The 144,179-nt window shown below is 38.8% G+C and overlaps 1 protein-coding gene across 3 annotated transcripts; it reads right to left on the reverse strand.

The window, feature by feature from the left end:
• Positions 1-6,591: 6,591 nt before the first annotated feature.
• ZNF608 (zinc finger protein 608) lies at positions 6,592-89,621 on the reverse strand. 3 transcript variants are annotated; one of them, XM_059873947.1, is made up of 10 exons: positions 89,260-89,621; positions 85,094-86,140; positions 52,347-52,602; positions 17,841-17,928; positions 14,920-17,371; positions 12,719-13,136; positions 12,006-12,178; positions 10,949-11,102; positions 9,620-9,701; positions 6,592-8,665 (listed from the first exon to the last, which is right to left on the reverse strand). In XM_059873947.1, the coding sequence occupies exons 2-10, from the start codon at positions 85,976-85,978 to the stop codon at positions 8,659-8,661; spliced, it is 4,515 nt and encodes a 1,504-aa protein (XP_059729930.1). In that variant the 5' UTR covers positions 85,979-86,140; positions 89,260-89,621; the 3' UTR covers positions 6,592-8,658. The 3 variants fall into 3 exon arrangements, with proteins under 3 accessions (XP_059729930.1, XP_059729931.1, XP_059729932.1); XM_059873948.1 differs by lacking the exon at positions 89,260-89,621 and adding an exon at positions 87,107-87,519; XM_059873949.1 differs by lacking the exon at positions 6,592-8,665 and having other exon boundaries at positions 9,616-9,701.
• Positions 89,622-144,179: the final 54,558 nt, after the last annotated feature.

The following is a 144,179-nucleotide window of genomic DNA, read 5'->3' on the forward strand; positions in this document are numbered from 1 at the left end:
AAGCGATCCCCTGAAAAGTGGTCTTTATCAGCCTCACTGGTCACAGAACTATTTGTTGTTGTCTCCTTTCCTTAGTGATTAGCTAGCAATTTGCTTTTGATGGTGTCAGAAGATATGGGTAATTCAGCTGTTGATTCGAGTAGACCATCCGACCTTGATATTATCACTAGGGACTAATGGATAGCAAATTTAAGCAGCAACCCAGGGGCAAAGCATAATGTAAAAGGGGGGCTGGGTTGTGAAATGGAGATGGTGGTCTGGTCTGCACCCTAACTGCTCTCAGCCACCCTGATAAAGCCTCCTGAAAACTGTCCTGTGTTTGCCTTGCAGATTCAAAATCAAGAAGGTTTTCAATTCACATCCTACTGAACATTGTATACTAGTCAAACGAGTCTTAGCCTGAGTCAGAGGGGTAATAATATTATTCATATATGTTGCCTTCATTAAATCAATGACTTGTTTTGAAATTTGCTTTCACTGTCAGCTACCAAAACCTACCAAATCCTGAATGATTTGGGAATTAATTTTGTCCTTTTGAAAAAAATGACATTTTGGGAAGGCCCCAAAATGTCAAAGCTGAATTCCTGCAAGCTTCTTTTCCTCTTTCAATTGAACAAGGTCCAAAACAAACAAACAAACAAACAAACAAACCAACCAACCAAACCAAACCACAGCGAGGAACAAAACCACAAGACTGTAAAACGTTATGAAATATATAGGACACTTAATTTGAAAGTATAGTACCAATTTTGAGCTTAGGAACATATGAAATACTGCATCCTGAAGATTCAGCTGAGCTCATCTAAGCTGCACACTGAACTGCTAATATTTAAAACTCGAGCAGCCAAAACAAAAGCAAGTTCAACAACATTTCCCATGATGGAAATATCCTTCTTACAGTGAAAAATACCCAAAGTGGCTTCTTAAACACACACCAGCCTATTAATGAGGAGACATGGGCCCTTTACACTGGTGACTAGTAATCTAATACTGCCATTTAACAGGGCCCAAAAGAATGTAAGAATTGATAATGGTAACAAACAATGAAAGAGAATCGTACCAAAGGTTTCAACTTACTGCCATGAGAGGAAGCGTAACTGGAGACACACACTTCTGGCTTGCTGCATACAGTCCCTTTTCTACTCGGCAATGAAGTTCTCTTTGTCGTTTACTCCTGCCTTCAGATGGCAGACAGAGAAGGTGTATTCTCGCTGTAAAGCAGCCCAAAGCAGGAGCAATCATGGCCTTTTGGGCAGGGGAGTGGCACATCAGTAATGAGACAGGTGTAGCACTCTCTAAAGACAACTTTTTGTCTAGGCCATGCTTGAACTTTAAGACTGACCCGTGCTTTATCCCATCTTATCCTCTGTAAATTGCTCAGATGTATTAGGGTAACTCGCCTCTCTGCAGACTGTAAACACCCTGTCCCTTGGTGCTGCAGGCCTGTGCCACTGAGGAAAGCAGAGCACACAGAGAGAGCAGCTCATCAGCTCATAAGCCGGTGGCTTGTAGCAAGCACTCAACTGCTTCAGAAGAGTCAGATCTGCCCCGAGGGCCTTTGCTCCATGTTAACTGCACAGTGAAGGTCTACCTGTCCGATGCCAGAGCTTTCTTTACTAGGACTCACTGCAGTTTGTGTCTGGGCACTCACCTGCTCCTGCTCAGTGACTTATGTGACACCACTGCTCCTTGTGCTGCTTGGGTGACCTTGCTGGACCCTCAACTCTTCAAAGCCCTGTATTTCACTACACAGCACAGCACTAAAGTCTTTAGAGCAATCTCAGAAGTTTTTTTCCCAGGTCCCTTTTATGTTAATGCCTCCTGTCCTCCCTACTTACCAACAATTAAATCTGATTTAATTGATTCCCTCCCCTTTCTGGGTGCACATTGAAAAATTTGCCAGGCCAATACTCTGATGCACATATCCTGCTCTCCTTTAATACAACTGGATTTAGTGTATGTTCACTAACCCTTTTAGAAGTAGGACATGTTTTAAAATCTTGTGATCTATTGTGAAGTGCAGATATAAAACTCCAAAGCTGAGCAGTCATTGCTATTGGAGAGCTATTTTATTGCCAGTGGGCTACAAAAGAAACCCCTAATCAAACTGGTATCAGACCATGCATATGGCATATATATGTGACCCTGTAATAAAGGGGAGAGTGAGTACATGAGCACCTGAGAGAGTACATGAGCATGTACTCAAGGAAGAAGGAAGGAGCTATACCACATAGCAATTACTTGCTCTGCCTCAAGGGACCAAATCCTTATCTGAGTTTCAGAAGAGTCTGCCTAAGCCTAATGAGAGGTGTCCTAACATAAAGAACTGGACTCTGTCTTGCTATTTTTAGTGTTTTCTTTCTCTAGCAGTTACTTCTACACTTTCTTTGGGGAAATAAATCCAGACATGGGGACAGACTCCTGACAGATCAAAGGGAAAGTGGTCAATTGGTTTCAGGAAAGCTACAAGTCATTTAGAGTCTGAGGATTTGGTGATTTCTCTGTTCAAGGAAATCAGCTTCTTTTCAATCAGGAAGATAATGAATTAGGGCTGCAGATACTTGTGGCAAAGCTTGGTATTAAATTGTTATGTTCCAATGCACGGCATGGAACATGTTGTCATTGACATTTTAATGACCTTTTCTGTCTGGAGCTCTACTTGAAAATCAGTGGCTTGATGAGGCTCATCACTGCAAATACTTAAGCTGACTTAGTGACAGAGTGGGGAAAGGTATGAACAAAAGGAAATTATAAAAAGCAAGCCTTGCTCTGGCTTTTATAAGCAAAGGAAGAGCAGAAATTTCCGCCGCTTCTGCAGTCCATGTAGCCCTTGATGTGGTTCCTCCCACTCTCTTCTGGGTAACAGAGCCCCATAAGAAGAAGGCAGTCAGTTTGCTGAAGCAGGCAGCAGAGCTGACCACTGCTGAATAGGGAGCTCATTAATGAGAAACATGTTCTGTATACAGAAGGTGCCCAGTTTGAGTACATGTATTAAGAGCCAGCTCCTTTTACAGCTAATTGTCTCTTTCAGTCACTCTCACTGGAAGGAGAGAGGAAAAAACTGCTCCTGTAACCTCAAGTTATTTCTAGTGTCACTTGGACTCTCAAATACAAGTTTATACTGTTGAGGAAAGAAGGACTGAAAAATAAGGTAAAAAAAGGACTTGTTTTTCATGGTGGCTGTTGACAATGCTGGGGGCTCTTCAGTCTGGGGCTTTTTATTCCACACCTCATTTCCATTGTTTGATTTGAAACATATAAAGAAAAAATTCCTCTTTAACCTTATATTTGTCTATTTTAAAAAATATTATCAGGGGTCTTACCCAAGCCCTCTTCCTACATAACACTCTGTAAGAAACAGCCTAAACACAAATCCCTTAAGAGCAGAAAATGCACATTCTTAGTCATTTAAAGATGCAGCCAGGGCTGGGGGCTCCTGGAGGCTGGCAGGTCTCTCCCCACTGACCCCAGCAAAGGGGAAAGATTACTAGAGTACAGCTCTAGCCCAAGGCATCAGTATCCCTGAGCCAGAGATGAACAGCCTGGACTGAAATAGGAGACCTGGGCCACTGAGAAGGGGTGGGGAGAGGAAGCTCCGCGGGAGGCTGGGCGGGGAGAGCAAGGCTTGGTAATACCCTCCGGGCCTTGGAAACAATTAAAAGAACCGTAGTCATTTACTTGTCAAGATGGATGCTTTAAAATTAGTCTCCTGTATTAAGGGTTTAAAGACGCTTTCAGAGAGACTTTGCCTACTGATCTAATTCTACTTTTTATCAGGCCTTGCTGCACTGTTTCATGAGGAAATCCTGTAGCATTACTGCCCAAAGCAGTAAGTAAGCACTATCCTATCCTCAGCGAACTCAAATGATAGATATCATATAATTAATTAACATACATCTTTTTACCATTCAAAATTGCCCCAGAATACTGCTGAAACGTCTGTGAGGCTGGTGGAACTGAACTACAGATAGCAGCTGGGTCTGCAGGAATTCATTCATTTAGAGCAAAATCTACACTTTCATAGCCCTAGAACATTTTTCTATTGTGTTAAAGTGAAGACTAAGTTTTCTTCATGACAAATATTTCTAGGCTGCAAGTAATAATTACCTTTGCTAAACCTTTAACTTTGCTAATTTATCAGTCCTGATGAGAAATTTCAGAGTTGCAACTGAAGTTGAAAGCCCTATTTGATGTATGTTGCACAGAAATTACAAACAGCCAGTGTAAGAATTTTAAGGGTGTCTGTCTCCCCACCACTGGAACATGCACAACTTCAGCTGATGTCTCCTCTCCTTAATAAAATCCTCTTGTGTTTCTTGGTAACAGTAAGATTCGACCCCCTCCAAAAGAAAAGAAAAAAGAAAGAATGACAAAAAAGAGGGGGAAAGAGCGGAAAAAAAAAAAAAAAAAAAAAAAAAAAAAAAAAAAAAAAAGCCAGCCTTGGCTGAAGCTATGAGAACTTAGGAAATACTGACCTAGGAAAAAGAAAATTTCCTGAGGGAGAACTGTAGTCCACAGTAATGCTATAGAATGTTTAGTGTGGAGAGCTACATAAAGTGCTAAAAGTGAAACCAGAGCTCTCTTTCTAAAGCAGAACAAAGCTGGCATATTAAGTAATGACGGTATGTCTCCAGTTCCCTCTGATGCAGGGAGATAAAGGCTCAGACTTCCTATGTGGGCTTTGTATCATTCACAACTTTGAGTCATTGGTTGGTTTCAAAATACCTTTGAAAGCTGTAACGTTTTTTGTCTGTTTCCTTAGGCTCCCTGTTAGCCAGTGGTCTGTCCTAGCTACTCGTGGCATCTTGTGCTATCATCTGTGAGGGGCTGTTGCTATTATTAAGAGCTAGCTATAAATATCAACTACATTGTATGAATTTGAAGTGAAATATGTTCTCTGTCCCAAATGTTGTAGGATAAAGAGAGGCAGGATACATTAACACAGTCTAAGATAAAGGTGCAGGTCAACAGACAAATTGTGATAAAAGGAAAGAGAGAGAACTAATCAAGTGTCAAGCTCACAAATGTATGCAGAAAAATTTTAGAAGTGCAAATAGAGTTTTGATGGTATCAGATGGATGTAAGAGGGCTTGTTTTGGTGGCAAGTGGCACAGAGTTGGGAGAGGAGAAAAGAGGAGAGACTAGTCTAGAGTGAGATTCTGAGACAGAAATATGAGGAAAGTACTTCTGTTAGTTGTGACAGTGACAAGAGTCTGATGCCAGTAATGAAATATGAATTAGACTCCCTGCCTGACTCTCACTGGTTCTCTGAGAAGAGCCAGGGTGGAGTTGTATAAGGGCACTATAGTGTCCTTTGTTTATGCTAATATCATCAATCCCTAAATGTGTTTTAGGATGGATTCAGGGATTCTAAATTCATGTCCTTTGGGGGTCCTTGTTCTGACAGCAGAGTGATAAGTGTAACACAAGAGTAAATGGTTAAGTCCAACCAGTGCACCTACCAGAAGCAAGGAGGGGATGTGTGGCACAGAATTAGCTTTGTGACTTCTCAGGTGTTCCGCAAGGCTGCCAGGGAATTATAAAATTACAAAACTGAAGTTATATTTCTCTTAGCCCCCATTTTCACCAGCTCCAGGCTAGCCCTGGTAGCCAGCCAGCTCAGTTGGTTAGAGCCTGAGCTGTTTCAGGTCATAGATCTACATGATAGCTCAAAAAGCACCCCACCCTCCTTTGCTGTTCACATCCATTTTTCTCCTCCTGCAAGCATCACAGGCAGTGGCTCCCTGGCTGGGCTTTTGAGTCTGTGTGATGGGCTTGCACTGACAGACCTTTCATTTCTCTAGCTGCATTTACATGGACCGACTTAGAAACTCAAATGAGTGTACTGCATAAGCCCTGCTTCACCTTTGCAAGACATCCAGCAACATGTGGATGAAAGACTGAAACAAGGTCCCTGTTAGCTGCTGCTGGAAGGGCAGGGTGGTAGAGGTCAGCTAGAGGTAGCAAAAAGTATAATCCCATCCTGTGGAGAACAGAGTGCAAATGTATCTGTGTCATGATGCTTCTGCTGCCCCTTTTCAGTGACCAGCCTCTGCAGCTCTTAGTTCCCAGTGTATAAATTGTCATCCTTGTATTACTGCTTCAATTTGCTCTTTCTCTGGATGCTCACACAGTGGTGAATGACCCTGGCAGCTGCACATCAGTGCTCAGACATGTGGGTGAGCACCCTTTGGGGAGTGCTGAACCAAAGAGTGACACTCACTGTGGCACAGCCTTTAGGGGGGGTCAGTATGGCGAGTATTAAACAAAAAAGAAGGCTATGAAGCTAGATGGAAGACATAAAAATCTTAAGTAGAGAAAAACAATAATTGGCAAGAGATGTTAGCCACTCTTACAGACTTCAAGGATACAGTAAAACTATAACCTTAATTGTAATTTTAACTGTTGCTTACCCTGTATGAATCAGAGTAATTAATTCCAGTGACTTATGACACTCAAACCACACTAAAAATCACCAACAGTGTGAATTTATAAGATCTGTTTTGCTGTGGTAGCATTAATGGTTTAGGCGGAAAAAAACAAAAGTCAATGGTATGTTTCAACACAAAAGCCATCTGAGCCTTTACTATAGAAGTAATAAGGCATTTATTATTTCAAGAGCCCTGCATTCACAATATCCCCTTTTTCAAAGAAAACACCCCTTCCTTCCCATTTTTTTATGAGGCTAACTTGTAGTATGTCACCACTGTGAGACTTCTGAATGTGTTCAGAACAAGACAATAATAGTAAGCCACAGATGAATGATGTGTAGTAAAAATCAATAAACCTTATAACTATTCACTAAGGGAACTGATTTTATGCCTATAAAAATAAAACAATTATAGCAATATTAATGGCAGATTCATCATAGTAATATAAAAGTCCAAGTGTGCTTGTCTGTTGGGAATCTTTAATTCATCCTTCTGTATTAACTATTCACAAGGTAGAAGAAATGGAACCAACTTCAAGAACAACCTTTAACTTGCAGTAATTCACCCTGTCAAAAAAAAAAAAAAAACCCAACAAACACAAAACAAAAACAACCAGTAAAACTTTAAAAACCAGTTTTGACAATCAATGTAACCGGGATATGCAGAAAAGGAAAAAAGTTAAAGCCTCAAAAACCTGACCAGTAAATTTGACTTTTTTTCACATCACGATTAGCGATTTCATGTTACTGTATACTGTGTTAACTGCATTGTAACAAAACAGGTGGTATAGCCACATAAAATATTTATCTTGTGCTAATGCAGTTTAGATACAGCAAACAATTTTTTTTTAATTGACAGGTCCTCTGTTTTTAGGCATATTTTCATTTTTGGGGGGAAGGGCAATACAGATATAATAGGAAAAAAATTTGCCTATAATTTATAGCATACAGAGCTGCTCTAAAACAGGTATTAGAGACTTCAGTTCCACTAATACCATCCAAAGTGTTACCATGGGCCTTTTTTGAGCCTGCCAGGGTCAACAGAAATAGGTCCATCCACCATCTGGCTTGGACCTGCATTGCCCACTGGGAGATGACAATGGCACAGGTCCAGCAGGAGCACAACTAGGAGCTGTGCCATTGCTGCACCCTCTGCTATCTACAGCTATGACACATCTTTCAAAGTGGCTCAAGAACACCAAGAAATAAAAAAAAAAAAAAAAATTTAAAAAAATCAAAATTTTTTCATTATTCTGATTGCCAAATTATTTAAGGCAAGTAAAAAAATGAAAGCATTTGATATAGGTTTTACATAAAATAAACTAGGTTACAGCATAAAACAAGTAAACAGGTAATGGCATTAAAGTCTCTCCTCTAAATCTGGGTAATTGTAAACATTAAAAAAAAGACTGCAGGACTATTCAAGTAATAGAACAATCACAGATGTCTTCTCATATGCAGGCTATTAGGTTATCTGCCATTCAAGATTATCAAAAAAGACATTTCATTATTCACAGATGCTCATTATCTCCATTTAAAATCTATACATTATATACAACACAGTTTTTGTGGTACTAGAATCCCCATGCCTTCCAAAGGTATATTTTTCACAATACACAATTACAATGAAACAGTGAATACAGTAACATTTTACACTGATGCATCTTAATAGGAACCACCAAATAGACATCTACATTGTACCAAAGTGTCATCACAGTTAGCCTCTCTGAGAGCTTGTGGGAAATACCAGAAGGGTATGCAAGGTTCAGGCACACTGATACATAACATTATTTATTTACAGTTGGAAAGGAAAGAAGAGAGAAGAAAAGGAAAGTAAGAAGAAGAAGAGAAAAGAAACAAACAGCCTTTTGCGGTTAACGCCTCCTAAACATGACAAATACATATCTCCATTTAGTGTGTGGTTCGCAACTTAGCAGCAGACCCTGTGTGCGAGCCTTGGTACTGATACAAAAAAAGTAAAGAATATATATATATTTTTATATATATATGTATATATATATATACGCATATATATATATATATAAAAACAGAAGTCTAATTACAGCAACATTTGTTACTCTGTGATAAAATCTGCAATTTACAAAAATGAAATGACTGGTTTTTGCCTGCCATTAAGGCATTTCAAATTAACACCATGGAACTGATGTCTGTAATAAAGCGCTTCCTCATGTGATCCAGTCACATGACAATGTTCATCCCCAAATTCATCATTCTCTGAAAAGAAAAAGAAGAAGGTTTTAGTAAGCTTCAACCTTTCCTCCCACTTTTTTTCTTGCACCTTGAATGCATCATGAAATTAAATATGTACAAGTATTCTCAAACTCAAGAAGAAAATACAGCAAGCCCTGTCCTCATCCCTCCACTGCCACAAACAACATCCTGAAAAGTAACCTGTGTCAGGATTTTTCTTCTGTGTTCTGATACACTATCATGCCTCAGCTCTTCCAGGGCTACAAACCTTTCTTACTTAAATATTCTAGCCTGTTTCAGCATCAGCTTTCAGGCAGACACCCATAACACAGAACTTCACAGTTGTATTTGATACAGTAAACTCTGAGTCTTAACATCGCAGCAGTGAATGAAACCTTAATGTTAAAAGATGCTTTGGAATTTTCACTTGATATGGAACCATCATAATACTGTTACTTGACAACCTAGTAAATATCTGAGAGGCTTTTAGGCATATAAATATATGATATGGGTGTGCAACTTAAATACAAAACCATCTCTAATGGGCTCCCAAACAAAGCCTTCTAAAAGCAAGACCAGCAAGCCAGGCAGACTTGCAGAATAGATAAAATCCTAAGTTCTTCTGGTCATACATGGAGCCAACTGAACATTAATTTTAAACTCATTTTATTTAAAATTTGGATATTATAAATTATATTTCATGATCTCTTGTTTTATCTTAATACCAGTCCTTAAAATACACTCTATGGAAAATCTCAGAAGACAAACTACTTGCTATTTCTTAATCCCTTATGTTACAATTAAAGAACACAACTAAGGACAAAATGTCATTTTAAGGAGTACAAAACTGCAATTAATTCAAAGTACCAAGTTTTTCCTCAACTTTAAAACAAGGAAATGCACATCAGCAGGCTAAAATAAATCTGTGATTTGCTTTCTCCTCTCTATGTTGCAATATATAATTTATTGGCTATTTACCTTCTTTGTGCAGGAAACATACCAGATGCAGACGCCTGTGCAGCCACCTGCTGAGTGGCAACAAGGGCAGCAGAGGTCAATCCTACAAGAAAGAAGAAACAAAGGAATGTTGATGTACCTCTACTTTTAATGGATTTTTGTGGTCAGAATAATGATAAGAAGGATCTCTAAGGCAAACAATCAGAAAATGTAGGGGGTTATCACTACATAAATAACAAATATTTCAGGCAACATTGTTAAGGCAGTCTGCCCCATATGATCAAGATACCTTTCTGTAATAAATGGAATTGTCTTTGATAGATATTCTACAAGAAATTACAGCATTTCTACTTTCTGCATTCCTTTCCAAACACTGCACTGCATGATGCTAAGTGGGTTGTATGAGAGTTCATGAATAGGAAGCTCAGTAGAAATAATAGGTATCAGGAAACAACAAGAATCAAAAGTCACAGTGAATTACAGAAACGGCATGCCAGCTGCTCAGGATACAATACTTTCATAATAACTTACCCTTTTTACAGTTTTGCTACTGAACAAGCATAATGCATCCCAAAAGGCATATGGAATCACTGAATCACACTGAGAAATGTCAAGACTTTTACACAGGAAAAATAAGTGCTGAGGCACCAAGTCAATGTAAAGAAGAAATGTCATTTAGCCACCAATTGTGGTAGCACATACTTTGCTGCATGGGAGGAAACCTCCTTTTAATTCAGCTAGAGTCCACAGTTAGAGAAAAAAACATTCAAAGACCGGTATAAAACCTAGGGAGAATAAATTGTTTCTCACTATGCTGCTTTTTCCCTGACTGCAACTTTGTGCACGGCATTTGCCAAAATACAAAGAGTCCTCTTTCAAACAGTCAAATTATAACAAGCACAAACCCTTGTGACTGCAATGCCTTGTACATAAAATATGTTCAGTATAAAAAGCTTTTGTCTTTGCTGCACTTCCTCCATTGCTTACACAACCCTAATTATACAAAAAGGAGTTTGTTTGGTTTGGATATTTTACTGCCTTTCAGCCAGTTAATGTCAGTTTGCAGGAGGAATCAAAACATTCATGTGGATGACAGCCTAACTGGTACATCTTTAATAATGCTCTGACACCCAGTTTTTGAAACAAAACTTGATATTTCTCAGACATGAAGCTATTAATTTATTGCTAGTACATGCTGTGAATTTTCAAGCCTTCTTCCTAAACATAAAGCACTTCTGTTCTTACAGGACAATCTCTATTCAAAATGCCTCATGTAGGCACAATTTCCAGTGTCAAGGCAACAATTTCATGAGGCAAGCTAATTCCACCCGCTGACAATTTTCTGCTCACCTTGAAATGGGTCATACTGTCCAGGTATAAGAGGGTAGCCCATTCCAACATGTGTATGGTGGTGGGTATGGAGATGCCTCTGGCTGAAAGGAGAATGGCGGTCTCGCTCCCTTTCTGCTTCCCGCTCACGCTCAGCTGGTGATTTTTCCACAGGCTAGTAACAGAAAGTGAAAGAAAAACTGATGAGATAACTTTAAAAGGGATGAAATCACAACAAAACCATGTGCCACTACCTGTCAAAAACTTTTTGAATACAAATGATTGAAGCTCACTTTTTCTGTAGCAGTGTCTCTACCGGAATATTTGCACTTGATTCTAATCCCAAACTAATCTTTCTGGATTATGCTAGATTTCCCAAGGCAAAAGATTTTGAAGCAATACACTGCACCTTGAAGACACCATGGTGACTTTTAGTTTTGGGATCCCTGAAGTTTGGCTGGCTTGCCAATTCCTGAACAACCTAGTTGAGCTGCTGAAAATGCTCAACCTTCTAAAGCTCTCTGGGGATCAAGTCTGACTGAATAGCAGAAAAACTATTTTTAGAAAATAGAATGAGAGCCAGTGACTTGCTCACAATTAAAACCAGCAACAACTTATCTGAAAGTGAAATAACAGTAATTGTTCCAACTTTGTAAATCTCGTTTGTAAATCTTCAGAAATGGGGGCTGGTAATCAGCTACTTGTAAAATGTGGATTCTTGGCAAGGAGGGGATATTATCAAATCCCACAGCCCAGCTTCCCATTTCATTATGTTTCCAAACAGGAGGTTCCTGTTTAACTGCAAAAATCTGTGCACCAGGAGGTATCTCTGAATCTGTATTTCTATATTAGTCTATTCAAGACAGGAAACCTCAGCACAGAACTGTGTTAGATGTGTTACTTCCAGTTTATGCCACAGGAGCATTCTGACTATAAACTGCTTTTATTTTTAGCACTACCATAAAGAAGAATCATGCACTCATAGCTTGATGCCAGATTGTGTGCTTCCCACTGTTATGTTATTCCTCTACCCCTTCCTGTATGTGACACTCTCCAGTAAGAACAGATGAAGCCTTACAACAGGTGACTTGCTGCGATACTGGTTGGCATGCTGCTGGAGCAAATCCAGTGCTTTGGACTCAGTGGTTGATTTTGCATTGATGCTCGGGCTGGTATTGACCTTCTCTGCCTCTTCTCTCCCTGACATCTTCCCATAAACTGGATAATGAAATCCTGGAGAGAGATAGGCCCCTGTGGGTAAACAATAAATACCACATCAAGTTACTGTTTTTACATTTTGATTCTATCAAGGTAGGAGGAGACAATGTCAGAACTGACAATTACGTCAAAACTAGATCACGTGACTACCAAATGGTATGACTGCTCTTCAATTTCATCACCTAATTTACCCTGATGAATGGAGGTTATAAAGAGGGTTGAGTTGATAACCATTTCAGACATTTATGGGTCCTCTTTAAGTAAAAGGAATAGTAACTATAATGGTTCTGACAGTAAGTGCTTTGAATATTTTTATAGGCAATAAACTATCTGTCAGTCTAACAGCAACAGCAGACTGTCAAGTGTTGAAAAACTTGGGAGTTCATAAAAGGAACATCTTGTATTGAACCAGTTTCATCTACAGAATGTTCCCCAGTGGAAGCACAAGCAATACGTCACCCATGAATTTTCTAATTTAGCCTAGCTACTAAGAGAAATATTAAAATGCAGGCTTTACTGAACCTGAGGATGCAAATCTTAACTAGCACACAAGGCAGGTTTCAGAATACATACCAGGATAGCTGTGCATTAGGACAGGAGAGACTGCGCGATAGGCTGGATGGTTGGGATCGTACATCTGCGGATATGGGTAAGCGTGCAAGTACTGGATGTATGACTGATGCTGACTCATTGGTGAGGAAACTGCTACTCTAGCACCCCGAGAGTCTTTCCAATTTACAGGAGTCTTTTGATCATCGCTTTTTATCTTGCTCTCATCCACTGATTGAGAATCAGAACGCTTGACCTCTTTGGGCTCCTCTTTAATGCTTGCTAATGAGACAGGAAGGTTAGGCAGGGAACTTTCCTTGTTAGGTGTTTTTCTAGGGCTGTCTTCTTTTAACTTTTTCTCACGATCAAGTTCTTCTGATTTTTGCTGATCAAGATATTTGGGCTGATAGACATAATGATGCCACGTTCGTGAATCTGGATCCTGATAAAGAGGAAAAAAAAATTGTTCTGAACTTAGACATAGAACTAAGTTTGTTATTGATATTTCCCACATTTCAGTTAATGTATTTTTAATAGCTGTTTTAATACCATATCCCCATTACATAGAGGAGAGGTTTGCTTGCCACAGAGTGCCTCGAGCTCAAAGTCAAACCAATATTCCCATGAAGGAGCAAGAGTCTATTATCAAAATTTAATTCAATTGCTTCATCTTATATCCTTCTTCATGCCTTTAACTAGTTTAATCATGAAATACATGTGCAATGTAATGAAGTTCTGAGACCATGTTATTCATAAAACATTTTAATTAAGGCCCACAGAGAGACTTTTCCCACTAGAGAGCAAAAAGTATCTGTGAACCACAAAATAAGAGCTGTCTAATGATATGCCAGAGTACTTAGAATACCTGGAACAGTTCACATGAAAAGCTGATGTAGTTGGCAAGATTTTAAGGCTGCCTCTGGTATTGCAAACATCCAGGAATCAGTGGAAGTCAAACAATAAAGCAGACTTTTTCAGCTGATAATCCTATTTTACGTTTGTAAAGTTACAGATGGGCAAGTATTTATTGGATCAGGATCATGTGGTTTAAAGAAAATGTACTGGGCGCTGTAAATACTTTTTAAAATAATGTATTACACAGACCAGTTTCTAAACATGTTACAGAACTAGAGAGGGGAGTTCTTCACAACACCACACCAAATCGGAACGGAGAAGTAACAGGAAGACTTCTTTTTCTGATACAGGATATGCAAGAGCTAATTGTCAACATTTTTTCCAACTGACAGACATTTATGGGACATTCCACAGAAATATAAGCACACAACTAAATGCTTGGACAGTCTGGTTCAAATACTCACTTGAATCAGCAGAAATCTTCTCCTACTTAGGGCTGTACCATCCCACTTCCTTTAGAACTCTCTACTCCCACTCCCCTGATCCCACTGTACCTTGAAAGACAGCCTGTAAGGGTGAAGTCTGGGATGTACCATACACCAGAACATGAAAGTATCAAGCATTGAGGCTCTAGTTCAGAGCACGGAGACAGTTGCATTGCCTCAAATGAAGGCAATGTGACATCTACGAGGGTCAGCATGAAGCCACTGGATAAAATTCTGGTCCCACTGAAGTCAATGGCAAAACTATCACTGACTTCAATGGAGTGAGGATTTCATCCATTGTGTAGGTCTGTAGGGGCTTGAGGTTGGTTGAGGAGAGAAGGGGAACTTAACTGCTTCAGAAAGGTCACCTTGGGTTAAGATAAAGAGCTGTGCTTTAAGCCAACTCTTCAAAGAACCAGCTCACCCATCTTTAGTAAATGCCAACTGTTATTTAACAAAAAAAAGAAACACTTCAAACCATGTTTCAAATCTACTTTAAGTCCTCTCACAATGAAAGCTGCTTATTTTGCTTGAAATTTCTCATTTCTGAACTAAGCAAACTGCTTACAATTTACTTCTAAAAGAGAAATCTAATTCTATTTTATTCATGCATATAATTTAAAATAGTCTCTTCAGGTCATAAGCCTGTGCTCTGTCCCCACCATACTAGACTTTTTTATTTTATTTTTCTTTTTGTTCTTTTCAAACAGCTCAACTGGAAGGTTTATTGGTCTATTTGCAGACTACAACGCAATCCAGCATGAAAAAAATGATGGTGGAGCTTGTTTGGCTGCAGAGGTAGAAGAACGTAGCAGAATCAGAAAGAAAATCTCACAACTTAAAAGGTAAACCAAGACACTCTTGTTCCATTTCCTGTGATTTTACCTGTTTAAATCTTGTGGTTGGATCTACTCCTGTTTGCTTCATTGAGTCCATAACAGATTTCATCTCCACAGCCTCCTTTATAAGCTGGTGGTTTTCCATTTGTTTGGCTTTGAAAGTGTCAGACTGAAGCTGCTGCTGGTGATTGGAAAGGATCTGTGATTTGCTTGTCTCCTCGCCTTTGTTAGGAACTGAGGACCCTATTTTATTGTTATTTTTGCTGGACTCCGGAGTTGAAGGGGCCTTTGAAATAGTGGCAGATGGAATATTCTTCTGCTTGTTGTCATCCTTCCCAATCTCTTTCAAGGGGGGGTCATTCTTCCTTTCACAGTCCCGCCCACTTTGTGCCATTTTCTGTTCTGCTAGCCTCTGGTCCTCATAGTATTTTTCATACTGCTGCCTGTAAGCAGGGTTGGAGGCCATTAAGGACTTTTGGTCCATATAGAGCCCATAGGCATACTGTCCATAATAAAGTGACTGAGCAAGTGCAGGGTGTCTTTGAGTTATTACTGACTGATGTTGTGGCTGCAAATTAGAGGAAGTGCTTTCGCTTTTCTTAGCATCTGACGATTCTGCCTTCTCTTTCTTTTCAGCCTCTTCCTCAGCCTCTTTTTTAATCTTCAGCCCCTGTGGGGTACCACTGTTCCCAGCTGCTGGGGCACTGACCTGTCCAGAGTGCAAGTAACTTGGGGAATAATAAGGATCGTAGCCATGGTAATAGGGAGAATGAGACTCTTTTGCTTGAGCTGATTGTGCTGTGGTTGAAGAATGTCCTTTAACAACACCATCTTTATTAGAAATAATATCTGATGGAGAGCTGGCCTTTGACCTCATGCCCTCTGACCTGCTGTCAGAGCCACCATCATCAGCTGCATCAGAAATATCTGAGTAAGCAGGGCTGTTGGTTTTAGTGGCCGTGCTGTCTGCGCCATTCTGTGTCAACACGTGCAGTGGGGCCATGGCAGATTGTCCATTCACCAAAGTGCTGCATTCCATCCTGGAGGCACTCCCTATGGAAGGGCTGGGCGCATTGTCTGTGAATGTGTAAACTTTATCAGCTTCAGCCTTAATACTTGCCATCCTGCTCTCTTGAGATTCTGACAGTCCATTAGCTAGCACTTCATTCTTGTTGAGATGGTCCTTTAAAAAATGTCCAGATAAGTCCTTTCCAGACCCTTTTGAATCCTCCAGCTTCCCCAGCTTAGAATCCATCTTGGGGCTGCCTGTCTCTTTGCTTTCTTTGTCCTTCAGCTTTCGCTTCTCCTTTTTCTTTTTGTCTTTGAGTGATGTGAGAGCAGGGTTTACAGTGCTTGGCTCTCCCATAATTGTGGGCTTTGGTTGAATGGGTTTCAGTGGAGGGCTCTTTGGTGTAGCCTGAACAATAGTAGTTGTTAGAGAGGGCAGTCCTGGTATTGTCCCTGTAGTGGTGGTTGTGAAGGCTGTAGTAGGTATAGCTATTAACTGGGGAGGAGTTGGTGCTGGTGCTGGGGCAATGGGCCTGGCTGTTTTCAGCTTGGAAAGGTTTTTATCCACTTTGCAATTGTTTGATTTCTTGCCTTTATCACCTAAACTCTTCTTGTCAATTAACCCTTCAGCCTCCAATTTCGGCATTTCGGTTTGCAAATTGCCATCTGCTACTGAGCAATTATCCAGTGTGGCTGCCATGTTAGAAATTACTGGAAGGCTGTTCAATTCACTGTTCAGACCCTTCTTTTTGCCAGAATTCTTGCCAGTTTTGGAACTGATAACTGCACCAGGGCCATTGCTGGTCAGTTCCCTCTTTCCCTTGGGGGTCCCTGGGGTAGCAATGGAGGAAGGAGATGTAGGTGCTTTTAGTGGATCAAAGCCTGGCAAATTTGTGCTTTGCTCACTGCATTCAAGTGCCACATTACTCAGTGCTTCCTCGCAGTCTGAAATTTTGTCTTCACTGTCAGGCTCAAACTCCAGTTTGTTTTCTGGGTCTAAGTGTGCATGAGCCTGATGGTAACGTAATCCATTAATGTGCTTGTACTTCTTGTTGCAGTTGGGGTGAGGACAGTCAATCAGCACTGGGGAGGAGCAGCCTTGGTCCAAAAAAGTAGTCTCAGGTTTCCCCTGTGGGGTGGTGGGAGTGCTTCTAGAGTTAGTACGAATGCGTTTTCCAGACTTATTGTCCTCTGAACTGGAGTTCAAATCCAGCTCCATAGGAGGCTTAGTTTTCCTCTTGTTTGTGGACGAGGGGCTGGCTTTGACTTCATCCATGGCGCAGTTTGGGGGTGTTCTGCGCCCACTTGAGTTAAGGCTGCCCCTCCTCCCCTTCCCATTGGCGCCGCCTCGATTTTTATTCTGAAGTCCTCTGGACTCTGCAAAACTCGCATCATTCCCAGGAACAGCTGCAGCTGCAGCGGACCTTGCCCGCTTCCCCCTGCCACGTCCTCCACGCATTTCCAGGTCACTTGTTGGCGATTCACAAAACCTGCACAAACAATAGATTTCATCAGCAGGAGCCATGAACTGAAAAAATAAAAATCACCACCATGTCCTGAGAACCTTCACACATGTTAAAGGAAAGATGTCCTTCTGACAAATGAGAATGTTACAGTGTCAAAGGCAAAGTCATTAAAAAAGGACAAAAATGGTAAGGACATATCCACCTGGTTAGAACAATGGAGCAAAAAATTTTCCTAACTTAAAGAAATGCATTTTGAAATTAACTGCTCTCTGACTGAACCCCACGTATTTCCCCTTCCCTCTCAAAAATACAAAAGTAAAATAAAGAAGAGCATCCACCCCAGGTTTCACTCTGGAAGAGAGAACTACTCATTTCACTGTTGCATGTTTTCAATTATAACCAGTTGTGCTTTATTAATCTCTGTAGAGTCTCTTGCCTGAGACTGGGGGTTAAAATACAGCAGAGAAAAAACAGACTCAGAATGTTTGCCTACCTAGGAGGGGCCCAGTCATGCTTTGTGCAGTCCAACAGTGTTCCCACGTAAGTCTTGTTCCTCCATGTAACGTTTACCACCAGGACACCTGTCAGTAAGCGAAAAATAAAGTATTATCACACATTAGAACAATAACTGTGAGGACAGGCTTTTTGGTTTGCTCTTTTTTTTTTCTTCTTTTTTTTTTCTTTTTCCTGTCCTTCCCTGAAAAAGTAAGACATTTACTCTCATTTGCTTTCAAACACTGATCTATATTCTTCCTCTTTTCTGGTTTCAGTGACCTCAAGTTAAAGCCCACAGGAAAGACTGCAAACAACAAAGAACAAGAATGTGCACACGCATGTGTGCGCATGTAAGACAGCTTGCCTGTGTGACAGTGTGTGTGTAATCAAGATACAGCTGACAGAAGGAAATGGGTTTTGCCATGTCCTGCTGTAAAACAGCAACACTCACCTCTTAATTTTGCTATTATTGCACATAATTGCTTTCACTTGGCAGCCAGCCAGCATAAACTAAGCACCAGTTACAGTGTTTAAATCAGAAGGTGACTGAGAAGAATAATCTGCTTTGCTTTGAACAATATGATAATGATGCTTCTATTTACTTGAAATTACTCATATCCAAACACATAAATATATACACGTATGCACTGCAAGTTTTGTTCAGCAGATATAGCTAGAAAAAATGTTTTATTTGCCTTGCTTTTGCTTCTGTAGAAAGTGAGGGACTGGATATGAAACTTCAACCATACTGCAGTGAAGGTGGGAGTAATTGCAATATATATTTACATAGGAAGAGGAATCCTTCAAAAAAACCTACTGTAATTTAATTGCTTTTCCACTTATGACTTTTATTAAATGCAAATTTGCCTGCCTAAAGCAGAATTCTAATTTCATTTTATTTGAATTATCCCTGTTAAATTTGTGAATGATAAGGTTATTGTAAGTAACAAGAAAACAAATGTGGGGCATGTCATTCAAATGTTTTCAGGTTGCCCTCAAACGCTTCTTCACATAATTTATCATCATGTTTATGGACTAGCCAGCATAATGACCCCTTTAATTCATTAACCGTCACAGATAAACAGAAGGTAGTATTATTGAACCAGACATCTCTTCTCATTAGAACATACACTGAAATAAGAAATACATTTTATCTAACAAAGAAAGGCAAAATACAAAATGCTCCCAATTTATGAGAAGACACCAACTCGCAGCTGACAGCCTTGTTTTTCCTCTACACTTCCCTTATTCTATCTGCAGTGTCTCTGTAATAGAAATGGTTGTGGCATTGTGCCAGAATGTTTCCAGCCCATCTTTTTGCTTTGTCTTACCAGTGCAATTTCTAATTTTGCACTAAAACCATCCCTGTCTCCTGCACTGAGGTGAAATTAACACACAAGCAGCAGTTTATTTCCTCAGGGGTCTTTCAGCAGCAGGGAGGTATTGTTAGCAGAGGTACCAGGGAAGAAGGGATTTCCTTGAAAATTCTCTGTAACAGATTTGAAATTCATCCCCATATGGTTTTTCACTGCAATTAGGCAACTGGAATTTTGCACACTGGGATGAACTGGTCTGAAGCAAGAAAGACAAACTGCACTCCCAGCCAGTGTCAGTCAGGTCCTAGAGGGACCATGGTGAAGATGTTTAAGAAGAGACTTAGTGTGGCACTTAGTCCCATAGTCTACTTGACAGGGTGGTGTTCGGTCATAGGTTGGACTTGATGATCTCAGACGTCCTTCCCAGTCTAACTGATTCTGTGATTCTGTGATCAGGGTTAAAATGCCATGCTGTATTTTTATGGCCTATGCAAACTAGGCAGCCTGCAAAGACACCAGGGCTGCTTTACATTGCCCCTTGCTTAGGCATGGAGGCAGCTAGGAGGTGCTGGGGTCCAGGAGGAGCAGAAGGAGGAAGAGGAGAACAACCCAGTATGTCCAAGAGGAAATATCTCTCGGTAGAAATGGGGTTTCTTACAATGAGGAGGTTTATGGTCCCATTTGCCATTCACAGCCTAGAGAAAAGAGATTGTAAAGGTGTTTCTCTGGCAGCCTTTATCCCTTTGGGGTTTATGGGATAATGTTACCCAGAAATTTTAGAGTTCACCTACTGTAGTTTTTCTGCCAAAATCCATTATTAGGCAAGGCAGGGTCACATGCAAAAGCATTAATATATGACAACGGCACACCCAGGATGTCATCTGGTGCCCACAACTGTCAACAGAAGCTCCTCCTTTAACATCATATGTTGTCAGCCTTTTAGACAGAAGACAAGATTCTGTATTTTGCTGTTTTCCTTCACAGTATGTGTACCATTATGAGCTCTTTTTCTTTACTCATCATAATCACAATGTTAAAGGCAAAAATTTTCAGGCAGGAAAAACTAACACATGCTTATAGGAGGACAAAGCCATTTTAGATAAGCACTTCTGATACGTAATGTATGAAACGACTGTGGCAATTTGTACTTGAATTTTCCTATGGAATGAAAGGTCACATGTCACAAAAGTAGTACGTTAGTAATTTCAGAAACCTGCAGCAAAAACCTCTGTTTTTATGATTTCTGTGGATATGTATCTCTTCTTCCCCTGTACCTTCTTCCTCCTTTTCAGTGACTGCATAACAAAGGCCAGAATGAAAATTTGCTATTTACTATTAACTATATCTCATAGAATGAGCTATGTCATCACAAGTTGGAAATGAAGTAAATAACCCTGTTGCTAAGAAATGCAGATGTGCTATTTTGACATAAAAACATAAGAATCAAAGGCATTTTTAGTACCAAGTAAGGGTATTGTTCATATGGATTACTCGGGCACTGAATGTTTAGCAGACACACCCACACTCTTGCAGACATTCCTTCATTCAAAGACAAAAAAACCCTGAAGTATCTAGTCTAAAAAAATATACTAATTTATTTGTTTTCTTGACTCTCTTTTCTGCAATGATCATAAGCCAAGAATGTTTATGTTTGTATCCAAAACTTTGAAAATGATCATGTGGTGAGGAATCAAATTATCACATCACTACCTTAGATGCAGGCCCCAGCTTTTAAAAATACTGGCTTTAGGAAAAAAAACATGTTCAAATTCCAATACAAGTAGGTGCTACGCAATTAATCAGATTGGAAAGCCTGACTTATTTTTTACAGGATAGACTGCTTTTGTGTTTCAGATCACAGCAAATGCTACAAAATCCAGGTTTAGTGCAAACTGATTATTTCACCAGGGAACTCAGCAAACCAGTTATCTGAGAGGGTGAGGGTAAGCCTTCATTTTTGCAAAAGGAGTTCCTCTTTCTGCTCTTAGTAGAGAATATGGCCAAAAGGATCTGTAAAATTCTGGAGAAACCAGATCTGCACAAAGTCTTTCTGAACACTTCTGTAACTGATTTGTTGAAGAATATTTATATGAGCTTTCAAAACCAGGAATGATTTGTCTACTTTTCAGTCATCAGAAGTCATGTATGTTTAAAAAGTCACATATATTTTAAAAGTCACATAAGTCACTTACCCTTAAACATAAGTGGAATCTTCTGTGGTCAAAATTCCAAAATTAACAGTTCTGCCTACTACCTTTACTATCCTCAGTATCATTGTAAAACAATTTTTCCTGATGCCAGAGGAGGATCTCTAAAACGGACTACACTTTCCAGAATTATTTTAGTAAGATTACTTCTTTAAAAGGTTAATATGATAAATTCTTGTAGCAAAAATCTTTGTGGCACAGTAGTTCTTCAATGTTGAGATGCAGTCCTTGGTATAGAGAAGCATCATTACTTGATTACTGTTACAAGTATTACTTGTAACACTACAGCATAATCAATTCCTTGTATCTTCATGATTAGTGAATACACAAATATGTTTGCAAGTCAAATTTGATTTGTCTCTTGTCCCTGCCATGCCAAGTACAAATAAAACAGACATGCCTGGGATAGCCAAACCATGGCATATCTGTCATCAGTGAGTACACCACCCCCACTGATTAAACATGTTTTATTCCACATCTGGCACTGCAATTTTTTTAGTCCCACATATATCTATTTGACATCACTCTTTCTAACAATAGCTAAAATATATGAGATGCAAAAAGCTGCAAGATGAAAATCTATATTCTTAGGATTATCTCAAGATTTTTTGTTGCCACTGGCTTAGTAAAAGCAGTACATGTCATTTGCCTCACAACCACCATGTCCGCCCCATCATCGTGAATCCCACATCCCCATATAGACCTGCAATTCAACTGGGCATGAAAAGCACAGAACAATTTTTATATTAGACTTGCAATGCAAATGGCTTACTCCTCCCTGATTGCTTCCATCCAGAAAGTAATCTAAAATGATCAGTAAACACTCTATGTATGAAGCCACATCTTATACACTGAATGCTGATCTGGGAGATGTGCAGCTTTTTACTACTTTAATTACACTCTCTCTCTAGCATGGCACAAGAACTTAACTACATCTACAGCAGGTGCACATGTAACTGGCATCAACATCAGCCAGCCTGAGAATGCAATGATTGTCAGGTGGCCTGGAAATGCAAGACTGGTGGGTTTGCTTTTTTTGTTTTGGTTTGCTAGTGGGATTTTTGGGCTTTTTTTTTTTTTTTTCCAAGAGCCCTGTTGCAGCACAGAATGTTTGAAAAGTCACTTTAACCACATCCTGTAATCAGACCATCTGGAGCACAGATCTGCAATTAGTCATCCTGGGCACTGGACTTTATCTGAACAAATACTGTACAGCAATGAAGACGAGAAGATTGGATAGCATCAAGGAAAAGAGGCATAATGAAATACTGCTGGTGTAGTCATAAACCACTGAGGCTCTTAGCTGTGGTGTTAATTCTGCATTCTGTACTTTATGAAAGCATAGCAAGTTTAAAGGTTAGAGCGCTGAGAGGCTAAACCCTGCTATTTTAGTTAATGTTGCCCTGCTGGTGGCTAAGGCTGGGCTACAAATTACAGTGGCTTCTGCAGCAGCCTAACAGAGTAAAATCACATCTGTGTAATTTCCAGTAAGTTCTGAGCAATGACAACCTACATTTCATGGATAGTTTATTTGAATGTCATACCCTTTCTTTTCTTTTCATTATGAAGTCATTGGTAAAATAAAGGTAATATTGATAGTAGGAACTACCACCTTAGTTTAAAAATAGCTGTTTTATAGAACCTATTCCCTGGACCTGCATTACATACTCCCATTTGCATTCAAAAGAGAAGCAGAAATTATACAGTGAGGAATAGCTCTTGAAAACATGGAGCTGGGCCATCAAGCAGACAACTTTTTAATCCCACCTAATAATTACTGTAATAGATTTTCTTAATCTAGAAGTTTATCCCAGTGCATATAAAAGAATAAACACTGCAATAACTGAAGAAATCCTGTTTCCCCATGAGCCCATATGCTTAATACACAAAAGAACACAAGCTACTTCTATCACTGTCATGTCTCCCGCATCCTTTGTTCTGAAGCCTCATGGGCTGTATTGATTTGGGAAAATCATTGAACTTCTTGGAAAACTAGACTCTAGCTTATTCACCACCATCTATTTCTTTCTCATGAAGACAGCTGGTCAATACTCAGTTGAACGGTCAGCTAAAAGAAGCTCTGGTTTCATTTCTTTTTCCTGCCTCCCTAGCAACATTACCCTTTTCCAGCTTTAGTATAAAAACACCCCAGCATGTGAGGAAGACATGTAGCTGAGGTTAGCTGAAATGACAGTTTCTCTGGACAAAGCTATGACTGAAATGCTGGGGGCAGGTTGGTTCTGGAAGACAGGACAGCATCTAATCTAAGAGCTCATGTCCCTTATTAGTTATTATGATAACTGTTACATTTTTTTTCAGTGCATATATTTCTTCTAAAGCTGGTCTGCCTAACAAATATCCAGTGACCAAGATCTAAATACAAATTGAAAGCCAAAAGAAATATGAATGGTCCTAATCAAATATAAGGCTAAATTTCACACTCATTAAAAAACCAATAAAAGTCTCAATGAAAACTGGGTAATATCCCAGAAATTACATCAAATTGGGTCCCAAACGGCTTGTTGATTTATCCACAACTAAATACTTCTACTAAAATATGAGCTACTTAGAGTGGTGATTTTGAAAACTATGAAGCCACAGCAACCCACATAATTTTCTCCTGCCAGATTTTTATCAAAGCGATTAGAATTTGGCAGGATTAGGAAAACTTTTGGATAAACTGTTGTTACACCTCTTGAATGTCAGACCACATGATTGCAGCATTTACAAGAAAATGTGCACTTAATGTTATTATGAGCAAACCATAGGCTTCTGACCTCTGGAGTACAACTAAAGAGCTAGTTTTTGTGCAGCCCTTACCTTTTCTTTGGCCAGAGTAACAGAACAATTTCACTGTTTCACTGCAGCTTGAGAATAAAACTGTAGTCTTACTTTATTTCAGCTGCTACTAAAAATGCAATTTGAAAATAATTTAACATCTGTGTGTTCTGAAGAAAACTGTATCTGTTTCAGAAATAAAGTATTCAGTTTCTAGCAGATTTTTTTTTCTTTTTTATTTCAGTAATCATAACTGTGATTCACATAGCCTGACTGAAAAGTGTCACAGTCTCAATTTTAGAAGAACGAAATGCTGTTCTGTAATCCCCTGAGCTTCCCACTCACTTCTCAAGGAGTGTTATTTCAGCTCCTAAATTGCTGGCCTGCTGAACACATGGACACTCTTCTGACTTCTTGTGGAGCAAAAGAAAAAGAAGCCCCACAATCCACTGCCTTTGCTCATACTCCAGGACCATATGTCACTTGAGATAAGCAACAGAATACAGGGCTTTTCAACTAATCTGTCACACTTGCTTCCTGCACTTTATATTAATTACAGGAACTCTTCAGCTACTTACTTCTCTCCCAAACTCCTTCTCCCTTAAGAGCAAAGGAAAACAAGTCTGGAGCATGGGGGAAAGAGCTATTGTTTCAATACAAAAAGCAGGGCCAAAAAAAAAGGGAAAACCAAAACAATTTTTTCTCACCCAGACAAGCATTCAGGAGTTCCTTTTAAGAATTATCTGCCTCATTTCCATTCTTCTTCTCAGACATCAGACCACAGAAATACTGTTTTCATCAGCAGACTGTTGAGAAACAGCTGCAGAAATGGGGAAGCTGGTATAAATTTATGTGTGTATGCATGTGTGTGTGTATCTATTTAAAAAAAAATCTGACAAAAGCCCCAAAACCTCTTAAGGAGCTCAGACCTTTTTTTTTTCTTCTTAAGACAAGTATTAGGGCATCTCAACTGAAGTTTGTCTCCCAGCTCTGAACTCTGCTTCTGTAGGAAATTGATGAGTAAATCCCAAGCAAGTAACAGATGCCAAAATGTACCTATAAACCGTCAGGTATCTTAGGCGATTTGTTTCCCAGTGCTGTACATCATGATAAAGAGCTGTCAGGTGCAAACACTGGTACAATTATTTTTCAAACAGTAGAGTAGGTAATGAAACATAAAGAAATGGAAGACAGAAGAGAGACATGTTATGGAAAAGAAACAGTATGAATAAAGAAACAATTCCAATCCCAAACCATGAAAATTCTTCTAAATCTGTAGACTGCAGATAGCAGAATTGCAGTCGAGCCAGACAGACAATTCTGCTCAACCTCAAAGAGCTGCTGCTGATCCATGTACCTCACTGGGACTGAGAAGCAGAGCCCCTTATAAATTATGATGCTTTATTTAAAGTCAAAGCATTTATTTGCTTTTGTGCCAGCTTTGGATCCTTTTCATCTCTAGCTTCCAGGCCCAAGAGAGAACACACTCCTGTAGCTCTGCTGGCAGCCAGCTGTGGGCCTCAGTAAATCATAAAGCCTCCTAACAAGCTATTCTTTACAAAGGCCAACTGCAGTTAGCAGACATGATAACTTCTCTATTATTCCACTCACTAGAATTTGAAACAGCAATTTAAAGCAGTGGCTGAAAACATTGAAATCTACTGAACTGCATTTTACATCTTTCTCTCTCACTCTCTTTCTCTTTGTATTAAGCTTCACTGACTTCATGAAGGCTTCATTGTCTTCAGCCTGGGAAAAGGGTAAGTAAACACCTACAGCAGACACATCCAAGACAAAGGGGAGGGAAATAAAAACATCTGGGATTTCATCTGCAGAACTCCCTCAGGTTTTCTTGCAACAGCTAACGGGAGACAAACAACTCTTCTTTCATTTAGTTTGTGGGACTCACAGGAACACAACCTTTATATTTTGAGATATAAACTCTATTAAGATCTTAATACAGTAATATGGCACCAAGAAACCTCATGGCAAATTACATAAAGATGAAAGTGGTGTATAGTCAAGCATTAGGTGTACACAGGAGTTCTATGAAAACTGCAAGTGTGAATGATGAATTCTCTTTCTTCTAACTCTTTCACACTGATGCACCAAAAAGGAATCTATAGCTAACAGAATATAAACCAAATTATGCTTGAAACTTCACCTTCTAAATTTGAAAACCACAAAACTACATAATTTTTTGTACTTCTTATACCACAAACTGGTTATTTTCTTTGAAAAATAGCAGGCAGTGCTATCCTTCCCATTACGAAATTCTTGCAATTTTGTGTTGGAAAAGATGCCCTCAGCAGTCAGAAGTGTTTCAGTTACACACTTAAGATACCAGTTCAGTTTTGTAAACAAGCCTAATGAACTGTGACTAATAGTGTTCTCCTTGAGTAGAAGTAAGGTAAAAGGGCTTTTGTTAGCATCTACTGAAGTGAAGTAGTAATTTTGCTGGGACAGAACAAAAGTGAACTACTTGACAGCTAACCTATTTCAGTGGTGTCAAAATTCTGCAGAGAAGTTCACCATGATTTTCTTTCCTATGTTTTAAATTATCTTCCAAGTGGGTAAACTAGTAAAGCATCTAGTTAACCAGTTGGCTTACTCCAGGTGCTTGACAATACTGATGCAATGCAAAGGCAAGCTACCAGCAAAATGAGTATCCACTAGAGATGAGTATACCTTCTGTGAGACTTGCCTTCTCTTGTCAGCAAGTGGTTCAACAATTTTCTTGTAAGTATCCTTTGTGCATGCTGTCCCAGTTTCTCCACTTATTAATAGCAGCCTGGATAGTTTACTCAGGCATGCTGTGATGTATGTCTCTACTACAGCTTCTCTTGGCTTTTTCATGCACTGGAGCTGATCAACCTTTGACCCTCATAGATTTGGAAACAAAACCATTTAGACTGAAGACAGCCCAGTGTTGCATAAAATGTAGGCAAAAACTTAGAGTGCTAGGAAACCTAATATAATCAGCTAACAATCTCTATGTTTCTTTTGGCATAGTAACATCCCATAAAGGATTATCATAGGCATGCTCTCCCTCATCAAAAGTAGAACCAGCACAATGACAGAAACACATATTTCTATGCTGGGAGATTTTTTTCCCATGTCACTTAGGGGCTGGGGGAAGGACTGGACTTTCAGACATAACTTAATTATTTCTTTGGTCAGACAAACAATTTCAAGATAAAGCTTGCTTTACTCCAAAATCTATACACAAATTTCTGTATAAATTATTGACTGTACTTTGGCTTCATCTGAAATGCTGGCCCCTGAGGCTGATAAGCTCTGACCCCAGGTGACACATCCAGCCCTCTCACAAGAGGCAGGAACATTATTGCTTTGCACTGAGGACTGCAGCCCAAGAGCCAATCAATCAAACTCTCTGACAGCTTTTACAGCCTCCTCACATTAGGCCTAAGTCAAACTCCAGGGCTCCTATTGTTCACATTATTCTTTTCTTCCTCTGCTCTGATGAAGTTAGAGCAAGTCCAAGGCTTCAATGAGAAAGAAGGGCTATTATGAGCAGCTCAGATTTTATTGACTCTGAGCTGTACAACAATGGCCCCAAAGCCTTTTTCTTGAAATCAACACATTACTAATTGCTAATAATCATAGGTAACAAAGATCAGTCCTTAGACTCAGACTTATGTGAAAGAAAGATGTAACACTGAAAGACACAGTATTGTCATCTTTACTCAATAAGAAAGATTTTGGAAGGTAATTCTATGCACACCAAGAAGAATAACCTTTCAGTCACACAGAACTGTCATACATATGTTGTAATGTACCATAATATACCCTGTGTATTAGAAAAGCAGAGAGCATAACAGATTTGCTTAATAATATCCCTAGTGGAGTTGTGCTATGCTAACTGTGGACAAGTCACCCTATACTGTTTCATATATATATATATATGAAGTACTTCATATATATATATGAAGATACTATATAGTATTCTTTACTATATGGTATACTTTCATATATATGAAGATACTACATAGTATTCTTTAGTCACCCTATAGTATTTCAAGATCAATATCACATTGTGCTCAAAATAGAAAAACACTTTCAGAACTAATCATGATGTCATTATTTTTCCTAGTGTTGTTCTGAGGTCTGTAGTTCATTTAGTTGAGACTTTTACATGTGTGCTGTGGAAGAACACTTACTTGTCTTTGAAAACATTTGCCCTTCATTATTACTCTTAACTTTAAAAAACTTGGTATGATTTCAGCCGCATGCAAAAAACTTAATACCACCAACAGGTGCTGTCTCCACATACACAAAATCCTTTTTCCCATAAGAATTTCAACAATTGTGTAACACGATTAGATTTTGTAGTTGGCAAAGTCTTCCTTCTATTTTTTGGGCTGTTTGTGGTTTTTTTTTCATTGTGGGTTGGTTTTTTTTGGTTTTGTTTTTTGAGGTGGGGAGGGGTGTTATGGTGGTGAGACTTTTTAAATTAACTTAGCTGTAGCTTTAGATGGTTCTGCAATCGTAACTTCAGCTTTTAGGAAAGGATCATCTCATATTAAATTACAGACAAGAAACTGGTAGCCATAAGTGAAGAATTATTTACTTTCTTAAATCTGAACACCAGTACTAAGGCAGTGAGACATATTTTCAATTAAACTGTTTCATCCACATATTTCTAGCGCTCCGACTTCACAAGTGCACTGAACTGGTATAAGACCCAGAGAGCTTTCTGGGAAGGTGCTGGCTGAAAGAACAGCAGTTTCCTTCTGCTAAATCCTCTGACACAGCAGCTTGCCTTTTCAGCTGTCATTCAGTCCAATGTGGCTTTTCATACAAAACCAGAGGAGATCAAGTGCAGACTAAAAGCTTGTTTCAAATGAAGGATTCCACTCCCTCCCTGGCTTTCAGCTGAGAGCATATTTACGCCCTGAAGAATGAGAACTCATAATTCACAGTTCATCAAAAAGCTTGTTTTCAGATTGTGGTGAAAATGAAGTTTCACAGTTATTTTTGTGGACATCTGAATAAACAGAGCAGTAAGCACTGGTGGTGCTGGAATAGCACAATAAAAAGTAAAAATATAGTCAGCCTTTCAATTTATTTATGTAGACACTGGGGATCAAATAGTCACAGTATTAGTAACTCAAGTTTTTATCTTTATAAATGTTCTTTTATTTCATTTCTTTTAAATAGTACTGACATTAAATTTCTTGTTCATACAGGGACATAAAACATGACTGAAAAAAAACAGCCAGGCTGTATGAAAAGGTAAGCACTGCAGCACCTGGGACTGTACAGGACTTGTAGTGTGGAAGGATTCCTATTTACAGTGCTGTCAATTAGCTCTCACTCCCAGGCACTGTGTTAGGCTCAAGCGTTTTTTTTAAGGGAAATAAATGTAATGCTATTCTTGTCAACTTACAAAGCCAACAAGTAATGCTGCTATATTTAAATGCTGTTTTTCATGGGTACTCTGAATGATATCTAATTTGGAAAAATGACAGTGATTTTGCTGAGCTTTCCAAAATCAACACCCATTTTAGCTGAACAAAACAAAAAGCTGCTGAAGCACATTTATCTCCCTGATGATGTATATTCACTAAATACAGCCCATAAGCCACCTACTCAGAGCAGCTTTAGACAGCTAGCCTCACCTACAGACCCTTACCATTTAATGAACAGTCATAGCCAACAAATCTTTTACCAATAGCCTGATGGCTGTTCTTTATTCATACTCTGGGCCCAAAAGAGAAATTTGTCACAGCTTAAATAAATTTTACAGATGTAATAGGTAAACCAATAAAGAAAACAGGGCTTTTATAAAACAAAAATCAACAGAGCAGAAAGCTGTTCAAGACTGTGCGCAGGCGCACAGGGATTCTGCTCAAGTGAAATAGACAATGAAGGTTAGGAAGCATGAAATGACAGCCTTCTTTGCTTTTCAGGGAACGTAAATTTTATTCACAGAACGTAAATCTCAAAGTCATGGTTTTCAATCTGCATGCATGAACACACAAGATTGATTTCAAGGAGATTTGGAAGTATTTAACTCATTGCTCATAGATGCAAATCCCATCTTGTACAATCATTATTGTAAAAATAAGAGAAAAAAGATGGGTGACATTTCAAGGGCTCTGCCTATACATTTTCATTTTTCAGATAGTCACAGATCATTAAGCTTCCATTTCAAATATGGACGTATCTGTATTGAAGCACCCAAATAAAGCTGTGTAAGTTCTGCATGTATAAGGGCAGCTTAAAATGATGAATAGTACAGCTTAATGAATAGTACCATTAATGAATAGTACAGCTTAAATGAAAGACAATCCTGAATATGTTTGCCACAACATAAGATGCCCATGACTGAACGGTTCTGCCTAAATGAGCAGGAAAACATAGTGCAAATTCTTCAATATACATGGCAACGGACCTAATGCAGTGCTGAAAAATTTTTGGAAATGCAGATAATTATTTTTTTACCTTGGCACATCTGTTGCTGCTCAGAGTGGTTTTATTTTTATTCAGTACCTCTTTCATGATACTTTACTGCTTATCATAAACAACAAAACTGTTGTTGCTAAATTAAAAATCCCAAACCACAGATTCTTAAACATGGTGTGTAAAGTTAATGCATTATACAGTTTAAAAATTCTCTGAAGTACAGCCTTTTCTAACAGAAAACAGATCTGTTCTCAAACACAGATGAGCTTCCCCTGTGTCAAAAAATGCAAACTGATTCTGTTTAAAACACAGAGGAAACTGGTTAGTTTCTGTCTCAATAAAATTTATAAAGCAATAAAAACTTTGTAGTACAAGCTGTGTGGTTTGTTTCACTTCCTTGTCACAGGAATTAATGAGGAAAATCCTTCCCTTCATTCTGTTATGCAGATTTGTGCTGGAGAGCACAGCATATACTGACCAAAGGCCCCAAGGGCCTAATTCTGATTTCCACACCTCACCTGCTACTTCTTCATGAATTTTGTCAAAAAACATTTTCATTTCCTATCTTTGTGATGACAGTGTTTGTAAACTAGATCACCACTACACTGTGAGTGCCTAGTAATGCAGTATAACTGATGGGGGGAGGGGGGAAAGGAAAGAAATATTATGTCTGAACTAGGGTCATACTAGTTTTATCCTTCACTCTCTATTTATGATACAGAAAATATCAACAAATTTGAATTTTTGCAACCCCTGCCTAGTAGCAAGATGGAGGGGGAAGTGAACTGAATGCCTGAAAATATATGCCTGTAACAGCAGGAGCAGAAAAGACTGATAAAGACTTTATGTACAGCATTTAGTCAGATTAAGTACAACTCCTCGCTCCATGTTTTATTGTCATTTATGTTCTTTCTGGCCACACGAAGAAAGCTGCTTCTGACAGGCCACAAAAGCAAGGCTTCTGGGAGTGTTTTGCTCTTTCTGTTCAAATCCTCTGATACATTAGTTTTCTGATCTCTCTCCTAATATAAAAATACAGCTCACTCCTTACATGATCGTCCTTGTCAGAACAACTTCCATTCAGACAGCAGCTAATCCACTTCAGCTAATGGTTTCTGTCAGGATGGAAGCAAGGGAAATGATGCCATCATTTACTACATGGAATAATCTGCATATATCAAATGGACCTCCTCTCTCATGCAATGCCAGTGAGAGGTGTCAAATCCTTCTAAAATCTACCTCCGTCAGTCCCAATCTGTGAATGTGGTTTCATAAGTACATTTAGCCAATGCATTTTTACTTATACCCCTGGAGAATGTGGGGGTTCAATGGGGTAGATATTCACCCCCCCTCCTACAGGCTGGGAGGCAACTGCATGGTAAGACTGCTCTTCTCCTCTTGGCTCTCCACACTATCTATATAGTTAGGATCTTGCAACTCACCTACTTGCCTTATGAAGAGAAATCTTGTACTTCAGAAGACAAGGTTTACCTCAGGAGATTGGTAATCATCCACCATAAAAAGTTTAACAAGGGAAAGTGCTGGATTCTGCATCTGGGACAGGACAACTTAGATGTACAGATAAACTGGGGAATGAGAGGCTGGACAGAAGAAATGAGTGGAGGAAGGGCCCTGCATCTGGGAGTCCTGGTCAATGACAAGATGAACATGAGCCTGCAGTGCCCTGGCAGCCAGGAGGGCCCTCGTGTCCTGGGGGGCATCAGGCACAGCATCACAGCTGGGCAAGGGAGGGCATTGTCCCGCTCTGCTCTGCTCTGGGGCAGCCTCACCTCCAGTGCTGGGGGCAGTTCTGGGTGCCACAACACAAAAAAGACACCGAGTCGTTAGAGAGTGTCCAAAGGAGGCCACGAGGAAGGTGAAGGACCTTGGGGTGAAGCCGTGTGAGGAGTGGCTGAGGTGACTTGGTCTGTTCAGCCTGGAGAAGAGGAGATGAGGGAAGACCTCACTGCGGGTACAACTTCTTGTGACGGGAAAAGGAGGGGCAGACACTGATCTGTTCTTTGTGGTGACGGTGACAGAACATGATGGAGTGGCCTGAAGGTGTTTCAGGGAGGATTAAGTTCAGTATTAGAAAAAAAGTTAATTCACTCAGAGGGTGGCTGGGCACAGGAACAGGGTCCCCAGGGAGGAGGTCACAGCACCAACCCTGACAGAGTTCAAGAAATATTTGGACAAGGCTCTCTGGTATGCGGCGTGAGTCTTGAGGTGTCCTACATAAGGCAAGGAGTTGGACTGGATGATCCCTGTGGGTCCCTTCCAACTCAGCATATTCTATAATTTTATGAAGAAGACCATCTGAAACCACAAAAGTAATCAGCAAAAACTGGTACTGTATTTGCTTTTTGTTCTCATGCTTCCTGTGCAATATTCACCAGCAGATTAAGGGCACTTAAAAGAAAGGGTATAGTAGAATCTCTCAGACTCAGGGCATTTCATCAGGTAAAAAAACCCAGCATTGACAAAGGAAGGGTGGCAATGGGGGAAAAAGTCAGTCCTCCATATGTCTCCACCCATGAGCTCCCTGTTGATGCGCCACTTCTCTGAGCAGTAGACAACCAAATGCAGTAACAACAGATGCCGCAACAAGAAGTTTGTAACACTTCAGGAAGGTGTGAAAGGAATGACAGTTGGCTGCCTTTTTCAAATCTCTGGCAGAAGCCTCTCTCCTCACCCAGAAGGCAGCCAAGGCTGTGGCACCTTTTCCTCACAGCTGCACTGTGTTCAGAGGTTCTCTCTATGATCTTTGAGTATTTTATTCAAATAATTGCTTAGAGGCTGCATTTCTTCTCACAGACTTTCCCCTGTGATCTAGACAGTGAAGAGTACTAGAGAACAATGTGAACTCTTTAGGGACACAAGAATATAGATGTCTTTTGCCTCTTTTGGGAGCTGAACAAAATTAGGACTGGTGTACACTGGTAAAGGGATGTTTTCTCCTGGAAGACCTTTCCAGTTCCCGTTGAAAATCTTCCATAAATGTCATTTTGTGAAAGAAAATTACAATCATCCGTGAAAACTCTAAGGAAGGAAGAAACTTGCCTTTGAAAAAAGGGACATTAGTGAAGATTTGAAGACTGTAGATTTAACAGCAGGAATTGATATATTCTTGTTAACAAAGATCTAAAACTAAATAAAATGGCTACCAGACTACTTAAAAAAAAAAAAAAAAAAAGCCAAACAAACATCCAGAAAGGTAGGATTTTAGGATTTTAACATGTTCATGGAATACATTTGTAGAGGGTTTGTCTTTTTCCCTTCATCAGTCATGTTAGAGACAGCCCAAATCCAGTTAGCATCTTTTGAGAAGCCTTATTTCAGTTTGCATAGGCCCATGCACAATCAGAAACATTTGCTTTTTAGTAGGAAACCTTTTGGGGATAGATAAAAAGACTGCTTGGTGAACAGATTCAGATTCAAAGGAAGAAGGCTGGAGGACACACAAGAGCTACACTATAAGATCTCTTTCCAGTTGAGGATTGGTAGGTTGGTAGAAAGCTGCTACCTTTACCCTTCATTTGGAAGTTTTTAAAATAGCAGAATTCCATCAAAAAACCTCTAGGGCAAAGATTCTCTGTTGCCCAACAGATGCATTCTAACTTTCCTGGAAGATTTGCAAGGTTTCATTACTTTGAGCTTCTGTCCTCTGAAAAGGCCATTTTTTCCCTTGATAAAACTGCCAAGTGACTAAATGCAAACTTGCTCAGAGTTCATACGGACTATATGTACATTGTTTACATTGATAGGATCTCCTGAAGATATAAGCATGTTCATGAAACCATCTGTATTTCATAAATATCAATTTAACAACTATTCCTTTCAAAAAGTTTTGTGCACTTTTTCTATTTTTTTAAATTATTTTTAATCACCTATAGACTAGACCAAAGACTTGGCTCCCCTTCAGACAAAAAAAGACAAAAGAAAAATCTGGTAAACTTGAAAAACTGGCAACTGGAAGTAAAACATCCTTAAACCAAAAGACTGCAAAGTGATTATTTCTCTAGCTAGATTAAGGTAGTTCAGAAATTATTACATGTAAAATTACATCCACTGACCTTATTTCGAGTACTTTTAAATTTCCCAAGTCAACAGCCAGTGTTTTAGAAAAATAAGACCTATTTTTTCTCTGATAAGTCTTTCTTAAGGGGTTTAATATACCCACTCTCAATATCTTTGGGAACTGCTGAAAATGAGCCTATAGACCTCCAAGGATAGAGGGCTGTACTCTACAGACGGCTATCAGAAACACTCAGAGAGTAAAAAGATAATCTCTCCAACATTTAACCATAACAGTCAAGGAAGAAGAATTCTAGTACGATTTAAGCCAATTTCAGTCTTTGTGTTTGAAAGCAAAATCATTTAATAAAAAATCTTCCAAATTTATCTGGATTTCAGAGATTCACAATGATCATAGGGATCATTGAGACACAAGAGATGAAATTGTGTCTAGATTCTAAACAGCTTTAAACTTACTTTTCTGACTCTACATTTCACCTGTCCTGCCTAGAGAATATAGAAGGCACAAGCAAAAGTTATGTGTTTATTTGTTAAAGATTTTTTTTCTTAAAAGTCTTCACAATGGGAGATTAATAAATTATCTGCCGACACGATTAGAGAAGTATGAGGCTTTCTTTTGATGCCTGTGAGATACATCCTCTTTCTTTTGGAGAGACTGGACAGAGAGAAAAGTTGAACATTTTTAAACTAGTTGCTCACTGCCAAGGATAGTCATGGTTAGATAATGAAATGGCTAATGACTGCTCTTTGAAACTATATGGCTGACCAACTGAGAAATTAATGAGATACTTAGACTTCCTAAAACTTCAGAAGTGTAAGGGAAGACTGTGGAAAAAACCCTAATGAAGGATGAATCAAAGAGAACATTAGTGGTTGCCTTAGGTTGCAACGCAAGATCTGGCTGAGGGTGTGCATTCTATTACCATTTGTAAGGTGGTTATCTTCTGTAAATTGGGCAGTTTTCTTTATCTCTTCCACCACCAATCCTCCCTCCAGGAAATATCTTCTGGGGACATTGAGTGTCACTGCATGACTGATAAAATTATGTCATCCCATTGTGAGATGCTTCGCCCAGGGGGAGGAGGCAAGCATTCCTACCTGGATATAATCTGAGATTTGGAACACCAGGGGAGCCTTTTCCCACTGGATTCACAGACCTTCAGAGGAAAACTGCACCCTTCTACAGGACACTGCTCCAACAGAACCACACCTGTCACTGCAGGAGGACTGCAGCCACCGTCTAATTGGACTGCTATCAACATCCTGACACACAGGGTGTCAGGTCATATTCTGACTCTATCACTGTTGCTTTGTATTTCTCCATTTTATTTTTTCCTAATAAAGAACTGTCATTCCTACTCCCATATCTTTGCCTGAAAGTCCCTTAATTTCAAAATTACAATAATTTTAATAATGTTTCCAAACATTTTCCATTTCAAGACTCTTGCCCTCCTTAGCAGACACTTGTCTTTTCAAATGAAGACAGTGGTAAAGCTCACTATTACTCTTTTTTCTGTGACAGGGAAATCAGCTACAAGGAAAACAACAAGGAAAGCTAGGAAGACATTAAATACTATTACCATTGAATGGTAGGAAGAATGAGGAAAGTGGGAAGACTAAGAGTTAAACTCTGTCTCTTGAAGGCTGTCTGCTACCTATCTAATGGATAGCATAAATAAAATAGACCTAGCCATGTCTTTGAGACCTTGAAGAGCCATTTTTTAGCTCTCTCCAAGCAACACTCAGCATACAACAAATACCACTTGAAGAAGAAAACAAAAATGCTAACGAAGAATGGAATGTTTTACTGCTGGAAAACATTCCATTGAAAATAGTTTGATAAACTGAAGAAGAGGAGTATATCCTCATTACTCTCCCAAGTGAAACAATGGAAGATTAGTGTTATGTACATGCCTCCCTCAGAGTTGATGGCATTCTTGTATCTCCATATGCTGTGCTATGTTTACAACACAGCCTGCCCTCACTCTTCCTAAGACACCTTTGAAATATTATGTTGCAAAACACAAAGGTTACTGGAGAAGCATCCTTCAAAATGATGAGTTATTTACTAGCTAGGTACTGGTATGAAAATTAAAGCCGAAGCCAAGCACAGGGATAACTTCCCAGCAAAGAGTACCTGCACTCTCTCCTTATTCTTCCTTTAGCTGTATGGATTCAACAGTTGGTCTTCATTAGGCTGTCCATAAGAGTTGTTCTCTGTTTCATATTTGGTTCCCACGAGCCCTTGATTTAATAGCTGTCTGCTATAATTCATATATAGTCCTTGTTTAGGCAGAACAATTTCCTTTTTATGGCCTTTTAAAAATATTTCACTAATGCTATTCAACTGATTTTTAATCTAAGGGGGAAAAAAGGAGAAAGGTGGCACACCATGTCCTAATTTCTTAGGAAATGTTCATGTGAGAAGCAAAAAAAAAAAAACAAACCAAAACAATACAATTTAAAAAAAAACCCAAAATAAAAACTAGACCCAAAAGTATCCTGCTCTCAGAACTGGACTACAGAGCAAAGAGGACTTCAGGAGTTGTCCAGTCCACCCCCCTCCTACTTCTGAGGCAGTATCAGCATCTATCCTGAAAAATGTTCATATAGGTTTTTCTTTAATGGAAGACTCCACAAACTGCTAGACAACCTACTCCACAGCCTCATTATCCTTGCTGTATCTCACTTGAATCTCTCTTGTCAATTCTTAAGATCATTGTTTCCTGTCCTTTCTACCATGGTCACAAAGAACAGACCAACCTGTGATAAATAAGATCTCATCCAGTTTCATATCCTCTTCAAACCAACTAAAAAAACTCCCAAAAATAACAAAACCCCCAAAAACAACAAAACCCCCCAAAACAACAAAAAAACAAGACCTGAAAAAAACCTAAAAAATTCCTATGCCAATAAATATTGTGATATATTTTCTAACCTATGCTGTGAGGTTGTATTCTAGCCTCTAGCCTTTTCCAGTCAAGATTTGAGTTTGAATAGAGCTGAGGGCAAAATCAAACTTATTAAATCCTGTGATTAGGAACATAATGATGTTTACTAGTCTATTTCACCAAACCATAAATGCACTGTGGCTGACCCAGCTATTCTATAAAACACTTTATACTACAACAGCAGTTAAGTATTACATATTTTCCAAAAAGTATTTCAAGGAATGTGTGTGGAGGGTAGGGGTGTTTTTAAGGACCAACTAGGAAAGACTGTTTTGCATTGCTTATAATAGAAACCTCTTGTGAGGTCTTCTAAAACAACAATTCAGCAAAAAGTGAATGTGAAGCCACTGAGTCAGCCCCTATAAGCCTTTTTTTATTTTTTAAAGGCAGCATTCAATGAATCCGTTTTAAATGTTTCTCATTCCCCCTCCCCTGTTATTCTTATATAAAAACTCTGCCTCCCAACCCTTTCTCTTTGGAAATTTGGTAACCATAGTTTCTGTGTCCTGCTGAGACTTGCTATGTAGAGCTGTATTATACCTGCTATTTAGCTGCTGATAGCAGTGTTTCTGTTGCAATTTATGAGAAATGTCAGTTGAAGGCAGAAAGTATTGTACACACTATATTTTCCCAGCTGGATATCTCCGTGAGCAGAAAGCAAAAACATGAATACACATGAACCATACATTGGGGGAGGGTAGGAAGGAGACTGCAGGAGAAAAAAGGCTGCAGGTTAGATGTGATGCTGGGTGGTCTAAAGAAAATGAGCTTGTCAATAGGAAGGTACATCCAATATTATTAGACAACACCAGAGGTTTTTAACACAGTTCTTGGTGCTATAGCACCAATACAAAGACCCCACTGTTGACTCTGCAGATGCCTTTTTCCTTTGCACATGGAAGTTGTACTGTGGCATTTTGAAAACTGTCACATTCAACTATCTGCTTCTCTGACTCAGGTCTGCAGGTTCTTGTGTAATGTTTAGCACAAGGACATTTTAATCCTGAATACAGTTTAGCCACTTTAATAGTATTTATACCTGAGGGTGTTTTGGGGTCTCCCCAGAGAAAAGTGAAAACCAAGTCACCAAGCACAGGAAATACAGTTGTGTCTCATCATGTTCTTCAGCAGTACTTTACTTACAATGACGACAGTGATTTCATATAGCAATATGTTCCCTTGGGAAAGTGTCTTTCCTAGATAACAATGATAGCAATTTTCATGCTGCTTCATCGCACTGACAGCTGAAGGTGGTACGACTTCACAGGAGAGGAACTGAAGTCCAGTTCAGTGAAGAGTAGGGATTAAAGCAAAATGTTCGCTCTGTCTCCCAAAGACATGATGTAAAAATAATTTTTTCTTCACCAGAAAGTATTGAAGATTACAGTAGAAGGTACACACCAGAGCTTGCTAGTCTTCAACCACTGCCTCTCTGAAGATCAGCACTTCATGGTATTTTCTTGAGAGCGTACTGTATTAAACCAAAGGTTTGCAGGCAAACAGATTTTTAAAATCCCATAATTTCTGTATAATTCACAATCCACACTGTACAGAAACATGAATCTGTCAGTAAGGAACGACTCTAGAAGCAAAAGGCAGCAGTAAAGAAGGGACAAATAATTAGAGCAGCAAAATCATTCATTACGGAGTACATGCTGCTCAAATAGTCTATGTGACTTCCTAAACTCTTGTCATTAGCAACTAGCTTCCAAATTTGCAATTAATCTTTGTCATTGCCCAGATCACCTCCTCCATTAGAAGCACAGAACTGAAAATAATGAAAATCCCAAGTCTACTGAAGTTAAACTACTCACTGAGGATAGCTCTAATTACCATTTAAATAACAACATGAAACTCTTCCAAGGAAAGGCCTTTTGATCTCAAAGATCCAAATGCTGAGTGAGCAGTAAAAAACTCAGTTCTCAAAATTTCCAGGGAAAAAGTGACAAAAAAAAAAAAGGACTATGACCCAGGCTGTCAGTCATGTCCTTAAATTTCTAGCATTTTTTACTGTTAAATGTAGCCTTCTTAGTGTGTAATTAGTGGCTACATCATCCTCAATACCACAGTTAATAAAAGCTTTAGTTACTTTTGCTTGCAGGTTGTTCTGGTGAGAAGGTGCCAAGGGTAGCATGAAGTGGTGAGGCACAGACCAAAAGTGAATCATGGGTTGTATTTTTCTTTTCTCCCTTGCAACTTTAAATTTAGGATATCCAAGTTTTGATCACCTTACACTTGGTTATTGCTACTGATTTTAAAAATATGAATGCCTTGTTAATTTCAAATACAAAATAGTGCAAGGTCAAATGGTATTAAAAATCTCATTTGGGCAGAATTACAAGCCCTGTGCCTTTTGAATGGCAAAGAAAAACAATAAAATTGTACTGAACTGCAGTTCAAATTTCTGTCATTTTTTAATTCTTTCTCTGGAGAGCTGTGAATGAACAGTGCTTTGAAAAGTGCTTTAGCCTTTGACAGTCTATGGAGTTTGCTGATGTCACATTTCCTAATTGACACAACACAGGGTCTGCATGGCACACTGCTACAACATTTGTTTTACAAGTGCACGTTTCACAGGAAGCCAGTGATTAATTTCCCAAAGTCCTACAGGCATACATTTCTAAAAAGGGAAAAATAAAACTGTTACATATCCATACAAATCAAAATTTACAGAATTGTGGCAGCCAGCCAGCAAAACCACTCCAGGTCTGCTTCCCCATCTGTTTGGCCTGTTAGCTGAAAGAAAATAAAATCGAATTGCTCCTTCTGTAACTAATTCTCAGAACTCCCAAAAAAACCCCGACTTCCATGACACAATTTTAATAACTCAGAACGCCTTACAACAACCAGTAAGCCTTGCAAGCACTGTGTAATGCAGACACAATAGTTCAGGAAGGGGTACTGAGACAAAGAGAGTTCAGTCCTCCCCGGCGTTGAAAAGGTGGTGTGCCAAGCCACTACTGCTGGTCACAAAAGGGACTTCTTGACCCTTCCAGTAAACGGTGCCCTCCAGCAGCCCAATGTGGCCAAATCTTGGTGGAGGGAATGCTACACCCTCCAGTCCATCTGTGCCTGCCCTCTGCTTGAGCCTCTGGACCTTGAAACAGGGAGGGTAGAAATAAATGTGTGTCAAATGGTAGAAGAAGTGGAGGGTAGAAATAAATGTGTGTCAGCTCCTTGGTCACCTGCAATCACAGCATTAATGTAAATGAAACTAGTGCTGGCTTACGCAGGTCTGTGAACTTGCTGGCACTGGGAGCATGCACAGTCCCCGTTGCTGCCTCTGCTAAACTTACACAGATCAACTGGCTGAGCAGCTGAGGTCAACAACGCCCTCAGCTATTTGTCTGCTGGAGCTCTGACAAGTGATTTTCATTTTATGGCAATGTACCATGTCAAAATCATTACTTTTTCCTTTTAATCTTTAATTTATAAATTAAAAACCCGTCGTAAAAACTTGCACAGCTTTTTTCTGTCTACCACTGGAATGGTATACAGTAATTAATATACTACAGGTTTCTACTTCACAGATTAAAAAATAATTTGACTAGGAGCACTTTCAACAGCTGCCCATAAATCAACCCACTCTCAAGAGTTCAACTCAAGAGCTATTGTGTCTATTGTGCATCTTAAGGTTCAAAGACAGATTATTCATGCATTCATTCATAGCCAGGAATGTATCCCAGCAATGAAATTTACCCTTCAAAACTGACCCAAGCTTAACCACTGGATTGACTAAATAATTTAATTGCTCAATGATGTGCTACATCCCTTTACTGAAGACTGTAGTTTTAGTGAATTGAGCTAGTTTTAAACCAGTGGTATATTAATGGCACATATTCCAAAAGCGTAAGCAGCTGCTGCCCACCAACAATGCCAAACTGAATAATAGGACTGCAAACAAATCTCCTGGTGCACAGTTAGCTTTTTTTGCAGTACTTAAAAATTGTAGTGTTACAAAATTACTTCTGTGAAAGAAAGAGGCAGAAAATAGATGAAAGCAAAGCTGTTATTTACAGAGAGCCTCTAATAGCTGAGTAATGTTGCCAGTGCAAGAACATTAGCTCTGTCACCTCCTTTTCATACCCCACAATTTATTTTCCATTCTGCTTAAAAGTGTTTCTGCCACTAGATGCAATGATGAAAAGAACAGCCAGTGTTCTCTCATACTACAAAGTCAAGAGGGCTGGAATAACTTCTCCTCACCTGTTAGGGTAAGCTATCTGGTGCAGCTAATTCAGTAAACATTCCTCTCCTAGCCACATTAAGCCAATGCATCTAGACTGAAGATTAAGGGGAAAGGAGACAATTACATTGTGTATCACTGCCAAAGATGCAAAGACTCTAAATCTCCTTGAAGCTGAAAACAAATCAGCAGCTTTGCCCGCATCAAGCTGTCTGTCCAAATGGAGGTTTCTTTTCACAACAGCATTACTAACTGTGCTTCTCAAAGATAACGCTTTGGGAATACAAAAACATTTTCTTTAAGTTATTTCCTGTCACTTGCTTGTCTAGACCAACAGAATCATTTGTAATACAATCACCACCTACTGCCGTGAAGCAAAACCAACTGCAGATTTACTCCTGCCCCTCAAGAGTCTCTCTTCCCCTTCATTTATACTAATTTCATGTGGTACTTATGTGGGCAGAATCAAAGTAAAAAGAAAATGGCATCAGCCTATCCATTTCATATGAAAATGCATCAGTTACTAAGTCTGGACCTCTGTGCTGCCTTTAATCTTTATCTGAGGGAGAAACAGACTGTCAGTTCTTGCAGAAGAACCTTCAGTGAGTACCATCAAATAAATTACTAAAATGTTAGACAACTTCACCTCCACTGTCAACAGGAGGTTGTTTGCAGGGGAGGTGCAGTCATTCAAAATCCATCTCAAGTCAGCTGGCACCTACAGCTTCCCCGCTCAGCAAGTGGCAGTACCTTAGCACAGAAGTGCAGCAGCTGAGGCCCACAGAAGTTTAGGTACTGGAAATGTTATTCCAGTAGGAATAAAGAGCAAGGAACAGTCTGTCCAGCTTTTGGGATACCAACATACATTTCCTCCCCACCCCCCTTCCCCCAGCCAAAAAAACAAAAACAAAAACACAAAACAAAACCAAAAAACAACAACCAAAATAAAAAACCAAACCACCACCACCACCAGATATATATATATATATATATATATATATATATATATATATATGTATGTCCAGCAACACTTCCACCACCAACACTGCTGTGGCCTTTTGCCTTTTCTCCCACCCTTGAAGTATGTTTGGACATTTGCCTAGACAAATCTGCTTTTAACCAACCTTGACTATGCAGTTTAATGAAAAATAAACTTCTACGTAATTATGTTTCAGAACCCAGATCTTTCACTCTCAGCTTAAGTAATCCGCACCCTGAAAGAAATGGGGCCCGGGGGTGGGGGGTTGCAAAAAATTGATGAGGTTGGAAAATCTTAGAAATTAGATACTGTCAATGGGCTAAATTATTTTTCCATTGAAGAGACACATGTCTTGAATTTTAAATTTTTATAAGAATATCAACGAAATTTTTTTCTTTCTTTCACACAATAACAGAAAAATGAAAGACTTTTTCAAATGTGAAACTATGTGGGGATGCCATTCTCTCCAGCATTCAGGAAAAAATAATCTGATCTTCATTAAAGGAATGAACATTAGTAACATCTATTGGCATTTCCGTCTGGTTATATCAATTCTAAATAAAGGTGTCTGGCTGGAGATTCTGGAACACAGGAGCTGGTTTTTGGTTGGTTTTTTTTTCCTTAACTTTGTTTAATTGCTCAGTCTTGTAGCCAGTGATTCTTCCTAGTCTGAAGTTATATGAATTCTATCAACACCTAGTGATTCTTCTGGATTAAATTGGCCTGGATGCAGACAAACTTGTACTGCCTTCACTGTCAAAGGGGAGAGCGACGTTTCAACAAAATCCCTCAATATTAATTTATTGCAAAACTTTCTCCACAGAAACTACAGTCTTAACTTTTAGGATTTTTATAAAATTGTAGAGAATAACCTAGAAAGTACGCTTCTTTTAAAAATCTGTAACACTCTATAAGTCATACTCTGCTAAAAGCTGACATCAGTTTCTCTCTTCCCTAAGGAAACCAGCTCTTTTAGTGAAACCTGAGACTCTTCTTACTGTTTTTAAATCCCAGCTAGAGCGGGTCACATAGCCTCAGGGCTTCAAAGATCCACAAAAGCCAGCTCAATATGAATGCTAGGTTAAGAAGTACAGGTTCGGTCACTGCAGGGGAAAGTAAACAGGCAGTAAAACATAATTACTTACTTCAACTGACTTAAATGAAGAAGTTTTAAGTGATGGGGGAAAAAAAACCATACCACCTCAAGATTAATTTAAAATTGATTTGGAATTACCCCCGCTTGAAACTGATTTTCCACAACACTTTTCCTCAGTGTAAGGGACTGGTGACAGAATTGCCATCTCCTGACAAAAAATGTCAGTCTCATTTAATTAATGGAGATTGTTATACTGTTAGCTAAATTACTACAGAAATAGCAAATAGCCTGATCTTCCTCTAACATTCAAACAGAAACAACAACAAAACTCAAACAAAGCAAAATCACTTAAAACCACGAAGTACTGGCCCAAGTGAAGTAGTACTGGCCTAGTAAACATCCCAAATAAACTCAACTGACATCTTAAAACTGAGGGAAAAGAAGGTGCTTAAGGCTTTTCTTAAATATTCTTCTTTATTCTGATTAAATCTTTAACAAGGATGGTAAGAAAAAAAATCTGCCCTTAAAAATTAATTCTACACTCTTTTATTTCCATAGCTATATCCCCTTTAGGTTCTATTAAGATTTAAATTTACAGCTAGTATACAGTGCTAATTTTGATGGATGTGTGTTTTGCTTTAGTTGATACTCCTTAAAAAAAACACCAAAAAAACCATCAACACTGAAAACCCAAATTAAAGCAAAATGCTTTAATACTGGTCTTTTGTTTTTCATCCCAGATGTTTCTCGGGGATCTTATTACCCTAAATTTCATAGCACTTGGGGATATGAAATTGATGAACTTCAATTGTGCTTTCCATTGTAACACCAGCTTTTGTAAAGCCAGACCTACTTTTTCAGACTAAATCAAGAAAGCTATTTCCCTTGAGCTTTTCATATTTATATATATTCTTTTTCTTCTCCCTCACCCTCTACATTTTCAGCCTCTGTGTTTCCTGCCTCCCTCTTCTAGAATAAAAATAAAAGCAGTAATATTTTATTAACCCTGAAGGTCAAAGGGCTCTTCACTGTTCAGTATTTTTGAGTTTTTCCTTCTGCTTTTTGGATTGCTACTTGCCACCAAAAATTCCACATTAGTAGCTAGTTAGTACTACATCAGTAGCAACTAAAAAGAATTACAAATATGCTCAGGATACCAAAATGTAAATGTCTACTTTTTCTTTTATAAATGAAAAACTGCTTGTTAGGCCAGCCACTGACTTGATACTGGAAAATTAGTCCCGATGCCAAAAGCAGCTTTTAATGACGTAGCCTCAAACAGTGGAGAAAAAGGATTATTTCTTAAATTGATATGAATCTATATTAGTAAAAACATGCACTCTTATCAACAGAGAGAACCTCTCATTCACCACTGCACAAGATTGACCCCGATTAGGAGTGTAGCAAAACTGGAATACAACAGCTTGTCTAACTATTTAAACTACACACGAAATTAATACTGACTGAGAGAACATCTTTAAATAAGTGGGTTAATCCCTGAAGCACACCGGCTAAAGATGTCATTACAGTTGTGCTTTCATTCTCTACTCCAATGGTATTTATTTAGTAAGGAAACACTTGGATGCACACACACTTCATTAGCAGTCATCTCTCCCCCTGCTATCTAGAAATCCAAACATCACATGTTCCAAATATTTCGTACTGGAACAGTCTCACTTTTAAGCAATCTGCTGCTACTGAGAGTTTGCTTTTGAGCAATAAATGCTCAAAACTGTTGCTTTTCTTGAAGCAGCTCCTTCAGTGTTCACAACCTCACTGCTTGAGCAGGCTCGGTTTCACATTCAAATAGCTCCAAGCAAATGTTTCCAATCTCAATTATCCTCCTTCCTTTTTCTAGGCACCCTCCCTGCCCCCATATGCTTGTTTGCAAAAGAGATAATTTTCTATGTATGTACAAGCAGCGCAGGGAGTCTTCCTCTGTAGGAGTCTGGCAATATGCAGAGTTTTATGTAAGCACTGTCTGGAATTTGTTTTTTCATTCTCTGCTCTGGGTTATACCAAGAGAATTACACCCGGATTCTCACTGAGTTGGAAAATGTGGCATTTGCCAGGTCCCTTTAGATAAGCTGCCTGTTAGTACCCAGGGTAAATAAGACACTTCTGATGTTTTTGGTCAGTTATTGGGACTGCATTGTGGCCACACTTTACATAGCATTAAATCAGTATATTAAGAGTGGACCAACAAGAGAAGCACAAGTAGACAGTACAGAAATCACAAATTCCTCCATGTAGCAGAGGCGTACAGCCTCTCTAAACAAATCTGTAGGACTAGCATTGGCTAGACCCTGTGGGGTGTTTATGTTCAAGGAGGAATGCTGACATTTAAATACCAAATTTAACATTTAACAGCAAAAATTTCCTAAGTGCTTTTCTTCCAGTGTTGGTCTGCAGTCTTCAAAAATCCAAAGCAATGGTATTGGGAAGAAATGGAAAGGGTGATGAGCTAGCTTAACTTTTCTGCTGTATTTAGAAAGCCTGGAAATTAACAAAGGTTCTGCTTTCACCTCATTTTTTTTCTTTTTACAGCTCTTCACTAATTTGTGGTGCTTTACAGCACCTAATCAAACAGCTTCAATCTTAAATTTATGTTTATACGAATGACTAATTGAAATTTTTGGGAAAAGGAGCTCTTTGCAACAGAATCAAAATTAAAACTCAAGAAAGTAAAAAGTGTCTTCTGTCTCCCTTCCTCTGCCAGCAGGGACCATCCATAACCTATTTTGAATTTCTGCTTCACTGATGTTTATGCTGACATGATTTATGTACTATTTGCTGAGAACAAAGAGCCTGCAAATGTTTGGTTATTGTGACCCAGCTGATTCAGGGCAACTCACTGAAGCCACATCACAACCATGTGCACCTGGTTCATAAAGTCAGTCCCAATGGTTTAAAACCAATTGAGGGGCTTCTGTGGGTACTCTAAAATTACTATTTGTTTTGTTTATTTTAGATGAAAATGGCATAAAACAGGCTACAAGTAGTAGGCACTCCTTGGCTCAAACACTGGTCAGCACTCTATATTTCAAGGAAATACACAAGAAAGAGTGTAGAAGCCAGTTAGAGGGCAATGCCAGAATTTATGTCCCTAAACAAGGGCATGTTCTGATCAGGTCAGACAAACAGCTGAGATAATCAAAATGACCCCTTCAGACATGACCAATTTTGGTTTAACTACAGCTAAATCCATCCTGTACTCTGAATCCTACAACTCTCAGAACTTGTTTCAGACAGTCTGTGTACATCCCAGATTCCTTCTGTAAAGTAGGTAGAGCTCCTACAAACCACAAACATTTTTATGCAAGACTGTGGCTTTCCATTGTAAGATGTAGAGCATATCTCTTCTGCTACAAGTTTCTATGTAACACATAATGAGTGTCAGACTCCAAATGCCTGAGATAATACAATGAGACAGCTGGACGTCTATAAAAAAATCACATATTGAAGGCTTCCTTAAATCCACCGATTTACTGAGTCTGGCAACACATACAGTAGAAAGAGCAAAAATTAAACATAGTATGTAAAAATATAAATACATGCAAAGGCTTGTTCTTGACAGATGGCATTTTGGTAGTGGGTGATGCTCATACTGGGTCAGCAGACAACCCATGCAGCAGGAGAAAACAACTGGATTTTACATGTTCTGTTAATGTGGCTAGCCAAAAACCCTACTTATCTCCACAGACCACTTCTCTGTAAAGTGGACATAACGAAGCCTGATTTTTGAGCAGTAGTTATCTTTATGCTTCTGTCATATAAATAGACAATTCTGAATTAAATATGGTGGTTAACAATACCTAACCCCTGTACCCAGCAAGTCAATGGTCTACAACACACAGAAATGTAAATGCACCCAGTATAAAAGCAAACCTGTTCTTTACAACTGTATCACTTGGTTTAATTAAGCATATTGTCTCTCTCAATAAACCCTGCTTGAGCTCAAGACAAAAGTGTGATTAACATGTTTCTCTAAATTTCTACGATTTGTTGTAATGTTCTTTGATAAAAATCTCTAATTTCTACATTTGTTTCTTTACATATTTGACATGGCTTTCACCATTACAAGTTTCACTGTCTGATCATGCCTCTGTATTTGTGAAAGTAAGTGAGTTGTTAAACCACAAAAATTGCTAACAGGAATAAGAGACAGCCAGATTACTCATTCTTCTAATTCTATTTCTGTAGACACATACACACCCTTACTTACACACACATGTACAAACACGTATCTAAACAAAGACATTCAAAACAGACTGTTGTTTTAAAGTAGTCTTTGCAAAACTAAGACCACATAGTAAGGCAGAGAGGAATCCACAACAGCTCTGTGCAACAGATAACATTTTCAAAACAAACCATGCATATTAGTTGCAAAAGTGGCAGGCTGGAAAACTGTATACACAACAAATACCACCATGCTTCTTTGTCATCTAAGCCTTCTTCTTTCTACTAAATTTCTCTAAAAATTCTGCAAAATAGTGCCAGAACTGATGCTATGACAAATTTGGAATACCCTAGAAATGATCTCATCAGGCTTCTGAGATCCATCAGATTCCTGTTTCTTCCATTTGAAAACGAGTCTCAGGTAATAAAGACCAACAAGCTAACACTGATTAAAAAACACATCTCATTTCCCCATTATTTGTTACTGTACAACAGAAGGTTGCACCTGTTCTGCACAAAGAGGAAGAATGTCACCACATGTAGACAGCTTGTTCTGCACACAAAGGCAGCAAGGGCTGTCTCCTACGCAGTTTTCAGGAAAAGAAGACATCATCAGAACTACTGGTTCCCACCTAAAGGCAGACACTACTACTAGATGCAGAACTAAAACCAGGATGTGACCCAGGGCAACTACATGTGAGAAGCTGAACAAAAACGGGAGCTCTAAGCAATTTAGAAAGTTGGTTGGTGGTTTCCTTTTTTTTCTGGGTCATTTTTATTTCCTCCAGGCAGTAAGAAGCAATTATTGCTCACTTAGAAATGTTCCCAGAAGATAATCACACAATTTAGCAAGTACCTGATTCAAGATAAACTTTTTTCTCAGTATAGCAATAGACACTTTTAGCAGCTGTTTCCCAGAACATCAGAATAACCAACCAAACCAAAACACACACTCCAGTTAACACTACCAAGCTGCTCTCTGTGAAGGATTTTACTGCAGATAGCTTCTGGTGTCAAATATCCACATCAGCTGCCAGTTTCAGGTTGACTTGCCCACATAATTTCTCTTTCCTCTCCCACCGGATAGCCTCAGACAGTCCTCAGACAGTGCTCAGTTTCACAGCCATTACCACCACTTGGGACATTCTACCAAGTTATAGCCAAACAAGGTTGTTATGCAGATGACAATGCCTGTGGCATACATACTAGCAATTAAACACTACACAGCTTAGTGGAGCAACTGAGAAATGCCCTTGTGAAAACTGTGTGATAACTCAGTCAATTTAAGAGTAACCACCTATGGTTAGTTTCCACCCCCTGTAATTAAATATCACAGGCTTCAGATGCCAGCTGCCCTCTACAATTCTAAAGATTAAAACACCCTGGGAAAAATGGTGTGTCTGATTTATTAAATCAAGTCAACTAAATAAAGTGGTGTGGAAGTAATGAAAAGAGCTATAACAATGCCCTTTTTGATCTTTCAGAATTCTGTCTGAAATCCAGTGTTGCTTTCTTCCCTTGCCCCCCACCCTTGAAGTGATTATCTTAAAAATATGAGTCATAAGCCTGAATATCATCTTTTTTCTGACCTCAAAGAACAAATGCAACAGAATGTGACAATTTGCTCAACATACATAAAAGAAAACTGGTTACTTTGGATAGCTTCATAACAGGTATTCTCAGTATATACCTTCTCTTTTACGAAGTATGTTTTACGTTTATGCTAATAATGAGTTCTGCATAAACTATTTGATTTTATCTTTCTCCACTCAGGCTACTATTCTCGTTGTAATAACTGAATCCACTGATGAGGATTCACCACATCCTTTCTGTATTTGCATTTCCACAACTAGTTGCTGCAGCACACAAAGGCTGCTCAGCAGTACATTTGGTTCCTATGAGTATGCAGCCAGCCTACTAGCCTATCCTTACCACACCACAACTCATTTTATAGAGTGGTTAACTAGATACAAAATAATTGAAATATTTCAAAACACAAGCCAGGATTAGAAATGTTCATACCTTCCTTAGCTTCTTCAAATTGTTTTATGTCAAGAAGCTATGGGATATATAGACAGCCAGAGAAATGTCAGTTTGCATGGGTGTTTTCATTCACTTTTGTAAAGCAGTAAAGGGACTGAAAACTAAAGAAACATATGAAAATCACAAAAAAAATTTGTATGTCATCATTAAAGTCCAGATGATTTTAGATGTGCCAAGATACAAAGACCTTGGTTAAAGTAAGGTGGATTTACACCAGTTCAGGAAACGTTGTGGTCTGCCCTAAATTAAAATCAGAACTTGAGAAAATTAGTATCCAATTATTTTTTTTTTATTAAAGGTAAAAAGAGGACCCATCTGTATGCTCTTTCCTAGAATCTCTCAGAAATGGCCTCATTCAGGCTTTTATATAGCTGCTTCCATGAACATGTCATAAAGTTTGAAAACACATAAATATATATGTATATGTGTGCCCCAAACATCCAAACTTTAATTAAAATGCAAAAATCATCATTAGGAACTCATTTTTCTTAATACAGTGTTGATTGCAGACTCTGGATAAAACAGTCAAATTTTCATTATTTTCTTCAGTCAGCAGTGTCTGAAACACTCAGAGCATGGTACAAACCACAAAATATGCTATCAGATCAACTATCTTCAGTCTTAATCTACACTCGTTATATTTCTAGAGTATTTTAGAATCCCATTTTATCTATGTTTGAACACTCATAGCTGTAGTGTTCACAAAGAGTGTTTGTAAAGCTATGAAAACAGGCACACTCATAACAGTTTCACTCAAACATGCCATCTCTGAATTGAGTTGTTTCAGAAAATTGTTTTAGACTAAACTAGGAAAAGGCTAAGGGAGTTCATTTCCATTAACTAACAAGAGTTTTTAAACCATTAGAGTGTTGAGATACTGGTAAATGGAATGTCACCCAGACCAGAATGCACTTTTTTTAATACTTCATTTCTGGTGCCAAACCTTTCGAAAGGAAGGCCTCTTAAATTCAGTGGGGGTCAGAAGTTTAGTTTATTCAGCAAGAATAACACTATTAACAGCTACTGCTCTTTCATGTCAACACAGTTAACACCCACACATTCCTCTGGTTAATACAGGCCAGTCAAGAAAGATTGGAGTTGCTAAGGGCAGTCATCTCTGCAGGGATATTTTAAACCAGAATTTATACTGTGCTTTAAAAACAATCTAAAAGGATCAATCTACCTTATGAATCTGCTGTAGACATACACAGAGAGAAAGATGGATGGATGAAAGCATATAAAAGCAAGTAAATCTGACTCTCTCTATTGATTTTTGAGAGGACAGCGTAGAGCACTTTGGTGAGGTCTTATATATCACTGCAAAGGACGAAATGCCATTGTGCATACGGTCTGAAGCATGTCAGGATTTATCATGAAGTGCTGCATCGCTGTATTCGGTCATTATATAATTTTGTAAATAATCTTGTTTTCACTGTTGAGGGAGGTAGATGACTAAAAATTAAATAATCCTCAAAAGAAAGATTTTTGCACAGCTATTAATGAAAACATCTGCTATTATTAAATGAAAAATTGCAGAAGTTTAGTGTACGCATGCAGTATTTTTAGCAGGAGAAAGCTGATATTTTATAATGAGCTTTTGAAATCTGCATATCACAGCATAATCCTCTTCCTACTTACTTTGCTCTAAATCACAGCAAATCATAGCAAATCAACATTTAGTGTTCCCCAAAGCTCTCCAGCACTCCTACTTGGACAAATGTCTTCAAAGGATATTAAAGAAATCAATCTGGTCTTGATAGCACTTCTTCACCACATAGAAAGCTTTTCTTCAAGGCTAAAAGCTTTCCTCTTAAAGCATATTTTAAATAACCAAAAAGCAAAAATAATCAAATCAAATTGAATTTTTGCAGGATCTCTGGGGTCTCTATTGTTATGTAATCGTGACATTTCTTGTCAGCTGAAATATTCAGCCAAGTTTTCATCTAAACTATTCATATATCCATTCCCATCACATAAACACTCCCTCATGATGTACATTTAACTATGACATTTGTGCTATTCTATTAGCAATTTCTTCATATGTTTTTCTTAATATAGCAAGAGGAAACAATTCTATTATTAGCTGGGGTTACATGGTAGGTCATTTGGAAAACACAGCTGCTTTAAATAATAAAAAGACCTGCCATTTGTTTTTTAAATAAAAGCTCACTAGCTGAACTGTAAAGCTGTGACTGTCACAGCACATAATGGTGTCCCAACAGATTAGCAAGCCTTTAGCTAGCACCCAGGCAGATACAGCACATACCCCCTCGCAGAGACAAACCTAATGGAAAAAACAATTTACCTTCTTCAGTTTCATGCCACACAATTCCTTCCAAGTTCACGCTGGTCCCAGGCTCACAGGGTCCAAGGCATTCGGGTTCTGTTACTACTCCAACCTCGCAAGTATTTACACCCACTGAACGTGTCCGTACCAAAAGCTGCTCGACTGGTGCTGCAATATTGGATGAAGATGGGGAAAAGTAGGAAGGCAGAATCTGAGGTGTGATACTGCTGGAAATCGGAGGTGGAGGTGCAGGCACTGTAAACAGGGGATCAACCTGAAAATAACAGACAAACTTACTATAATGGTGCTGTGAGAGTTAAAAAAATAGAAATAAAATAAAATAATATAAAATAAATACATAAATAATTTTTTTTAAAAGTAGTAGAAAGTCCAGTTTGCCAAGACTGCATTTCTTTATGTAGGGATTTGATGTATCTTAGGTAATTTCAGTCTTATGAGTTCAAATTTTTTGGCATTAGCCCAAATGCCGCACATGAAAAACTAAGTACAGAAATATCTATCATACATGCTAAATAAGGCAACTTGCTAAGTTTCTACTAGACTATTCCCTGTCTTCATAGACTGTTAGTATGAAATAATAGTGGATTTTTAAAACAGGGATTAAGTTTACTTTTTTCTTGGCACTGACAGAGACTGATTTGTGGATGGAAATTAATTTGGTGAACTGGGAACTTCATTTTCTATTTACAGAAGAAAATTATAAAGACAGGTACAAAGACACAAATGCTATTCTTTCACTTGTATCATAGAGAAATTAGTAGTTGCAACAATTCTAATATCCATATGGCAGCAAATACAATCTCTTGTCATCCAATAATTTAAAATAAATTAGGATGACCCACCTAATACCTCACAGATAACATTTAGATCTTTCTACTTGGAAAAACAGAGAGGACTTTTTTAAGAATCAAGCCAAACCATCTAATTTCTCAGGGTTTCCAAAATTCATATTTAGAAGAATGGATCTTGCCAGACAATCAGTCTGAACACAAGACAATTCACAGAGACAATATCAACATATGAACTGAAGGAGTTATCTCTCCCGTATGAGAGGAGCAGATTCTCTGTATGAAGGTTTGGCTGAGGGTTTTCAATATTTCACTCTAAGGTCCCTTCTTCCATAAAAGACAGCTAGACAAGGATATGAGTGTGCCCAGTCAACTAGCTAAATCACCTGGAACTCACGTTCATTTGGCCCATTGGATCACAGACACCATGCAAAGAAATCAGTCTTCAACCTAACGATTTTTTTAAAATAGCTGGTTTTTACCTGCATTGAAATAGAGAACCAAATATCTTCATGACTATGCTGGTTTTAATTTTGGATCTCAGGAAGACTCAACAGAAAAGACGTAATGACTCACTGTACATCATCTAGGTTTTGCTCAAACGTATGGTAACACAGATCAAAGTTAATTTTACTTCTTGTAAAGCAAAAAGGGGGTACAAAGAAAAGGACAGCCAAAAAGGTATTACACATGTATCAGCCCACTTCATCAGATGGACACTTTTCATAATGAAAATATAAAATGACAAATTAGGAAGAACTTTTTAAAAATTGTAACAATTGTTACCATTGGCCTTTGTAACAAGTCTGGGTTTTTTACCATTATTCATAGAAACAAACTAAGCACCAAAGCTTTTAATCATGTGTGCAAACCTTATGCATGCTAAATAATTCTCAATAGGTTTATAAAAATGTTTTGCATGATCTTTGTATGACCAGCCTAGATTCTGATCTCAATCGCATTAGAATTAAGCAGGAGAGGGGAAGGACCTATAACCACAGTCTTCTCCAAAGTATTCCTCATTTAGAGGGGATTCTTTTTATTGAGAATGAAATCTTCAGGTTAGAGGTAAGTAAAAAACCAAACAAACAAACCAAATAAACCAAACAAAACCCAGAACAAACAAACAAAACAATAAAAACAAACAAACTCTAAAAAGACAAACAAACAACCACAAAAACCCACAACACCACAATCAAAGCAAAACATAAATACTGAAAGCATCCCTAAGGAGTAAAAACCTACTAATGCCATCAAAATTCTACTGGTTAAAGCAGAGTTCCTGCGGCATAGAACAATGCACTCAAGCAATTATATCTTTATTCTTCTCATTATGCCAAGAGAGTAGCAAAGTTAAAGCACAGGCAGAAAGCTTTGCAGAGCAGACTTGAATGCACACAGGAAAGTCAAATATCAACTGACCCCAGCAGCAGCTGTTACTTGCAGTACCTAATAGCACACATCACACAAAACCACAACTGTGGATGCTGTGTGTGGGGAGACACTGATCCTGCATTCTGCAGCTCCTGCTGCCTGATGCCAAGGGGAGGCACATGTTTGGATGGCATGGAGCCCTGCGCTCTGGCACTGGCTGTGTAACGGTGCTCTGTCAGTGAATCCGGGTCAGTGTGTACCCCTGCATCATTTAGGAGCTCTTAACACAGCTTACTTCAAACCAGAAGAGAACTGGGCTCAGTAACTGGCAGGTAAATGGAGCCTAGCACTTAGGAAAAGCTAAACCGCATCCCATTATAAACCCAAAAAATGCTGATGAATAGCCTGTTTGATAATTTACATGGTGTTCTGTAAAGCTGTGCAAAACCTCCTACCACACACGCAACATCATTCTTATATAAAATGGAGTTATCACAAAACCAGAGGAAGAAAATTCCTAAGTGTTTTCTGTGGTCATACTAAACTAGCCAATGTTTTAAATGAATGTAGGCTAAATTGACAGATGTGTTTTCCGTTTTTGACTGTTATAAACAGTGAGGGGGAGCTAACAAAAGCATGGATCTGACAGTGTATCCTATTAAGTTCTTTGTTACAAATATTTGTGCTCAGTTCTGGTTTATTTAGACCTGCTAATAAATGTTCATGTTTTCCACTAGAAACATTCACTCAGGACAAGGCCAAATAGGCGTGACTGCCCTAAATGGGACTGTTTCTCTGTGAATTAAAACACTAAACACCTCTGGCTGAGAAATAAGTGGACACTTACTGTCTCTGAGATACATGTTCATAGCACAAGTATGACCTTAGCCACAACAAAAAAACCAATAAGTTTAAACATTGCTCCAGAATTCCATGTTTTAAAATTATCCCATCTTGTTTGATAATCATAACAGCATTGAAAAGTGGTGGTTCTTAGAGATCATTGTGGTGACACAAGTGTTTTCATGAATTCTCCAAAGGGCACTGATGTAAGCTATTAGAGGCAAAGAGAGGCAGGAAGGCGGCCATCTCCAGTGGAAAAAAAGGCACATAAGACTAACATCTGGTGGTGGCAGTCTGTCAAACTGAGGAAAGTTAATGTCAAGAACAGATGCTCTGCAGTTTCTCACTGTTATTTTTTCGTTATTATTCCCAGGTGTTGGCGCATACTGAGCAGTAGCCTTGCTGTTTATCACACAAGAGATTCCAATATGAGATTGAAAATCTGAATCTGAAGAAGGCTATTTACATAGATGCTCTCTTTAGACACACAATCTAAGGAGTACAGAAAGACAGAAATATTCAAGCAATATTTTCTTCACCTAATTCCAAGAGCTTTTGAGAGCTGATTGGTGACAAAGGCTACAAAGCTGCAGTGTTATTCATGGCAGCTTTCCACTGCCAAGTATTTGATCGTATCAGGGAGCTATGATGCTTAGTAGCAGAAAACTCACAGAAAATGAAGACTGCCGGCCAAGCAATGTAGTCACTGCTCCTTGGAGCAATCCTTTATCTGAATATTTACCAAAAAAAAAAAAAAAAAAAAAAAAAAAAAAAAAAAAGAGAAGAAGAAAAGGAAAAGAAAAGTCTGTTTTGGTGGCTGCATAATATCCATCAGTGGGAGGAAGCACATATGGAAGACAACGGAAATATCGTATTGACAAGAAATAGGCAAGACTTTCTAAAAAGCAAGGTTGCCATTCAGTTATTCAGGCACTTTACATGCTGGAATCAAGTTCTGTGTATCAAAACTCACCTTCTTGATTTAATGAAGGTGTGTCGTTGAAGATATATCTCAACGATAACATAGTCTACCCATCTAAGACCAAAGTAGGTTATACAGTACTCAGTGTCATCCACCAGCTGATTTTGAAATGTACATGCCAAAAAAGCCATTTAATCCATCCACCAACACAGGCAGGAGTAAAGCAGAGGAGCAGGTTTCAGGCTAGGTACATGTCTTCCCAGAAAGCACCACTTCTTAAATAATGAAAAAAAGAAAAATCTACTGTAAGCATTCCCAGTGGGAATGTTTGCCCTAATAGAAAGAATATGAAAGGAAGATCTGAATCCTATTATAGGATCTAACTAAAAAACCAAGCTTGGCCCTTTTGCAAACCTAAATCCTCCTTCTAGAAGAAAGCAACATAACGACAGATAAGACTCAGAAACTTCCAGCCTTGAAAATTACATCAAGAATTTCTTTAGAGTTATGAATTAATACATCACAGAATCACTATGTCTGGAAAGGAAAACAGGAAATAAAGGAATTCAGCCTTATCTGGAAGTTTTGAATCCAACAAATTTCTTTCTTTAGATTTTAAGGTGAAAAGGAGACAAACTTGTTTATACATAAGGTATACTTGCCTCTTTCTTAATTTTCTAAGGCAAGTTATCCCAGAAGACCTCATTGTAATCTCATGCACAGCATTACAAATCAGAAGAAATTTTAATGAAATTAACCTAACAACTTTGGAAGAGAACAAATATGGGAGAATGTGACATGAGAAAAATGCCTGTGTGCTCAAAAGTATGTCTGCACTTCCAGATAACTCTCCTCATGCTACAGACCTTGCCCCAGAGAATTTACATATTCAAAACTGAAAGCTATTCCATCATATTCTACCATGTAACAGGAATTACCACTGTGAAGAATCTCCATTTCGTCTCAGTTCAGTATTTCTTGCCTGTAAATCATACATTTACAGGCAAGAAATTTCAGTTCAGTATTTCTTGCCTGTAAATCATATCAGAGGCCAACTCAGAAGCATTGTGACATCATGCTTAACACAACTGATATTTTGTTTTCTTCAAATTTTCTGAATCAAATTGTTGGGGGGAAAAAAGGTCAGTGTCATAATGGACAGCACAGAAAAAAAAGAAATACTGTAAGACATGGATGTAGAAAGGAATTTCTGCCATAGGAAAGACATGTCTATTACAAAGCTTACATTCAAAGCTCAGGAAGTTCAGAGGTACTAAGAAAATTACTTGTTTTGGTGAACTTAGTTGAGAATCACAAGAGCTTAAATATAAAAGAATGACAAAGGTGATTCAAACTGCCTAAATTTCATCCAAATATCACACTTTGAAACCTTTGTTTGAGAGCAATATTTTTTCTTAAAAAATATTTGTGCTTTACAAATATTGTACTGCAAGCAAGAAACCTGATGCATTATTGTGTTGAACTGAGTAACACAAGTAGCATCTACTTGCAGTTTCCAAGTATTTCCCACTCTTAAAATTAACTTCTCCATTTCAATCAGCTGAGTAATTGGAGAGTGCAAAAAGACATTAGTAGAACTGTCACTTTTTTTCCTAGTAAAGCCGCAAATCACTCACATCTGGAATTTCAATATTCTGAACAGTTGCTATTAGGCAAAAAACCAACCAACCAAACAAACAAAAAAGAACAAAAAAAAAACAAACCAAAAAACCAAACCAAACAAACAAACAAAAAAAAAAACCAAAAAAGCTACTTAAAATTTACTCTCCTATTAAGCTTTCAATAGAGGGAACAAGGCAGAAAAGTCCCCCTTGTACCAAAGATATTCTCTATCACTCCCATCAGCTTCATTAACCAGCACAAACTCTGCAAACTTGTCTTTTTACAGTTGCATGTTCATTTTATATGGTGACCCCCAGACCTCCTCAGGCTTTATGTGACATTATGGATTTGCAGCACTTCCACAGACATGATAATGCTACTATTTTATTTTTAGAATAGTATTAATGAAGACTATGATGAAAAGTTCTGAGCAGGGTCTGGTCTAATGCAGCACAACAGTGATGAACAACAGACTGGGAAATTTCATTGTCCTCCCTTGGATCTCCTATTCTAGCTCCGATGAGTGGGATTTCCCAAGCCATTCACCCATTTTACTATGAGAGAGATTAGCATTTGACAGCTGCCAGTGATAGCCTTTTGCCAAGGCTGAGTCTGTGAAAAATCGCATGTCAACTCTAATGCTTGGCAGAGTTCTGGGAGGATGCCCAGATAACCACCTGCAAATTTCTTGTAGAGACATTTCTCCTCATTCAGCCTATGTAAATCACACTGCTGAGATAATTGTCTCTAGAACACCTTAATGCATTGAATCTTGATTTCTCCTGTCAGCCTGTACTTCCAAACTTTTCAGTCAGCCTCTAAGCTTTGCATACACTAAGCTTTAATACAAAAACAACAAGTGCTAAAATTCACTCAAGATATCTATCCTGTGTAGAGAGGTACACTATGCCACAACCAAGAAAGGAATTTATTTGGAATAGTAAAGGAAGAAATTGCTCTGTATTGTCTGGGGCTAGACAGAAACTGCGCGATGATGTCCAGTATCTGTCAGTGTCATGCAACTGAATATGGTAAAAAACAAGACATGTCCACTGGATGGTGAAGGTTAGACACTGCTTAATGAAGCTACATGAGCTTTTAGATTCTTTTCATTTTAACAATAGCAATCACTTATTTTTATTCTGAAGTTTCTGCTCAATCAATCTTTCAGGGTTCTGAGCCTGAAAATAGATAAGGTATTTGCTTAATAGGTCTCATAGCATTATAAATAAATATTACCCTCAGTTTTCCTATGTTTATTTCTGATACATGAAAGACTTCAACTTGAGAAAGGAAGCATGGTTGCTCTATGGCAAATCAAGACTAGAAGAGCCCAAGGAAAATTTTCTCATTCTCAGTTGTATATAAGAATATAATGTTTAACTTGATGGCATCATCATTTAACTGCTCCACTGCAAATTCTCATTCTTAATGTCCAAACAAATAATGACCTATGATTCCAAAGCAGAAGTTCTCCACTGATGATTTCAGTTGCCTGATGATGTGACCAGAGTCTGGTGGAAGAGCTGCCATTTCAGCCATTCCAGAATACAGAAGACATTTAATAAAACTTTATGAGTTTTTCCAGGGCTCCAGTACAATATATAATAAAGTGGCTTATTTGTACTTTTTTTTGACTTTCTGCATGTCAATAGCCACTGTTGCCCTTTACCCACTTGCTGACCACTCAATTTGCAAGTGTGAAGTCGCACACATTATGACTGAGGCAATTCCTTCCTGAATTCAATAATTTTTTGTTAAGAAAAATTCTCTAAATTAATCATTTCTCTTCCAAAAGGTTATGAAGGACCTTCTGTAATCCTCCATGAAATAACTGAAGTTCCTTGGTGACCTATGTATACCAAAAGCTTTAATGGGCCTGCCAACATTCTTATGGATGGCATTTCTAGAATGTTACAAAAATTGACCATTTGACTTAATGGCCCCATATTTATTGGTGTCTACGGACCCTAAAATTTTTAATTTAAAAACCCCTTAGGCTTTTTAGACAAGGCATGTGAGTCTCTGACAAATATATTCTTCTGCTATTGCCTCAGAGGTCTCCTTATACTTTTTGATATGTTGTAGGAGCCATATCAGTTAGGGTTTTTTACTACAAACACCACCAAGTGTAGGATATTGTGTCTTAATTTTATGTAAAGAAGAAGACAATATTATTACTTTCAAAATTTGCTTACCTCCTTGCCTCAACTCTGAGGCCATTCAGTTTGGGCAAGAAGAGAAACACAGATTTAGTGTTCTCTTAGTTCATTTTCATGAGAGCATCTACACTATCAGCACCCAGGTTATCTGATTAGAGGTTACCAAAAAGACAAATCTTGTCTTTTCAGTGGCTCAGAATTCAGGTCACCTTGAGATCTCTGTTTGCATGTCTCCTTCTCAACAACATTTTTACCTGTTGATTTTGCCTTAGTACCTCAAGATCCTCATTAGCTTGCTTTCTAGGAGGCCAAACACAGACAGAAGTTTGTATTTTAAGACTTTGAGTAAGGATTTTTCATTCTTGTCCTGCTGAAATAAAAGAGAGGCATGCAAAGGACCCAATTTCTTCCAGAAAATCCCAGACGCCATTGTTGAAATCCCTTGTGTTTGCCTATGTCTTTTCTTATACTCTCATAGACTCTTTCTATAGTGTACCAGCATGATCAACACATACTACAAACAAAGCTCCTTTTCTGTTTAAATAAAGCAAAAGAAATTGACAGTGCAAGTATTCAGCTTTTCATGTGTTATTTTCTCCAGTTATTTGCACCTTCTAGGATGATCTGCCCTAACTGTGCATATCCCTTCTATTCTACCCACTGCATAACAAGCTTAAAACAAAGACAAATAGAAAGAAACATTTTTGAACACTTGGTAGAAATTCAAATATCTTTCTCATAAAAATAAACCTAATCTAAGCTGTCATGAAATGGCTCTGGCAGTTGTATCAAACTATATAGACATGTACAGACCCTTTGAAGAAATGAAGCTGCACTTTATCAAGTGTGATTTATAAGCAACACTGATTTAGCTGGGAGATAACACTGCTGTCTAATCATTAGTAGTCAGACAACAGCCATGTGAACACATCAATTATGGGCCACTGCCAAAAGCCCTTGAGATCCCAGAGATTAACAGCCAATCCTCTGTTTTACAAGCTCACATCAAAAAGAATATTAATAAGAGGAGGGGCGATGTGAAAGCTTGTCAGAGTAATTCACGTACTAAAACAAGGCATTTTTCCCTTTGCTCTGCCTTGAACTGGTCCATGAAAAAAGCTGGCATTAGCATGAAGCTGCCAATTTCTCAGAAAATGTTTTTCATTAACATATGTGAAGTTGTGAAAGGCTGGAAAAGCTCTATTTGGTGGACAAAGGCGACAAGTTCTGTGCATTGCTTTCCTGAATGTATCAATCCTGCAACTATTATTCAGATATTCGGAAATTAACATCTGTACACAGAAGTGTTTGATGACTTTTCTCATCCTCAAAACCAGATCTATTTACCATTATATATGTATTTTCCAGACTTCAAGGCATGCATTTTTCTGTATTACTAATGATTTTGAAAACCTGAGGTAGAAATACTACCAACTCATTTTCAGGTTTATGTGCGCCTTCAAATATGTGGGGGGAAAAAAATCCACAATTATGCCCTTCTTATTGACTTCTATGGAGTGTGGTTGACTAGAGGTTTACTCTTCTTGCATATAAATGAATGGAAACAAGCCAAGAATGTAACTCCAAAGGGAACAGTTATTCCTCTGTACAAAAGTAAACTTACCTATAAAGATGGACCTCAAACAACTTGCTGCTGACATTTTAAATATAGCAGTTTTAGCTGGATGGTTTAGTCCCTTCACTGCCCTCCCTCTCTGGACTCTACTCAAGGGTCTAAATATAGAGAGGTTTCACAGCATGGCTGCAAACAACCTGAATCTGATCCTGCCAATACTGTGTACTTAAGGGAAGAGAGAATTTATTTGTGGGGATTTTCCAGAGCTACCTTTATAAAAGCTATCTCAGTTACTGCCAGTAATTAACCTCTGAGCAAAGAGGGAGCAAGAAGCAGGAACCTTTTAGACTCTTCACTGTCCCAGAGCCAGTAGCTTTAGGCACAGCTCCAGAATATATTTTCTGTTCTGACATGAACCAGTTTTAAAAGTTCCCAGTTTGCTGTGGTCTTCCAGACAATCATTCACTTCATGTTTCTTACATTAAGTAGCCCACATCTCATATCCTACCTCAGGATGGCATACTCTTAGTCAAATTGACACAGTTAAGAGGGTCTTAACTACTCAAAGAAGGACATAAAGGCACCAAGTATGTAAAGCAAACAGATTGATATTGTGGAACTCCTCCTTTGGTAAACAGCTGAACTAAGGAGGTATCGGTTCCAGACTGTTTGTTCAGGCAGCCAAGGCAATACTGGTTTCCACAGTTTTACTGCTCCAGGGGCATCTGTAACTACAATTTTAACTAAAGGTACAGTCTTGCATCTTATAGAATCTGACCTAAATCCTACCAGTCATCTCATATTTTTGGTGGTATTCATCTTGAAGTGTCAGTTCATTGCACAAGGTCCATGAGAAAGCGTGGCAGTGACAGCTCAGTTTGAAATCACCTTCTGCAGAGGTGGAACAACAGCCCCCATGAGAGCCTTACACCAAAGGGCACAGAACTCTCTCCCACAATCATTCTGTGAGCACATGCAGATGGCAACTGTGCCAGAGAAATATAACATCCTAAACTCACTTGATTAAGCATCAGTGAGCTTAATCGCATAGCTTAATCCATTCTGAGAGAGTCCCCCTGTTCACTCCGGTTTATACTTATTTTCCGATAGCAAAAGCAATGTCTCAAACACAACGGGCCCTTTAAGTGTCTGATAGATCACCTATAGCTTAATGGCTGACACAATTTAATCTGTATTTCTATATGAAATATATTTTATCTTGTCCTAGATGTGGTTTTGGAGTATATAGGTTTTAAAAAATTATCTCTGAAAATACCGAGAAAAGAACACCATAGTATGAATTTCACCCTAAAACCTCCTAAGATTTTAATTTCAGTGTGCTCCCTCTTTCTGTCATGTTATGATGTGATCTTGCAATTCCATTGCTTAAAAGCTAACCTGAGGAAATACTCATCAGGCAGGCCTCTTCCAAAGCAGTAACTTTGTAAGTACAGCATTAAAACAAGAAAGTGTTTCAACAATTGCATAACTGCTAATGACAAAAAAAAAAAAAACAAAACAAAAAAAAAAAAAAAAAAAACAAAAAAACAAAAAACCAAAAAAAAACCACCCTGATTCAAAGAAGTTAAATTTATTAAGAGGTCATGTTTTTGTTAAGCTGGCTGAGACAGGAAATTTGTTTTCCAGGTGTTCTTATATATTGTCTTAAAATTTGAATGATGAACTAATATAAACCACTACCAAATGTTGAAGTTAATTCACCAAGTGACATGAGTTTAGTTTCACATGAGTGGCCTGCCCATATCCAGCAAATTAAAAAGACAATATTTATCTATTTTTAGACTCTTCCAAAAGGGGCCAAGACTGTCTAAATTTCCAGCTAATATACATCATTTTTAGAAAGAACTTCATGAGCAGTCTTTGTACAAAAATATGGGAATTTTCAGATTAGATCTCTTAAATCTAATCTGAAAATGTTAAGAGCATAAACAACTAACACAGCAGGTGGATCAACGGGGTTCTACCAGAAAAACAGACTTTAGGTGACCACAATGGCTCTTATATTGGCTCAAACTATGCTGCCTGAGTCATTAATAATAAATGCAGGACAAAAGAGTAAGTGAAACGAAGCCCTTTTATAAAGTGGAGGGCAGTACTTAAATCAATTAAGTTATTTTTGTGGCAGTCCTGTACAAAGTGCTCTGCAGGTTCTACACAGCACAACTCTCAAGGAAGTGTCAAAACAGTATAGACAGGAATGCTGTAAAGCAGGGAATGCATTAGAATGGAATAATTGGATGACAGCCCTAATACAGAGCTCCTGATGATGCACAGAAACACAATCTTTATTCCAAACAACACTGGTTACTTTTGAAATTTACTATTAGAAAGGTTTTCAGCACTAACTGTGTCAAGCTCTAAACATTTATTTGCTTTAAGATAGTGTTAATGAGTTGGCTAATCACACAATTTTATAGTTCTATAATGTACTGTGCTGTAAAAATTAAATCAGTGTTTATTACACCTCTGCTGCCTTTCCTTCTCATTGGACTGACTCCTGGTTGGATTGAATGGATTAAAGCAGGAATATAAAAAGTGAGCAGGTTGGCAACACTTCTCAGTATGTGTGTAAACAGCATTTTAGTTCAAATCCTACCTGTGAGTAAAGTAATTCAAATACTACGTTCAGGTACTGAAATTAAGGACATGTTTATTCTTCAGTTTTGAGGGAGCTGCTTCGTTTTCTATTTGCTTCTGGAATTTCCCCCCTCTTGGACATTAAATCCAACCTGCTCAGTTTTCCTTTCCCTATCTCAAATACAAAATGCAACATATAACTGAGTTTGTATTTTTGCAAAATTACACGTTTTTGTGAATTCTTTGATGTCAACAGTGTTTCTGTGACAGACCTTGATGCTGAACTGTTAAAACGGCATTGAGAACAAAGCTTCCTTTATCACTGGAGGATCAATATGACTAATGGCCAACCAGAAAAGACTAGATCAAAGATACCTAAAGATGCATTGCTTGTTTAAGGAGAGAGAAAGAAGGCACACACATACAGACACTGGAAAAATCATAAACCCAAGATACAGAGGTAGAATTAGTGGACCTTTGAGTACAAACAAAGAACTTCATACACATTCTGATATTTCAACCTAATTTTTCTATAGAGGAAAAAATAGCAAAAAGAACTGGATAAACACAACCTTCTCTGATTTCAATAAGCTTGATATAGAAAATACTCCTCTCTTATATAGCAAAGAAATATTTAAGCTACCTTAGACTGGATTAATTTGAGTATTTCCTGAACACTGACCTCTTGCTTTCTTTATTGTTTATAATTAGAAGAGAATGATCATTTGTTTTATTAAAATTAGTGTCACATCACTTGAATTCTTATATTTGTTTACTGCTCCATAGAACAAACAAACAAAGTATCTGTTGTTCTGCCCCGAAACAACTGAAAATTATTTTGTATTCCCAAATCACTGTAAAGAGTCTGATGATAATAGAGGAAAGGATACAATCATGTATTGCACTATAGCATGGCACAGTTAATTTTCATGATATAATGTCAAAACTTGCCTTGTGGTCTTAAAACCTAGGAATTCTGAGATCACGGACACATGTGATTTAGTCTGTATGTAGGCACTAAAAGCCACTTTTGAAGGAAATATTCAGTATCAAAATATGTTGACCATTCTCAATAACTCTATGATCTCGCCATCTGAATTCCACTGACTATAAAATGAAGATAGCTTTTTTTCCCCCTTCTTCCTTTCCTCAGTGTATTGCAAAGCTTATGGCCAGACCGCGTACTTTATTTAATTAGAACTTAAACCCCAGAACCGATGCCAGATTTTCAAGATAGCTCACAAATCAAAACAAGGCGCCAGATGTTCGAAAGGACAAAGCACATTGGGTACATGAGCTTTCCCTCAGATCCTCATAATGACAAAAGGAGGTGCTAGCCTGTTAAAAAAAAATCTTGCCAAAATTGTAGGTGTTAACCACATTAAAAATCTGCCCTTCATAAATAAAGTCATAACGCTTCCAAATGCAAGTTAGTCCTCGGAAGATGAGTGAAATCACCATGCATAGAAATATTTAGACCAAATTCCACTTTTCATTCCAAAAAAAAAAAAAAAAAAGAATATCGTACCTAATTTCCCTCTGTTTGAGGGCAATTTTAGAAGCAAGGAAGAGACTGTTTCTTGACTTGTTTTTTTCCTTAGTATCACACAGAAAATTTCCGGGTGTTTTTTGTTTGGCTTGGTCCTTTGGACGTGTTTGTTCTAAACAAAATAAAGACAACTAAAACTGGAATAGGATAGGATGCCACTGGATAACTGGTAAATAATACTGTGTTTCCTTTTGCCTCACACAAGCCTTCAGCTTAGTCCAATACATCACACAAGCACAAGAGAGAAGGATGTATTGGATTTTTCTGCTACACTCACATTTGCATGAAAAGGAGCAGTCAAACGAAAATTAAGCACTTAAACGGCTTAAAAAAAGCACTGGTTCAGAATACTGTACTTCAATAAAACATTCATTGTTATTCAATGCTTGGCAAATGACATTGCCATCACATACTAGTAGAAGAACCGTGAAGAATAAATGCTGTCTGAAAAAGAGGCTTGTACTTATGCAGCGCTAATGACCATCTAAAAGAGCGATTCTGCATGGTTACATCCTCTTTGAGATTCACAGCTGCAGCTTCACAAGAGCAGTCATACATCATAATCTGCAGCCATTTTAGGCTACCCCTGTGCTTTGGAGAGCAATCTGGGAACTAAGGAACTGCTAATCTGTAAAGTTACAATCAAAACCAACTTTATTCAGCAGTGATGCGTGAATGTGATGACCCATCTTCCCCTTAAGGGTGGGTCATCACACTGAGGAGGAGGTGGTGTTTAAATTTTAATACTGATAACACCCTTGACTGTAACAGCAGTGACACACGTTTAGTTTCACTAGAGAGAAAACATACTCATTATTAGATTTTGATTTCTAATTCAATATAACAGTGGCACAGAGTAGCACACAAGCCGTTCTTTCAAAAGGTCAGATAACCGCATTTTAAGATTATAACACTCACATTTTAATTAATGTGAAGGATTTGCTTATTGAACAACATGCTGATCCTATAAACATCATTAATTAACTGAGATGCAGTGACTTTTCAGAAAGCTAACAGCTTGGGAACAAACAGTATGTCACCGTACTTTGAAACTGATAATCAAAGGCTATATTATTATCCCCTAGATTAATCACAGATTTTGCAGGCAAACCAGAGACAGCCTCCCTTTCACTACGCTCAAGATTCGCAGCCACACCCATCCCACGAAAATCTTTCCTGCAATTATGCAGACTACTTTAAACTTAGTTTTTTTGGAAGTAACTGTGGCTCTCAGCACAATACATGGCGTATAAAACAACGTTCTGGATCTTTAATTAGGCTGGACAATGGAGAACCGTCTGGAAGCTACTGTCATTACTAGGCTTGCTTGCCTCACACATTAATTACCTTTGTCTCTACAACTACTTAAAGCGTATTTCTTAGATCAGGTCAGTCAAGCTACCCCTCCACTGCCCTGTAAATGGCATCTGTCATCATCTTCGTAATTCCCAACTATCTGTATGTACAAATTTGGATGAGGAAGCTCTGGAAGAAATGAGGCTGCTGCCAGTTTGAGTAGTTAAGAGTTCAAACAGAGGTTAACTGTAACCAGGAAAGAAAGATAATATTTCGATTTCAGCCCTCGGTACTTACACAGTCATTATACATCTCTTGTGTTTCTTAGGCTTCTCTTGATGGAAGTAGCTTGAAATCCAAGTAACTACTCACATTAGTGAGCATTTCTATATGGAAATGCTGCCATACTGAAAAAAAAACCCTAACTCTTCAGCAATTAGTGCCATAGCCTTTTCTGCACTGTGAAAACACATCTAACAGGAAGGAACTTACAAATGTTTGTTGATTTATAATCGTTACTGAGAAGCTACATTTTAGCATTAAACACAGCACCATCAATAGTATCTATTGATACTATTGTGGCCTAGACCACACAGAGAAATAAGGCAAGAGTCACTTTTGTGCCACAAGATGGGCAACACAGTCAGTAGAGAGACTGTCTTTCCCTTGCCAAAAGCTCACACTCACTTGCTTCCTATTCCTTTACAAAGAGGTGATTTTTTAAAATTTCCTCATCACTGAATACCTTATGGAAAGCTACCCAACATGTATTAAATGCAGAGGAAAAGAATGTCACACCTGGAGCCTGAAGTTCCTTGTGCTAGTAACTGTATGCTTACCTATTTCCATAGGCTATCATAAATTAATTCATTGGGTACACAATACAATCGACAGACCAATGAAGGAGCAACAGACTGTTAAACATAAAGATGAGGATGTTCCTATCTCCAGTCAGCTACTGCAAATGTTTTCCAGGCTGGTGGTATGAAAACAGCGGCCAGAAAACAAAAACAGAACAAAACCAAAACAACAAAAACCAAAGCACCAACAAAAAACCAAACAACAAACAAACAAATCCAAAATGCCTCATGACCAGATGTTCAATCTCCCTGCACCCCACGACAAAAAAAAAAAAAAAAAAAAAAAAAAAGCTTCCCCTGAAGAACTTAAGTGTGAATTTTTATCTACGTGCTTCATTTATATCAAGTGACTCAGTTTCAGCTCCAACCATTATGCCTAAAAAATCTGTCCTTCTCGCCATGATATTCTTCCCAATTATATCCAGAGCACCTAGCCAGCCAGATAAGAATTTCAAATGTTACTAAAGAGATGATGCTAAAGAAATGGAGAGTTCCAAAGCAGGACAGCAAATAGAGATGGAGATTTCAGCAATTAGGTTTCTACAAGCTTTGTCCCTGCAGGTTAATGAAAGCTTTTAAAAAAGGAAAGCCCTGACAAAGTGTTCCAGATACACAGCTTACCCTTGAGACTTCTGTACATTTCTGTGGTTTCACAACCCATTTTCCTATTAATTTGGAAATAGTTTTCTCTTCTCAGTAACTAGCTGATGAGTTCATAGAAACAACAGGGGAGACAGAGTACAACATGGAACCAGAAACTTGACTTCATATACAACCTGTCAAATGAACAGGGGAGTCTTGAGGAAACTTTCCTCCTTACAGTCCACCCCTTCTTCTAACACTGAATGTAGAATAAGATGGGAAAAAATATTAAAAGGCACTACAATGTGCAAGGAACAAAAGTATCTCACAAATTCAAGAAAATGTCCAAATAATCATTCATCTTGAGGGAAAGAGGAGAAAGAATTATACATAATGTAGTGACGCCTTTCATGAAGAAAGCATGCAATATAATGCTTATTTTTTAGTAAATTTCTGTTTATCCAGGAGATTGCAAACCTCTGTCTAAATGCCAAAAAAACCTCAATAGATTCAGGTTGCAGTCACATATCCTTTAACAACTGAGGTAAAACAAAACTAGTAGTGAGGGTCAAAGCTAGGTACTCATCACCAGCTCCACAACACCTATTCTGGAGATCACTGCCTTTCCCTTCACTGTCTGTGTACTCTCCCCTTTCACCCCAGTCTATGTGGACACTAGATTAGAAAAAGCACACTATTGTGGATCACCTGAACATTTTCTTGAAGCAGGCTAGGGAATGACCCATCCTGTAGAAATGCTCCTCAGAGATATGTATTGCTTGTATTCTGGGAAGATGTTGTTAGAACCCCACCTGGGATTACAGCTCAAGTTTCATTTTCAGAAATCTAACAAAACTGTTCCATTGATACCTGCAGGCTCTGATCATCAGCTTCCAGTTTTGTCCTGGCATTGCTACATTTCTACCCATGCCACAGATACAGCTTCACTGCTTATCCAGATGCAAAGACTAAGGTACAGCCAAGACCAGTGCAGACACTCTTACATGAGCACTGTGCAAAACCTTTTGTGGGAGAACTGAGCAAAACCACGACCTTTTGTGTCTAGAAGTGAGGAAAACAAGATTTACCATAACCCACTTCCACAGACTGAAGAACTTCTGTAAGAGGAGTTAGTCTTGGATATACTGTTCCTCTAAGTGCAGCCTAACCTAGACCAAACCAAAGGAAATATGTTTTCCTATTCTAAAGACATGTAGTGATGCTTTGCTCTCACTCCAAACCAACAAATGCAGTAATTCAACTCTAAAGTGACCTGCAAGCTTGATTTTAAATAAAGCCACAATTTAAAAGGATTAATTTGACCTCTGAGTGATATTTCCTCTCTGCTCATAGCCTGGTCTGTTAGCAAAATCTTTACAAATTTAGTAATGACTAAAAGAAATTAGCCTAATTACTTGGCAAACCTGTTATACTGACTTGAAGCTTCCACATCAACTGACCTTCTCTAAGACACTGAAAATACAGGAATGAACAACAAGTTTCACTCCTCATCTGCGGAGCTGATCTTTATTCACAAAAGCAAACACAGTGACTTATTGTGCAACAATGGCAAGCCAAACAGGACAGAGAAAACTCTGCTCTGACCTCTACACTTAAACTTAGCATAGGTTTGTTCCCTACAAAATATTGAAATCTGATAGTGCAAATTACACCACTCACTGCCTATTCAATTTTGAAAGCAATATTGTATTAGCATGGCTCTTGCAGAAAGAATTAAAAGTTGATAAACATAATTATAAGAAAGATGAGCTCTTATGACACCACAAATCTTATCCAGAGCTATTGTTATCCTAATCAGCTAAAGTGTCAGCAACTCCTTTTTACCAGCCCCTTGGCTTCCACTACAAGAACAACAATAACAGAAAAATTAAAACAAATTTCTATCAGATTTCTCCAAATCCTAAGATTAAATGATTTATTTGTCTAATTGTTGATTTAGAATGCAAATTTCCTTTTGAATTTACTGAGACTCACTTTTGGGGCAACATTGTCTAATCATTTGTTTTTACCCTGCCAAGGATACAAACAAGTTTATTAAGTCTATCAAGCACTTGGTAAGGTACTACTGATAAAGAAAAATATGGTCCTACTTCACTACGTTGATCAAAAATTAAAGACTTACCCTGGAATGAATTTGTCTACTGGTAGTTAAGCCTTGCATACATACACACACACACACACACACACACACACACACACACACACACACACAAAGAGTAATTTTGTTTCGAAAATTTATGAAACTTCACTTGCTATCTCAGTGTTATAATTTTTAACTTGCAGTCTGAAGACCAACAGTGTATCTATTAGAAGCAATAATAACAAGGAAATCATGTATGTGTAAGTAGATGCAAAAATTACTATCATTTTGCCTTAAATTTTCCTACAGAAAATTTCTTATTACAAACTGGTTTTGTAGTTCTGCCAGTCACATTATACAGGTTTTAAAGTACAGTTTGAACAAAATCACAGTACCATGCACATAATGTAAAGTTCTTTAATAGTCACTAAGAACACTGCTTTCAATCACTTCAAATATGTCAATGCTCATTTTACCAAACAGATATCAGATAACAGCCTGGTTTAATGTTCCCACAGACACAGTAATTTCAGAGCCTAGGGAGTATCCAAAGGGGTGTAAACATACACAAATATGTTTGTAATTAATATACTGCATATAAAAGACACAATTCTTACATAACCTCCAGAGCAGCATTCTTCTTGCAGAGATGTCAAAGCTCATGTTGCTGCTCATTTTAAAGCAATCAGCTTCTATGCCTAAAAATGGGATGGGTGAAGTGGCCTGTTAGTAGGGAATTCAGCTAGGAGCACTTTTCCTTGCACTATCTCTCATTCTTGTGATCAGGAAATGCAACAGAAACTAAATCTGAAACAAGAAATGCTATTAAGTATACTTTCCTGGAGGTTGCTACTTAGTAGACTCTAGTTTGAGGGAGATTTATTCTTAAAAAGCACAACTACTGGCAACACACTCTGAATTTGTTAATACATGCGAAAAGCGCAACATTTTATACCACATCAGTGAATTTCAATCAAGCAATATGTAAAGAAACAAGGCACAGAATTGCCAAGCACTTAAAGGTCACACATGAAGCTCATAAACTTTTTCCTTGTCCCTTTACAAAAATTACACAGTATAATTACACACTAAAAACTCTCCTGTTCTTATACTGGATTCCAAATAAGAACTGAAAAGCTTTTTTTTTTTTTTTTTTCTCCCCATGCCTCTTTTGATTTTTTCTTTACACAAACTTGCCACTAGCAAGAAAAAAAAAAAAGGAAAAATGTCCAAAGAAAAAAAAAATGTCCATTTTATTCTAAGTATTTTTTTAATTATAAGTTAAGTCAAACTAAAAATGTATTTTATTACTAGAGATGACCAGACACAATTTACCAAACTCAGCTATATCTATTCTTTTTCCCATGCAAATTACTACAGCCACTGAAGACAAAAAATGGAATAGTTGTTTCATATAGGCCAAACATATTCTTCAGATGGTTTATAATCTGATCAAATCAAAACCTATTTCCACACAAATAATCGTGACTTGTTTTCTCAGAAGGCTTTGCCGACCAAAATACCAACAGCAGGGATATTCTGTAAAATAAAATGTTTTATTTTCTATGACCTGTGGACCAGTTTCCTTATTTTAACTCTGTAAATTCATTTTCACACCAGTGATGAAGAGAAGTAATCATAAAAAGTTCAAGAAGGTAAGAATTTTGAAAGGCTATAAATTACTGAAAAGTGAGTTTTAACTGAAGAAGCTTAAACAACATTTACTGCAGAGGTTACTCCATTTCTGCTATAATGCTTTCTTGGCTTTGATCTTTAAACCAATGACTCATGAAAATGATATCTTCAAATTTACAGGCCACCAGTAAGTGGGTCTTCAAAAAAATGTTGTACAACAATAAAGCAGGAACCACAACCACTTCGTAATCATTTGAACTGTCAACTAATTAATTATGATGCTGAAACAAAGGCCTATTTAAAAACTTGCTCTTAAAAAGGAGAGAAGAGAAAAAGCAAGACAGAAAAAAAGGGGGGTAGGCAGTTCTAGTGAGCAAACCAAACAGCATATTGGGGAGAGAGGTTCAAGAAAATGTATTATGTTTGCTCAAATTAACAGAAGCATTTCTCCCCCACGCCATTCAGATGGAAAACAAAATAGGGCAGCTCTCTTGCCACAGACTGGTGCCCCTTAGCTGGAAGCAGCTCCAGTTGTCAGGTTCTTGTCAGCAAGTAAGTGCACCAACACTTCCCTTCTCCCACTCTTTTGTTCGTACTTAATATGTGTGGTTTGTTCAGCAGTCTTTGCTGTTAAACAATTCATTTTTTTTCCTTGCCTCCTCTGCTTCAGGAGGAGGCAAAAATAGCAGACTTAGGCACAAAATATAAAGCTCATTTCCTGTACCTTAGTGCCTCATTCTTTCACCTCCTTGTCCATAGGATTTAGCTACCAAATAGGTCTTAATCTGTAAACAAATGATTTGCTCTATAATTAAGCCATTCACTTCTTTTTTTTTTTCCTTCCCTCTCTTTCTTTGGCTGCTTGGCTGCTGTCCAATGTGGAGGCTCACAGGTTCTTCTATTATTTAGTGCTGGTTAAAAGGCAATAAGCTCATTCAGAGTTTATAAAACTATAAGGTATCAACAAAAGCATTTAATGCTTCTCTGAAGCATTGTGATTTTGCCTGAAAAATTAATAAGGCGTGTTTGCATGTTTACATGTTCTTACACATATGTGTGGATGATAAGTGGGGGTGTTTTTTTATGGACTGGCCTGGTGATTCCCTTGGCATGTCTTTAAAAAGTCAGTTATTGTAAGCTACAAACACATGTATTTCACTCGAATTTTAATTGACTGTGTACTTCTTATCAACAACTGACAATCACAGGAACTGTGATTCACCATGGTTACAAAGCTGAACCTCAACTTTGATGTTGTATGAGAAAAAAAAATGCCATTGTGGCATTTCACAATGTTTGAAAATATAGTTTCTTTATAGAATGATGTTGTGAATCACAGGCATCTACTAGAGTAAGTGAAACCTTCAGAGAAGTAACATGTTAGTTTTTAAATCTTTGTTGTTAAAAGTCACTGATGACTCAAGAGAAAATAACATCGAGATAAGTTTCCTTTACCTCTATTTTTAAGTCCTTGTTCTTTTTGGAAAATACATTCTCAGGGATTAAAACCAGAACACAACATGTATATGTTTGTCTTCATGGAGATGTTTCTTTATACAACACAGGATTAGCAGGCTACCCCCTCAACGCATGACAGCAAAGACAATTAAATTTTTTTTTTAAAAACATGTCTATGTTTTTAATACTTAATACGTTAAATAAGTAAAGTACTGTAAGTGGATAGATAAATTTACAGGTGTAAATCTCATTTAGAAATGACAGGTACTTAGCCATTTCAATTCCAGCAATATACTTCCAATGAAATTCTGCAAGCCTATTTAAAGTCTATTACGGCTGCTGACATCAATCTGCCAGGCTTTAGAGTGCTAATCTCCACTAAAGATTTTCACCTACAAGTTTAGCCACTGGTATATTTGAATTAAATACTCAGTGTTTCTCTGTGTAGGCAACTACAGACATAAGGCATTAGAGTTCAATGGGCAATAGGGCAGAACTGACACAGAGCACCTAATGCTAGTATTGCCTGAATAAGGAATGAAGTTCCAATTTTCCTTAGATTCCAGTCTTCTCCTCAGGGCTTTAGTCCTGATTTCCACACTTTCCACTCAAAATTTCACTTCTTCCCCACTGAATATAATATATTCCTACTGTAGCTACTCACAGGAGAATGAACACTACAGGAAAACCCTCTTAATTTAAGGTATCGGATTCATTCACAAGAGCAGATCCATACAAAAGGACACAGAAAAAGATTATAATGAGCTGTACCTATTAACACTCACCAGAGATCAAATGAGTCTCTGTCCCTTCCCCCCCAACTAAATGACAACTTCTGAAGTTGCAGATAAGAGGTGGCAGCCAGACAGGTGTCAGGTATGCATACTCATCCTGAAAAACTTCTTAAAGGATCCAAAAAAAAAGTGCTAACCCTGCAGAAAAAACCCTGCCTCTTATCCTGAACTGACACAGCACATCCATATTTAAATGTTAATTATGTGCTTTGTTAACTTGTTTAATTTATCCCAATACAATGTACCCTCAATAATTACTTACCAGTTGAAAAGGGTTTGTGAAAATTAAGCAGTAAGAGTCATGTGAAACCTTTAAGAAATATTTGACTTTGAGAAAAAATATAAATCTTGGATGTAGTTTGAATGTAGTTGGCAACTTTTCCACCTAGAGTAAATGTGAAGGCTCAAAAATAAATATTCAAGAGCATTAATTTGTTTCTAGATGTGTTCGTGCAAGTAAAACAGCAGCCATAATGTGGAAATTTGAGTCACATTTTGCAACTAATTGGAAGCAGATTAGAATTCTGCCTCAGGGGAACATTGTCAAACTAGAAGCTGGAGCAAATGAAGAAAGAGGTGAAAGCATCGTGAAGAGCTGACAGATTTACAGTGCTCAAGGCAATAAACGGGTACTAGATGAAAATGAATGTGCTTCACTGTACTGCATGCAGTTTTCAGTCATATCTCAGCAATAAGAGCATACAGCCATGAAACAATTATTTTCAGAGAGATGGTGAAGGAAAGCGCAAGAATGAACAAAACACTACTCAGGTGGTGTGCAAAAAAACCTATAAATTATGCAGTGGCTCAAGTTGTTACAAGAATAATATAATTGGTCATAGTAGGTCCTGTTCTGCAACCTGGACTCATCTCAAGTAAGGGATTACAGAGACATAGCACAAGGAACTACTTACTTGAGTTGAAAAAGGACAGTAAACCCTTGCTCAGTGTGAGTAAGAGTCAAAGCATTAAGCTTTTAGGGAAAAAAAGAAAAACTCACAGATTTTACATTTTTAAAGCTAAGAAAAACACAGAATCCTGCAGACAGATAAATCAGAGGCGGAAGAGGAAAGGCCTTTTTAGGGGGCGATTAGGAAAGGTTGGAGGAGATCATAAAATGAAAATAAAGTGCAGAGGCTAATGTACCAATGCTGCAATGAAAACAGCTGCTAGCTTTCTCCTTCAGTGCTTGGCATCCATTGCAGCGTCACAGGAAAGACTGTTAAAAGATCTGGACATGAAATGTAAATAAAACTATTAGCCAAAACTCAGTTGCTGTATTTATAAAACAGTAGCAGCTCTTTTTTCTTGTGTATGTACGTACATGTATGTGTGTATATATATATATATATATATATATATATATATATATATACACACACACACACCCCTCCAGCACATATGTGAATATCTATATTGATATATATGTATGCAGGCATGTGTTTGCAAAACCCTCTCCTTAAACAGCAACTAGTAACACTTTACATAATATTGCACCTTACTACTGGCTCAAGTGGACAAGAATATCAATTTATGTTTTCAGTAAAACTGGGTGTGGAACAACCACCTCCATTGTTCTCAAAATGCAGCAGTATTTTTCCTTCAAATTCCAGAACTCCAGCGCAATACAACATATTAAACCCAGAGGAAAAATTAACTTTCAAAACTTTATGTCAAATATGTTAATTATGTCCATAAATACTCCTGGAATATTAGATCCTTGTAGTCAGGTCAAGCTAACTAAACAAATGCCTCAATGTTTACTAAATCAGATTCAAAACTCCTACCAGCAAAACAAAGTTCAATGAAGTAACAAGGTCCATTTCTAATTGTATTTGCTTCTAACTATTACCTTTTGTTGAAGAGATACAGATCTAGTTTCATTTCCCTCCTTCAAAAAGAAAGAATTGGCAAGAACATGAAACCCTGAAACATGCAAATACTGCCATTACTTCACTGCTACAAGCCTATAATAAAGCACAGATTTGATAGTACTATCCGTGTAGTGTGGCGAACCACACTCAAATAAACAGTTCTCCACAAAGAATGAAAACCCAAAGACCAAACCCTTCCAATTCAAACATTATTGTTGCTTTTAACATAAGCCATCCACAGAAATCAGCCAAGGAGGTGACAGGAAATCCAAAAATAATTTGGTTTGGCCCTGTGCACTATGAGAAAGGAGATTACAGTTTGATTTTCACTCTTCTTACTGGTTGAGGGAAGTGGCAAAAATCATGAAGGCTATGCTTACGTAACAAGCAACAATGGTATCCACAGACCCATTTCTACCAGAGTTCAGCTCAGCATCACTGAAATTCATCAATAAAGGTGGCACTTGAATAGCATGAACTTGTGTTGCGGGGGGGATGGGTTTAACAAAACCTCTGAATTAATTCAATGGATAATGCAAATGACTAAATGTGTGCAAAATCAAACTGTCTAGTGAACACAGTTAAAGAGGCCAGATGTGCCTCAAAATTTCCTGGGAAACACAGCCTAAACTTGGTGCTTTCTTTTATCAGAATGAAGAAAGCAAGCTCTCAGAGTTTACCAAACTGTGACCAATTGAAGCTTAGTCTTCTCTTGCTAATTGAAGCATGGAAAAAAAAAAGGCTAGTCTCTGAGGGCAAACTACAAACATATACTTTTTATATTCCAGTGCCACATGATAAAAAACAGAATCAAGCTGACTGGTAGAAATTTGACTGGCAACCAAAGACCAACCTATTATTTCAAACTGTTATGGGAAAGCAATAAAATTGCTACCAGGTCTCCTCATGTTACTCTTCAATAAAAAGAAGCCATTGGGGAAATAAGAGGAAAAGAAAACACATCAAAACCTCTAAAGTTTCTTTAAGTAAAAGTACACTTCTGTGGTGTTATGCCATCTGCTTCTTGGTTAACATGACAAGACAACTCAACAACTAGAATGCTAGTGTTTTGAAAACACCAAGTAACCAATAGATTTTAGTTTGCTCTTTTGACTGCAAAAACTGCATTCACATGCCACTATTGGCATATGCTTCAAACATCCTCATGAGGTTATTTCCCTTCCAGTGTTATTTGGTGGAGTTTCTCTGGAGACAAAAACCTCAAGCTGTGTTTGTGCACAAAAGTGAGATTTAGGCTAGGAAGAATCAGAAGCTGCGAGAAGATAAAGAAACCAAAAGTTTGATATTTTTTTTCTGAAGATCTGCTGACAAAGATTTATCATAAAGGACATACAACTGAATGTAGCACAATTTCACTACAAAATAGTGAAACAAAGAGCATCACATTTAATTCCTAATAGGTATTACAGGCAGAAGCTAGAGAAGTTGATCCTTTCACCTTGAGATTTAGCAGTATTTGTCAACTTACCATAAAAGCAAATATATTATAAATCTCTGTCACTAAATGCAACTTTCTTACTTGCAGTGTTAGCTTAAGATTTCAGAAAATTTAATCAACACCATAGTAGCCCTAGAGCTGGAAAACCTATCTATACAGACATGATTCCTACTTCACTGCATGCAACTTGCCCTGAACACTCAAATGAACTGTTCAATCAAGTAGTGTTACACATATATAAGCATATATATATTATGGAAGCATACATGTACACTGGGCGGGTGTCAGAGCAAGCTACCTATTCCTCTCCTTGATGTTTCTCTCAGCTTTTTCAAAAAAGAAAAAAAAATTACAAAGAACCTGCTTGTCAGTCAAGTCGCTCTGAATAGTTTTACAACCTTTCATTCAAATGTAAAGGCTTTGTTCCAATTGCCAAGACCATTTTGTAAGAGTGAAAAGAGAAAGTGCAACAGAGGGTGCTTACTGAAATCCTACCACACAACCAAAAGTCATTCTCTGACCTTCCTCTTTGTCCAAATGGCTACTCATTGCCTTCAGTAAATTGTGGTATTAAAGCAAGAATGTAATAATAATTTTTTTAGAATAATGATTCAAAACGTCATTTAGGAAGACCCCTCAAATCCTGCTATAACAACTGGTAATTATATTTATTAAAATTATCACATTTCAAACATATTTTAAAGCAAATTAAAAAATTATAGATTGTGTTACTGTTCACTCTGATGAAAGGCTGCAGTGAAAAAAGCTGCATTGGAAAGAAATAGTGCTACAAAAAGAGAAAAAGAAAGAGGTTTATGAAACAGAATATATATATATATGTATATATATATATATATATATATATATATATATATGAACGTTTCTGGTTTTTTTAAAAAGGTATTTACTTTTTGCAATTATGACATCATCAGAAATTTTCATGAAAGACTGCTTTGCCGTCTTTCACCCAACAGGAAATCAGGAAATGTTATGCAAAGACCACACTTTTTTTAAAAAAAATCCACATATATTCTGTGATTTTTAAGAAATAAAAAGAACTCCTTGATACTTAAGCGCACTAAAACAAATGCTAGTTTTTAGCAAAAAATATGGCCAGCCCTTCAGTAGAAGCCAATCCACAGATCCACATTTGTGAGCCTATATGAGGACACAGGGCAAGATCTATTTCTGTTGTAAAAAGTGAAGCACGCTTAAGAAGTCAGAGAACCTCCAGCCATTAAGGGAACATAGCAATATATCGCCATGTGAATTTGGACATTATATAAAGTACAATGTTAAGAATACTTTAAAAATAATAATTTGGTTGTTGGATCATTTGTACAAAGTATCTTAGTTCAGACCATGGTAGACTGGTTACATTCAGCAATTCCAACTGTATAGCATACAACAAATCTGGAACATGCCGCTCAAACAGTGAATTCTGTATTTGAGGAATACAGACCATGTGGCAGTAACACAAAACGGCCTGAACTACTGCAGAAGAAATCCAACCTTTTCCAAGGATGGGTGGCAGAAATCCAAAATATAAGTATATCCTAACCCAGAATGGAAGTAAAGGTGAAGGATAGCTGAAATTTTAGTACTTCTGAAACGATACTCTTGATGATGCTTGCGAAACATGCTCAATATCACATGTATCATTAAGAGACTTAGATGGGAAGTTTTTAAAAATTCTTTTAGAAATGCAAATAGCATGGATAACACAGGGCACATAAAGGGGAACCTGGATTCAACGTGCAAAGGATGTGTCCATTTAACAGAAAGCAGACCCCAGGCCCTCCCACTGATGTCAGTACTATGGAGATAACCCATTTCTTACGGTGGAGAAAAAAAAGGCACTGGTTCGAGCATGCGAAAAACCCTTCAGATTTCAGATTTTTGATTTACGTTGTTGTCGATAAAATAGCTTTCCAATTATGAAGGAATGCATTCTGTGTTAATGATCACAACCAGGGGTCCAAGCTTTACTCTTTTGTCAGAACTACAGCAGATCCTCCCCGCAGCTTCACCATTAACATGTCTGTTTCCTGTCAGACCACTCAGAGATAATGTCATTTATCTCAGGGCGGCACAAGACCAGTCATTAGCTTCAGTAAAAGACCTCAAACAAAAGCCGGATGGCGTTTTATCCAGGGCTCATAGGCTGCAGCCAAGAATCTCATTGCCTAACAGTTTAGAACAAGTTATCTTTAAAAGAGTGATTTTCTCCCTATCAAGAATTCTAGAACATTTCTCTGAAGAGCAGTAAAGTCTGCATGGAAAATTTTAGTCGGTGGTTTTATCGTATGCAATTAGGTGCCTGATAAGAGCTTGCTAAAGTTATCCTTTAGAGAGGCTGGGTTGTTGTTGTTATTGGGGGAGTTGTGGATTTTTTTCCCCTTTTTTTTACTTCGTAAGGAAAGACAGAGTAAATCAGGTTCTACCTCAATAGCAAGACCTTTGAAGAACTGACCCTTATTGTGCTTGCCTGTAGGAGGTGATTCACTATTATAAATTCTTCAATGACTGAGCTTCTGGAAATCTCTTTAAATGAAAGTGGAACTGGTTAACTGTATGTACGAACATGTGTTTTCACAGTCTCTCCTGTATTATTGCATTTCAGAAAGCTTCTATAAAGTGCCAGGTGAACTTTTTAAAATAATGATAACAATAATTAAAAAAAGAAAGAGTCGGAAAAATACTAGCAAATCTCAGCTTTTCAATTCCTGGGCTTATGCTGAAAACTAGAAACAGATGGTACTTTCCATGTTACTTGAATCTGGTTATTGAACACCTCTATGGTTACGGGAGATTTTGCTTAGCACTTTTAACATACATTTCACTTATTGAACTATAAAATGCTACTTTGGAAAAACAAGTCTTTATATATAGCTATAATTAAAACAGTCTTGCAGGAAAGCCCTTTAACATGGAGAACATGATTAACCTCGTGACATCTGGACAATCAATCCTTTCCTCTTTACTGGGTATTTATGAAGTTATTAAAATCGTAAAATTACTAATGCCCAAAGTGAAATATTTTTCCTGTAGCTCCGAATATGGTTATCAGCTTCCCTACTTTGTTTGATAGATGCTCTAGACCAGCCTCCATTGTGCTAACACTAACTCTTGCTTTGCACAGGAATTCAATAGACGATCTGGTCATACATATTGGCAGAGGTCAGCAGGTTCACACGGAAAGCTTTCGTCGGCCAAAGGGCAACACCTCTTCACCCAGCTCAAAAAGCACCGTCACAGTACTAGACAGCACTACAGAACTTTAAGAACCTTGAGCTGTGCTTATTGTTAGACACCCATACTTATCAATGTTTTTAACAGCTAAATCCCTTATGTAGCTTTCAAAACAGTTTGCTGTCAAGCAACAATAGACTTTGTTCTTTAATTACAGCAAGTGACCTCCCTGCCCTTTTATTTCACAGTGAATAAACTACACACAAGGCCAGCAAGAAAAGTACATGAAGAGCATATCTCCATAACATCATTAATCAAAGGATGTACTTAAATGATTTACATCAATAGGTAAAATTCTCCCAGAGATTCCTAATGGCATACAAAACACCATCAAATCCTAATGCTAAAACACAACAAGGAAAGTGAAGATAAAATAAATAATACTAGCCAACATGCTAATTTGCTAAAGACAACTTTCAAATGTGAAATGCAGTCTTAATGAGAAACACTAAGCTAAAAAAAGAGAAAAATTCCATCCTGGAGTATCACTAGACTGATACATTTAGAACTGTAACTAAACCCTTCTGATTACAGCTTTGTATCTTCTGCATTAATTTCATGTAAACATACTGTTTTTCACATACAAAATGAAGTTTTCCCATATCTCAGAGTAAATTATGACTGAATGAATTTCTAAATCTCCTCACAATGCATACAAAGCAAATTTTGTAGCTATTCTGAACACTTTTCAGTGGAACAGCTGTTAAAAAAACCAAAAAACTTAGCTGGAACAGATGAAGAGTTCATGCTGACAAACAGTCAGTAACTGTGCTAAAAGCAATATGGATAAGAAATGGAAAATGGAGACAGGTTTTAACACCAAAAATCTTAGGAGTGGTTAGCCTACCTGTCAAAGCTACTTATTCAGACATGTCACTGTTGGCTTAGCCACAAAATGGTCTGCACAAATATAGCTCAAACATCTTAGAATTACAGCACACTTTGACTTTATCCACATATTAGGGGAGTGGCGACTTTTACAACATACTTGCGGTTTCTGCATAAAAGAGCCAGTAGAACACAGACATTGATTTAATTAGGCTTTGTAAGATCCAATTTATCATGTTTTACATGACTTTCTGCAGCAAGGAAACATAATAAATAGACTAAAAATAGAATTGAAGCATGCTGTGAAAGCTAAACAGTGACTACAACTCCTGGGAATCTGCTCCAAGCTTTTCACAAATAGTAAACAAATGCAGTATTATATTCCACACCACATATAAAAACATGTAGGTTTTTAATCAGCAGTCATGAACTCATCCGATTCTAAAAGGAAACTTCCAAATTCACAAGGCATGTCTCGCACAACAGTAAGATAACTGAACATTGATTTCAACATGCAGGCTTAAAATTATGTATTTATCTACAGATACAAGTTACTTTGTGTGCAAGTATGGCATATATGTTCTAGCATATAAACAGTCAAAGCAATAATATTTCAACGATCTAAAACATTTAAAGAATTCTTTCTAATGACGATTAATCATTTGGGAAAAAAAACAAAAAGCAGAACAACATAAAACACTTCAATGTTACTAATGTTGCCACTGGCTGGACTTAAAATATCAACCATTATCAGCAACAAGCTACATTATTATTATTACTATTGTTATTATTATAAAAGGGAACATTCTTGGCTAAGAAAAACGCTAACGGACTTAAGATAGCAAGCAAGCACACCATTGTGCCAGACAATGGCCAAGGCTGCACGACTCTGGCGTGCAAAGCCTGTATTAAAGACGGTGTGTGCCAACAGCAGCGGCTGGTGCTGGAAATGCAAGCTCCAGACCTCCTCCTGGAGCGACATCTACAACACACAGAGTGTGCCACTGACGCTGAACTCCTCCATACGTGTTTGCTCTGAATTTGCATGCCGTCCCATTTACATTGCCCATAAGATTACTCGCACGTATATAGATTCTTCATACAATTTCCTGTGTGACTAGAGAGTTGAAAGAACACAAAAACGGGAGAAACCACACCACCCTCTAATCTCCGTTGCCATGGCAGCAGCCTTTGAGATACTGAAATGTTCAGATTGCCAGCTAAACAAAATTGTTGAATGTGAACATTTGGCTGAGAGATTAAAAGGCTAAGGGGGTTGCAAAAGGGCAGTACCTCCCACATTCCAGGCAGCCACTGAATCCAATCAAATGGCTCTGACTCTTTAACCACAGCCATTGTGAAGACCGGATTAGGGCAATTTATCTAGATAGTTAAAACAGATTAGAGAACTGCAATTTGAAGACTATTGGCAACAGAAGTAAATGCCTACTGTACTAAGATAATAAAGAGAACATGAGATTTTTGGACACCTTTCTGCAGTGAACAGCACTTTTCATAAATCAAAATGCAAACATATACACATGAATTACATAGCAATCTGGTTTTCTCATCTGCATTTAGACAAGGTCATAAGGCTCATTCAAATTCATCCATAGATATGCTATCTTAAAAGCAATAATACGCATACAATATAAAGTTCAATTTGTTCCTTGCCCTGAACAGAATCCTTTGGAATTATCTTCCAGTACTAACAATAATCTGCTATCACAAACACCCAAATCTAATCCTCAAGTCGACATAGTATTACAAAAACTTCATTACTAAAATAAAAAAAGCTGGTGGCCAGTCATAAGAAGACCTAACCTCCTGCTCCCTGAGCCCTTCAGCCCTCCTAGGCACTTACAGACCATACAGTTAAGACCACCCCAAAAGTCTCCCCATTGCAATATTCACTTGTGGAAGTTGTAAAAGCAGGTAATTTAGGACAAACCCCTGACAATACAGTCACAATATTAACACCCTGAGATTTTTCACTTGAAGGGTGTTGGTTTGCTTTATTTTTCAGGCAGAGCAGGTTCTCTTTGTTTTACAACGTGTAGAATTTACCATACTTGTAATCCTGGGCCAACACTCGCCCTCTGGAACCTCAGAAGATGGCTTCTGCCCTAGGGACTGAACTCCCACCAACACCAGAACATCCTTGAACCAGCAGCTGACAAAGACAACGTCTCACTCCACCTTTCCCAAATAACAGAGTAGCGGCCATCTATTCATACCGAAAGCATCCGAAATACAGAGGAATAAAACCACACACTCCCATCTGATTTCTTTCACACCATTGCAACCGCTCAACAAACAAGCACTTCAAATCCTACAGCCAGCATGGCACAGAGAGGAAAACTACTCCAGACAGGAGACAAACTGCTCCACTCTGTTCCAAAAGCTGTTTTGCATACACACTTCTCAGCACAAGGTGCATTTCACTCCTCCCAGCATCCTCCTTCCAGGAAGACAAGAGGCACTGCCTGTCTGCTGGCTCCTTCCTCCCAGTCACTACACCAGCTTCTGGGGCCTCTGGGCTACAGTTCCACGGAAGCCCCCAGCACAATAAGCATCCTGTGTCTCCACGAAGCACAACGGCGGAGCGACAGCTCCCGTTTCCTCCCCAAGCACAATCTCAGCTCCAGGCAGAGGGTCAGAGAAAGGGAGAGGGGTTCCTTTAGGCTTTGGGAGAGGAATAGCCATGAATGCCTGCTGATGTTGTGGAAGAGTCAGCACATACAAGACCTGCGGGGCCTGGAGCCTGAGCTATGCAGCCCCAGCCTGCAAACACATGCCATCCCACTGGTCCTGCTGCTCTCTGCTAAAACTGGGGACAGCTCAGTCAGGGTCATCTCTGCATTTCTCCTTCTGGGCAAGTGCAATTAAAACAAACAGACAAAACAGAAACGTTCTCCAGGTCTGAAGACAGGAGAGGAAATCACAAGGAAGAGCAGCACACTGGAAACACGTTATCTTCCATGTAGGGAAGAGGTCTCTGGGTTGGTTTTGTTGGTTTGCTTTTTTTTTAGGAAAGGAGGAAGGATATATGCATGTCACAAATACACAGCAGAGAGGACAGAGGAGCCAGACGTACAGTCATGGGACACTCATGGGACACTTATAGACATGGGGAAACACAGAAGAGGTGGAGAGGAGCTTAGTCCTACCTTTTCTGTTTTCAATTTCTTGATTCGCCTGTGGCTCTCCTCCTCCTCCTCTTCCTTCTTTACCAAAACAGAGTTCCCCATTAACCCTGAATCGGAGGTACTTTTGCTCACCTCCCCCACAGCAGAGGAGGTGCAGTGGAAAGGACTGCTGCTTCCACCACTGCCTCCTTTGGCCCCGAAGCCATAGAGGTGCCCAGAGGGAATTTGGCTATTGCCACCCCCACCGCCATTGGGGTGGCCCTGCTGCAGGTCATGCTGCTTGTCCTTCCTGGATTTTCCTGCATCCTTATCCCGCTTGGAGCCTCTGCTGCCTGGGGTTTTACCTGGTTTCTCCTCTTTGTTTTTCCCACAAGAGGCAACGGTGGTGGTGTTGCTGGTGTTGTTATTATTGCCGTTTGGGTTACTGCTCACACTTTGACCCAGTGCTGAATTCATGCCAGTTGCCTCTCCAGGGCGCCCTTGGACTTCCTGCCTTTTGCCAGCACTGCTGATCTCAGGAATCCCATACAAGGCAGCAGAAGGCAGAGATTTATTAGCATCCTTAGAAGTTTTACTCCTTTTCACTTTTGATTTGCTAGTCTCTTTGTGAGAGGAATTCCCCTGGGGAGCAGAGGGCTGAACAGAAGAGAATTTTAGGCCATCAGCTAAGGCTGAGGTAGCATTAACCCCACTGGAAGCCAGACCCCCGCAATCCTTGGAGCTGGTGCTGCTGCTGCTGGTGGTATTAGAATTATTCATCTCAAATTTCTGTCTGTCCTTCTCTAAGTCAGCGTCCAAATCGATTATTAAATTCCCAACACCGATTTCCCAATCATCGCCACTGTCATAAGTGTCAACTGCGTTTGGATCCACACCCTTTCCTGCAGTGGAAGTGTTCAATGACATCCTGAAGATAAGATCTCTAGAGTAAAAATCCGATGAACTTTTCTTTGGAGATGTGGGGACATTCGTTTATCTCCGTTGGGCTCTCTCTTAAGTTCAACTCTCCTTGTCTTCCTCCCCTAGGTGTGTCTAGGCTCACAACCTGCAGTCCACATCCACGTTGTCCTGTGAGGAGGGAAATAGTCAAGTATTTCTTCTCTGGGTGTTACCACAATATAACGTCACTCAATAAAGAGGGGGCAAGGTAGGGGGGAGCAAAAACATTCAGCATTGCCACGTTCTTAAGTTTGTTAAGCCAGAGAGACAGTGGCTGTGGTGTTTTTATAATGAGCACTTCTAATCTACTTGTATACCAACACCCACAACCGCTCTTTAAGAGCCATGTCCATAAAAAAGAAGAAGAAAAAAAAAAAAGAAGGAAAAAAAAAAAGGAAGAAAAAAATTATCTACATTATTTAAATCCACAAAGTTCAGGAAATCCAGTCAGAGAAGTGGTGCCTAGCTGCTGGAGCACATGTTGTAATCTAACCCCTTGGACCACCACCTAGGCACGAAGAGGAGAAAAGGAAGGACACGGATTCACTCTTCAGTGCATTCCATGGATTTTGTGGCTTTAAACCAGACCCTTGAAGTTTTGCGACTCTCCTGTATTATCTGTTACTCCACCCCCCCTTCCACTTAATCTCTTGGGGGGGGTGGGGGAGGAGAGTGCTAAGGGAAGTGGGAAACCTCATTTTCCCTGCCACAATACACCTTCTGTTAAAAACAAAAACCAACAAACTCAAATGTTTACTGGAAAACATTAAAATCCACAGGTTAAAATTAAAAAAAAATGTGAGAAGAAATAAAAATTCTCATTTCTTAAAAAAATATCCTTTAAGATAACAGTTCTAAAAGCAGCTCTAATGTATTCCTAGGTCACACAATTGTTAGGTCTGTTAAATATAGTATTACTGACTGTACAGGAAACTGATTAAGACATACACTTTAAGTGATCTGCACCAAGGTGGCCTCAGTGACCGCAAATGAGTGTGTGTTTGACAAAGCTTAGTTAAAACGATTTTTAAAGGGATCTCTCCCTTTTACAGTCGACTGCCGAAATATTCATACATATATACGCATAATGCTTACCTTTAATCCTTTATCATTTTTAATTAAACCAGCAAATCAAAATGCTGTTCCCACTCGTCTCAGCAACAACTCTGTGCCTCATTTTACTTAAAGAGCAAGTGATCAAGAAGTAGAAAGCAAGTATCATCTCAGCCAGTATAAATCGGTCAATAACATATCTCCCCCTACTTTGGCACACGGATCAGAAGTCCTTTTTTTTTTGTTTGTTTGTTTGTCTGGGTTTTTTTCGTCCTTGCTTAAAGAAAAAGAAGCAAAAAAAGAAAAAAAATGCTGTGCCTCACAACTTTACGAGCTGGGAGGTAATATTTCACATTCAGAAGTGAAGCATCAAGGACCAGATTTTTGTTTGTTTGCTTTTCCTGAATAAGCACCGAGAGGTAATAATCACCACAGTGATATTAAAAAGAAAAAAAAAAAAAAAAAAGAAGCCAAAAAAAAAAAAAAAAAGAGAGAAAGAAAAAAAAATGTTTCCCCAACTTCACACTCCGTCTTCAGCCCCGGACCTGGGAGCCATCCCGATCAGTAAGTAATGATCCCACGAAACAAACCTACAGGCGCCCGGGTGTTACAAGACAGAATGTGCTAACATCGGGATAAATTAGTGAAAGGGAGGAAGGAAAAAAAGAAGAAAGGACTGAAAATCTGGGCTGGATTCCGCCTGTTAGTTGGGAAGTGGCATTTTTTTCGCCCGTCCTGACAGATCTGATTTCTTGAAGTAACTTGAGGGGAAACGGGCGGGGGAGGCGGGGGAGGGGGAAGAGGGGGGGCGAGGAAGAAGAGGAGGAGCGGGAGGGGGGAATCACTGATCTGATAAACCGGTTATCAAAACATTTTGTGGGAGTGGAGGAAGGACTGCGTGCTCTCAAACGAACTAAATTTTCCCAGGGGTAAGATTTCGGGGAGGGGGGTGCCAGTCCCCGTCCGTTCGTCTGTCCGTCCCTCCCCCACCAGCCTTAGATCAGCGCTTTTTAAAAATAGGAATTAGGGAGGGGGGGGCAGGAGGGAATAAAAAAAAAAAAACAAAACCAAAAAATAGCATAGACATGTATCAGTTTCGAATGGCTGTCTCGGGGGGAAAAAAAAATAATAACAACGAAAAACCCGTGAGCTTGGGCTAGTCAGTCATGCGGTAAGTAATTCAGTAATTAGAGTCCGAGGAGATAAAGCAGACGACCTTTTTGTCAGGACAGATCGCTCCCACCTTATTGTCTCAGCAAACCTCGCAGTCTACCGTTATCACCCCCTCCCCCTTCCCTATGCCTCCCTCCCCCCTCCCCAAGTCAGACGGTCTCGGAGCTTTAGCTTAGTATTTTTAATTAGCCGGCGATGGGAAGCTAAAAGCCGTAATGAATTGCCGGTGGCGGGAGGGCGGGGGAGGCGCGGCGGGGCCCGCCGCCCGCCTCACGTGACGCCGCCTGGCTCCATTGGCCGCCGCCGAGCGGGGCCGGAGCGCGGCCGGGGCCGCCCCTCACACACCCGGCGGGGCGGGCCGCGCCCTGCCCCGGCCCTGCGCCGCGCCGCCGGCCCCGCCGCCTCTGCTGGAGTCCCGGAGTGCCCCCCAGGAAGGCCTCGCCGAGCCCCCCGCCACCTCCCCGGGTGGGGGTGGGGGCCGTTTACCTCAGGGCTTTCCCTTCCCTGCGCCTCAGGGCCGGCAGAACCGAGACGGCGATGGAAGCGGGCAGCCGCCGAGGGACGATCCCACCCCCCAGCTCCCGCCTCGCGTTTCTGGTGTCTCGGTGTGACATGCGAGGTGCCTCCCGGTCTGTCGGTGCCCCATCGCTCCTGCTAACGAGCGCAGTGCTCTCGGGGCCCGGGGGGGCGGGGAAGCAATGCAGACTTGGCTGTAATGGTGTCACTTTTATCCCCCCCCCCCCCCCAACCTGGGTTAGTTAAGACCCAAAAAAGGCACTACGCTTTAACGCCCCCCAAGTGCACCGTCAAGTATGATTTGTGTGGCTACAGCGCTTTTCACCCTCTTACTTTCCTCAAATAACTCACCCTGTTTGTGGGATTGTTTTGGGGTTTTCTTCCTCCTTTAAAAATCCCCAAGAACCCTAGTTATTTCAACTCCCAAAACTCTTTAACACTCCCGTTTGCAGAGAAAAAAAAAATCCCCTCTAAGTGCTATAGACACACCACGCAACCGTACTTACGGTCTGTATTGGATCGAGTTGACCTTTTCCTTCTAACTGCATTGAGTGTGTTTTTGTTGCAGCCGCTTTTTATTTTAGGAAAAAAAAAATCTAATGTCTTCAACAGATTTATTGTGTTTGAGGAAGAGAGCACCAGATATAATGAACCTTCCTTTCTTTCTAGAAACAAAATTAAAACAACAACGACCAAAAATAAAAAAAATAAAAAAGGAAACCAAAATAAAATAAAAACTGGGCAGAGAAGGCAAACCCGGCATGTGTGTCTGTCCCCACACAGGCACAGGGGACAGGGGCGCTGCCCCCACAGCAGCGGCCGAGGCGGGGGAGTGGGAGCCTCGTTCCGCGCGGTACCTGAGAGGGACTTTTCTTTGTTCGCGATGCCCTTTCCCTGCCGGCCAATCAGCACCCAGCTTTTATGAAACCGGGCCCTGCCATTGGCCCGCCGCTCCTCCTGCCTGCCGGCGAGGGCGAGAGACACAAACACGCACCCGCTCGCTCACACCCCCGGCAGCCGCTCGCACTCGCGCCTTGTAGCCCCGCACTCGCTGCACCTCCGCACCCCCGCCCGACACCCGCACACGCTGCACCCCCGCCCGCTACCCTCAGAGCCGCGTACACGGCCCGGTACCCTCGCACTACCCCACCCCCACCGCCCCCCAAGCATTGTACACTCACACGTTCTGCACTCACGCACACGCACGCAGCCCCTCGCTCTGCAGCCCGCAGCCTACACCGAGCCTCCTTGCTGCAGCCAGATACAAAATCGTGTTTCCCATTTCAATTATCCTACATAACATTTAAAGCTGAGGGAGAGGAAAAGAAATGAGGGGAGGGGAAAAAAAAAAAGAAAAGAGAGGGGGAGGAGGGGAAAGAAAAAATAGCAAACCAAGGTGGAGTGTAGCTCTGCCAAGACTCACACGTCGGGAGGAAGACTCCCTCATTTCGTTTTAATTTAATTTCAGGGCAGTTTTCGAAGCCATGATGAATGATTTTTCTGTGCCGGTTTCAAAGAGGCAATTTAGAATCTCAGTCATAATTTTTAAATGCCCCCTCATTCAAAATTATAACAGCTTGAAGCCAGCGAGAGAGGGCTGCTGATACACATGTGCGATTATTTTCGTGCTTAGTGGAGGAGAAAAGCAAACAGTGTCTGGAGGAAGGGGCTGAGGGGAGGTTCAGGGTAGGGCAGCACCCCCACCTCTGCTTGGGGGTCACCGAGGCGCTGCTCCGCTCTCCGATCAGCCCTCTTTCTTGCATTCACTTTTTCAGCTCCTCATGTATTTTATTACATGTTCATTTTTACAATATGGCTTAAGTTAGACAGGTCGGGTTTAATTCTTTCTTTCTTCCTTTTTTTTTTTTCTTCCTCTTTTTCGGAAGGAAAGGGAGCAGAAAATAACCCTTTTGTTTCCAGACTGCTGATTTACTGCCGCACGCACTGAAGTGTGAATGCCAGCGACCCTATAACTACCACGTGAACATCCTTTCACAGGAATTAGTAACACAAATCTTCCCTATCGGGCTTTGTGTAGCTCGAAAATATCCCCCTTAATCATTCCTTTTGTTTACCTTGGGAGCCATTATGCTACACCACTGCGTTAAATTGCGTTTAACCCTTCGCGGACGGCGGGGGTGGAATGGGGGCGGCGGCGGCCGCCGCCCGCGGGCACGGGAGGGTGGGGAGGTGGGGGGCACTAGCCCCACAGACACCCTGTTCCTTTTAATATCCTTAAGCACGATCTACTATTTTTTTTCTTTTTTTTTTTCCTTTTTCCTCTCTTTGACTTTTTTCCCCCCTTCCTTTTTCCCTTGATCTCGCTGGGACTGATCTCCCTGTGAAAATCGATACGGGATGTTTTTCCTGCCAAGCGTACGCGTCGCCCAAGTCAAGATTTCCGGCAAGAAGTCAAAGCGTGGCATTTACGATGTCCTGCACACCCATGACAGGGTGACAAAATACCTCTTTGGATTTCGTCCAGCTGAGCAAATCACGCGCGTCAGGGTCCCCGAGTTGCAGGCTTCCCAATGAAAGGGGCGATTAGTGGAGAGGTACCAGAGGAGCAAACCCTCCCCTGACCCGCCTTTGGTGCGGGGGCTTTGCGGAAGGTGAAACAAGACTAGTGGGAGTAAAAACCGCCCGTGACGTGGCGCTCCACCTCGCTATGGCCACCAGGTCACCGTGACCAGGGGTGCAGGGAGAAAAGGCTGCCCTCCAGGTACTGTGAGCCCCTCACGCCGCCGACATTGGGGTCACCAACGCATGCTACCTTGGGAGGCCTTGAGGCTGCCCGGTCTGAGACTGCTCCATTTCTCCTGTGTAAAATACTTACCCTTCAAGGGCTGATAATGAAGGGCTTATTAGCAGGGATATGTTCATTGTCAAGGAGGCCCTTGATCACATTAAATGTTTAAGCCATTACAAAGGGGGGGAAGGAAGCAAAAAAAAAAAAAACACCAAAAAAAAAACCACCAACCGAAAACAAACACCTCATGGCGTGCATGCAGCACAAACAAGAAATGCTGAGGTGTGAACAGTGAACATAACCCTGCCCTCCCGCCCGGGTGTTGGGAGAACGCAGGGATAATCGCAAGGAGGACCTGTGAGCAGCCACTTCCCAGCCGGCGTGGCAGCGGACACGGTTGGAGACGCTGCCACCCTCCCCCCACGGAGGAGACACTTATGCCCAGCATGTGCAATTTGTGGAGGAGTGGGCAGCATAATGTTACAAGGTACTGAAAATCACAGTTTTCCCGGGGTAGCTCTTGAGTGATGTCACTCACTGGTTAGCAAAATTTTAAGATCAGCAACGCCAAGCTTTTGGTCTACTTAGTCGTGGATCACTATTCCTGTTTCCTTACAGTATGTATTTTTCAGATTTAGGTAATGGCCCTGAATTTTTCAGTATCGACCTCTGTTTAGACACGTTTCACTTTGGGCTGCTTCTCGTCTGCAAAATTACAGTCATTTTCACATTATTATACAGTGAGTAGGAGACGGTTTGTATTTAGCGTTGGGTGGGGGAAGGGGTATTATGGGAAGTGATCTGCTACGGTCAGCACATAATTTCAGCCCAAAGAAAATTGCTTCTGAATAGATGGTCTGTTAACTAGCCAAGGAACATTCACTGGGAGAGATTACAAAAATGCCTCTGCTTTATCTGCCTTACACCATCATTTTAATTTCTGAAAGCAACGGTCAGGGGAAGAGGCAGCCACAGAGGGTTACTAACTACAGAGGCCAGCTGATGGGTAAAGTATCCTTAAAAACCTCCTTAGATCACAAATTTCGGAGGGGAGAGCTCCTCTCTCCCCATTCCCTCCCGGCGTGAGTCTACAGGGAAGGAGCCTGCCCAGCGTACCGCATGGCTGCCGAAGCAGGGTTTTATTTATCCATTCCTGTGGCAGAAATTAGAGCAAGGCTATTCGCCGGCCCGTGGGTGCATCTGCAGCAGCCGATTCCCATGAGTGGATGCAAAAGGACCGCTGAGCTCACATTGTCACGTCAGGTTGGGAATGTCGGTATTTCAAAAAGCGGCCAGGGCCTGCTGTGTGGTTTAGCGGCTTTTTCGCCTTAATTTCTACCTGTTCTCCAAATTAGAGTACAACTTTGTATTCCTGTGCATTTTACAAAACAGACAAAAGGCCAATAAATTAGTGATGTTTGTCTAAAGTAGGAAATCCGTACTTAATTGGTGCAGCTGCAGATCTCTAATAATACCAAGAGATCACCATTCACGCATTCTGGTCTCTGTCCGATTTTTTTGTTTTGTTGGGATGGTTGTTTGGTTTTTGTCGGTTCCGGTGGTTGTTTTTCTTTAACCCCGCCAGACATATGCATCGCACACGCTACGAAAATCACCGTCGAAGGTCTCTTTGTTCGGCGGAGGGCCCGCGACGCCGCCCTCGCTGCCCCGGGCGGGCCGCAGCCCGCGTGTGCCGTGAGGAGAGGCTCCTTCCCGCCCCTCCCGCGGCCGCGGGCCCCCCGCGCTGTCCGCTCCCCGAGCGCTGAGCGGAAGGCGCCCAATCAGCGCGCCAGAAATCGCTTTAGCGGCTCGCCATTGGCCGGCGGCGCGCGGGGCGGGGCGGGGGCCCCGCGCGCGGGCCCCGGGGGAGCGGGCGGGGGAGAGGCGGCGCCGCGCCTGAGGGGGGCGGGGTGGGCCCCGTGCCGGTGGCCGCGCTGGGGTTAAACTTGCCGGGCTAAACTGCAGTCATGCCACCTAGGCCTACCGTCATTAGCAGCAAAGCCTTAATTGCCTCCCCTCATCCAGTCTCTCTCCCTTTGTTCCCGCGTTCCATGTTGCAGGAGCACGGGTTCGTACCTCCGATCTCGGCATTATAGACAGCATGACTGCCAAGATAAACCCATCGTTCTCTTTCTCCTCAGCTTGCACCAAAGAGAGGGCAAAAATCCATTTCTCATCAGGACTTACTTGTCAGACTAATTACATAAACAATGAGTGGAGTTTCTCTCTTGTACAACGTTTTGTGCATAAAAGTTTTCTCATAACAAGATTTGAAAGCAGTGCGCTGGAAATTGTATTGACCCGAAAATTTTGGGTTAGCGCATCCTTAGAACCCTCAGAATATCCCACAGTATTATGGACAAACTTTCAATTGATGTGCACAAACTACTGGCTCTGCAGATTAGTTGTGGGTAATTTATTATAGCATTGCTGACTGCCAGTGATCCATAGAGCAGAGTGTGGGAACTGATGATACAAACTACAGAGGAGTCATTATACACTTGGCAGATACTTCTGTTAGACGCCACTTTTTTTTTTTTTTCTCCAGAGGCAATGCTGACAATGTTTCCTTCTTTAGAACAGTCCATAGACTCTTTTACATTTATCTGCATATTCACAAGGAGTCTCAGTTTGATACCTAATCTAGAGGTCAGTGTCTCTGATGTTCCAGCATACAAATATAGTTTCTATATGGAAGCAAAGTGCTGCTGTATTGTTTATTGAAGAGCAACAAAGATGACTTGACAACTAGATGGAATGATTTATGAAAGAGCCTCTATGTGCATATGTGTATTTATTTGGGAGTGCAGAGAGAGTGCAAAAGGTAAACAGATAAAAACTATCCTTCTGAGAGCACAGAGGAAAAAAAAGAAGGAAACAAAACAAAACAAAACAGAAAAAAAATGGGGCACAATGTAGATGAGGAAGAAAAAGGAAAATAAAAAAAAAATAAAAGAGAAAAAGAGAAAAGCAACAGTTGAAAATAAATAAATAAAAATCCTACCAGTGTAATGTGCTAATCAGTGTCATAAATACAGAAGGAGTAAATGAGAAGGAAGTTCCTAAGTCCCTTAGCATAGAACTTGAAAATTAGGCTGGGAAAAGCACTAAAAATAAATAATACAGGTAGTTACTCCATGTTGGCATCAGAGTGGACTGAATGACCCAGTAAGTCTTTTCTATTTTGGAAATTAACAGCTCTGCAAGGTTCTGCTGTAGAATGTGAATTACAAACATTTTACCTAGACATGAGTATAGCCTTCAGTTCATTGTATTGATAGTCAATTATTCAAGTAATTTAAACAGCATATTTATTTATGTAGTGCTTTGTGTAAACATTCAGAAAATGTTAAAAACATTTTTTCTTTCATAATAAAGTGTGTTCTGAGAAACTAGCAATACTTGTTGAAATCTGTTACAGTCTTGTCATAGCCTAAGCCTAATGTTTCACAGTCCATTATAATTTGTAATAAAAATGATAGATGCAGTTTCAGTATTTTAGTAGGACAGCGTGTCCATGTTTTAGTCTTACTAAGGTGAAAAATGTACAAAAGGCCAGTGGTTAGTACAGTACTTCACATTTTCAGAGAGAACAAATGAACATGGGGAAATGAACCCGGGGCTTAGTGAATAGGATTGGATTGCTTTTTTAGAGGAACGGCTAGGAGTCATAGGCCAGGGAGAGGAAAGATGAGTCTTGAAAGGGAATTTGCAGAGGAGTAACCAGTTAGGCATAAGGAGTCTGCAGCAGAAGGGGGTTTGAGAGGGACTTTCCCAACATGCAAGGAGAGCAAGAAGCATGGTATTGAATAAGCAGAAGGAATAGGCCAGATATAAGATCAGATGGCATATATAAGGAATAAGATAAAGGTGGCTAACAGTCAGAATGTGCACTGTCTGGTACAGTGAGGAATGACTCCGAAAGTTTTCAGAGCCAAGGCTGGGTATATCATCCTCGCGGGAAGAGTGAGGAAAACATGGTGCTACATTTTTGACAGAAAGGAGCTTGAAGATGAATGATGCTTGAAAAACCACCAGAGAAGAATAAGAGTCTGTTTGCATGTAGTTTGAACCCAGTATTTTTAAAAACTGCAGAGTTGTGGAAGGAGAAACCCTATGCTCTGGGACGAGACAAATACCAAAGATTTTGATAATCAGAATGAGAAGCATTTAAACAAACCAAATATGTTAGCTGCTAGAGCTGCAAGTGAAAAGAGTAACCCTAAGAACGTCCCTGTGTGTACCAGAGCAAGTAACTGTGATCTCTTGCTTTCCTGACTGTCCTTGTTGCTCTTTTCTTGTTTCCTTTGCTGTATTGGGGCAGGAGATAAACAAAGAAAGCTTTGTACTCTCAACTACACAAGGGACCTGCTCTAAAAGCAGCATGAGGAAACAAGAGTGAGACAGTAGGAGAGAAGGAGAGGGAATGATGAAACCAAGAGAGGGAGACAATAAAGGCAACAACGTAAATACAAAAAGGGAAGGTTAGTACAGAAGATGGGAAACTGGGGTAGTCTGGTCTCGGCTGTCTCACTATCATTATGTGACAGCTTCTGTGATTTGGCCATCTTGCTTTGAAATAGTAACTAAAGCAACAAGTGAATGTAAAAACATCAATGATTCCTTTAGCCAAAAGTAACACAGCTATGTTTTTTAGTCGAAGATAAAACACAGTCAGATGAGACATAACTCATTTCAAGGTTTTCATCCTCCATGGAGCTACCTAAAACATTGCTGAACTGCACTATTAACATTTGAGGAAAATTTTAGACATTTTCTTCAGCAGTATGATTGCAAACATTTAATTTTAAAAGAAGCCTGGTAAATAAAAGAGAAAATGAAAAAACAAAACAAAACAACAAACAAAAAACTCAGCCAAACAAAACCAAGAAAAAAACCCCAAAACTGAAAAAAACCCCCAAAGGACAAACTAGCAACAAACCAAATCAAAACTCCAGGGAATGTACCAAGACAGAAGTAAGGAATATCAAGTAATAATTAAAAAAAAAAAAAATTGCAATGGGAATTTCCCACTAAAGGTAGTAATACACCTGGGAATCTAGAATATATTATACAACATGCAAAATTATCTGAGTTCTTTGTCTCTTAATATGTGGTATGTGCATAACACTCCTATAGACTTGTTATTCATCTTTTTATACACAACTTCGAGCAGGGGCCATGAAACATAGCTGGTGTTGCACACCACAGCTGTGGTACAAGAAAGTAACATAAGCATATCTGCTTGATCATTCTTTGTATTAGTGGAAGCAAGTTGTGATTGTAGCTATACTGAACTCCTCACGTCTATTTTAGAGCAGTGGTGTGAGCTAAACGTAGCACCGTTTGTGTCAGACAAGAGGGGAGAGGTAGTCTGTTTAGCTGGTGAGCCTCTGCACAATCTGGACTTTGAAACCTGCAGGTCTTCTCATCACAAACCTTCTGCTTCCTCACTTGTAATTTCGTGTAACAGTGATTACTTACCTTACAGGGTGCCCTGAGGACTGTGTTTGTTAAGCATATTGAGATCAAGTGTAATGAGATTAAGAACATCTGCATTAGATTTAGACCTGTATTGCAAATAGCTGCTATTAAAGCAGACTTTCCAGTGACTGCAACTGCACTCTTCTTTGGGACCAGATAGAAGAAGTCCCAAGAATCACACAGGAGTCTCTGTTTTATATGCCTTATGTAGAGATCCTCTGTGCTTTCAAACCCTTAAGCTGGGATGGAAGCAGGCTTTTTGTCTTGTTGTCTGAACTTCCACTGGGGATGTGGAAAAAAGAAAATCCTGGTGCACTTTTTGTAATTGTTGTGAAAGAAGTCTTGAGTCCTTAGGAGGTGTTAAGGAATTGTTCTGGACCCTAAGCCTGTGGTGTCCTGGAGCCAGAAGTGCTGTTTCAACTATGTTCCCACAGATGTACTGTAAAAGAACCTGGAAGAAATCCTGTGAGGATCACTGCTTCTACAGAGCATATTCTAGCACATATTAATCAAGAATGCCCAGAAGATTTCTTGTATTTAAATGACAAGGATACTTATGAATTTTTCCATGCTCTGGCCCATGGAATATTATTTTGCAGACTAAATAAATACCTCTCCTTCCTTTTGTCCCCAGATTTGAAATTTAGGAATGAATTATATGTTTCTTATTATAAAATTTTACTTTTGAATTTTACACTTCTATACTTTTAAGGGCACAAATGTAATGCTCTCAAATTAAAAAAAAAAAAAAAGAAAGCCCAAATCAAAGTTTTATGTTATTTAAACAGATTTGTTCAATTTTAATTTTAATGGTAATACAAAAAGATATCTGTAAGTATATCAATATTAATCAGGTGCATTAAAGTGCAGTGGTTTTTTATTCGGGGAAATGAGTTTATATGAACAGTTTCTGGCTCTAAATCTTTTTATCTACCACTTTGTATTTTGCTGGTTAAAAGCATTCCTCTGAGGTCAAGTCAAAATTTGTAATCAAGTGCAGGCCAGCTCTCTCATACTGTTATTCAAAATGGTGGACTAGTTCTGAAATATAATCTATTAACATATTGTTACTGAAAACATTTAGCACCGAGGTCAAGGCTTTTGGGGGAGGGGTAAAAGAAAAGGCAAATACACTTCCCTCCCCCCCTCCCCCCCCCCCACCCCAGAGAATATTCGCTGTCTAACCTTTTTAGTTGTTCTTTGTAAAAATACGTGGATTATGGTTTAGGGAAAATATTGTTGAGAGGAATGCATTGCGAATGCACAAAATAAGTGGGTAATTGCTTTTATGTGATTACTTTGCAAGGAGTAAGTACGAGAACTGTCCTGGTGTTGAGCACTGCCTTTATTACATCCTTGGGCTTTAGGATGATGAAGAATGCCAGTGTGACCTTAAGCAGAAAATATGAAGCCCTAAGTCATAGTGCCCAAAATTTGAATATGTTCTCATACTTCATAGTGATCAGAAACTTTCATGAATAGTTTGCCATATTCACACAGTGTCCCAACAACTCAGAATACAGATAATTATTCCTAAGTTCAGTTATCCAGAAGGTATTTATAGAAAGAGCTTTGAGGAAAATGTGATTGTGTTCCTTTTATTTCTCTCTATTTTAGCCTTATTAAAAGGAGAAATTATGCATCTGAAAAGAAAAACATGAAGAGGAGACCCCATTGCCATTACTTTGGAGAGCTGAGATGTGGAGAATGAAAAAGCCATTGGTCTCAGTTTTACTACCACAATGGCCTTTTATGAGAGGGATTAGATACGCCTAGAGCTGGTGCAGCATTCAGTGCTGCCCTGGACAACAATCTGGAAAGAAAGACGATAAAAATCAGTTTGTCATAAGGTTAAATCACTACAGACTAGCTTGATTGGCTTTTCAGATTGTTTTTCATTTGGGGAAACAAGAAAAAAAAAAAAAAAAACCAGAAAGAAAGAGAGAAATATGGCTTTAAAGCTGCTTGGGTTGTCTTTTTTTTTTTTTTCTTCTCTCCTTTTTTTTTTTCTTTCCTGCAAGATGTAGCATTCAGAAAACATGTTGAGCGAGTTGAGGCATTAAAAAGATCAGTCTTTCGTTGCTGAATGAAAGACTGTTGTGCGTGTGACTCACATACTAAACAGAAATCTGCCTTCAAAGCCTATTTTACTGCCTAATTATATATACACAAAATGTAGCTGTCTGTTTCAATCAAATCCTAGGAAAATAATAAAACTCCTCTTAAGATGCAATTTTCATGGTTTTTCTTAACCTTAGAACACACACTGCTAATGCAAAAGGGGGAAGTACAGCTGGAAGGTCCAGATAAGGCACCAGTCATTGTTTTGTATTTTTTTAAATTATTATTTTATAAAGACATTATACCTCCTACTCAGAATGAAGAAAATTAGTGTCCTCTCATTATTTTTTCTCTTTATGGGTTGAGTTTTTTCCTTGAAATCTTGTTATGCATTTCAGGAGCAGCCAGTAGCTATGGAAAAGTTTTTTTAAGCAATCTCTGTTAATAGTAGCAAGCTTTGAAGAGAAATCTAGGAATTCCAAACCTATACAAACCTTTGTATTGCCCTGAGCTCTCCATATGAGCAAAACCAAATATAGAGTGAAAGAATGCATCATAAAACAAAATTATTGCTGGCAATCAGCTCTCTTAGAAACTCTCAAACCAGACAACATGTGTGAACCATTTCTTTTGGGAGAGACAAAAAAAAATAGTTTTTTAGCTCTTTCTGTAGTAATATAAGTGTGAGACTCTATGTATATACCTATATGTATACATATATATATATATATATATATATATATATGGGGGTTTTTAACATCTACTATTCAGAAGTCTTTTAAAATAACTTTAACTATAAAGTTTGATAAGCCATTGCTAATTTATGCCCTCTTGCAGATACAAATCATTAAAATGAAATAATGTTTTAATGGCTTATCCAATGTATGTCTAAATGCACCTAAAAAGTTTCTTACTCTGAAGATATCCCTGGTTATCTCCCTGGGAGACTGCAGCAATAGAGATAAACAATGTACTTCGCAAATAGCTGTGCCAGTGAAGACGTACAGCTCATCATCTGCCTGGGGACAGTACATCATATTCCCTCCACCTGAGCACTCTCCAGATCATTTCAACCAAAATGAGTCAAATTAGCAAAACTATTTTCCCCACTGCTTAAGTAGTCGAGCCCATTTCGCCAGAAGTGATTTAGAGGGGGCTCTTCCTGGAAGAGATGCTATTTAGTTACTTCTGGGAAGAGACATGGGAGTGCAGTGATAAACAAGTCACAATAGACTTAGAAAATAACTGTATTTCATCTACAATGGTTGTTTACAGCCCAATAGTCATATCCTGGAGCTGTCTCTATTGTTAAGCCACTGATTCTTGTAGAATATTCTTGCTAATTACTGAAGGGAATAGGTTAAAACTGGTCACTGAAAATTTAATTCAAACCCACATTTTCTGTCCCAGTCACTGGCATTACTTGCGTTCACAAAAAGGCTGATCTCTCCAAAACAGGGCAATGTCTGTTAATTACAGAATTAATTAGATGAGGGGCCCGACATGTTCTGCTGTGCAATGTATGTGCATTCAGCCAGAAAAGTTTTCTGGCAAACCTTTCTCCCACCTAATCAATGTCTAGTAATCTGAACTCTGACATAATGCAGCCATAGGGTGAACGGGTAAGATTTAGGATTTCTGGTTGGTGTGGTGAGCTTGCAGGTTTTCTGTGTTTCTGAATGCCCTGGCAAATGGGTATCCAGGTCACGTGGATTGTATCTTCTCTCTCCCAGACTCGTTACAATGGAGGCTTGTTGAACATAATGACTGTACTTTAGATAGACAATAGGTATGCTAAGGGATTAGCTAAAGCTACTTCCCTTACCTACCTGCAGGGAGGGAATTTGGAGAACAAACACAGAACAAAAGAGTTACAGCTCAAGTGAAGTTACTGCAAAGTATGCAGGGGTGTGATGTGACTTTACAGCGCACTACTGCACTCTTTCTCGTGTGGGCATCCTTTGTGCACGGTGAGGGTGCAGTTCAGACAGACACTTCAGCTGCTCTAACAGCTTGCTGCTGCCAAGAGAGGAAGTTCCTTTCTCTAAGGCCCGGGTTTCCCACCTTTTCTCCAGCCCTTCAAGTTGTGTGGTCTCATCCTCTCCATTGCACAGATGTGGCAGTCATTTGACCCCTAAGTCAGTCGGTGGAGTTTGTTAAGCCAACAAAAACTGTTGACTGTTTTGTGGAGTTAGTTTGCTGCTGGCTCAGTGAACTGAATGAGTGCACTCTGCAGTCAGAGAGGACCAGATGTGTCACCTCTTAAGGGGCTTAGTGGTGGCATACCGTTTAGTTGGACTGAGGGTGAGGAAACTGAAGCCTGAACAGCACAAGACAATCCCTTTTAATTGCAGTAAACTGTGAAATTGGGTTATACCATTTAATACAACTGCACCATAAGGACAGATACCTACCATAACCAGATCTGTGGGTTGAATTGCAAAAAAAAAGCCCCAAAACAACCACATTTTGGACATAACTCGCTCCCATTCATCTTCCAAGAGCAGGCTAAGACATACTCATGAAAGCACCTCATTCAGAGGAATAGCTGAAAAGTTTTGGTGCCTAGGGATAGAAATCCCATCCTCTGGCACAGCTGCAGTAAAAAGAAATGATCTGCCTCTGTCCTTAGAGCATCAGCATTGTGAGGGATTTAGTGCAGAAGAATGACTGTGTTATAAATTCACAACAGTATACTTTGCAGTAACTTTCTCAGTGAAAAGAATATATCAAAGAAATCAAGGTGGAACTCACAGAGACACATGAGAAATCCTAAGCAAATGAAGGGAAGAAATAAACCTGCTTTCATAGCAGACTAAGGAGATTTGGCTGTGAGATCAACATATGCAATAGATGATGAGCTGAGCTGAAGGCAGCAAATGGTTTGGAAGACAAATGATTTGGAAAAGTCAGAGAGAATATTCATGCTGTTGGCTACAAAATAATCTTCCAAATTTTTAAGAAATCTTAGAAATTCAAAGTAAATCTTGTGTGACTTCTTTCAGGTACATGGCCTCAATGCAAAGTGACCTGATTTCTTGCTATGCTATACCCACTGGCTTTTTCCAGGTCTTTTGGTCAGGCTATTTACCCGTTAATCAGACTTACCCATGAGGAATATTTTGTGTGGCACGTCCCATCCCTTGTCATTCAGTGTGTCTGTCGGGGAAGCATTTAGTGCACACACATGAAGCCACAGTTTCATATTTTTTCCACAAAAGATTTCAACAGTCTTATCTTCTCTGTGATTAATTTAACTAGCCTAGGACCATTTAGTGGCATTGTTGAAACATTCATTTTGTCTCTTTAGCTGTAAAGTTGAGCACAGATAATTACCTCTAAGAGGCATCCCTGTTGTTAGGACTGGCATAGATTTTCTATTCATTCCAAATCAGCAATAGAGTATCAGGAATTCATTCAATCTGTCAATCAATCAATCAATCAATCAACAAACAAACAAAAAAAACCCAACTAACCAAACCACAAAAAAAACCAACAACAAAAACAACAGCAGCAGCAAACAAAACAAGTCAAAAACAACAAAAATCCAAACAACCTCCCTCCCAAAAAAATAGCCACCAAAAAAAAAAAAAAACCAAACCCAAAATCACAAAACAAAACAAAACAAAACAAAACAAAACAAAACAAAACAAAACAAAACAAAGACTCAGAAAAACATTGTCAAGTTGTTATGGTGGTGAAACTTTAACTGTGTTAGTTATTTCACTCTAGCATAATATTATGGCATCACCATAGGCCAATGGCACAGGTGCTGGTAAGAATGGGGGTCCTGGTTGATGACAAGGTGAAAATGACCCCACAGTGCCCTGGCAGCCAGGAGGGCCCCTGTGTCCTGGGGGGCATCAGGCACAGCATGGCCAGCTGTGTCTGATGCAAGGGACAATCCCCAAAGGAGGGGATTGTCCCTCTCTGCTCTGCTCCTGGACAGCCTCGCCTCGAGTGCTGGGGGAAGTTCTGGGTGCCACAACACAGAAAAGACACTGAGCTGTGAGAGAGTGTCCAAAGGAGGCCACGAGGAAGGTGAAGGGCCTCGAGGGGAAGCCGTGTGAGGAGTGGCTGAGGTGACTTGGTTTGTTCAGCCTGGAGGAGAGGAGATTGAGGGGAGACCCCACAACTGTTACAGCTCTTAGGAAGGGAAGAGGAGAGGCAGGCACTGATCTATTCTCTGTGGTGACAGTGACAGGACCTGATGAAGTGGCCTGAAGTTGTGTTAGGAGAGATTTAGGCTGGATGTCAGGAATATTCTTCACCCAGAGGGTGGCTGGGCACTGGAACAGTCTCACTAGGAAAGTGGTCACAGCACCAAGCCTGACAGAGATCAAGAAGCGTTTGGATGATGATCTGAGGTGCATGGTGTGACTCTTGGGGTGTCCTGCATAAGACCAGGAGCTAAATGCAATGGTTCTTGTGGCTTCCTTCTAACTCAGCATATTCTGTGAGTTTGTGAATTTGGTCTTGAATAAAGCCAGTGGTGAACTGATTTCCAGGGAAAACATAAGCAGATTAATAAACAGCAGACATGCAAGATCCTTTCAGTTTCCTTTATTATTTGCAGTAATAAAGTTTTTTGGAGCAAAAGGCAAAAAGAGAGAGATGAGTGCTTCTCTTTTATGTTGTCTTTTGGAATTTTTTTGTAAGTTATCTTAACTTTTATTTTCTACAAAGAGTTAAAAATAATGTGAGAAGGTGTGTTTATTTCTTCAAAAATACTCTTTTAGGACATGAAGCAGAAGCCAAAATATTACAGAAACCTAGCAGACAAACTGCTAAATAGGTAGTACGGAGAAGAACAAGATCAAATGTTATACATCACCTCTGTGGCAAAACAGTCAAAATCACTGAATCTGTAGAGTATGGGTTTGGAGAGGACACTGTGAAAGAAATCCCAATCCCTGCCATTGTAGAAAACCTTGCAATAAGTATTCACAGAATATATATTCTACATACTACTGAAACATCAAAGGCCGCACAATTCATTCCCAAGTCCTACAGCAAATATGAGACCTTTATAAAAACATGAAAACACACAGTTATAGTATGTCCAAGGAGGGCAGCAGACTTTTTATCCTATGTTGTAAGCCTTTGCAGCAGAGAAGAACCTTACACACAACCACAGGGAAAAGATTAGTTCTATGGAAGAACATCAAGAATATATGCTAATTAAATCTGGAGATTGTTTCCAGACCTCAGTTTAGCATAAAGTTGTGGCAAACAGACACGACACAGATGTCTCATAAATGTCGTTGCTACTAGAAGCATCTCCTGCCTTCAGCTGTGACCATTGCCTCTGATGATCCACAAGAGGAAGGCTGTTCCTAAGTGCAGGCAAGCCTTAAACTTTCTCACTGCTTTCTCTCCTGCCCTTATACAAGAAGCCCACTCTTGCTGAGTGAAGGTTCATAAAGAAGGAGATAAAAAAATGCTATCATGTCTGAACCCTTGCAGGAAAGGGTGCTAGGCAACCTTTTCCAGAGAGATTTTGTCAAGATAAAATGCCACTTACCTTTCCTGTAGAATACAGCCTTTCTCTTGAGGACCCTCAGGTGGGGTATTGCTCCTGCTGGTCACAGAAGTCAGGCAGGCAGGACAGAACTTTCCAAGTAGAGAAGGATTTTCTTCAATGCGCGGTCCATCCAAGCCCATCTGGGAGCGTTTTGTGTGTTTGGATGAGTCGGTGATGTGAGATCATGTTTTATATACTTCTGTGACCCTGTACTGCTGTATAAAGACACAACCATACATCGTTACAGTTATGGCAAGCTTGGATTTTAGATGTTGCTGTATGAAAAAACTTTCTGTTATCTTTGAAAAAAAAAAAAGCATTTGGTATTGAAGGCCATCAGTAAGCCATTGCAAAATCGCAAAATAATGTTAATCTGCTTCCTTTAATTTTATAGTTCAGCAGTTTAGTTCCCATTTATGTTGCTGAATTGCCAAGTTTCCTAGTTTTTTTTTTAAACATGAATCTAGTCTTTTTGACAATCTATTCTCAAGACAGAAATAACTGACTGTAAACTTCATGTCACAACAGGGTTTTCTCCTTGGGGTTTTGAGTGGAAATTTTTTGCCCTTCAATTATCCTTTTATGATTGTGTGACATAAAAAAATCAAACAAATGTTTAATGGAAGTTTACAGGAATGGACAAATGAATTCTAACTGTCTACCATGTAGAACATAAAGGCATAGTGTAAAATACATCTTTTACACTTCCAGCAACATCAGCGCGAAATGTGAAGATTTATGGTGCTGATGTATGTGCACATACAAAAATAAGTGAAAGTATAAAGGACAATTGATATGAAATACTATTTGATTATTAACTTTCTATCTGAAAATACATCATTTTACTACCTGTTTATTAAGAATCTCAGAAGCCAAATTTCAGTCACAAAAGAAAACATTAATGCATTTTAAAAATATATGAATGAGAAAAAAAGGGGGGAAATAATTCCTGCAATCTAGAAAGGATTTTATTGGTTTTATTTAGAATTTCTTAAAAATGGGCTAAATGAAGGAGACAGCAACAAGCCCTTAAATATAGATGAGCTGACAAGAGCACAGGAGGTAAAAATCTCAAATTGTTCTGAAAGCTTGCTACAATACTGCTAACGTATTTTGTTACAGTGCTCTCCTAGTCCTTCACCAAATGTCTAATTTCAGATCCGCTGCACATGCTTTCCTTGCAGGGTTTAATGTACGTGATTAATCTTGACTTGGCTTAATACTGCTAGGAATGTGGCAATGACCTCAGCTGAACACTGGCAAAGTGATTAATGTTACATGAACTGGGATATTTTTTACTCAGGATCCTGAATAAACACAGACATGCTGTATTCTGTTACAGACCTTTGCTCAATTGAAAATGTACTGTGGTTTCAAAGAGTAATGTTTCAGATGCAATAAACAACGTTAGAGGAAACATGGCTCTTGTTAAAGAAAATGCTGTTTCAGGCTAAAGTCCCAGTGATCATAAAAGATATATGATGCAATAAACAAAATGAACCACAGGCAAGACAGGTCCATTCGATGACTAACCTCTGATTGAATTTTCCAACACTCTTTGACATTCTGTGAGATAAACTATTCAGAAAAGGTCCCTATTAAATATAAGGTTGTAATTTCTTTTTTTCTTAATTTTTATGGTGAGGTCTAAGAACTGTGTGAATGTCTCCTATTGGTTGTTTGTGTTTTTGAATATTTTATGATATGGGAAGACAGGCAAACAGTTGCTATGATTGTCAAATGTCTTAAATCAAGTAGAGAAAATGCAATAAAACACAGTTTCCATGGCAACACATTGTAACCTAGTACCTCTGGATTATGAACCAGCTCACATCTATGATCATTATTTGTTGACAAGCATAAATTGAGCCTAAAAGCATAAATTTCCAAGATAAAACTGGAAGCTTGAGCTCAGTAATAATAATATTTAAATATTTCCAAGGTAGTGGCAGCAAATCAAGACTAGTTATGTTGTCATTTGCATAATGTTAATAAGCTAAATGAAAATGCTTTTATTTTCAAGTCTTTCAGGAAAGATGTAATAAATATATACATCTCCAAACATTCAAATAGTAACTGATGTCTGTTGTGCCCTGCTGAAGGAATACAATAGGACCAGTAATACAGAATGACACACAAGACTTTACAATAAAATACTTTAATTCTGAGTTGCAGTTGTTTGACAAAAACCAGGAGAAAAAAAAAAAGAACAAATATTTGAACACCTGATTGCTAACATCATCTCCTCTTCTTTGCAGTGTTTTCCCCATTGCCCATCGGACGTTTTTGTAGGTCACCATGACACACTAAAGCAGAAAAAGGGAAATTAACTTTGCTGGCAGAATTTATGTACATCTTTCATCACTACATACATTTCAAAAGCAGAAAGGTGATCACTTTGTCTGTTTCTCTCAACTCAGTAAGAATTGACCAAAACAAAAGGGTAATTAATCTTGTTTCCGAGTGCTCCTCACTCTTTACTGCTGCTATGCACTATTATCTGAGAGCATGGAGTTGCAGGTCTCCATTCTTAGAGGTTCCAACAGACAGTGCACAAAGCTCAACCCCAGGAATGTTGGACCTATTGTACAATCTCTGCAAAACTGTTCAGCAGCCCTGCAGCTCCCTGAAGCTTCCTGGGCAGCTACAATCAGATACACGGCAATAGAGAGTTGCCTACATACAGCAAGTCTGATCTTTCCAACTCATTGTGCAGTCACAGAAACCATAGCCCAATTATTTGAGATTATCCTGTTTCCACAGAGGATCCAGTTTGTTAGTCTGTGGTTTTTCTACAAGCAAGTTCACTGTTTCAGAAACCTTCTGGTGGTTTATGAATAGGCAGGAGTGGATGTTCATCTTCCTTGCTGAATCAAAATCCTTGTGTTTCAGAGGCTTCAGCATAACTTTCTTGAAGACTCTGTGTCTCACTGCCTTTATGTTGTTGATGGAGTTTAGGAAAGATAAACTCCATCAACAACATAAAGGCAGTGAGACACAGAGTCTTCAAGATAATATAGATCCTAAACACAGACCTTTGCTTGCATGAACTTGGGATCTTAGTGGTTTGTGTAAAAAAAATTAATTGTTCCACTTTGCACCAAAAACTAGACAGGTCTGACCAGCACTAAAAACTGTAATGGGCCAATTCAATAAGTACATGCAGCAGCTTTGGGACCAGTGGAAGCATACAGCCACTTACAGCGGTAAAGTCTAGTTATGTGAATGAATAAATCCTTCTTAAAATGCAGACTTTTTTTTTTTCCCAGCTACCTGACAACAATTTTGTAGACATTCCTACAAGGCTTTGTAACAACCTCTTGCCAGTTGCAGAAAGTGACTCACAGAGGTTTTCCTAGCAGAACACACCTACTGGGTTTTCACAGGCATTGTCATGTAAATATCCACTTGAAGACCTTTAAAAATACAAGCTGCTTGGGCTTCCTTATGTACGACAATTGCTGTGACATATCTTAATGTGTATAAATAATACAGCAGGGACTCTAACTCTGTCATTATGCCTTACGGCTTTTGACATTTTCTATGGCTTAGGGAAAAATGCAGAGTTGGCTTTCATACAAATACGCTGGAGCTGGGATTTTATATTCTAAAGATCACAGACATTCCCAGACAATGTCTGGGTACCTGAAGGGCAACACCTGTCCCTTAGGGGATTGAGGGAAGGTTGAAGTACAAAAGCTAGCTTCACCTGTTTTTGTAAAATTTTGTGTGGACCCGAGGTTTTTATAAATTTACTGATTCACTAAATGATGTATTATGCTTGAAAAGAATCTTCAGTACAAAGGGAACAAAATTATATTTAGAAATTAGAGACATGTAGTTCTTGTCACTTTATCAGTTGCCTACCATAAATAAACTCCATGAGGGAATGAAGAATTAGCCATAAATCATTGTCATACTAGTGTGGGCACAGCCAGAATGCCTTGTTTTTTTAAATGAAATTCAGTGGCTCCACTAGAAGCCAGTGGAAAAGTAAAATATGTTCATAGCACACTGTACTTGAAGCAGAACCTTTTCCTCCTGATGTCCCTGTGATCTGAACACATTGTCCATATCTTGGTCAATGAGTTCTATTCTAAATTTTTTGACTTTAGAATAAAGATCCTGCTTGGATTGTTCATCTGCTATGAGTATCTACCTTAGTTAGCACTTCTGCATTAAATAATGTCTGAGATGAGCCCTCTTGCTCTGTATTCTGTATTGGTTCTCAGACCTTCACCTGTCTTGCATATTGCATCTTCTCTGTGGTTCACTAATGATAAGGTGACTGTGAAATCAAAGTCAAATAGCTAGAATTTTTTAATATAATCCGAATTCTGAAGCATATTTCTATATCAATGAGTAACCCCATGAGTCTGTGCTATATTTCTCAAGAGAGTGCTAAATGTTCGAGCCCTACAGTCCAAAAAAGCCCATTCAGCTGAGATAGCTATAAATTTTTCTCAATTAAACTACTAAAAAAAGATTTCTTAAGAAAAATGACTAGAAACACTGAACTTGGTAGCATCAAGGGTAAGCTTTCTTCAGAAGGGACTACAGTATTGTAATTTTAAAGTGTTTCTTGGGATGTATTTTTTGAGGGAGATGTTTGTGATTTCAATGACAGGATCAAGCATTCTTCAATGCTCAATAGACTTTGCAATTTCAAAGTTTCATTTTCTTGTCAGTGGCTGCAACATCTCTCAGTAATCTGGTACTCCTTTTGGGGAGGCTGTTTCAGCAGACACCATAGTTACTTACCTTGTTTTACATCTGGATTTGCTTCCTCCATGGTGGTGTAAATCCTGCTTTTTTTTTTTTTTTCAGCAGCAAAGTTCTCATGGGCCTATTTCTCTGCCTTTTTGTTTTTTCAAATTGTGTTCTAACTGTTACTTCCTCAAAGTCAGTAGCGTTATCTGGAATTAAAAGCAGAAGCACATAATTGTGAATTGGAAAAGCACAGGAACATCTATTTCGCTCATTAAATTCCCAATTAAACACATCATTGGTCCAAATCATTTGCAAAGGCCAGTGCAAGGTCATGTAGTTTATGTCACTTGGGCAGAATAGTTTATAGTTGGCTTATCTGTCCTGCTGAGCAGATGATATTCAAATAGGAAATGTCTAAGAATTTTAAGGGGCCCAAGCAAAATCCACAGGAATGCTTTAGGCTGAAGAAACTGTTTAAGGTTTGGCACATAATACATGTTTAGAGACTGTTTCCTTTGCCTTGCTTTGCCTTCCCTTCCATTCCCTTCCATCCCTCCCTTACCCCTGCACTTCTTTTTTTTTTTTTTCCATTTTTTTTCTTCCCCTTCTTCCCCCCTATTCTTTTATTTCATAAGCAGTTATTTCAAACTGCTTATATGCTACTATGGATATTCATGACACTTATCAATATATCATGACTTATATGCTCACAGTTTTATGCTAAAATCACAATGAAATTTGAAAAGCAGAATTGGTGAATGAATGACTTATCCACTTTCTGCATTAGCTATTGTGTTTAAAAGGTGTAGCTCACTGAGGTCACTGAGAATTTCTGCAGAAAACCAAATTAGGACTTGAGTTAATCCAAATGAAATTACATCATACATGAGTTTAAAATTGGGCTGCCTGCATCTTGGCCATTAACACCTGTCTCTCTTTGATTGAACAGTAACCTCATCTACATTACAAAGTATTTCAGCTAGAAGGGATAATCTATGCGGAGTTACAGAAGTTTAGAAGTAATAATACAACATAAAACTCCAGGGTGTTTGTACTGGTGCTCTGTCCAAGACACACTAGTAGGGATGAATTTTAGCAGTGGTAAATTCACGGGGTTTTGCAGGGTGTTGTAACATGCTGCAGCTTCACTTTGCAGCCTCTTGCTGGTCACTGCGCCCCTTTCCATAGGGCCCACAGTGCATTACAGGAGGGCCCACAAGTGCATTGCTAAGCAGCCTGGAGGATTGTCCTTGGCTGCCTCATGAAGCCCTGCAGGGCAGCCGTGACCTCCCGGCTGAGGTCAAGGCACCACCTCTTGAGCACCGACGAGTCTGGCAGGGCAGCTCACGCACTGCTGCTCACAGCCTAGCTGCTGAGCCCCAGGGGCACAATAGCAGCTGACAAAGCTGTTTGGAAGTCCTCCTTCCTTCACTGTGCAGGCTGCCCCATGAATGGCACATTACAACCCTAAAGGCTTATGACATTTGCATTTACTCTAATGCAAGTATGGCTATTGACTTGCATATATTAAGATTATGTTGCACTGGGACGAACATTTTTCTAGGGTTTTTTGACTTCCCCTTCATGCTTCACAGAGAATATTTTTTACTCTGCTTTAATTAGTTTGCTCTTCTACTTGGTTTAGGAGGTAAATGGTGTATTTTTCTAGCTGCAAATATAACTTCTGTATTCTCCACCTTTCAGAATGAAGTAGTAGCTGTCATAGTCAACCCACAGCATTTAATTTTCTAAAATCACCTTTGAGGGGAAAAAAAACCATAAAAACAAACACCAAACAACAAAATTTCCTACCTTGGGAGAAGAAATAGGACCAATCTAAACTTGAGATAGTTGAAATTATGACCTACCCAGTCTGAGTGGGTGAAGGAAAAGCTGCTCTACCGGCATGCCCTTATTCCACCTCCTCTTATCATTAGTAATTCTATTCCATTCTTATCTGATTATGCAGGGACATATTAACTCACTGGCAAATGAATACGCTATGGAAAAACTCCCTCAAATGCAAATTAAACAGGAGTTGCTGATACTGAACACAAGGAAGCTTCTTGTACTCCTACCCGTCTGCTGACAAGGAGCTGCCAGCCACCCTCCTTACGAAAATAAAGCCATAATCTAGCAAATATTGCAGAAATTATGTCGTTCTCATCTCCTTGGATGGAATCTGATATTCAGTAAACCCTTAACAGTCACCCTTTTTCTTATCTGACATTATGTCTTTGAAATGCCACATTCCAACCTTTAAAATAAAGCAAAGAGCAAGAATTAGATTGCTCATTTGCATCAAGCCCAGTTGCTGAACCAACAGAATCAAACTTGGGCCTCAGTGGTGCATAATTTTTCCAGGGGTTTATCTCCTCTCCCAGATCAGAGCAATGACAACAGTAAAATTCTGGCATCTTGCAGGGTCTGACAGAGAGGACAGGAACCAACATTTTTATGTATTTTTCAGGGATTTCACTCTGATCATCTTTATGAAGTTCACTAACACCCCTCCTTTTGAGCTTTAAGTGTAGAAAATGTCATACAAACAAGAAAAGCGGCAATCAAAACAATAAGGAAAAAACTCCCAAAAAGTTTAACGGTAATTCCAAATAGACTAGAGACCAAAATGCACACACACACTGGAAAATTACTCGTGTCTTTTCAATTTTACTATTACTCAGTTTTTATTTTTGGACCAAGACAAAGTCTTGCTTAAGTTGTTTTTAGAGCTATAGTAGGTAATTTATACATTTCTTTTTTTTTTTTTTTTTTTTTTTAGTCTACCAGTGATTTTGTGGTGAACATGCCACTATATTTTAGGAAAATGACACTTACTATTATTTTTTCATATGGTGAAGGTCCAGGTGGGCAGGAGAGCACGTGATGTAGCTTGTATTTCTAGGCTGAGTACCTACTATGCCTGATTTGCAGGCAAAACAAGGATCTGTACCTCAAGCCAATGTGTGGGAAGCACTGCAAACCAAATATTCGGTTTTGAAAGTACATGCAAGCCTTTATGTTCATAAGCCATTTGTGTTAAGCAGATACTTGATTTGTGGAGAACTGCACCCATTAAGACTGACAAAATCCATGGAATATGTTGTCAGGTGTGCACTAAAAACTCCTGTTTTGTATCTACAATTCAAAGTATTTAGGTAGCAAGCATGGAAGATGCAAGAAACACAGGGTACAAATGGCAGCTTGTGTTCTTTGAACTGCTTTCAGGAAAAATAAGCTGATTTGCTATCAATCAAGAGGTTCTATGTAAACTGACCAAGTGAAAACAATTATTTACTATTTTATATATGTCATGTCACATTACTCATACCTTTTTATTTTGTTATGTTTTTATCTAATGTAGTTGTATTTTTCTTCATCTTTCAAATTAAAACAAAGAACTGGCACAGCATGAACTTACAATTTATTTAATACTTTGACTTTCCAGAGCTCAAATACCTCTGATCCATTTTTTTTATGGTGTTAGTTGGCTTAACCTTTTTATATTTCTCCAAACAAAATAACTTGAGCTGCAGCAAGCTGTTTGCCAGGGATTTGAACTCTGTAAAGAATGGGAAAAAAGTCACTTAGCTCCTTAGTGTGTTGAAGAAAATATATTTACTCTCATTTGTGTGTTAGACTCCTGGTCACCTGGCTTCATTGTTATTACTATGTCAATTCTACCTGTGCAATACGCTCCTGTTTATCTTGCTAATCCTGGCAACTGCTTCTTGAAATGTACAGGGCATTATTAAAAATAATAGCAAAAATAGTTTTCAATATGAATGCCCTTTTTCTATGAGGTAAAGTGTTAATATAACAATATAAATACAGAATATCATATGTATTTTTTCAGTGGAAAAAACTATCGAAAGTATGGTAACTGCATGAAAGGATCCCCCTGTATTTGCTCACTCAATCAGGTTCTTTACACGTAGTATTTTAAAGCATGGCTTATTTCATTTTCACACAACACTATGGCTATTCTTTTTCCAACAAAAGGAAGGAGAAAAGAACCAGACCTACCATATAGCAATTCAGCTTGGAACAAATAATAGAAGTCAGTATTTCAGGGTAAAGGACTTCAGCAGCTCTGAAAATGAGTGTAGGCCTATGGGGAATTGTCAACTGAATAACGAGGCTGGGTGATTCTCAAATAAAGTTCAAAATATTTTTAGTAGGATAGTTCGTATTGGAGCACCCTGTTCAAGTAAGCTGTTGATATTCCAGAGAAAATGCAGAAAGAATTCAAAGAGAAATTGAAAGACTGGAGAACAAGCCTCATTGTGAAAGTTTTGGAGTGTGCAGTCAGTTTTATTTATCACAGAGAAGTTGAATGAGAGTGTTGGTCATGGTCACAAATTCCAATAAGGAATCAGGAATTTGATGATATGGAGCTCCATTAGAGATACAACTGCATGGAATGAATGGGTGATAAACTTGGACAAACTCAGATCACCTCAGTGCCATCTTGATGGGCAGCATTCCTTCTAAAAAGAAAAGTCATTAACTTTTTTTACCATATGCAAAGACATTTGATAGAGTCCCCCTTGCTGGTCCTAACACTCTGGCCCAAGCAAGGAGGAGAATATATTTTGAGTTCTGGTCATGAGTTACAACTGGTTTATTTGACTTTCTTCCTCCAGGTTTCTTGGTCAGCAGCACAGCATCAGTGTGGTGCAGAGCTTTGCCTTCTGAGCAGCAGTGACCTGATAAAACCACCTTTCTCAAGGCAGAAAGTGCCTGCGAAGACACAGTACGTGCCTTGCTTTCTGGAATAGAGATGGGGAATGGCAAGGGGCAGTGCAGGGATTACCAGCATATTCTGGCCCTGCTGCCACAAAGAACAGCCATCTCCTCTGTCCGCAGCCTGGCAGGATACATGGAGAGCTGGCAGGACTGGGGGATGTGCCACGTGGCCCCTGGATCCATGATGTGTGCTGTGTTTGTCATCCCAAGGCAGAAGCTCCAAGGTGAGAGAGCAGCGTTAGCTTAGACCATTAGAGTGGTCTAGCAATCACCCAGTCCTTGAATCAGCCTGGGGAGAAAACATGTGTGTTTCTTGCCTGTATTTGGTTGAGTTTTTCTGTGGCAGGGATAAATGACTGAGAGAAAAAAGAAAGCAAAACCCACCAAACAAAAGAGCACCAATTCATTCTGTATGAGTCACTAGAGACACATGAGACACACATGTCTTCAAGTCATGATGACATTGAAATACTGGTGACCCTGCTGAGATAAACTCAGCTTCTAAATGAAATGCCCATGTTATTTAAACATCTTTTTGGGCCGTTTCATTTAAAATGGGCCGTCTTCAAACTATCAGTGCCCTTCAAGAGCTCCACCTTGGTCCCCATATTATTTTTGGGTCAAATTACAAACCTCATTCAGCCAGTCATTGTGGCCGGCTTAGGGCAATGAAAGTTGCAGTCAGAGTAATAGGAAATAATTTCAAATAATATCTTATTACTGCTGTAAATTCTGAGGTTTTGGTTTTCTGAAATATATGTAAATACAAAAACATGCACACATGAAAAGAGAATCTGTCAAACATAGCATTTGGTATGTTTTCCAGCCTTTTACAGCTCCAGAAATATTCTGTGGAAGATTTTATGGGAATGTTTTCCAATTTAGCATAGTTATAGCAACTGAATATTTGACCCGTTTTCCTTGGAGGAGTATTTTCAATGGATCCTTATACAGCAACAATCTGTCTACTCTTGTGAAAATTGTGGGTTTGGGCTCAGGTTTTTTTGTTTGGTTTGTTGGCTTTTTAATTTATTTATTTTTTTAAATTTAATGACTGCCACATTCCACTGCAAAAACATTATCACTGTACTCTTCTTTCTCCCTTACATCTCTGCTCCTTTTCGTTTCAGGTGGATGATGTAAAGTCTTATTAATGAAGAAGCAATCTGTGATCAGCATCTGAGAGCTCTTTATACCCTGTGCTAACAATGTTTTGATATAGTCTCCCCCCTCTCCCTCCCCCAGCTGGCTTCCCGTGTGTGCTGGAGCCCTTGCTGGCAGCCTGCCCGGCGAGCAGCGCTCCTGTAGATTTCAGCCTCTCTCCAGGAGTTGCCTGCCTTCAGCATAATGGGCAACATTGAAAGCAGCAAGGCGTTCGGTCGGCAAGGTCAGAGTGCCTTTCATTCCTGCAATAATCAACCAGTGTAGCTCTTCCTCAGACCTGGGGAGAGAGAAGATAGAGGTCAAAAGAGCAATTACATTTCACGTTGACTCCAGGAAAGGCTTGGAACACAAAACTGAAAAGAAAACAGCATAGAGCCTCCCTCTCCCACATTCCTTTTCCTGGTCATTATTATTAGAACAGTGCAGCAACCATGTCCATTATCAGCACTATAACATGAAGAACCATTTTCCTCTGGTGGATGAGATCTTTCTTCTCAGATGTTTAGTGCTGTCAGCATCTTGCAAAGGAATGTAAATGAGAAATACCATGTATAACCAGAGACAGTGAGTAAAGGCTATTAATTACATTTAAATTTTAACACTAGCCAACTCTGGGGCAAGTAGTTACACTAGTTTCCGTCTGTAATCTGTCTTTGAATTATCATGGCTTTATTTATTTAGTGTTAAGATGATAATTTAGGGATATAATTTAGATGAAAATGTCAGTAATTTTCATTTGCCATATTGTCATTTACAGAGCTGTCTTTATTTGACCCTACAGCTGCTGGGCCTAATTACTTTAATGGCATTAATTGTAGTGACCATTGAGGTATTTTAGCTTTTAATTGCTATTACTGCACAGCTGAGATCACTGCAAAATCATCATGTTTGTTTCACAGACATCTTCTGTTGCTTGTTTGTATTCCTAAAGCATAGTCTGCCAACGATTTAGCCAAAAATATCCTTGTGAAACATAAATTTTAGACAGCCCTTTCAGCAGAGCAACCTGTAAACTCTAATGTTAATGTAGTGCAATAGTAGAAGAATGTAACTGATCCATTTACTCATTGCCCTACCCTGTCTTTATGAAAGCTGAATTAGCTCCCTGTTGACAAAGGATTAAGAAACTTGGTAGTGACATTCCTCACAGTAAACAAAGCCTTTCTCATTCCACATTTCACACTGAAGGCAGCCAGTTCAAGAGTATACACTTCTTTGTTTCCCGCAATAGAGTGCAAACATGGCTTTATTCCATGGTTTCCTATGAAACGGAATGCGAGTACAATGTCTCTATCCCACAGAACACCTGGTATTATTCACTCCTCTATTGAAAGCACTATATCACTAATGGATAGAAAAACATATTTATTTTATCAACAGGACTCTTTTGTTAAATTTTTTTAGTGATGTTACTGTTGCACGGCAAGATGAAAAGAGATATAAAATTTTGTTCAAGATCCTTTGAGTTCAGGTCTCTTCAAGTACAATACAGTTAGCAGCCCACACTTAAAAATCACATGTAAACAGAGCATTGCTCTAGGCAAGGTCCTAAAACTTAGACCTCACCAAGGCAAAACAAACTGAGGATTCGAGAGCAGCTGAGTCAACATGAAATTGGGATTTGTTTAGATGGTGGAAGCTGTTCACACCCCAGTGGACTGCACTGCTCTAGCCCTACCAGCTCTGACATCTCCCTGGCCATGTCAACATTTGACCCATTGGGAACAGAGGTTAACATCTGTTGTCTGAGTTGGCACCATTTTTCCTTTCATTGCAGTGATATCTGCTAGAGACAAATGCTATTCAAATGATTCACATAAGCTTTTGCAACCGTGGGCGGTGTTGCTCTCTGTTTGGTTGGATTATTTTTTTGTTTGTTTGTGTTCTAGTAGCTACCATGTGCTAGAAGAATAATTATGAAGTGGGAGTTCTGTAATGTGTATCATCATGGTGTATCACTGTGAAAGACATGGTCCTAAAAGGAAGGTTCAGGATGGTATTGTAATGGAAAATTCTGTTTTTTTCCCTTTCCTTAAGTACAAATGAACTTTACTGGTCTTTCCTGGACAGGTCATGGGAAGTAAGGCATTTGTAAAAATGTTCCTCTGGTAACAATCCTCCAATTATAATCAGCTAGATAGTCTGTGTGGAGAAAGATACAGGAACATAAATGTTAACTTTCTGATTACTGCTCTACTAATTGCACACAATCCTTTTAGAATATGACAATATGCATCAATTTTCCCTTTCTAGTGTTTCCCTACCATGAAGACTTTTTGTGAATTAGTAGAAATATACATGATGAAAATCTTCTCTGTTGAACAGATATATTGATTCCTCACCTCTACATTACCTGGTATAATCTTGACAAAGGAGATCCTGCATCCATATATGATCTTTATTGTGCATTGTTTCTATCATTAAAACAGGTCATAAGAAAAGGCCATCCTGTACAACTAAGAAGAGATTACTTTAATAAAGAGAGGGCTTAACTGAATGACTTAATGCTGTGAACAGACACGGAAAGGAGAAAAATGCAGCTCTGGTAAATTATTGCTAAGTCTGCATTGCCTGTGTGTTTCCATTCCTAGTTTATTTATAAGTTCTGTACCAGTAGCATATAGAATTTTTCAGTCATGTCTAATTTATAAGACAAAAGAATCCATGGAACCCTTGTGTCATGAAGCCTCATAATTTATTGACAATCTTAGGCTGCAGGATTAGGCAGCTGTAAACTGGCAGCTCTGCCAAAATCACAGCCATTCCCGTGCACACCTCACATTCCCATTCCCTCCACTGTGCTGACCAGCAGCCTGCCAGAAGCAGCACTTGTGAAGCAGAGACTAAAAGCAGATAAGGGAACGGATCCATCTGAAACACATGGAGACAGACAAGGGCTGTCTCTGAGCTGTATCAGTTTCCTGATCCCAGCTCACGGCACAGCACATGAGCACTTGTGGGGGCTCTGTCTGCAAGGTGACACCAGTCTGGAGAGGATCAGCTAGCAGCTAAGAAGGCAGAGACTTCTGCAGCAGCAGGAGTGGCATATGGACCTCACAGTACAGCCTAACCTCCTGACATACTTCTGTGATCTCTTCCCTACTTAAGGGAAGCTGACATTATAGCAAACAAAATCCAATGGTTAATTGGCTAAGTGTGTCTGACAACAGCATTAGAGCTGCTCAGAGATACATTCATGGCTGTGATTCACCTTGCTTAACTGCATGCCTTAGGAGATGTAGTTTTCCTACTTTATATGTCTCCTACTTTATATGTTAGTATGTAAAACTATGTATAGTTTTCCTACTTTATATGTAAAACTGGAAGAAGAGATGACAAGCAAGGCCTTGATGTGTACTAGCCAAGAAAACGTGAGGTGTCCCAGCTGTCCTCAGTGACTGTAGCAGAACTCTGGGTAGACCTCATTTACTGAAATGAGCATTTGGGATAGCTGAGTGACAGAAGTACCTCTTCCAAGCAAGAAAATCTATTAACACTACTTAGTCACTATAAGGAATAGCTAAGAAAAGTACCAACCTCCCCAACAGCACATGATATAGTTCAGTCTTTAAAAAGACCCCAAAAAACAGCAAACCAAAAATAAAAACCCAACAACTTTCCCATAAAAGTCAGGAAAAAAACTCACATCAACAGCGTTCAGAACAGGAAAAAGATCAATAGTCTGTAAAATGTGTGTATGTACTCTGTTTATGGAAAACTAAGCAATATAAAACATATGGCAATGCCACATGGAAAGGAATATTTTAAAAAATATTTGCTATAGGAATAAGCCTGTCAAGGGAAGAGTTAGTGATGGAGTTCTTTAAACAATGTTAAACGTTTCAATCCAGACTTGACCTCATTTTGTACCTTCATATCTTACTGATTGGAGTTATTTATTTAATTCTATTTTATTTTATTTCTTGGTAACTCTCCAGACTTCTTAAAATCCTCTAAAACTTAATACTCAACCAGAAAATGTAGTATTTCCTAGTAAAACCCCTTACTCATTAAATTGCCCATTATGAATTTTCCTGTTAACAGATTCTCACAGACTCCTGAAGGAAGTCTGGCAATAACACATCATAAAAAATCAGCAGTCTCCTGTAATCTTCAACTCGTTCTCTTACAAACTTGCAGACTTGCTAAATACCTACAAAAGATATGAAAGACTTTGTGGCATGCCCCAAAGTGTAATGAATGTACAGTATGGGACATGGATGAAACTAACAGGCTAAACTTCTGCAAAGTCAATACTTTTATTGACAGAAACTGCCCTTGGAACTGAAATTATTTCCTTTCAGGCCAATTGTTACCTGACTATGATAACCTATAGAAAACTAGGAGGTGAAATTCTCCTTGAGGATGACTCCAAAACAGTGTGGGCAATCCCTGAATCTCCAGCGATCTCTTTCCAACAGAATCTCAGTCTCCATAAATTCCATCAAGACTGGCTTAAACAGTGCCAGCTGCCAGCACTGGTTCCCAGTGCTGTCATTTGAAGGGATTCCTGACCTCTGATCACATGGGAGAAAACGCAGCTCCCAAGAACACACATCTGGAAGCACTGCAATAAACAGCATATGCTCACACTGATCCTTCTCTGCTGTTTCACCTGCACCTTGTCAGCAGGCAAAATGCCACCTTTACCATACAGACTGAAACAGAAAATGGCCCAGCTTCTGCTGTCACAACATTTATTTCAGTGCTCCAAGTCACAGCTTCATGTCTTCTCCTGTTTGCCTCACTGAAGTCAAAAGACAGGGTAACCTGCATGTACTACAGCTTGTAATTGCATTGCATGTTTGATGGTGAAAAAGCTGAGATGTTCTTCCCTCCATCAGTCCTTGGCTGCTTCCTTGTACATTCACACAAGCAGGAAATTGCATCATAATAACATTAATAACTTAAAAAAAAAAAAAAAGGAACAGAAGAGCTGAGCATTACTGTTTAGAGGACATCTCCAATATTTTGATGAAAAAATTGCCTTCAGATTCATTGCTGTAAAAGGAGCAGTGTTTACCTCTGGGATGAAGAACCTTGAGAACTGCTGAGGAAAAGTGTCGTGAAAGCCTAGAAGAAAATGTATGTAGGGAAAATCTGCTGTGTCCCAGCATACTTTGTAATATTTATGTTAATTAAAGGCTGTTTGTTTGATGAAAAGCAATATACATTTCAAATAAATTAATTCACAAGTGGTGTATCAAGGAAAGTTGAAATTAATTTTCTCAGGTGGTGTTGTCCTGTTTAATAGACAGTTATGACCTTTCAAAAACAGATTTCCATATACTGTTGTTTTCCCCAAATTATAGAATAAAATATTGTTATAAATTCTGCGGGAGTTATTATGGATACTAGGAAGTCTATAGAAATAAGTGACTGCCCAGTTCTTATACCACAGAGTGCAGTAATCTCAATTATTAAAATATTTTAATTTATTAGAAATAAAATCAGTGAATCAGCAAAGTCTTGTGGAAAATGAAAAAGCTGTGAAAGGGTAGTCCAGGTGAACACCATATATGCATGAGAACAGACACTGCTTTTTTTTTCCCAATAAATGTAGGCATGCAAATGCTTCAGAGGGGGTGAGCAAGGATGCTAAAATCTTTTCAGTGACTCCTTATAAGGGTGCAGAAACTTCTGCAGCTTCTTCTTTGTCCTGGTTTCTCTCAGTCAGCATTCTTTAGTCCCAAATGAAATCCCTCTGAAGACTTTATAAAATCCAGGAATAATATAATTCACTTTTTATGTGCAAAGGCCAGAGGTGCCTCTCAGCATGGCTCCTCAAAAGTGTGACTTGGATGTCAGGCAAGGGTATCCTGCTGGGCATTGAATCCTGAGCTTTCCAGAATGTGAGGTTTTCTCAGACTCAATGGACATTCATCTAATCCCTAAGCCAATGAATGCATAACACAAAGATAAAATTGATACAAATACTAACACATTTTATTTGATTGTTTATTTGTAGATAATATTTTGATAATGATATTTAATTTGTTATTTATTAGTTAGGTATTTTCATTATTAGCTGACTTATTTTAATATAAGTGTAAATAATTTATAATAATTAAACTAGTTAAAACAATGTGGGGGGTTTTTCTTTTTGGAAAACAAATCTATGCTAGAGACTTCATCTGAAGAAAGTCTGAGTGTTTCTTTAAAGCATTTCTCGAGATTAAAAATACTGCAATAGAATTTATTATGTTGATTTCCTCCTTTTTTTTTCCAGTAAAATGTCCAGAATTTAATTTTTGTTCCACATTGTGGTTTACAAGACTGCTATTGAGACATCTTGAACAAGAAGCAATTGAAACAGCAATTAATGTCTGACTGTATCTGCCATCTTCAAATTTTCTATGCTTTGCTCATGAGGAAAAGTAGAATTGAAAATACATCAAATAATGTGCAATTAAGCTTGGTCTGCTCATTTAGAAATTCAAGCTTGTAGCATGATTCCCTCATCTCTTGGATTCAATGGCATCATAGACAGACTTGTCTGTGATGGATGCTATTCAGTGTAAGGTCTTGGAATGGTAATTTTCCTCCTCTTTCAGTATGTAAGAGACAGAAAGATGAGAAAAGAAACTTCAGGATAATTTCCTGTGGGTTTTAACAATCACTGAGTGAAAAGGTATTTATTCAATTTCCTTTAACAATTTTCTTGTAACTTTTGAAAAAACCGAATCATTATCCACAAAGTAGGTGGTGTAATTTTCATTATGATCCACATTTGCTCTTTTGCTTAATAAGTGGATGTAAACCTCATTTTATCAGACAAAGCCAATCCTTATTTTAACAGTGAAATCGCTAATGGCCTGATATTATTTTCATAAATATTTTAATTGCTGTCCTCTTTAGTGCCTTTCTTGCTGTTTACAGCTTTTGGCCTTTATAGCTTTGCTTGTCTGCATTCTTTTCAGTTTACTGCTTTTTCTTGGTCCTCCTTTCTTTCTGACTAAGCATCTTCCAATGCTCTGTGGTACTCTCATCAATTGCAATTAGCTTTGCCTGTTTATATTTCTCCTTTTTAACATTAGTATTCCATGTCCTTATGTAGTCCCACTGTCTTCTAGCTCTGCCTTTGTGGACTAATATAGCAAAGTTGTCTGTTTAATAAGATGTGTTGTGTCTATCTTTATCTATATGCACAGCACATAGAGAAGAAAGAATCAGAAAAAATTCTAGACAACCTGTTCCCACTTTCTGGCCCTGGTAACCTTATATTATTTTCTTTTAAACGAAGTAGCTGCAGCAAAAAAAAGCTTACGAGTACCTTAAACCATAAATATCCTATCATTTGATGTTGTGGGTGGTGAAAAAGAAAATGGAGGGGATGGTTTAATTTCCCTCAAGCTGGAGAGACACCTGATGAGATTACTTTCTGTGCAAGCTTTACACTTCTTGTTTAAAGAAGAGAGGAATGATCCTCAAAGGAAAGATTTCAGATAGCCTTCCACAGGAGGATGTTCCAGTCTGGGGACTTTACTTCAGCAAAAGGATGCTGTGCCAGTTGCCAATTGATGGTAACTCCAGCACTCTCTGTGCTGGCTGTGCTGCACCCTTTTGGGATGTGCCTAGCTCCCCCCAAGCCATCCAAAGGCACACCGTGCAGCTCACTCAAGGAACCCTCTCTAGCACCCTGGCCAGTTTAAAGTGGTCTGGTGTGGCTAGAGCTGTTAGGAAAATCTGGCCCTAAATAATCTGGGGAAGAGGTGTCATGATAAAATTTGGAAAAAAAATCCTGAATTAAAGCACTTAGTTTTGGAAGGCTATTCCTTACCAAACTAACAGAGAAAATTAGGTTCTGCCTGACAAAGCAGGTACCTAAACAGGATGACTTACCCACTGAAGTCCAACATTCCAGTTTAAGTTTTTTGGTAGAAATACAACACGATGTAGAACGAATATTGCCCTTAAACTCTCCCACCTTGGGGAATTAGATTCTACTGACATTGCATTGTTACCCTGTTGACAAAATGCTTGACCTGTTGATCTTAGAATGGCAGTCATAATTTGAAAATGTATATTTCACTTAGGAAGTGTGTTAATATGATACTGCAGTAGCACCAAAGTAGGAGACAAGTTCTCTTTGATATTAGAATCATGTTCTCTTCTGCAACATTTAAAATAGTTGCATATGAGCAAATGCAGGTAGGATTGAACACTGCTGACACTGGTGGAAGAAAGGAAGCCCTAATGTTAATATTTCCCAGGAAAAGCATTTTTGGTAAATCACTGTATTGAGTATATGGAGGTTTTATATTATATGACCAATGAGGCTATCCCAAATGCAATTTATGCATTTGCTATAAATAGTCCATGCTGAAAATCATACAGGAATTCTTGTGTTATAGATATAAATTGAGATTTCCAATCAAAGATTCCAATTTTATTGACTAGTTGGGTAAATAATTTATCATTTGCATTTGCAAGGATTCTGGGAATGTTGAAGGTGTGTCTTCATGTAAAATTGTGTCTAGCTAGATATGTTAATTGCTGACTGTCCTTGATATGGTCATTTTATTTTTTTAATGCTCTTCAAGAAAAAACCCATGAACAACAATCAAATTTTGCCACAAATGAGAATTTTGCTTTGCAGACTTTTGGAAGCACTGGGAAAGACCTAAACCAGCTTGTGACAGTAGACGATTGTAATAAATATTATCAAAGTTCTAGGGGCAATCTATAACATTTGTACATAACTCCTCTCAAGTTCCAGCTCATTTTTAATTTAACCACTTGAATGTTACACAAAAGCTAGTGTGGTCCAGATGTCCTGGTATGAGAAGATCAGTGAAGAAAAGGGTGTTTTCTCCCATTCTCCCAACAAGAAGGAGGAATGTTTCCTACACAGATAGCAGAAGACACACAGCAAGGAGAGAAATGAACAGATGAAGGCAGCAGTAAAGAAGGAAGCAAAACCAATGGACAAGAAAGTGAGCAAGCAAGCATTCTTCATGAGACAGATTACAGCCCAGGTTTCAAGAATGGTCTGTAAAAGAATGCTTTCTTGTCAGAGAAAAAACTCTGCAAACTAATTTTGTCCTGGCTGTCCTTTGAACAAGCAACTCTGTGGAGCCCTAGACTCTTAACTGTGGTTACTTGCCACAGATTCACTGTGCCTTATTTTTGAGTCATGCAAAGGGGAAAATGTGCACAATAAGCAAAATTAACATGTGTAATGCAACTAACAAAGGTTCCTCTAGAATCCTGGGGTTAACCATGTATAATAATAAAAACAAAGAGTAGTAGTAAAAAAATTACACTGCAGGAATTGTATAACAAACAAAAATATTTATCATTTCAGGCTAGAATTTGGAAGGCCAAATGTGCAATTGTGCAGAAAAATCTTACATGTGGTAGCTTGTCTAACCTGTTGTGAGTTGCCATAACTGAGAGGGGATCAGTCTTGCTGCATGCAGTTGTCTCCTGACAATTACATAACTTTCCACCTGCAAATATCAAATTCACATGCTCAGTCTTTTTTTAGAGAACATACACACTTGCATGTGCAATGTATTTCTGACTCTTTAAAACAATCAGAGTGCTCAGCCTGTATTTTGTGATGGAAGTTCTTGTCCAGAAAGTGGCAGGAACTTGAAGGCTGAGCCATCACCCGCTCTGTTGGGATTACGGGTGACAGAAAAACACTGAGTCCTACCCGTCACGTGTATGACCTACCCCAAAAGACTTTGCTGTAGCAAGGTAGCAAGCCTTTCATACAGAATAACAATGGGAGAATAAACTGCAGGAAAAGAGTAAAGGAGATCAAAGACAATTCTAGTTTCCGTTTTAATTTCTTATGTGGGAGTGCAAACAAATAGCACTATTATGGTTACTGATTAAGAGAATGGTCTGGTTGGAAACCTGCAGAAACTCAAGTGTCACAAGCAATAGATGTGCAGCATACTAAAAGCCTCACCATTACACAAGATTTCACAATTTCTTTTGTCTCCCTCAGCTAGTTTATCCACTAGTACTAAATAGTGTGCTATCATAGTGCCTGGATGTACTCTGATGAAGTCCTCAGGGTTATCTCTCCAAAGAAAACAAAGCTTTCTTTTCTTGCTGCTCCTTGCTAATGTGAGGGCCACTCTTCAAAGTGAAGGGTTTCAGCTGAAAATTTAAAATACTCTGTAAAATTAAGTGTCCTAATTTCGCAAGACCTTTGTGAGTAAATTTAAAAGAGCGGTCAGCAGATCTGATTTGGATGCATAAATAAAGTGTTTATGTGCCTCCAGATACCTGCAGAATTTGTGTTTGTGAGCCTAGGGTCTGCAAGTTCCTGTTTGCACAAACTTACGTGAGTGTTAACGTGCCTCACCAGGCTAAATGTGCTAGCCAAAATCTACAACGAAGATGCCCCCAGAAGCCCTGTGTTAAGACAACTTTGCAGTCCTCAAGTAGCACATCAGAGATTTGTCACTGGACTGAAAGGGCCAGCAAATGCATGGTCCACTTGGCTCCACTGCAGTTCCTGGGCCAGAGTGTTGCAGGTGAGTGATTTTTACCCCAGGGAATGTGGCTGTGAGCTCAGAATAGCAGCTGAACAAGGGGCCTGTGACTGATGCCGTGGCTCTTCACACCTTGGCAGCATGAAGTTATTGCGCCTGCATGGGTGCCATGCAGTCCAGTCTAATCCTCAGACCCAGAGAGCTTGGTGGGGTTTGCTGGTAATTACAAACCAAAACAAGTCAAGTAACGGTGGCCTCTGTAAAAACAGCAGTCCTGCCAAGGGCCCTAGACTGTTTTACAGAGCAAGCAAGGGAAGGAGGGAGCAGAGATATTCACAGCTATCTCTTCACAAAGCATAACCTAGCTGACCCAAAGGCATAGCTAAAAAAAGATAAATACTGGAATCTGCTTAGCTTTTTCTTATTTGTGCCTTGTAAGCATAATTTCGAGGTTATGCAAAATAATTTTGTGTCAAACCCACAAAAAAACCACCCTGTGGATCTAAGGTTTTACTGTTGTTTTTCGTGAAGGAAGTCTCATGTGCTGTTTTCTTAGAAAATGAAGCTCAGTTCATAGCCATATGATTAAAACAGACTCTTTCCTCTCCCCTAAAAAAATAAAATCACATGAGCTCACTTACAAAAGCAACAGTCAAATCCTGGGGTTTGCTGTAGTGTATAAAAACACTTAGCACCATTAACCATTTCCTGGGATAATCAACTGATGTAGCAGCAGGGTGAGTAAATGAGTGAAAGGCCTCAAAGAATTTTTATTTCTTTTATACAAAGCCTGCTGTAGAAGTGTATAAGGAAAAGTTGTAGGGGCAGTTTAATAATCACAGAAGCAAAAGAAATCATAAGAATGGGGAGACAAATCAGATATGAAAGAGGGCAGAGGAATATCAAACAGCAAAAATATGATTTTGGTTTTTTACGAAGGTTCATCATCAGGCTGTGTGGCAACAGCGAATTTTAATTTTTATTATTATTATTTTTATTGTCCTTGAAATACTTTTTGAAATTCTAGGGTGAGAGCAAAATATTATTATTTCCCTGGCTGCAATTTTAAGAAATGTTAATTTTTTTTTTTAAATTTTTTTCTGGCAGTGGGGGTTTGGAGTTTTTATTCAGTTCTTCAGGATGTCTTTGCTAATGGCCTGATTCTGTGTGGTGCTGGGTAACCTCCACTGTCACTGAGACATGGAGCACTCAGCAACATTTGCAACGGACCTTTTTTAACCCCCTAAAGTATGAAAAAAATACTCAGTAAACCAAATAGCTATTAAACTAAAAAGAGAAGAAAGCAGAGAGTCTCACAGCTCCAGTGTATGTAGTGGCTGTAATGCCAAATGCTTTATCTTAGAGTGGCCTTGGCTTAACTTTCATGTCAGGACTGACTGAACTGTGCTCAGACAGCTGTGCTCACTAGTGCTCAGGCTGCTTCAGAGAAGACAGAGCTGTTCCTTCACCCCAGCTTCATCCTTTACCATGCTGTGCCATTGTGAAACATCAAGAGATGCTGATTCCAATAAAGGTCATGTTGCTAATAGGGGAAAAAAAAAGAAAAGTGCTCTCTCTGCAAAAACTGCATATTAAACCTGTGATGTTTAATTCGATTCTGCTGAGTGTGGGCTGGTATGGACAGTTCCAGACTCATACAGTGCAGGGTTTAATGCCATTAGGAGATAATGAAAATCTAATCTCCACCCCAACATCTCTGCAAAGAAAGAGAGCCAGGGCATAACTGGCTTGAGTGCCAACTCCCTGCAGTGCAGTTCCTGTCAAGCCAATGTGTTATAATATGAAAAATGGGGGCTGAAATGTTTATGTCAGTTGGGAGGTGTATGAGTACTCTTAGAGAGATAAAACAAAACCAAAAAGAGGTCGTTGAAAAGGCACATAGCTACATGTTAAGAATCCCTCACTATCTGTTCAGAGCTCTTTTGTTGCTGAAGAAAAGGGCAGCCAGCTTCAGCTGGGTAGCCTCTCAGCTGAAGTGGGAGTAGGTGTGGTATGATGTCCTGGAAATCTTCAGGGCCATGCTGATTCACACCTGCTGAGCATTCAGCACGTCTGTAGAACAGCTGATCTGTACACACAAGCTCCATTAGAAATTTAACTAAGTCTCATGAATTCTGGTATTTAATTCAAAGATTGTTCTTCAACCAGCAGGATTTCCTAAGTTGTCTGCAGAAGTTAGAGCCATAACAAGCCTGTGGAGCTGTTCTCAGCTGCCTGGTTGGAGTAAACCTGCTCCCTGTGAGCGTAAAACAGCAGGTATGTTTATTGTGCGAGTAACAAGGTCACTGACCGTTCAGCTGTAGGAGCAAACTCGATTAAGACTGGTGATAATCTTTTGAAAGACTGTAATTTATCTCCATTTGAAGAGTATTATCTTTGTTCTACAGCTATCATGGAGAACAAGGTTAACAAATATTCCATGATGAATTTTTGAAAGCTTTAGTCAGATCTTGTATATTTAAGCCTTTCTAAACGGCTGTCAAAGGCAAGGAAACAAAGTGTCAAATTTGTACACAGACCTACCTAATGGCCTTTATCTGAGAGAGTGGTTTATGATTTATACAGTCTCTACCTTTACTTAAACAATTTCTCTTTTGCTCTGTGGTGAAGGCAATTTTATAGCATTACTCACGTGGGAGAGATTAGCCCCAAAGACTGATTGTACTGAAGGAAGTAGGAGATTTAAAACACACAGAGACATGATGCAAACCATATGATAATCAGCTTTTATTACTAATTGCTTCTGAATTGTCAGTTAACTGTATTTGGATATAAAAGTTATAATTATAAGTGCATTCTATTTTGAAAGGGATTGTGCTCATAAAAAGCTTTCAATTGTCCTTAACATTTAAGTAAACCATCACCTTCAATGATGTTACATAAATATGAATAAAAGTGCATACTTTTTATCCTTGAATCGGTAAATAAGAGAAAACTCTCAACATTATTTACAAAATCATAGAAATCTTACTCTGAGCAAAACAGGAAAGAAATTAGTCCTGGATATGCCTCCTGGATATCTTTTCTTAGAGAATTATTCTTGTAGTGTCCTTCTGGGAGTCTTGTTGCATACAGGATTGGTATCTGGATAACAGAAAGAGGCCAAATATGTAGTTAAGCATAAATATAAATTATGTATATGGGTATGGGTATGCATGTGCTTATGGACATGTATATATATATATATATATATATGTGGGCGTACATACACATAATATATATGCATTTAGGCATCCATATCCACAGACATTATGTCTATTTAATCACAAGGTCTTTAATTTCAGGAATATATAAGAAAATTGAAAAGTAGAAAAAATGCATCATGACTATGTTTCTTTGCACATATTTATTCTGGTGAGAATCTTGTGCAATTCCTTTGGGATCAAATACTCTCAACTGGTTTTTCACACTGTAGATTTTGCTGGCTTTAATGAAAAAGATTTTAAGACTACTTATGCATGAAGATACATTAATGCCACTCAATCCAAGAAGTTGTAACTCTGTTTTCCTCAGGACCTAGCAATGAGACTGTGGCTGCCATGGTTTTAACTCTGCCAACTGGCTTCCCAGTGAGCCCTGCTGCCAGTTCCAGCAGATTTGTGGTTGCCATTTGGTCTGAGAATTAGCACTTGCTGTAAGTGTGTTAAGGCTGTCTTGCATTTCAACACAGTGTTTTCTTCTGGATCTTTTTTGAACAACTGTTCTATTACAGATACTTTGTGGACCTTGCTAGAAAGGATTGTGGACATGGATAAAAATATAGTCCCTGTGGTACATTATAGTCCCTGTGGTTCAGGTGCACTAATGTATAAAGGATCAACCTTGTAATATGAAAGAGAAATTGTTAGACTAACATTTTCCATTTCCATACTAATTTTTTTTTTTTTTTGGCTGTCACTGCTGTAGTATTTGGCAGTGAGGATGCAATTCTTTTCTGGTACTTTGATCCATCCCATAGTAGTTATTAATGAATGATGAGACCAGAAGAACAAAGAAACATAATGTTAACTTTGGGCTCGACCTCACCTCCAGCCCTTTAGCCTTCCAAACTCTTTTTGGCTTGTTAACTTTCAATGCAGGAGAAGTCTGAAAATTAGAACATCCTTAATTATCTCAAGCAATATAGCTTTCATGCAATTGTTTTTTCTTTAAAAGTACGCAAACAAAGCTGTAGTGTCATAGAGCACAGACAAGGGAATGGACAACCTAGGAGGGGTAAATGTTCCTCTGCAAGGGAAAATTTTTGTCTGGTTCACATCATCTACTAGTTGTGATTTTTGTGTTCTTGATTCTAGAAGGCTAAAACAGAAAAAGACACCTGCTGCGTATATTTACATAATATAACACTTTGCAACTTACCCTGGAGTTACATAGCCACTGGAACTTGGTTATAGTCCAATAAATAAGACCTCTCAAACTCTGTTTGAGAGGCTATACTTTTTTAGCTTAACTAAAATATCTAGCAATAATGGAAAATGAAACTAATATGTCAGTATTGACAAGAAATATTATCAGTCCTGACAAAAATCAATGCTTCCTTCACAAATTTTATTTTATCTTATTTATAGACCTTTCTGTTGCTTTCATCTCCAAATTACCTATGGCTTTCATGGAAACCAATGAGGTTAGCATCAGACATCACCTGGGAGATCAGAAAGATTAGTGTCTTCATTTTTCAGATGAGAAAATGGAGTCACACCTTGCAGGTGTGGTTTCTTTCAGACCACAGAGAACACAGGAAGCTGAACAAAAATTGATCACCATGACAATATGAGTTGAATTTCAGTTGTTCTACTTTCCAATCCAACTCCTTCTTTTTAAGTCTTTTTTCAGAGATTGTTAACACATACAGCTAATACAAATTGATTTCACTCAACACACCTACAGCCATTAAGAGAAAAATAAAAATCTGGTGATTGAGAGGAAAAAAGGGTAAAAGAAAGAAATATAAGACATATTTAAATATTTTAAAGAATGTAGTGTAAATGTGAATATTCATATTCTTCTGTTCCAAGCTGTAATTAGTAGTTTGATGTTCCAGAAATATGAACTTAGTAGACTCATAATGTCAATTTACCTATTTTCAAACATTAATTACATTACATTTATTGTGATGCTTGCATGTTTTTTCCCCATTTTTTTGCTGAATTTAAATCCTAATTATTTACTGCTTCTGTGAACTTATTTTATTGTGGACTATTTTTTTTCCACACAATAAAAGGAAAATAATGACATAAATCTTGAAGTATGTGTATGTAAGACCTAATCAATAGCTCTCATCAAACACATTCCTCTGGCCCTATAAATGCTATGGGTTCAGTTGCTGTCCATGAAAAGGAGAGTTAAAAATGACCCAAGATCATTTAGATGAGGAGAAAGGCAATTAAATGATAAATTAGTGTTAACAATTTTGCTTATGACATACAAGCTTCATTCCATCTCATCCAGCAAATACAGTAATCCAGACAAATTATTCATTAGAAACTAATTGGTGCCATTGTTGGGAGGCAAGATTTTAATGGCCAGTTGGTTTAAAGAAGGATTATCTGAAAGGAGTTGGTCAACTGCCAGAAGCTGTTTGCAATGACAAATTGCTCACAATGAATTGTTTAGAGAGAAAACACTACTTTTTGTTTATGAAACAAATCTTCATGCCAGTCAGTCGAGCTCAGTATGAAGGATGTTTGGTAGAAGGTCATGAATGCAGCAATGGTTTGCTTTTCTTAGTATGTGCTGTTTATTTCTCTTGAAGCTGTAAATGCTAAATAGCAGCAAAAAGTAGTTAGCAACTCAAGAATTGGGTCAATTATTGTAACAGAGAAAGGCTGCTTAGCAGTCTTTTCATATCCATCTCTTTTTTTTTTTCATTGCCAATCTTCCTGTATTCAGGGGGTAATCTGAAAAATACCTGTGCGCAATGACTTGTAGACATTTTCAGGAATTCTAATGATTGTACTGGATTTAAATTCAGTAACCTATCTTCCACTGCTGCACAGCCTCTCTGAGTGATTCAAGCCATCTAGCTCCCGTGAAGAAGCAATATGATTGCCAGCACTCCCTCAGAATTGCTAAGAAATAACCATTAAAATTTGCTTTTAACAGTGTTTCTTACAGCACGGTAATTTAATGATATGTGTTGTTCACAGATGTTGAAGAGGTAGATGTTGCACAATAGTCAGTACAATCAGATTAATGGTTTTGCCAGCAAATGTTATTTTAAATGTACTCAGAAGACAGCAATCAATTTTTTGCACAGCACAAAACACAGCCCATGTCCAGTTGCACAACACTGCATGACATTCTCCTCTTGCCTACACAGAAACAATTTCCAAGAGGCCATGCTGCCTTTCTGGTGCATTTATCTTTGTCCTAGTCTAAATACAATGTAGGCCTCCCTATTCTTTAAAGACAATACTTCCACACATGGAATAGCCTTTGTGCAAGAAAGTTGCTATGGAAATCCATTATAACATTTTTTTTCTGGCTAAAAACCCCTTCCAGATAGCTCTGTATAATGTCAAACCTTGTATGTCACGCAGTGACTGCCTACAAGTGTATTAATATATATCTGATGGGCAAAAGGGATGTGCAGTAAAATCATCTATGCACTTCTCAGCAGAGGGGAAAGATATTCCCTGAGGTCAGTGAGAAAAACTGTAGAATCCTAAACAGGAGTGTATGGCAGACTAGGGAGATGCAACTCCTGTGGTATTCAAATCCTTTATGCTGTACGGAAAAGAGAAGGACCATCCACTAGAGCTTTAATGGTTGTTGGGTGAAACTGGGAGGGTTCTCCCTGCAGCTGACTCTACTGAGCATGAAGATAGACTACTGTGGCTTTCTAAGTTGCCCTTATCCCCACAGTCTGGACAGTGGAATGAGCCTACATTTTTCAGGCAGTAGATCTGCCTGAAATCATGTCAAAAAGATGGAAGAAGCGGGCAGTAAGTACAACTTATCAATTGAGCACCGAGTCAGGCCAAATCAGTCAGATATTAATCTGCTGTTATCAATAAGCTAACTACAGAGTCAACCAATGATCAGGCACTGAACACTTCTGCAAAGAATCTACTGGCATTTAAGTTGAAAATAGTTCAGTCTGATGTACATTGTGACTAAAATTATTCCAATTATTTTAGAAATTTATCCCTCAAATCTGTTCTTGAAATCTTTTTGCTTGATATTTGAAGTAACAAATACCAGTCTACAGAAAATGGAGTGAGTGTGGGACAGAAATCTATGAAGTTCACAAGCTGTCATGTACCTGTGTGCAGTTTCTAAATGCACAGATTTCTGTGTTAGTGAAAGTACCAGGTTTATTTTTGCATTTTCCAGTGTTTTTGCTTCCAAGCCAGTCACAAACATCAGTTACCAGTGTGGATGTGATTTGATACTTGCAAAAAGAGCAGCAATGTAAAGGCAGATCCAATTCAAGAGGGTGTCTTATCTCAGTGTTCACCTCTACTCTGCTCCTTTCTCCTGCTTACTACTCAAACGTGTCACCTTGATTGTTTGCTCAATATGTTTTAAAATATATCTGCCCAAAATATACATTTATATTTTGGATAAATGTAATTTCATAGAACCAGCATAGGGCACAGCCACCAGATCTTTTCCTCAGTAGTTTTGGTGAGCACATAGGAGCAGGTGTGCGCTCATCTGGTCTAAAGATTCATAGGGAAAAAAAGAAATCCAAAATGTTCATCCATGCATTTGCCATGAAACTCTTCACTGATTTGATTTACACTGCCCTACAGGCAGTAATGAAGGCTTTAGATACTTCCCCACCCAGAAGCTGTTTCTGTGTCCCTTGTGTCACAGAAAAACACTCATAATTGAAGATAACCCTCCAAAAATTCAAGACAACTGTTGAGCTTTGACCACAATAATAATCGGTTTTACAATATTCTGAAAACAGGACAGATCTCAAAGGTGATATCATATCATCTGTCACTAGGGAGCATATACTTTATTTTTTGTCTGTTATCTCATTCCTGATAAAATGTACCTTTTGTGCTGAGTTTGGGCTGAAAAGTACTTATCTGGTAGTGAGTTCTGACTTTTCCAAAGTTTTCATTTAGTTAGAAAACTCAGAGATAATTTAAAAGTAGTTACAATGTGAACAAAATGTTTCTTTAATTTCTGAGCTGATGTATTTCTTGAGAGCATTATTTGTCCCTAGTTATTCTGAATATTCATTAAATGAAAAATAGGGAGGAAAAGACATGTGCTCATTTACGCAGGCAAAATAGCTCTTGTGAAGCAGAAAGGTCTTTAGTATCATTGCAGACCTAACTTTTTTTAGTGTTGGGACTGTGTTGCAAGCACATCTGGCATGGAAAGTCTGAAGCATCACGCAGCTTTCCTGAGGCACATTAACTGTGTTTATGTGTACAAGAGCAAGTTCATGTAGAACCCAATTGTGGTCAAAAATACTGCACTGTGAAAAGTCATTGTTGATTATAATCATAATCACTACATCTGAAGCAGACTGCAGATAGGAAGGAATGCTTCTCTTTCTGTTTTGTTTCTGTTTCCTTTCCAGCTTTCACAGGCTTGTCAGGTTGGGGGAAAAAACTTCAAAAATAAACAAAAAAAAAAAAAAAGAAAAAGAAAAAAAAGGGATTTGTTTACTAAGCAGAAGAGTCTCTGTGTCCTGCAAGAATGAACGTTGCACACAGTTGTGGACAGGCTTTTGGAAAAGACTGTGGATTTCCTGAAACGTAGAGCATTGCCTTGCCACATTGAAAGTACTGGGCTGCAGAGAATGGCATCCATTCCCATGTCTAGGCATTACAAAGTGGGCTGCTTTTTTTTCTTTTTCAAGTACCACACTTCTTTCCAACAGTTGAGCAATGGCAGGAATGTAAAGTACAGGTCCCTGATCTATGTAAATGTTAATTTTGTGCCTTTTAAAATACTGATTTTTACATACTCAGCTATAAACAATTTTCACAGGCTTTCTAATTTGGTCCATCACAACATCCCAGCAAGTCAGATAGGTCTCTGAGTAGGGTAGATAAGCACAACAGAGAAAGGATGTCTATAAACAGAGGCAGAAAAAAACCAAGTTCACATCTGGGTCAATGAACAATCGCTGGTGTTTGGGAAACAATGTCAGCGAACAGCAGCACTTAACATTGCTTAAAAAAATTAAGTGCTCCTGGTCTGATAGAGCTGTCCTTGAAATCAAAGGGAATTTTTTCCTGATTATAATGGAAACTGGATAGAAATATAATACCAACATGATTACGTCCTTAATACATTCCACAAATCTAGCAGCTATTTATTAGAAACACGGAATACTACATAATGATTTATAAAACATTATAAATAAACTGGATAAAACATTTTCTGGAATTCAAAATGCCTTTAGACAACAAAAACTCACAAGAACAAGAAAAACAGAAAATTAGGAAATCCAGTTTGTCATTGGCAGAAGAGCTGAGTGTACTTACTAGCTCTGTTTATGAGCACTTGCAGAAATGTTCTAGGGGTACATATGTTCCTACTTTGCGTTTAAAAAATATGGTATGCAAATTCAAAATAAAAAATTGAATATAAACCAGCATTTTTGAGCTCTGCATAAAAGGTTGTTTTGCACTGGCATATAAAACACTGAACTGGCAAATAATAGGAAACCTTTGAAACCTTCTCACAAGTCCACGTTTGCACATGGCAGGCACATAGTGTGCAGGGCTTTGCAGATGCACTGCATCTCCTGTTACAGCAAATATTGAATATAAGCCCTTGTTTCCAAATTCTACCCCACCTTTTGAGATAAAAGCACATGAAAGTGCTGATTCCATAGGACAAGGCATGTAGTAGGTTGACACTACTTTTGGCTCCCAGGAGCTTTTCAAATTTTTTTTTCCCTAAAAGCTCCAACTACATTTAATATTAAAGAAATGTCCTATGAGTGCCTGGAAATAACAGCTGAACCTACTTGCAAGTCCAGTGACAAAATGAAGGAATGGGGCACGCTGGTGACAAGGGAAGAGGAACTGCCATTCCCACATTTGGGCTGCTGATGTCTTTCTGCCCACACACTGCACACTGAGAATTCCAGAGTGACACTGGTTCATCGGTAAAGGGGAGAATTTTTAGATCTGTGACACAGCAAGGAGTATTGGTCTCCACACAAAACCATCCTCCTTGTTCCCTGTACACATTCTTTCCTTTTGACATTTAAAACATCAGGCAGAGGTCAGGCCTTCTTTTGGAGGCCACAGCTTAACCCATGGCATGAAGTGTCCTGCAGAGTCTCCCACGAGCTGTTAGGAGACTCGGCCAGCCCATGTGCTCCCAGACTGATTAAAGTCACCTACTTCAGGTGTCTGAACTGTCCTGATCATGCTACCTTTGATTTTATTTACTTGATGGATCCCAAAATCACACCATTAATGAACGAGCTGCATATACTATAGTGACGAGCCATGTACCTCTGGCAGATAAGACTTTTAAACGCCTATCTCATTGAAGTATTTGATGTTTTTCCTACATTAGTCTATTTTTTTCCTGTCACTTTTCTGGTTCATTAACTAAAAAAAAAAAAAAAAAGGAAACTAAATTACTGATCTATCTGAATTTTGATTAATTTAGGTAGAAACTAGCTATGCTTACCTCAAAGGAAGTAGCTAGGCACATGCACATTGCAACGGGAGAAATTAGGGTAGAAATTATCAGAAAGGAAGGGAACATGAGACCCTCAGGAAAGTAACAGACAAAAAGCAAGAACAGGAATTGCTTCATACACAGTCATATCAGGTCAAAAAATAAAAATATGTAATAGTTTGCTAGGTGTTCAGAGGTTTTACACATTGGATTCCAATTTCTCATATTTATTCTACCACTGTAACATTGTTAAGTGATACTGTGCTCTCAGCTCAGTTGTCTAGGACTTTTCCTGAAAATTTAAAATGTGTTGCTATAGGGAATCTTGAGGTGAAAATTTTTATGGTTCCTTTTTAGAACCTGAAAATGAAATCAGATAATGCTTGAATATTTCACATTATTTCAGCCATTTGAGTTACTTACTGCCTAGTAGGTTTTCCTTTTCTCTCTGCATTAGGTAATATTGATAGCATAATTAACATGCTTAAATCTTTTCATTACAGCTTCTTCGTGCATTTAAAATGTAATTAAATCATTGTGAATTTGCAGCCTTCATTAGTTCTTTTCAAAGAAGTGGAAGAATATTGCCCTATAAACAACATATATTCCATGGCAGTTGATTTGTATTGCTGCTTCATGAGAAGAAGATAAAGCCTCGTGGAGATGTTTTAATACATCACATTGAAGTCTGTTTCAGAAATTTGTCAAAAATAGAAAGATCCATAATTTCATTCCACATTGCTGATTATACCACAGCCAAAACCATCAGAGTACTTATACTTAATAATTTTTTAAGATAAACTGAAGGCTGAAAAGGAATCCCATACTGTTCCCAAAATCAGGTGCCACATTAGCAGATAGGAAATGTTCCTCTGTAGGAACATTTGTTCTTTCAAAATTCATTCTCAATACAGTTATCCCTTAGCTCACTTTATTTTACTATTTCTTCCCCCTTTCTGTAAATGGATTGAGGCTGATTTTAGGCTTGTAGGCTGTCCAGGAATCCCTCATTTATTAAAGTTATTAGAACTCATATGAAATCCTGGTGTATTTAACAACAGTGGGACTCTCCTAGTGCATTCAGAGTAAAAGTTTATTACAACTCAGATACTTCTGGTGGATAATGCATCCTGCTCTGTGCTGAGATCAATTGAGAACTATTTTCCTGGTGGCAGCTTCATCACTTCAGGAAAATTTGAAAAAGACAGAAACAGAAAAGGATGATCTTATAAATGTGGATCTATGTCAGGACTAATTTTTTTTTTTTTTTTAATTAGCTCACAATTTTTTTCCCAAATAAAGAGTAATGAAGTAGTCCTACTTTCTCTTAGTTTTTGGAACAAAAAATTCCAAGAAAAGGTCTCAATGTCTCTGTCCCTAAGAGCTTCCATTTTAATTTACAGGAATTGAGAATGAAAGAGAGGGATCAATTCTTTTTCTTTCCAGTAAAAATTTGTAATTTCCATTTGCTAATTGAATGATCCAAGTGTCTCTAGCAGTGGATGCTGAGGTACACCTGAGCTGGTTTTTTGTCTCTATATTAGAGTAGGCATTGGTATTTACAGCTAACGCAGTGATACCACAGTGGGAGAATGAACAGCCTTCCACAGGTCAAAGCTGGGCCAGGAGCAAACCCCAGATTTCCACATGTCCCATGCACGTGTTAGTTGTAACACGATCACTTTATAATACCTAAAATTAATTACTTTAACTCCACTTTCTAACACAAACAGAGCCATCAGCCCCTGTTCCTATGGCTTTGTTGCAAGATATTGTATCTGACTTTTCAAGAATTTACCCTACAATACAAAAATAAAGCAAGTGGGCAGAACTATAGTGATCACTGAATGCTCAGTGCAATCTTTTTCTTTTTCTGTTCATTTGGAAGCAACATCCATCTGGCACAGCAAATGACACAGTACTCTTATGGTGTCTTACTCTTTCCTTTTCAGATTACTACTCTGACTTCCAAATGAAAAAGCCATTTTTCAACCAGGAAATAATATCAGCAGGCTAAATACTTCACATTGGGGTGCCTGTCCTACTAATTCTGTACTTTGCCAGTATCATCTCCTCTGTGGCTGACTGTTATTTCACAGCAATACAAAAAAAAAACCAAAACAAACACCAAACCCAAAACCAAACCCAAACACTCAGGGAGACATCTCTGTGGTACATGTCCATGTTCAGTTTCTATCATTGTTTATAACATGCAATTCAAGTTCAAGTGGGGTTTTGCAACCAGACGGAAATCTTGGAGCTAGAAATGAACTCTCCATAACCCAGGACCTTTCTGCCTCTCATTTTCTCACTCTTTCTTTTTCTCTCCAGTGAACCCAAAGCCAGATAACACTTTCCTGCTGTGAATTTTTTAAAGTCACCCAACAGCTCTGGCAAATGAGAGCTGTCATAGTTTTTGGATGAAAAAATCATCTGCAGCTCACACAGATCTATGAGCTGATAGGAGTTAATTGACAGCTTGCAGGATTTCGTCTCCAGGCAGAGTTAGAGAGAATGAGAGCCCTGTGGGTTTCATTTGGGCAGAGATAAAGCAGGTTTTTATTCAGTGCTCATGGAGAGAGCATAATTAACCTTTTAGAAGTTTTAAGAATGATCAAATTGTTATTCATTTTTGCAAATGAGAAAAGTGAGCTTCTTTCTCTGCCAGGAAAATACCAGTGCAGATTTCAAGGTCACTTGATGATTTCCTTTGACTGAAAAGATGGAAGTTGGACAAAAAAAAAAAGGAAAATGAAAAGACTGAGAAATGGCATTATAAAATCATGCATCATTCAGGATGTGAAATGAACAAATGTCCTTTTCTAACATAATATACTTTAGCTAACATTTACTGCATGTTCATATTAACCTTCTGGATTCTGCATATGATGAAGGTTTCCCTTGTTATTGTAAATAAGAAGCTTGGTGCTAGCAGCTGTCTTTTATGTTGCCCCTATAGCTTTTAAAAAATATTTTCTTACAGAGGAAGATGGGCCATTATACAAGGTCAGTGGCTTGGTTTTCAGGATATGTAACATATTTTCAAGTGCTGTAAATTTCTAGAATGGTAATATGAGTAGAGAATAGGAGAATTAAAACCCTGCGAATTATAAATGAATATATAATAAAATCTTTTAACAATAATATGTTCATATATAAAGGTAATAGTTGAGAGTTATGGTGCCCTAAACATTCTTTGATGGAAAAATAAAACTCTCAGATTTTTGTTAATTGCCCACTTTTATGAAACCTGAACTAATATAACCACGCTTTAGTTTCTGTCTGACAGAGTTTCAATTTTCTAGAGCTGCTGGACGCAAGATGTCTTGCAAAATTATGTTTTCCTTGTATTATTTATTGCTAATTTTTAGGAGAATAAGAAGAGTACAAAAATAGGTCCAGACTCTTGTGTTCCATAGAAGCAACATGGCAGTCTCTAATAAGAAACCATGGAAAAGAATATCAGCAAACCTATTCTTCTAATATGCTATACTAATAAAACTATACCAATGCTATACTAATAAAACTATTATTCTTATGATGCTATACTAATTGCAGTCTTGTAGAATATCCTTTTTTTGTCCAACCCTCCATGGTGACATTATCTCTGCTTTTTCTGCCATTCCCAGATTTCTCCCTGCCTTCCCCTCGATTCCCAGAATTTTCAGACCTGAGATCCACACAATGTGATAAAAGCCATTAGAACACCTCACATACCTTTTCTGATCTGGTGGTATTTAAAAACCTTCAGCAACTCAGGTTACAGAAGTTTTTCTACTGTGATGAATCTGCTAACTACCAGTTGTGAGAGTCTCTCCTGATATATGCTCCCATCCCCTATACTGTAGCTGTTTGCTGTAGGATGTGCTCTCTGTCACTCTTATGTTTTATTCCTGTATGTGAGTGCCAAAATAGTGGACACTCTTCTTGCATTCTTTTCATAAAAACCTTGTAAATAAGTTTACTTAAAGAAATCAGCTTAGGGAGTGAGGATACCCATACTTTGCAATGACACTTGAAATAGTTCTTTTTTTTAACTCACAAAGATTATCTTATCCTTTTTTGCTGAGAGTAAACCTTTATTGTTATGGTATGTTAGGAAAAGATGGTTTTGGCTTCCTAAAAGTCACATGAGAGGACAAGGTGTTCTTTGTGTAATTTATGTTTATGTTATCTGTCCTTAATAATGTGGTGGGTTTTTTCTTTTCTAAATGCTTTTGTGCTTTTGATTTAGGCAGGCTGGAAGATAAATTGATACCTTTGGTAAGAGTAAAAAAAAGTGCTGAGACTGAGACTGTCTTGAGCCATCTCTTTATTGTTAAAATATACTGAAATATGGCAGGATAAATAAGTCATAAATAGTTGTCTCTTGTTTTTTGTGGCATGTTCATTGCTGTACTATTGACTTTATTAACAAAGAATGCAGAGGGTTAGGCTATGAAAACCTTTTTTTTTCAAGTTTTGTTCTCCAAAATTCCTGGCATGATGAATTCACCCAAGGCAATGCAAAAACTTGCACACTTACCTGTAAATATCTGTGTTTTTCATTCCCGTCCTACTGATGTGCCAGAGCACCCTGTGAGTACAAATCATAATACTCAACCAAGACAGACATGAGTAGTTTTCAGTCTGAGTGCCAGTGGGTCCATATGAAGAGAATACTTCTGGCAACACTCAAGGAGGCTTCCCAGCTAAGTCCTTTTATTGCCAGACTCAGATCTTGGATTTTAAGTAGGAAGACTTGGCAGTAGTAAGACTTCCAGACAATTAAATGTTCAACTTTACATTTTGGACTAAAATGCACAGTTTTAAAAAATGTGTCTGTCATATCAGTTTCAAAAAACTAATAATGAGCTAGCTTATATCTTCAAACTTGCAGCAGGCCTTTTAGGTTTTTCATATTGTAAAAGCTTATTTAGTTTTTACAATATGAAAATTATAGACATGGTGACATTTAAACCTTTGCTTTTCATAGCATTTCACACTTACACCATTTTAAAAGACAGCTATTAACATTTACAAAAATCTTTCAGAAACCAAATGTTCTAACATGCAGAATTCCAATTATACTGTGTAAGAGGGTTATCGACTATTCTTCTACAAGAATACTTTGAAGTACTTGGTATTAAACCCAAAGCTTAAATGTCAGTTGCACGTAGACAATAAATTAAGGTTTATAAAAGCATGTAAGATTTATTTAATATTACAATTTTGACCTTTAGACTGTCTTAACCATAGATTGCTTAAGTTTTCCTCCCTCTTGCCTTCCTTCTTTATCTGGATAATCTTGCTTGAATATTAAACAAAGGTTGTGATGCCAGTTATGCAAAGTAATATAAAGCCTTCATAGCAGTAGTGCTTTCCTCCAACTGCTGTAACACAGCCACATAAGCCATGTTTTGTTCTTCAGCTAAGATGTTTTTCTGAATTGCTCGGGGAGTTCAATGAGCAGCACTTCCAAAGCTGTCAAGACACAGCTGTTTAATTTTCAGTTTCTCATTGCAAACATCCAAAACTTTCAATTAAATGCAAGCTATAAATACAAATGCAGGCTTAACTCATGTGTTCTAGCAGAAGACACCGAGAGGAAGACAGGCAAAGTCAAAAGAGGGGTTGCAGCAGCAGGATGACAAGAGGAGCTCACTGTTGGAAGGAAAAGCAGTGCTGGCAGAAGACAGGTCTAAGTGAGTGCTGTTTTGAAACACATTTGGGCTCACAGCAAACAATAGGCTACCCTGCAAAGGTAGGGGATGAATCAACAGGTTTAGTTTTTGTTTATTTTTTTTGTTTGGTTTTTGTGCTAGCTTCACACTAAGGACTGTCCCTCCACCCAGACAAAGAAGTTCCTTTGTCAAAGGCCAAGTATCCAAACCATTTTTGGCATCTCTCAGATCAGTGGTATTGTTGATTAGTTAGGGCCAGAAAAGTCAGGAAAACAATCAGGGAAGGAAATATTTGTTGAACAATCTACAAATAATCTTCTCCACCACTTAATACTGGGGAAGTGTGTACTAAAAGCAATATACTGAGGAATGACCACAGAAATAGACGTGGAAATTAGAAACTCAGTTTAATGATGATTTTTATTTTTTGCAGAGCAACACAGACAGTGCAAAGGTGACTTCATACAAAATACATGCCACGCTTTCTGGTGAAGGAAACAGAGGAAGCAAATGTAGAAAACTGCATTGAAGCTCTAGTCTAGATAAAATTCTGCTATAAGCTGAGCTGTGAGACCTAAATGACTGAAAGGGCACACAAAGTGCCAGCACAGAGTCACCACCTGGGAGCTTTCCCTAGACACTTTTCTTCAGATGTCTCAACTACAGAGATAAGGTTAAAATGTTGAGATTGGCTGGACAAAGATCAGAAATTAAATTCAACTCCATGTTCATTTCATTTTATCCAGACTGTAGTTTAAAGATCCAAAGAGGTCATAGTTATTTTCTGAAAATTGAAGAAAGTTCTCAGAGATCAAAATGTTCACTATGTCACAGCATGCTTCTTTCTCTGAAGTTGAGAGGTAAATGGGAATACTACATTTTACAACTTCACCTGACACCAGCTTAACATTTCAACTTGACCAAAGTCACAACATTGTTTCTTCTACCTCACATCGAAAGCAGGGATTTGGGAACAACTTATTTGGGTTTCTGTCATGGTTTAACCCCAGCCAACACCAAGCCCTAGTCAGCCTCTCACTCACTTCCCCACCAGCAGGATCAGGGAGAGAATGGGAAGGGTAAAAGCTAGAAAACACATGGGCTGATATAGAGACAGAGAATAATAGGGAAAGCAAAATCCATGGACACAAGCAAAGCAAAACAAGGAATTCATTCCCTGCTCCCCACAGGCAGGCAGGTGTTCATCCATCTCCAGGACAGCAGAGCCCCATCAAGTGTAATGCTTACTTGGATGGACAAATACCATGACTCCAAACCTTCCCCCCTTTCTCTTTCTTCCCCTCAGCCTTATGTCCTGAACATGACCTTACATGGTCTGGAAATCCCTTTGGTCAGTTGGGGTCACCTATCCCAGCTGTATCTCCTCCCAAGTTCCTCACCAGCATGCAAGAACAAACAGCAGAAAAGGCCTTGGATCTGTGTAAGCCCTGCTGAGCAATAACAAAAACATCTCTGTACTATCAACCCTGTGTTCAGCACAAATCTAAAATACAGCTCCATACCAGCCTCTGTGAAGGAAACTAGCAGCGTCCCAGCCAATCCCAGCACAATTCTTTTAGTTTCCCTGCACATAAGCATTGGAATAACTAAGCAGAACAAGATAATGCTGTTAAAAGACAGAGTATTTTTCCTCCAATACAGGTGGCAGATTGAAAGTTAGTTTGTTTTTTTCAGATAGAAAGACTTGTTGATGATGACATAGCTGATTTCCTTCCTCAACCCCAACACGCAACAAAAATCTAATTCTCAGCTGTAACTCACGCATTTCAAAGAGAATGATTTTGCATCCCTGAAAATCACATACCAAATCCCCTTTTTCCAACACTTACTGTGATACCACTTGTCTTCTCAAAATGTGTCTTTTTTTCACCTTTTTTCTCCACTGTGGTGATTATTCAAGAGAAGGTATTTCTAGGCAGCTCAGGCATCACAGGACAGGGTTACCTTCTCCCACAATCTTTTCTTGCCCCACACATGTCTTTGCTTTAATTTGCCTGCTGATGTTCATTCTGTCTTTCAACAGGCTGCATTCTCCAAAAGAGCCACTTCCATTTCCTCTCTGCCATCCTCAGTTATGTTGTTCTGCTACCAGATGAACAAATAGCCATTGTGGCAAGACAAGTATCAAGTCACTGCAGAGATTTAGGCACAAATGAAGATTTTCTAAAGATGTTTCTTATGATTTTCTTATGATGTTGTGCTCAGGCATCTG

This window comes from Haemorhous mexicanus, chromosome Z, assembly GCF_027477595.1.
Source record: "Haemorhous mexicanus isolate bHaeMex1 chromosome Z, bHaeMex1.pri, whole genome shotgun sequence".
In the NCBI taxonomy this organism is placed as follows: Eukaryota; Metazoa; Chordata; class Aves; order Passeriformes; family Fringillidae; genus Haemorhous; species Haemorhous mexicanus.

What these genes read in the sequence shown, in the direction of transcription:
- ZNF608 (XM_059873947.1), bottom strand. Translation starts at nt 85,978, where the DNA reads ATGTCATTGAACACTTCCACTGCAGGAAAGGGTGTGGATCCAAACGCA. An exon ending in CATGACTGGGCCCCTCCTAG is followed by an intron (nt 17,372 to 17,840) that starts GTAGGCAAACAT and finishes TTGTTTGTGCAG; the next exon opens with GTTTTGTGAATCGCCAACAA. An exon ending in CAACCACAAGATTTAAACAG is followed by an intron (nt 13,137 to 14,919) that starts GTAAAATCACAG and finishes CCTCTTTATCAG; the next exon opens with GATCCAGATTCACGAACGTG.